At 46.3% G+C, this 144,179-nt stretch overlaps 1 protein-coding gene and 3 pseudogenes across 1 annotated transcript; 2 read left to right on the top strand and 2 right to left on the bottom strand.

Annotated features, from left to right (window-relative positions):
- The first annotated feature begins 38,148 nt into the window (after positions 1 to 38,148).
- On the top strand, positions 38,149 to 39,932 carry LOC138993442 (THO complex subunit 1 pseudogene; annotated as a pseudogene).
- A 58,130-nt stretch (positions 39,933 to 98,062) lies between these two features.
- Positions 98,063 to 100,147, bottom strand: LOC138993247 (mRNA export factor GLE1 pseudogene; annotated as a pseudogene).
- Positions 100,148 to 102,892: 2,745 nt separating this feature from the next.
- Positions 102,893 to 107,578, top strand: LOC138993441 (THO complex subunit 2-like; annotated as a pseudogene).
- Positions 107,579 to 111,298: 3,720 nt separating this feature from the next.
- On the bottom strand, positions 111,299 to 140,536 carry LOC138993440 (nucleotide sugar transporter SLC35B4-like). The gene is made up of 6 exons (XM_070392703.1): positions 140,460 to 140,536; positions 130,554 to 130,667; positions 113,880 to 113,992; positions 112,495 to 112,534; positions 111,552 to 111,633; positions 111,299 to 111,376 (listed from the first exon to the last, which is right to left on the bottom strand). Exons 1-6 carry the CDS (start codon positions 140,534 to 140,536, stop codon positions 111,299 to 111,301), a joined length of 504 nt encoding a protein of 167 aa, XP_070248804.1.
- Between the last annotated feature and the right edge of the window lie 3,643 nt (positions 140,537 to 144,179).

The following is a 144,179-nucleotide window of genomic DNA, read 5'->3' as shown; positions in this document are numbered from 1 at the left end:
CATAGATTGCTGCTCAACCATTGAGTCACACCAGCGGTGCTATATTATTTAAAAATTGAAAAAAAAAACAATGTATTTATTGTTTCTAGTATTACAGAAGTCTCCCATTTTCCCCGTGCATATATTCTTTGGGGGATCTCTCCCAGTCCTCTCCATACCCCGCCCCTGGGAGACCTGCCAGTCTGTTCCAGTTAACCAGGCCTCTGGTCCCATCTTGTCTTTCCCCAGGGCCACTTGCTGAACCACATCACCTTTATTCACTAGTGTCATTGGCCTGAATGCTAGCCCTCGTCTTGGCTTTTGAGAAAACTACATTTCCCAGAAAGGAATGGGCCCACGTGGGCGGAGCTAATGGGTGTTTTTGGTGTTAGTGCATCCCCTTAGGGCAGAACTTCCACCTTCCTCCTCCTGGCGGGCATTTTGACCTCTTCAGTTCAAGGACTCACAGTCTTCAGCCCACTGGACATGTGTAGGAGGAGGCCTAGGAGGCAGCGTCCTTGCTGTGCAGCGTGTGTCTGAGGCTTGCTGAGCACCAACAGGCTGGGAGTGGGGCCTCCAAGCCTCCGGGACTCCTCTCTGACCACAGCGTTCCCACAGCCTCACCCCATTTCACCCTCCAGCCTTGGGGACTGGTGCCCCTCAGGTCCTGCAGCCCAGGAAGTCGCATCCAGAATAGTGAGTCTCTCCTGGGTGACACAGGGTGTGATGGGGGAAGAGGGCCACAGGCTGCAGTGCCACCTTGTAAGGACACAGTGGTGAGGCTGATCCATGAGGATTAGGAAAACCCAGGCCTGTTTTGGGTCTAAAGGCAGCAAAGAAGATGAGGTGAGGTTTTGCAGGAGGAGTTTTACTTTCACCCTCAGAATGCTGGAAACATAGATGGTTGGGGGAAAAGGAGGGACATTTTGTGGCGTAGGGTTCTAACTTTTCCTAACATTGCTCAGAGGAAGGACAGACTAGAAGACAGCATCTGTGGACAGGAAGGTGAAGTCCTATAAATGATCAGGTAACTGGCAAGAGTGAGCACTGAGGGCGGAGGCCTGAGATAATACAGGCATCTGGAGGGCACCTGGCCTCTGGGCTGGGCAAGGGCACTGAGCAGCCTGAGCCCATAAATCTTGGCGGTGTTTGCCAGGCTCTCAACAGACCATTTTCTTTACACAAATTCCTGCAAATGCAGAATGAGTTGGGTGTACGGGATGGTGAAGATAATTTCAGGTCTTCACACTCTTGTGGCCTCTGAGATAGTTGTGTCTTGGGGCTGTCCAGCTGCTCTTGTATCCCTTGGACCTGGGGACTTTGAACAGATACTAAGCCCAGACTCCTAAGGTCATGACTAGGGCTTCATGTAGTGGACCTTGTATTTAGCAACCAATGTTATGCGTGATAGCTCCTGCAGGGCATTGGTTATAGATTGTGCAAAGGCTTGTAGTGAAGAGTGAGCTGATTTAGGAACTGGCAGGTACTTAAATTATATATATAAAGTTTTAGATATAGAAAGGAAGGGAGAGGGAGGGGGCAGAGAAACAATGATGAGCAAGAGACAAGGATTGGTTGCAGCCTGCACTACCCCTATTGTGGATCCAGCCCACAACCAAGTCATGTGCATGTGTCTATACCAGTGATGGCAAACCTTTTGAGCTCAGCGTGTCAGCATTTTGATAAACCCTAACTTAACTCTGGTGCCGTGTCACATATAGAAATTTTTTGATATTTGCAACCATAGTAAAACAAAGACTTATATTTTTGATATTTATTTTTATATATTTAAATGCCATTTAACAAAGAAAAATCAACCAAAAAATGAGTTTGTGTGTCACCTCTAACACACGTGTCATAGGTTCACCATCACTGGTCTATACTCAATCAACTGAGACACATCAGCCAGGACTGTAAATCACTTTAATATCGGAGCCCTGGCTGTTTTAGCTCAGTGGATGGAGCGTCGGCCTGTGGACTGAAGACTCCCAGGTTCGATTCTGGTCAAGGGCACATGCACAGGTTGCAGGCTTGATCCCTAGTAGAGAGCATGCAGGAGGCAGCCAATCAGTTATTCTCTCTCATCATTGATGTTTCTATCTCTCTTTCCCTCTCCCTCTCTGAAATCAATAAAAATATATTTTTAAAAATATATAGGAAATCATGGTCAGGTTGGTAATGGTAGTAGTAGCTCAGAAAGGACAGTGTGACCCTGAGGTCTATGTTTCCTGCTGGGGCCACCGTGGAAGGTGGGTGTCACAACACCGCAGAGAGATAGAAGTTGTCATGTAGAGTGTGGGGGAGAGGTAATCATTTTGCAGTGGCCAAGGCCTTTAAAAGATGAGTGGACCTGATATTATTTAGAAGCGGAAGAGTTAGTCCAACAAAGTGAGACTAGGGCTGGTACATATTAACTTCTCTAAACACTCACCAGGATTTTGTTGTGACCCTTGGTGTGGCCTGGTTTTGGAGAGTTGCAGACAGTCTTGTGGATTAGCTTAGAGGTTTGAGTGGTCATCTGTGAAACTCACTGGGCATGGTCAGAACGCCATCGGGTATGGGACTTGAGTTGCAGTTAAGTGAGAGATGTTGGCAAGCATTCTCTGGACAACAAATGCTGAATTAACTCAGAGGCCAAGGAGAGCACTATGGGGGCTGGGGCTGAGGGAGTGCAGGTGTGAGCCACGTGTGGAAAAGAGTGATGTGCACTTGAAGAGGGAATGCGAATTGATGACCACAGCACCCTGGCATTGACATAAGAGTGAATGTCGAGAGAGTCCATTTCTGGTGGTGTCTGGATGATCCAATACAGTGACTTTTAGGGTGATTGCCTGTAAAGAGGGGTGTTTTGGTGCTACATTCTAGGTACAGAGCTTCGCTGCCATTTAACTAACCACCTGCCTTTTGTTGTTGGGGGTGACACACTGGTTGATAAGAATGAGAGAGCCTACATCAGTATTACGCAGGCTTCAAAATCTCCACTGGAATGGGTAAGGGAGAAGGGTAAGGGGTAAGAGATTATGGATGTGGTGAACTATAATTTTGAAAAAAGTGATTAGGAAACAATTTGTCCTCACCACAGCAAATTTGCATTACCTTTGAAGTTGTGCTTCTGAGAAGGAAGCTGTGTGAGAGAAGTGTTGTTCAAAGAACTCTGAGCAACAGGTAGTGCAAAGCCATGGCCTCAGTACCTTGGGATTGGGGTCAAGAGGGTGCAGTGTGATGCCATGTATTTGGTGTCTTTGAGAAACAATATGAGGGTATTGCCTGACAAGACCAGTATCAAATCACTCACACTATCTTTATGGCCAGCATCTCTCTTTAACCTATGGTTTTGACACCCATTCTGTTGATAAAAGTCAGTGTGGTGTACACAGGAGTCCATAGCTCAGGTGTCTTATCTGCCTTCATTATAGTTGGAAGAGAAAATGTCAGTAGGAATATAAGAAGACAATGGCTTTCATGGGATGAAGGCCTGGTATTTTCTCTGATGTGTGGAGTGGACAGAGCAGATGGATGTGGAGGGTGGGGAGTATGACAGACTAAGAATCTTAGGAGTGAAGCTGATCTTGGGCTGTACTGTCCCCATTATGACAGGATATGAACTTTGAGGATGTGGTCATTGTCTTCTCTCAGGAGGAATGGGGGCTCTTTGATGAGGCTCAGAGACTTCTATACTATGATGTGATGCTGGAAGTGTTTGCACTTGTGTCATCTGTAGGTAAGACCTTGATGTTCTCCCAGTGTCCTGAGGTGATGACCTCTCTTCCTTTATTCCTCAGGCAAAGCTTTCTCTCTCCCACAGTGGGAACATGGCCTCTGATAATTTTACCCACTTCCTTGTCAAATGTGCTGTGGCTGACAGGGATGAGCTGGATGTAGAGCCCTGAACAAAGGTCTCCATGAACATCCCTAACACCTGTTACCTCAAAAAGTAAAGGAAACAGAGTGAGGAGTCTTGAAGTGAGCTTAATAGGTCCCAGCTTGCACTTTCTCTTCATGGGAGGCTGACAGTGTCCATATGCATGGCTTCAACTTCTGTACTCTTTCTCTGGGTAACGGTTCTTTGTGGCAACCTGGGTCATGTTATGGTCTTCACTTACATGAACTATGGGCTGTTCTTTTAAGGCTTTCATTCAATTTTTTGGAATATTCTCTTCCCTGAATACTATAGCAAGCTGTGTAGCTCTGGCCCAGTGATGACTGCTCACCTCTTCATCACCTGTTTCTCTGCACTGGTGCCTCTGCAATCATCTGCAACTTTGATGTGCACATGTGTTATGAGGTGCACATATGTGGTAATTAGTCCTCGAAACCAGCTACTCCTTTATTGAATTTTACTTTGAGTAAGACAGAACCAACCTCTTGCTCAGCTTGCCCCCTTCCCCAGTCAACAAGCCCTGCTAAATGCTGTTAGTTGAAGGATTAGCTGGAGCTCCATATTCTAATCCATGTGGTGCTTGCCATTTTTGTGTCATATTTCTGGCAAGGCCTTTCTGTTTTATGATCTTCATTAGCCCAGAAAGTTACAAGAGCCTCTTATTAATCCTTTCTGCATATCTCTTATTTTCAGAGAATTGCATGTACCAACTGTGATACATAACAAACCTTTGCAATGGAAATTCCCCCTGTCACCACATTCAACATTCATTTCCTCACCGTTTCTCACTTTTCAGGTTGTTGGCATTACATGGATGATAAGGAGGCCTGTTCTGGTCAAAGTGTATCTATACAAGGAGAGTCACAGGTCAGGGCTTTTAAGACAGCTCCAGCAACCCAGAAAACCCTTCTGTGTAAGCGGTGTTTCTCTGTGTTACAACATATTTTATTACCTGACTGAGTCAGATGTAGCATATTTTAAGCATAAAGCATTCTGTAGTGACGCACGTGTTGGAGACGTCTGTTTCAGTGCAAATCCTCACCAGCAACAGAAGAATGAGTGTGGACAGGGGCCCTGGAAATAAGCTATGGATAGGGCCTCCTTTGTGAACAGGTGCAGCTTCTACTTATCTTCAGTGCCTTCAACCAGCAAGAAGGTTGGAGAAGACTTTAAATACAACTCAGAGTTTCCCCAGCACCAGCCCACTTCCAACCCTGAGGAACTACACTGTGGCAGTGGGATTTCCCAGGAATTTCTTGATGGAAAAAGTCTTCATCGGGGGGTGAATATGAAAACGCTGGCAGCAACGACCTGAAATTTAGTAAAATTCAGGGTGTCTGTTATGGAGAACTTACTTATGAGTGTAACAACTGTAAGAAAGTTTTTAGACAAATCTTTAACCTCATTCAACATAAGAGAGTTCACACTGGAGAAAAGCTATATGAGTGTAGAGAATGTGGGATGTCCTTTAGTCAAAGGAGTCACCTCACTGGACAACTCAGAGTTCACACTGGAGAGCAGCCATATGAGTGTACTGAATGTGGGAATTCTTTTAGCCAAACATCTAACCTTATTAAACACCTGAAAGTTCACAGTTGCGACAAGCCATATGAGTGCTATGATTGTGGGAAGTTCTTCAGTGATAAGTCTTACCTTGAAAAACACCACAGAGTTCAGAGTGGAGAAAAGTCATATGAATGTAGAAAATGTGGGATGTCCTTTCAGCAAAGGGCTCAACTCACTGTACATCTGAGAGTTCGCACTGTAGAGAACCCATAGGAGTGTACTGAATGTGGGAAATCTTTTAGCCAAAAATCTAACCTTATTAAACACTTGAAAGTTCACACTGGAGAGATGTGTTAAATGTGCAGGGAATGTTTTTATTTTTCTCACTTAGAATAACAACACTGAAGGCAACTCTTTGGGGCCTATTTTCCTAAATTTAAACCCCATTTTAATGGAACATACACTCTTTTAGATTCCTCATAAGTTTCGGGTACAAGTGAGGCTTGAAGGCGCTATATTGCACTTGCTAACATGCCCAGATCTAACACCGGATAGATGTCACAGTGAGCATGTGTGGCTGAAGAGATTTCACCTCTACCACCTGGCTCACCTGAAGAGTGTGCATCAGTCATAAACCCTGTGTGCTCAGGGGAAATGTATTCTGTGTTCTCACTTGTGCTTGGGAAAATTCAGATTACTCTGAGCTCTTGACAGGATCTTCATTCCTTTCTCTCTGACTAGAGAATGCATCTGATCCAAGATTTGTCCAGACTACATATCCTAAGGTAAGGAGTGCTACCACATTCAGGGACATTGTGGGTCTCACATTATGCTTTTATGAATTTTTTTACTTTATAATTCAACAACCTGAAAATTGCTTACTGTCCTCTGATTCTGGTTAATGATATTTAGTAAAGATGTTTTTTCTTTTGTAGCTTTAATTTTTTAAAGAAATTTCACTCTGGATGATTTGATACGAATGTTGTGATCAATCATCACAGATATGGTGGGGTCCCAAACTTTCTGTTCTTTGGAAAGTGTATAATAATGTCAGAAAAATCACTCTGTCCAATATTGGCTTATATTATATCTTTGACCAAGGCAATGAAAGAAAGTTTGCATAACTTTATGGTTCTAATTTGCAGCCTGGTGCCTCTAATGTTGGTGAGGTCAGTGGTCCCTCAGAAGAGGAGTCCTTTTTTGTGCTTCTATCATTGTTCTAACATTATCCTCTGAGGAATTTTAGGTTCTAATTCACCAACCTACAAACTGCTTGCTGTCCTCTGTTCTGGTTTATAATCTTTTAGTAAAGGAGTTTTTTGCTTTTTTACCTTTAATTTTGTGGGTTATATTCACTGCATGGGATGATTTGAAAGGATATTTGTGATCTGTCACATGCATAGGGGAACAGATATGGTGGGGTCCCAAACATTCTGAGTTTTGGAAGGCACATAATAATGGCAAGAAATCACTCTTTGTCCAATATTGGCATATTTTCTATTGCTAACCAAGTCCTTTAATGAAAATCTGCATGAGTATTTGATTCTAATTTTTTAGCCTGGTGCCTGTATTATTGGTGAGGTCAAAGATCACCCAGAAGAAGAGTCCTTTGTTGTGCTCTGTGAACAATATGAATTATATTCTCTGTTCACAGTATGTCTTAAATACTGCAAAAGAGCCCTGTGCCATGATGTGTGAAATTTCTTAGGCTGGTTTCATTTGTTGTAGCACTGTGAAGTGCAAGTAATACTGGGACAAACACTGTTTTCATAGTGAGTTGAAGAGACGGCAGAATATTGGATGAAAATTGCCTCTTCTGAACATTATCCACAAATGACCCAGTTTTGAAGCTTGTTTGTTCTTTGTGTAGCTGAAGTGATTGGTTGTGAAAAGAATCTCATGGTTTTGGGGATTCCCTTAAATCCCTGGATGGCAGCGGTTCTCAACCTGTGGTTCGCGACCCCTTTGGGGGTCAAACGACCCTTTCATAGGGGTTGCCTAAATACATCCTGCATATCAGATAATTACATTATGATTCATAACAGTAGCAAAATTACAGTTATGAAGTAGCAACAAAAATAATTTTATGGTTGGGAGTCACCGCAACATGAGCAACTGTATTAAAGAGTTGCGGCATTAGGAAGGTTGAGACCACTACTCTATGGTGTGCACCTCAAGGTTATCACAACAAGAACTCAAGGCTAGAGGAAGGATCATCGTATGATTAGTCCCAAATTATGTGTTTTTGACAATTCAGCATTCCTGATCATTCTGATGGCAGTAGTCTTCACTTCTTGACAATATTTGCTGCCACTGAGGCAACAATGATTCTCTCAGGAAATGAGGAGAGAGATGGTGATGTCTGTATAGAGTTTCCATTTAATTTTCTAACAACAGAGGGATATCTGTGTTTTTATTTGGAACCACATTTTAAGGCTTTACTTAGGTATATGTTTAACTGACATGCAACAAAAAGCACTTTTCTAATGTGCACTATTTGGTGAGGTTGAACGTATGCTTCTCTGTTACCCGTATCCATGGTGGGGCAAAAGTATGCTTATGGTTGTGAGTATGCAAAACACAGAATTTATTTTCTTATTTTAAATAACTATTTATATAAAAGGCTAATATGCAAAGTATCCCCTTGGGAGTTTGAACGGGAGACCAGGAGTTTGATCGCTTGCTATGATGGGCACTGACCTCCAGGGGGCGGCGCAGAATGAAGGAAGGCCCTGGCCAGCAACCAGCAGCTAGGAAAGGAAGGCCCCGATCAGCCCTCATTGCCAGCTAGGCCTAGGGATCCTACCTGGTCAAAAATTTCGTGCACTGGGCCTCTAATTTTATATGTTTTTATTTTTATTTTTATTGATTTTTAGAGAGAAGATGCAGAGGGAGAGACACATCAATCTTCTGCCTCCTGCATGCCCACTACTGTAGACCCAGGCGCACATGTGACCTGATCTGGAATTAAACCAATGACCTTTCAGTGAACGTGATCATGCCCAAAAAATTAAGAAAGAGTAGCCATGGAGACTTTATACTTTTATTATTATTTATTAACTGTTGTATTATTTTTAATACTAACAACTATAAACCTACTTTTGCACATCCTGTATTCACCTCTTGCCCTTTTATAATCTTTCGGATTCTCCAGTTCTCCGTATAGCCATTGATTTACCTCCTCTTACAATAGATAAGTTCATATTTTCCATAATTTTAAAGGCACTATAAGGTGTATAATTTTTTAACAAACACTGGCTTCCTTTATGCTACACAGGTATTTTTAGATTCAACAGTAATGTTTATGTAAATAGTTAACTTTAATTTTTATTGCTAATAATGTTGTATTCTATGGATAACCACTTAATCCATTGATCGGTATATGGTAACAGTTATTTCCATGTTTGGGGTTTTATAAATAAAACTGCTGGGAATATTGCATTCTGTTCTTCCTACAGGTGTATGTTTTATTTATTTAACTGTTGCAGTGTTGGTGAACGTGTTACATTTTAAGATATGCAGATCTGTGATCTAAAATGGTCATTCCCTTTGCCTTCCTACCCACCCACAGTAATGAAAATTCCAGGTTTAACATTACCCTGGCAGCACATATGACGGTTATTTTTTTTAAATAGTAGGCCAGGAAATGAGTATACTATTAACTTGTTTTTGTTTTGATAACATTTCCCTAAGTATTTTTGATGATGAGCATTTCTTCTCGCTTTAATTTACACCGTCTTTAACTCCTTTGCTAAAATGTCTGCTCAGGAACTTTTGCCTATTTTTTAATTTAATTTATTTTCTTACCAATAGGGGGACAGTGTGGCATCTAAGACATGTGTTTGAGTTTCTCTCCTTCCTCAATTACTCAAGTGACTTCTTTGCCATATGGAACCATTGGTTTTCAATTTTAGAAAGAAAATTGTTTTTCTCAACTTTTATCCTATGGACAATTTATAGCCACTTATAACCTACACTAATAAGTTTAATCTGCATTGTTAACATTCCCCACCAGTATTATTTAAGTCCAAGCATTTAGTAATACTTTAAGTGAAGTCTAGATTTGTAGTATTTGTCAGTTTCCCTGGTTAAGTACTTTCATCATCACCAGGTTCAAACTGCCAGAACAATGGCATTGGACATGGACATGATAAGATATTACAGTAGTACATTGTTATATTTTATTTTCAACATACTGATAAAGTAGCAGTGAATGAGCTCAAGAAAATCCTATATAATAAAAGGGTAAACTGCAAATCGACCAAACCGCGGAACAACTGGTTGTTATGATGCACACTGACCACCAGGGGACAGAAGCTCAATGCTGCCTCCTGGTGGTCAGTGCACTCCCACAGGGGGAGCGCTACTCAGCCAGAAGCCAGGCTGAAGGCTGGCAAGTGCAATGGTGGTAGTGGGAGCCCCTCCTGCCTCCACAGCAACGCTAAGGATGCCCAAATGTGAAAGAGTGCAGGCCAATCTGAAGGACACCCCACCCACCCCGGTGCACAAATGTCGTGCGCCTGGCCTCTAGTTTATAATAAAACATCTGAATTATTGGCAAGTGGCAAGTGTTGAACATTTTTAAAAGTTTGATATAATTGTAATTAATTTAAAGCATACATTTTAACAACATATATATTAAAAATGTTTTTATTGTTTCAGAGAAGGGAGAGAGAGAGAAACATCAAAGAAGAGAGAGAACCATTGATCAGCTGACTCCTGCATGCCCCACACTGTTTATCAAGCCTGCAATCATGGCTTGTGCCCTGAACAGAATCTAACCATGACTTCTTGGTTAATAGGTTGTACTTATCCACTGAGTAATATTGGCTGGACTAAAACACACTTTTTAACAAGCACTTTTATGTTTCCATATATGCCTGCCTACCTGAAACTAAATCCTCCTCCCCTTTTCAGAGCTTCCTAATTGGTACATGAAATTACTGCTGCAATGACATAATCTACCTTTGTAATAGCTTATTTCTTTTTAATATATATATATATATATTTTATTGATTTTTTGCAGAGAGGAGAGAGAGGGATAGAGAGTTAGAAACATCGAACAGCTGCCTCCTACACATACCCTACTGGGGATGTGCCCGCAACCAAGCTACATGCCCTTCACTGGAATCAAACCTGGGACCCTTCAGTCTGCAGGCCAATGCTCTATCCACTGAGCCAAACTGGTCAGGGCATAATAGCTTATTTCAAATATCTGCCTATATATATATATAAAAGCCAAGTGACCAGAACTACTGGAATGAACAAAATGACCAGTTGCTGACATGCACTGTGGCCGACCAACTGACCCTATGGGGGCGAGGCCAGCCAGCCAACCTCCTGAGGCTCCCCCTCAGCTGTCCTTCGCCCTGATCAGCACTCTGTTCCACACCCACCTGACCGGCCCATCCCCAATCAGGGACAGGGCCAGTGGCCAATCTCCCACATCCCCTCTCCTGGAAGCTTGACCCCACCTGTGCATGATTTCCTGCACCGGGCCTCTAGTCTACACTAATAAAAGAGAAACATGCAAATTGCTGTCACTCCGCTACCCTTCTCATTGGTTAATCAGGGTGATATGCAAATTAACTGCCAGCCAAAATTGTGGCTGGCAGCCAGGCAGCTTGAAGCTAACAGGAGGCTTGCTTGCTTCTGTGACGGAGGACTTCAACATTCCCTGCCTGCGGCTGCCAGCCTCTGAGCTTGCAGTTTGAAACATTGTTACAAATATAGAAGCTAAACAAAACCCCAGAAACCTGCTTTCAGCCAGCTGGGATCTCAGAGCAGGAGTTGAAACAGTGTTTCTATTATAGAACCCAAACAAACCAGATACCTCCTTTCAGAAGCTGAGGCCTAAGACCTGGAGCCAAGTCTAAGAGCTAAAGCTGTCCCAGAATTTAAAAAAAGAAAAAAAGGACACATTGGGAGCTTCAGTCACCTGCCAGCCTGAAAACAGCCCTTAGCCCTTCACCCAGACTGGCCAGGCACCCCAGTGGGGACCCCCACCCTGAAGGGTGTGTGACCAGCTGCAAACAGCCGTCAAACCCTCACACAGGCTGGACAGGCACCCAAGCGGGACCCCCCACGCTGATCCAGGACACCCTTCAGGGCAAACCAGCCGGCCCCCACCTGTGCACCAGCCCTCTATCCTATATAGTAAAAGGGTAATATGCCTCCCAGCACCGGGATCAGTGGAACCGCGAAGCCTCCCAGCACTGGGATCAGCATGACGGGGTCAGCGCCCAAACCCCCTGATTGCACTGTGGCTCTGTGTGTGACAAGGGGCGGGGTCACAACGTCACTATCGGCCCTGCTCTGTTTGTGACAGGGGAAGGCGCCCCAACCCCCTGATCAGCCCTGTCTGTGCCTCATAGGGGGAGATCCCCAACCCCCTGATCGCCCTGCGGCTCTGTGTGTGACAGAGTGTGGAGCCCCAACCCTCTGATCGGACCTTCTCTGTGTGTGACAGGGTGCAGCACCTCAACCCTCCCCCACTCCCCCCCCCCCGCAGGGGCCCTACTCTGTGAGTGACAGGGGGGAGGCTCCCCAACCCCCTGATGGGCCCTGCTCTGTGCGTGACAGGGGGGAGCTCCCTAACCCCCTGATTGGCCTTGCTCTGTGCATGACAGGGGGTGGCACCAAAACCTCCCCATCGACCCTGCCTTGACTGTGACAGGGGGCGGTGCCCCAAACCGCCAATCAGCCCTACCCTGTGCGTGACTGAGGGTGGCATCGCAACCTCCCAATCCGCCTTGCTCTGAGCCCAACATGGGTCTGCACCTAGGGATTGGGCCTGCCCTCTGCCACCCGAGAGCAGGCCTAAGCCAGCAGGTCGTTATCTCCCGAGAGGTCCCAGACTGCGAGAGGGCAGAGGATGGGCTGAGGGACCCTCCCTCCCCCTGAGTGCACAAACTTTTGTGCACCGGGCCTCTAGTATATATATAGAAGTCTAATATGCAAAATGCCCCCTTGGGAGTTTGACCCTAAGACCAGGAGTTTGATTGCTCACTATGACATGTACTGACCACCAGGGGGAAGCACAGAATAAATAAAGTCCCCGGGAGACAGGCCGAAGACCTGATCAGTGCTGATCATCAGCCAGACCCTACCCATGAATGAATTTCTTGCACCAGACCTCTAGTATTCATATAAACAAAACAGTTATGAAATTTTAAGAATCCTACCCCAGCCTTCTATCATTATCTGCCATCATGGTAGTTCTAATATCTATCTATTCTCAGATACATTAGTGACTTATTTTATTTAAAACCCCTGGTAAATTTGGCCATGGCCAGAGAGCTCAATTGATTAAATGATCATCTCAATAATGCCAAGGTTGCAGGTTCCATTCCCCCCTCAGGTCCCATGCAAGAATCAAACGATGAGTGTATAAAATTAATGAAACAACAAATGGAAGTTTCCCCATTATTCTCTCTCTCTCTCTCTAATCAATATATATGTGTGGGGTTTTTTGGGGGGTTTGTTTGTTTGTTTGTTTGTTTGTTTGTTTTTACCAGATGAGTCAACACATGTGAACACCATCACAGACCAGGGACGCTGTGGTGAAGCAGCCAGCAGGGTTCTCATGCGGACAGAACACACAGTGAAGGATAGAACAGTAGGGGAGGGTCCCCTGCTGTCAGTGAGGAGGGTGAGGAACGAGCTGAGCTGCACAATCACCCACAGGGAATCATGATACCTATGCTCCCTGAGACTAAAACCTAAGGGCCTGGAAAAAGCTCTGGGCCTGGACATGCCCCTTGTAGTCTCTGCCCCATTCAGCCAGGAGTTGAGACTGAGGTGTTTTGTATTTGAGTGGTTGAGGAGCCCAGAATTCTCCCAGGTATTCAGGAGCAGCCCCTGATACCTGAGGCCCTGAAATCAGTTCACCCACCTTCAACCAGCCCACACACACCCATGGGCCCCACAGGCATTGTTTGAATCTCTGTACTTTTACATTTCTGTGTAATTTTCCAGCCAGTCCTGGAGATACCATGGATTTTCCGGATAATGGTGCTATGTTTTTTTCAATGGCAAGAACATTCTGCAATATAAGCATTTCCAGAAGTTGAGAATTGGTCTCAACATAACACATTGTGTGGAAGGGTGTAATGCAGGTGGTGTCCCCATCCTTAAGTTTGGCCAGTGCAGAGAAGACTCTTACTGCTGAAGTAAGGTGATAGACCCTGGACTCTGAGGGACAATATACTATCGGATGTGAGGTTGACAGGGCAGAGAAGTTGTTTATTGGGACAGGATTGATGATAGGATTTCCTGCCATCATATGGAGGAATGTCCATTGTGTATATCCTGTGGCACTGTCTGGGTGGCCCCAATTGTTTGTTGTGTGTGTGTGTGTGTGTGTGTGTGTGTGTGTGTGTTCCCCTTCAAGGTATTGCCCATGTCTACTGTGTCAGCCTGTGTGAGCCTGTAGCCTGGACATAAGCCTGGCACCTGAGTGCCCAGCAGAGGCTGGGGGTGTTCTGTACCTGTGTGTTTCTGTGCTTGTGTTATCTGTAGGTTTCTCTCTGAGTCAGTCCAGCCAATTGGAAAGTGAGTAGGAAATCTCCAGAGCAGCGATGTAGAGAACAATATATTCTTCTCCCCCACCCCCAGGTGAGCCCCTTCTTCACCTTCTCTTACAGGCATCTGGTGTCACTTGGGAGGTCCCATCTCAGGCTCCAGGGATGTATTAAGCACAGGGTCAGTTCATAGAACCCCAGGATGTAGCAAGGTGAGGAATTTGGGAAGACTCTAATGACTGACAGGGAATATAGAGTGTGGATGTGCATTGGTGGAGGATCTAGATGATCCAGGATCCTTGTGAAGGAATGTGAGGATGGATGTATGTGGGGGAATGGAGGGAAGCACGGGACTTGGTTGGAAATCTGTAAAGAGGATTCTCCAAAAGGTCGGGGGCCTTTTAGGGGGACCTTGTTGAAGGCGGCAGCCCCTGTCTTGACTTTTCCAAATAAGTCTGAGCCCCTGGGTATTTTGCTGGAATCTTTCTGTTTAGTCCTTTAGACCCGACCTTGTAGAAGCATGTGTTTTCTCAATGATACATTCCCTGCTGATTGTATCTAGAGGTTAATTTTAGTTCAAACTGTTGTTACAATAAAAGCCTACGGAGGCAGATGAACAGGGCTTCTTGGTGCCTATAGCCAAGCAGTTCTTTAGCCTCGCTTTCACAGAAACGAGTGTCTGAGTAATTTATTTATCTGTCGCTTAGGGTCTGCTGGTCAGCCCTGGCAAGTGGTGCTCCATGTGAGGACCAAGGAACACAACAAAACACAACAGAACCCTCAAAAACGAAAGTAACTGTGCAGTAAGTCATTGGAGCCCACTTGGGATTTCTAAGTTCGAGGGAATTCTTTCTCAGCTAAGGTTTCATAATGGGACAAAAGCTGTCCACAGAACAGCAGCAATATATCACAATGTTGAAACAGTTATTAAAAGCATGTGGTCCCTCTGTTACAGAAGAACAACTAACAGGCTTATTAAAAACTAGAGGCCCAGTGCATGAAATTCGTTCTGGGGGTAGGGTGTCCCTCAGCCCAGCCTGAACCCTCTTGCAATCTGGGACCGCTGCCTTTTAACTGCTTGCCTGCCTGCATGCATGCCTGATCTCTCCTAACCACTCTGCCTGCCTGCCTCATCACCCCTAACCACTCACCTGCCTGTCTCATCACTCCTAACCACTATGCCTGGCTGCCTGATTGCCCCTAACCACTCTGTTTGCCTGGCTCATCACCCCTAACTCCTTGCCTGCCTGCCTGATCACCCCTACCTGCCTCTGCCTCTGTCCCCACTGCTGCAGCTTCATCAGGGAAGATGTCTGGAATGACGTCCGGAAGGTTGTTTGGTTGTCCGGTCTAATTAGCATATTACCTTTTTATTATTATAGATTGTTATAATTTATAATCCTTGGTTCCCCGATGCTGGAACACTAGACCTTAATCTCTGGGAACAAGTGGGCAGGAATTTAAAGAGAAATCAAGCCCATAGAAAATGAGTGCCCTTATCATCATTAACTATGTGGGCTCTTTATTTGAGCTGCACTGTGCCCATTTCATATTGAAGATCAAAAGCCTACAGAGCTACAGGAGAATTTACTACTCCCCCACTTCCCTGAAGCAGAACCTGTAGAGCTTGTAATACTAAAGCCCTACCGCTGGAGGAAATATTTCCCGATCCTCCACCTCTGGTGTGGGAATGCACATCAACTAGATCCGTGGCTCTTTGGCCCCTTGAGTGTGGCTCTTCCTAAACCTTAGGAGTACCCTAATTAAGTTAATAACAATGTACCTACCTATATAGTTTAAGTTTAAAAAATTTGGCTCTCAAAAGAAATTTCAATCGTTGTTCTGTTGATATTTAGCTCTGTTGACTAATGCGTTTGCCGACCACTGAACTAGATCCTTAGTTATGGGGTCCTGTGTCAGGCAAGCCATGTTAGAAGGAGAGCTTTTGGCTTGCCCAACTATGCAAAATCAATAAGGTAATAAAGTTTATGAGCTGCTCTCTTTTAACACCTTAAAAGAAATAAGGAAAAGTGTTAGAGAAAATGAGGACAACAGTCCATTTACAAAAGGACTCCTTAATGCTGTTTCTGAAAATTATCACAGGACACCTTGGGACTGGCAGATTTGGGCCAAAACAACTCTGGATGTCAGTCAATATCTATTATGGAGAGCACAATATGATGAGGTCTGGGAGCAGCAGGCTAACCAAAATAACTTAGCAGGTGCTGGTCACATTATGGCCCCAATGCTCCAGGGATGGGGACCATATGTTAATGTACAACAGCAAGTAGACCTGCACCCTCAAGTGTTCGCCCAAACCTCTCTCTGTGCACAACGGGCTTGGGAGCACATTCCAGAAGGCGGATCCCAGCAAGGCTCTTTTGTTAATGTACACCAGGGATCCCAGGGATCTTATGTTGATTTTGTAAATCGCCTTAATCCATTTGCCAGCAGATCAGTCATAGCCAGGTTGCGGATATTCTCTTGCTACAACTTGCATATGAGAATGCCAACGTTGATTGTCAAAAGGCTATACAGCCCATCAGGGGAAAGGCCACCACGGGTGGGGGAATGTATCAGAGCTTGTGGCTAGTAGGAACAGAAACCCACCTGAGTCAGATGCTGGCCCTAGCCCTTCAAGCTGTGAATAAGGGCAAGAAAGATTCCAAATGTTACCAATGTAGAAAAAAAGTGGGGGCATTTTAAAAAGGATTGGAGGACTAAAATGCCAGCCTCCTGGGCTGAGATATCTTGGCCCCATCTTTCTGTGCCTGCTGCCATAAGGGGCAACATTGGGCCAATCAATGTAAATCTAAATTTGACAAATATGGCAATTCATTACCACCACTGCAGGGAAGCTCCCAGTGGGGCCAGTCCCAGGCCTCACAAAAAAACAGGACACAACTGACCGCCTTTGTGAGGCAGACAGAAAATCCACTGTCTGCTCCCTCTGAGCAGCTACTGCTGTGAGCCCAGGGTTGGACTTACCAAAACAGAACTAATTCTCAAGGAAGGTGATGAACCTAAAAGGGTCCCTATGAGAATTTGGGGTCCACAGTAGGCATCATTTTGGGATTTTATAACCTTAACTTAAAAGGGGTCACAGTAGTACCTAGTGATTGATAGTGATTACCAGGGATAAATCCAGTTGCATATTTTCCCTGTGCAAATCAAGATCGCACAGTTGTGGTTACTACCATACTGGGTCCCAAATGCTTTAGGAAAGGAGAGAAACCAAGAAGAGTTTGGCAGTACTGAAGAGCAAGGGGTTTATTGGAATCGCCTAGTAACCAGGGAAAGGCCCCTCCTCACTATAGAAATCCAAGGGGAAAAAGTTCACCAGATTGATGGATACTGGGGCAGACGGATCTATCCTTAGGCATCTTGATTTGCCCTCCTCATGCCCCACAGTAAAACAAGATCAAAGGATAGTGGCAATAGGGGAAGTTTTCCAGACATTACAAAGTTCTCAGCCTGTTATGCTGTAAAGGGCCAGTTGGGCAAATTGGCTACATATAACCCCTAATCTTACAAATTCCAGTGAATTTGTGGAGACGAGATCTCCTTTTGAAGTAGGGGCTAACATTACAGACACCTTTTTAGAAATGACCACCGTTGTTATATCTCCCCTACCGTTTACTTGGTTAAGCTAAACCCCTATTTGGGTAGAACAGTGGCCTTTAAAGGGAGAAAATTACAACAGGCACATCTACTCATGAAAGAACAGTTAGAATTTAGGCACAAAGAACCTTCTAATAGCCCCTTGAATTCTCCTATTTTTGTAATTCCCCAAAATTATAAAAAGTGGAGGCTTTTACATGATTTAAGAGCCATTAATTCTAATATTCAACCCATGAGGGCTCTCCAGCCTGGACATCCCTCCTCAGCCATGAACCCACAAGAATGGCCCATTATTATAATAGATTTAAAAGATTGTTCCTATACCATTCCTTTGGCTACCGAGATTGGGAGAAATTTGCATTCACTCTCCCCTCAATTAACAATGAGGAATCTGCTCAGAGATACCACCGGAAAGTCCTCCCACAGGGAATGCCAAATAGCCCAACTATGTGTCAGTATCATGTATATCAGGCGCTTACGCCAACTGGGCAACAGTTCCCTTCTGGAAAAATTATCCGTTGTGTGGAGGACATTGTACTTGCAGCCCCTGATAGGAACCTGTTATATTGTTTGTACTCTTCAGTACAAAAGGAAACGGCCTTAAGAGGCCTTTTAATAGCCCCTGAAAAGGTACAGATGTGACAAAACCATGGAAATATCTGGGGTATATCTTAACTGAAAGAACCATCAGACCCCAAAATGTTATCTTTGATAATAGGGAAATAAAAACTCTAAATGATTTTCAAAAATTTCTGGGGGATATAAATTGGATAAGACTGGTTTTAAGCATTCCCACAGCAAATTTACAAAACCTGTTTAGCATATTAAAAGGGAATCCAGCTTTGAATTCCCCAAGACAGCTCTCTGCTGAAGGAATAGGAGAACTCTGCCTGGTTGAGAATGCTCTCAATACACGATATTTAAATAGTATTTCTCCCCAGCATTCTCTTCAATTATTTTCTATTTCCCACGAGACATTCCCCTACAGGAGTTATAGGGAACTAATTCCTGAAATGAGGTTCACTGAATGGTCGTTTTGCTCCCATTCTCCCTCCAAAATATTATCGCCTTATCTAGCTTTAATTTGCTCTTTAATCCTAGATGGGAGGCAGCAATGTGCTAAACTCACAGGACATGATCCTTAAGTCATTCGCCTCCCACTAAACAAGACTCAATTTGAGAAAGCAGTTTCCACTTCCATAGATTTACAAATTGTCCTAGCTGACTTCTTAGGGCAGGTAGAGCATTCTCTCTGTGCTAAGACATTTTTTTGTCACACACTAAGTTGCTTTATTACACGAAGAATGTACATGCCCTAGCTGGCTTGGCTCAGTGGATAGAGCGTCACCCTGCGGACTGATGGCTCCCAGGTTCGATTCTGGCCAAAGGCACATGCCTGGGTTGCAGGCTAGATCCCCAGTACGGGGTGTGTAGGAGGCAGCCGATCCATGATCCTCTCTTATTGTGGCTGTTTCAATCTCTCCCTCTCCCTTCCTCTCTGAAATCAATAAAAAAATATATATTTTAAAGAACACATCAAGCCCTAGCCGGTTTGTCTCAGCGGATAGAGCATCAGCCTGCGGACTGAAGGGTCTCAGATTCCATTCTGGCCAAGAGGACATGCTCGGGTTGCAGGCTCAATCCCCAGTAGGGGGCGTGCAAGAGGCAGCCGATCCATGTTCCTCTCTCATTATGGATGTTTCAGTCTCTCTACCTCTCTCTTCCTCTCTAAAATCAATAAAGAAATACATTTAAAAAAAACATCAGGAATCAGTGTAGAGCATTGTTTGACAACACTTGGGAATCACTGCTAAAGAGCAATACACTGTAGAACAGTATTTGACACTACTTGGGATTCACTTCTAAAAGGCTGGAAACTATATGAAAGTGTTTGAAAGCACTTTGAAATCACTGATCAACATCAGAAACTGTGGAGAACAGCATGTGGCAAAACTTGGGAATCACTGCTAAAGTGCAGTCAGTACACTGACAAAGGGTAGGAAACGGTGCAAAAGTGTTTGAAAACACTTGGAAGTCACTGGTAGCGTTCTAAGATGCCAGAGAGGAAAATGTCACCGAGGCCAAAATCTTACCTCCACCTTCTTAGGGTTTGTGGAGGAGGCGGCCCTGAAAAAATCACCTGACACACGGGGGACGGGGGGGCGGAGGGGGGGGCGGGTGCGGGGAGACATGAGGGCAATGTTTTCTTTCCCTCAAGTGTCTGATGTGACAAGGGGAGCGCTCCTAAGGAAACCGTGGAAGAGCCACATCCACACTTTTTCAGACTGGGTTGAAAGGAGAGGGGCGATTGTGGGCAAGCCACTAAGTAGGCCGGGAGGCGAAAGGAGAGATGAGGGAGGCCCATTCCTACAGATTCCTCTGCCTCTCAGCTGGCTTCCTGCCTGAAGTGCAAAAACGAGTCCCCGTGTGCGCTCGTCGTCGTCTCTCCCCCCACCCCCACCCCCTCCATCTTTATGTCCAGTTGGAGTCTTTTTTGCCATCTGGCCACTTTGGAATATTGTCTCTGGCTCGCCTGAGCAGCCGTGGTGGCGGCACAGTCACTTCAGGAAGGAAAGGAGAAGATCGGCTTGGTTCCAGGCACCGAATTGTGCCAGAGGCAGGCGGGGCGGGGGGCGGACAGGAGTCATTAGCTGAGCGGGCCCCCAACGTATTTCTAAGACAGTGAGCGACTCTGGTAAGGGCATTCGGTAGGAGGAGAGCAGCTGGAGTTCTGTTTGTTGGCTGGGGGCTTGCAGGGGATGGGGAGGGCCTGGGGTCCGTTTGCTCCTTTGTTGATATCATTTCCTTTCTTACTTTCTTTCTTTCTTTCTCTTTTTTAAAACAAAGGTGAAGAACTCTTCGGGTGGAGGTATTTCTGCAAGAAAGTCTGGCAGGACAGGACATAGGGGCATGCGGGCCAGGCCAGTCCATTGACCAGAAAACGCAAAGGATCTGTAGTGGCTCTGACTAGCGCCCTTCCTTTAAGAAACAGGAAGACAGGGGAGTTTCTCTCGGGGTCCCTCCCTCTCCCCTTCCCCTCCACCCCCTCCCCACCAAACACACACTCACACTCACACTCACACTCACACTCACACACAGTGGCACCCGAGTAGCAAGAGGTTTCCAGAATGAACTGAATTCCAGGGCCTAGCCAGGCAGCCACCCCGCAGCAAGGAAAAGACCATATAAAAACGGCCGCCAGGTGGCACGCGAACACCAGCGAGAACTTCAGTGGGGCGACTCCAGGGCCGTGGGCCAGGCCAGTGGGGCCCAGGAGGAAGCCCCGCTGCCCGCTGTGTGTGTGTTTGGGGGGAAGGGGGGGGGGCAGGGGACAAGGGTGGCCGATCTCCTCCCTGCGCCCACCTCTCCAGTGGGACCGTGTCGGCCCGGACCCCTGGCGGGCGGCGGGGCAGCAGGGCGGGGCTCCACCACCTGGGGTTTGCCCAGGAAGGCCCCATGCATGTGCGTGCTCACACTCACGGCCTGGCAGCGGAAGGGGGACTGGAAAAGTTTTTTGGGGGGTGGGGCCTGACAGAGGACCAAGAGGACATAACCAGAACACTTTTTGCGGCCTGGGACCTTTAAAACCTAAATGGGTGGGGGGGTGGGGGGGGGGGTGAGGGGAGGGGTGTCACGACTCTGAAGACCTAAACGCAGTGAGTACTCACGGGGCAACAACGGAGGAATCATTTTCTCTGTTTCCTTTCAGTTATTATTTTTTTTCGGAATTGAATTTATTGGGGGACACATCGGTGAATAAAATGAAATGAAATGCAATAAGATAAAATGAAAGGCCTGACCTTGCAAACTCAGACACCTCAAGTGACACCCAGGATGTTCTGAATTAAAAAAAAAAAACTTTTTAAAGTAGAAAGCAGTGTATAGTGAGTGGGCAGTCACGCCCTAGGCCCGGTATCTCCCCTGAGAGAGATCACCTTTGAACTTCCTGGCATCTGAGCCTATTGTCTTTCTAAGCCTCTAGGTCCTAGAGTCTAGGATCACATGTCTTTGGAGTAGTGAATGTCCTGGTAACTAGTCACTTTCCTTTTCCCAGTGTCCTCAGGGCACAGCCCAGGGTCCCAGGGTAGAGACCACAAATTCCCTCATTGCTACTGTTGTATATTTTTTTAAAAAGCTAGGGACGAATGAATAAACAAGTGGAAAAACAATTCTCTCTCTCTCTCTCTCTCTCTCTCTCTCTCTCTCTCTCTCCCCTCTCCCTACCCCCTCCCTCTCCCTTTCACTCTCTGTTTAAATAACAAAACAAAAAAACGGCCCTAGCCAGTTTGGCACAGGGCAGGAGCCCCACTGCCTGCTGTGTGTGTGTTTGGGGGGAGGAGGGGGGCAGGGGGCAAGGGTGGCCGATCTCCTCCCCGCACCCACCTCTTCAGTGGGACCCATGGTGGGTGGTGGGGCGGGGGAGGGGGGGCGTCCCCCACCTGGAGTTTGCCCAGGAAGGCCCCGTGCAGGCACACACACAGCCTGGCAGCAGAAGGGGGACTGGAAAAGTTTTTTGGGGGGTGGGGCCTAACAGATGACCCAGAGGACGTACCCAGAACACTTGTTGCGGGCCCGGGACCCTTAAAACCTCAACCCGGGGAGGGGAGGGGGCGGGGACGGGGCAGGGAGGGGACCTCTGAAAACCTAAAGGCGGCGAGTATTCAAGGGGCAACAACGGAGGAATCATTTTCTCTGTTTGTTTCCTTTCAGTTATTATTTTTTTCGGAATTGAATTTATTGGGGGACACATTGGTGAATTAAATGAAATGGAATGCAATAGGATAAAATGAAAGGTGTAAATACATAAAAAGCTTTGCATTGTGGATGAAAAGGGGACACATGCTAACCTGACCCACTCGGGGGAGACCTGGCCTTGCAAACTCAGACACCTCAAGTGACCACCCAGGATGTTCGGAATTTAAAAAAAAAAAAAAACTTTTTAAAGTGGAAAGCAGTGTATAGTGAGTGGCAGTCATGCCCTAGGCCGGGTATCTCCCCTGAGAGAGATCACCTTTGAACTTACTGGCATCTGAGCCTATTGTCTTTCTATGCCTCTAGGTCCTAGAGTCTAGAATCACATGTCTTTGGAGTAGTGAATGCCCCGGTAACTAGTCACTTTCCTTTTTCCCAGTGCCCTCAGGGCACAGCCCAGGGTCCCAGGGTAGAGACCACAAATTCCCTCATTGCTACTGTTGTATATTTTTTTAAAAGCTAGGGACAAATGAATAAACAAGTGGAAAAACAATTCTCTCTCTCTCTCTCTCTCCCTGCCCCCTCCCTCTCCCTTTCACTCTCTCTTTAAACAACAACAAAACATCCCTAGCCGGTTTGGCTCAGTGGATAGAGCATCAGCCTGTGGACCGAGAAGTGTCCCCGGTTCGATTCCGGTCAAGGGCACATGCCTGGGTTGCTGGCTCGATCCCCAGTGTGGGGTGTGCAGGAGGAAGCTGACCGGTGATTCTCTCTCTCTCTCATTGTTGATGTTCTAGCACTCTCTCCATCTCCCTTCCTCTCTGAAATCAATAAAGATACATTTTTTTAAAAAAAACCACAAATGTATTATTTCACCTTTACGTAGTAAAAAGTGTCCTTGTACGATGTTTTGTATTTCCTGTTATTAAAACAGTGAACTTAAAAGGGGGGATGGGAGAGATGGGGAGGAGGATAAAAGGGAGGGGTTGACCTTAGCCGTTTCAAAATGGTGGTTGCCAAGTCACTGGAGCTAAAATGGCGACTGCCTAAACTACCTTTTTAAAAAATATATATATTTTTACTGATTTCAGAGAGGAAGGGAGAGGGAGAGAGAGCTAGAAACATCCACGATGAGAGAGAATCATGGATCGGCTGTCTCTTGCATGCCCCCTACTGGGGATCGAGCCCACAACCCGGACCCCTCTGTCCGCCGCCAGGAAGCAGATTCTCAACATATTGGGATAACGCTCCGTAGAATGGAGAGTGTGTGTGTGTGTGAGTGTGTGTTTTAACCTTGTTGTATAAATGACAAGCAAAAAAGGAGATGTAAGTGGGTTACATGAACTCCGTTGGTGATAGATGAGGGAGGCGAGAGAAAGCAAAGCAGGAGCGGGGGGAGGGAAACCTCTGGGATTGGATAAAAATTAAAGTAAAATGATAGACACATACTTCTTCATACTTCTCTTACTTAGGTTGGTGTAGGATAGTTAATGGCCAGCAATGTACTCAATAAAAATGAGGGGATTTAAAAAGGAAAATTACACCCTAGCGGGTTTGGCTCAGTGGAGATAGAGTGTCGTCCTGTGTACAAAAGGGTCCCAGGTTCAATTCGGGCCAAGGAGACATGCCCAGGTTTCGGGCTGGATCCCCAGAGCCCCTCCACCCCCCAGTAGTGGGTGTTCAGGAGACAGTTGATCCATGATTCTCTGTCATCATTGATCACTCTCTCTTCCTCTTTGAAATCAATAAAAGCACACACACACACACACACTCACACACACACACACACACAGCTCTGACCAGTTTGTCTCAGTGGATAGAGGGTCAGCCTGTGGACTCAAGGGTCCCGGGTTTGATTCCAGTCAAGGGCATGTACCTTGGTTGCAGGCACATCCCCAGTGGGGGGTATGCAGGAGGCAGCTGATCGATGTTTCTCTCTCATCAATGTTTCTAACTCTCTATCCCTCTCCCTTCCTGTCTGTAAAAAATCAATAAAATATATTTTTTTAAAAAATAATAACAAAAAATTTTAAAAAAAGAAAGATTGACCTTTGTCAGGGAAATCTGTAACCAACAGTGAAATGACCAGCTAGTGAAAGAAACGTGAGCTTGCCAGACAAGGATTTCAGTGTGGATTTTTGTCTTTATTCGATGATCTTACACAAACGACTGTGAAACATTGAAGAAAGAACCCGCCATCCTTACACCCACATCTAAGTGTTGCTGTTTACATTCCTTCGTTCAGCCTATATCCTCATAAGCTTTTTAGCAAGAATATGTGGCACACTTCCGTTTCACGGTCAAGACAGGATCAGAGGCCATGGATCCTGACAACAGATCGGTCTGTTTCATTCCGTCTTTTTCCGTGGTTACATCTACTGCCGTGTCTCGATTTATAAGCGAAACCTAGACAACCGACAAGAAAGTGTTTTGTAGTTGGTCGAAGAACACAGAAAACATCGCTGTCATTTTCGGTGAAGAAAGTCAATTTTGTACAGTCTATGTCAACATAAATAAAATGTGAATTTTTTCAATGGAAAAACAAAACAGCAAAATTAAAATGGGGGTGGGAGGGGGAGGCGGGTTGGAGAGGATCAGAGGGAGGGCTTGACCTTTGCTGTTTCAAAATGGCGGCTGCCAAGACCCTGGAGCCAAAAGGGAGGCTGCCTAAGCTCCCTTCTTTGACAGAAAGGATGACTCCTTTATTCCCACACAACTGTGGACGACGAAAGGGGCCACATGCTAACCCCACGAGCTCAGGGGAAGCCCTGCCTAGCAGTCTTGCAAACCGAGAGGCCTAAAGCCACCGCAGGGATGGTCTGAAGGGAGACTTTTCCTAAGAGCAGTAGTGGTGGGTAGTCCCGTCCTACCTAGGCCGGAGTCTTCCCAGACCAGGTCAGTGTTTACCTTAACTGAACCTATGGTCCTTTTGCGTCTAAGACATAACATACCTATGCTATAAAATGTCAGAGGAACTTGTAACATCCCGCCGTCCCCACTCTGCGCCCTCCCCCCACCCCCTCCACACAAGCAAATGCGCCTGGGGGCTCTGCGGGAGAGACCATAAATTCCTTCATTGCTATTGTTATCACCTGTATTATTGCCTGTTAACTATCTATCCTGCACCCACCTAAGGAAAAGAAGTAGGTGTGGCTCTGCCCAGTTTGGCTCAGTGGGTGGAGCCGACGTCAGCCTGCAGTGAACCTTAAGGTCCCGGGTTCGATTTCGTGTCCCGGGCGCATGCCCGCCCGACCAGCCGGGTCACAGGCTCAAGCGAGCCCCACTAGGGGGCGTTCAGGAGGCTGCCGATCCAAGATTCTCTCTCATTGATGAGGTTTCTCTCTCCCTCCCTCTCCCTTTCTCTCTGTAAAAAATCAATAAAATATTTTTTTAAAAAAAATTAAAAAGAAGTGTGCATCTATCATTTTACTTTTTATTCAATCCCAGAGGTCCCCCGCCCCATTTTGGTACCTCCATCGCTCCCTCCCTCCTTCATCTATCACCCGTGGATTTCCTGTAACCCACTTATGTCTCCTCCCTGGATTGGATTGTTACGTATAAAACAAAGTGACGCCCCGGCAGGTTTTGGCCAGTGGGTAGAGCATCGGCCTGGAGACCGAATGGTCCTGGGTTTGATTTCAGTCAAGGGTGCAGGCCCGGTTGTGGGCTCGATCCCCATTAGCGAGTGTGCAGGAAGCAGCAGACGGGTGATCCTCTCTCATCCTGGACGTTTCTCCCTTCCTCACAGTAATCAATAAAAATGTGTTAAATAATAATTTAGAAAAAGGAATGAATAAAACAAAGTGAAAAACAGTCATTCTCTGGAGCATTGTCCCAAACCCTTGTGATTCTGCTTCCAGGCAAGTGTGGACAGTTTGGCTCAAGTAAACTCACACAAGTTCTTTACAGGTTTGCATGTTTTTCCGTGAACATGACGTATACACCTGCTGGTTTCTGAGGGCAAGGCAACAGAATCTGTCCATGAGGTCCGCTGTGAAACGGTAGAGGCGTCTGTTTCTGCTGTCTGTCAGAAGCCAGGTCACCCTTAGAAAGAGTGTAAAAAACAACAACAACAAAAGACAGACATTGAATTTACAAAGAGAAAGCACACAGAAGCGAACCTCGGGATGATCTGAGGACTGTGAGAGGGAATCTCCCCTTCTCATCACTCATACTGCTTTTGGAAAAATGGCAATGATCCTAAGAGGTGAAGGTATGGAAGCTCTCGGAGACACCAACAGACCGGGGCTACTTTACCCATTCTTAATCCTACCCAAACAAGTCTCCCTCTCCCTGGGAGTCAAGCTTGTGTGCCCACAGCGGTAGGTAGGGGTGCCCCACCGACCGACCGACCGACCAACCGACTGACGGCTGTTTTAAAATCAGAACCTGTCCCCTTTCAATGAGGGCTTAGGACAGGGGCAACTATATTTTCCTGCTCAAATCATCCCCAATTCACCTAGTAGGTTTGTCTTTGTCTGTCTGTCTGTCTGCGTGTTTGTCTTTAAGCCAGTGATGCCAACATTGGTTGTTGGTTTTTGTGGGGTGGGTATTTTTGTTTTTTTTTTTTGGTTTTTGGAGGGTCATGTGTATGTAGACTTCAATGAGCCAGAGACTGAACCAAAATGGGAGAATGATGATTTTTATTTTTCTAAATGTATTTTATGTTTTTTACAGAGGGGAAGGGAGAGGGATTGAAAGTTAGAAACATTGATGAGAGAGAAACATTGATCAGCTGCCTCCTGCACACCTCCTACTGGGGATATGCCCACAACCAAGGTACATACCCTTGACCAGAATCCAACCTGAGACCTTTTAGTCAGCAGGCAGATGCTCTCTCCACTGAGCCAAACCAGTTAGGGCTCCATAAGCTAGAATATGCGGAACACTTCTGTTTCATGGTCAAGACAAGATCAGAGGCCATGGATACTGACAACAGATCTGTCTGTCTTTTTCCGTGGTTACATCTACTGCCACGTCTCAATTTATAAGCAAAACCTAGACAACCTTCACGAATGTGTTTTGTGGTTTATCTAGGAAGAATACAGAAAACATAGCTGTTATTTTCGGTGAAGAAAGTCAATTTCGTACAGTGTATTTCAACATAAATGAAATGTGAATTTGTTTAAAAGATAAACAAAGCAGCTAAATTAAAACTGGGGTTGGGGTGGGGGTGGAGAGGATAAGAGGGAGGGGTTGACCTATGCTGTTTCGAAATAGCAGCTGCCAAGTCCCTGGAGCCAAAATGGAGGCTGCCTAAGCTCCCTTTTTGACAGAAAGGATGACTCTTTAATTTCCACACAATTGTGGACAAAAGGGGCCACATGCTAACCCCATGAGCTCAGGGGAATGCCTGCCTGGCAGTCTTGCAAACTGAAAGGCCTAAAGCGACTGCAGGGATGGTCTGAAGGGAGGCTGTCACTAAGAGCACTTGTGGTGGGTAGTCGCGTCCTAGGCCTGAGTCTTCCCTGACCAGGTCAGCGTTTACCTTAACTGAACCTATGGTCCTTTTGCATCTAAGACAACATACCTCTGAAATGTCAGAGGAGCTTGTAACATTAGCCCCCCTACTCTCCCCCCTCCCCCCACCTCCGCCCCCCCCCCCCCACACACACAAGCAAATGCCCCTGGATGCCCTGCAGGAAAGAGACCATAAATTCTTTCATTTTTATTGTTATCACGTGTATTGTTGCCTGTTAACTATCTATCCTGCACCCACCTAAGGAAAAGAAGTAGGTGTGGCCCTGGCCAGTTTGGCTCAGTGGAAAGAGCCAATTTTAGCCTACAGCGGACCTTAAGGTCCCGGGTTCGATTCGGGGCCAGGGAGTATGCCCGCCCTGGTCACGGGCTCGAGCCCCACTATGGGGCATGCAGGAGGCCGCCGATCCCCAACTCTCCCTCATCAATGATGTTTCTCTCTCCCTCCCTCTCTGCAATCAATAAAAAAATATTTTTTTAAAAAAAAAGAAGTATGCATCTATCATTTTGCTTTATATCCAATCACAGAGGTGTACCCCGACTCCCCATCCCACTGGCCCTTTCCTCCCTCCCTCCCTCATCTATTACCAGTGGATTTCCTGTAACCCACGTATGTCTCCTCCTTGGATTGGATTGTCACGTATAAAACAAAGTAACACCCAGCCGGTATTGGTCAGTGGGTAGAGCATTGGCCTGGAGACCGAAGGGTCCCGGGTTCGATTTCAGTCAAGGGCACAGGCCTGGTTGTGGGCTTGATCCCCACTAGCGGGTGTTTCTATCACTCTCTCCCTCTCCCTTCCTCTCAGAAATCAATAAAAATGTATTAAATAATAATTTAGAGAAAACATGAATAAAACACAGTGAAAAACAGTCATTCTCTGGAGCATTGTCCCAAACCCTTGTGATTCTGCTTCCCGGCAAGTGTGGACAGTTTGGCTCAAGTAAACTCATAAAAGTTCTCTACGGGTTTGCATGTTTTTCCGTGAACACGACGTATACACCTGCTGGTTTCTGAGAGCAAGGCAACAGAATCTGTCCATGAGGTCCGCTGTGAAATGGTAGAGGCGTCTGTTTCTGCTGTCTGTCAGAAGCCAGGTCACCCTTAGAAAAAGTGTAGAAAACAACAACAACAAAAGACAGACATTGGATTTACAAAGAGAAAACACACAGAAGCGAACCTCGGGATGATCTGAGGACTGTGAGAGGGAATCTCCCCTTCTCATCACTCATACTGCTTTTGGAAAAATGGCAATGATCCTAAGAGGCGAAGGTATGGAAGCTCTCGGAGACACCAACAGACCGGGGCTACTTTACCCATTCTTAACCCTACCCAACCAAGTCTCCCTCTCCCTGGGAGTCAAGCTTGTGTGCCCACAGCGGTAGGTAGGGGTACCCCACCGACCGACGGACCGACCGACCAACGGCTGTTTTAAAATCAGAACCTGTCCCCTTTCGATGAGGGCATGGGACAGGGGCAACCTATATTTTCCTGCTCAAATCGTCCCCAGTTCACCTGACAGGGACTCAGAGGTTTGTCTCTGTCTGTCTGCATGTCTGTCTTTAAGCCAGTGACGCCAACATATGTTGGTTGTTGGTTTCTGTGGGGTTTTATTAGAAGGGTCATGTGTATGTAGACTTCAATGAGCCAGAGACTGAACCAACAGGGGAGAATGTGATGGTTTTTATTTTTTAAAATATACTTTATTTATTTTTTTTACGGAGAGGAAGGGAGAGGGATAGAGAGTTGGAAACATCGATGAGAGAGAAACATCCATCAGCTGCCTCCTGCACATTCCCTACTGGGGATGTGCCCACAACCAAGGTACATGCCCTTGACTGGAATTGAACCTGGGACCCTTGAGTCCACAGGCTGACGCTCTATCCCAGTGATGGCAAACCTATGACACAACTCATTTTTTTTTGGTTGATTTTTTTCTTTGTTAAATGCATTTAAATATATAAAATGAATATCAGAAATATAAGTCTTTGTTTTACCATGGTTGCAAGTATCAAAAAATTTCTATATGTGACAGGGCACGAGAGTTAAGTTAGGGTTTTTCAAAATGCTGGCACACCGATCTCAAAAGGTTCGCCATCGCTGCTCTATCCACTGAGCCAAACCGGTTAGGGCAAGAATGATGATTTTTAAAAAGGGAACATCCCGAGAGGAATCTCATCTGGAGACCGACTAAAGCCATGTCTGTTTGCCAACAGTCCTTTCTCCATGATGAACTTCCACGCAGAGCCCGAGCGACCCGATTCATGGGGGACCCTCCCCGCTCAGAATGGCCCCAAGCAGCCCCAGAGGCTGGCAGAGATGCCTCTCACTCTCGGCTCAGCTCGCTACCCATGTATCTCCGTAGATGGGGAACCAGGCCTCGGTACCTTGAGTGTCCCCTTTTTGGGGGTACATACTCACCAACACTTGGGAGAAATTAGACTCAAGGGGTCCCTCCATCCGAGAAAACAAAAAAGCTAATCTTCTTTGGCAACCTAGCCCGCACCTCCACCCCCACCCCCGCCACTAGAAAGTGGGACAAGGGAGAGGTTTGGCCAGTTCCTGGCACCACTGAGTTGAATGCTACCCACCTTGCCTGCAGCTAGACCTGTTTTGGAATGTTAGGGGCCTACCCCCATCTTTCCAGGCCCCTGTGGTCATGATCAGCTTCCTGGTTATCCTTATCATTTTTTTTGGCGGGGGGTGGGGGGGGATGTAAAGTGCTTTATTGCTGAGGATCCCAAGAGCTTCAAGGCCGCTGTGTACAGTGAAATCCCCTACCCTGCAGAGGTTTTTGTGAGCAGGGACGGCTGGGACTTGAGCATTTCAGCCCCATGGAAGGCATGGCAGAGTAGTTGGGGGTGAGGGGAGGTAGGTAGGAAGAGACACAAGGTGTGCTGGGGGAAGGGGGGGAGCAGACTGTGCTTGTCTCCCAAACTCTGAGCTCAGTGCATTCACAGATGTCACTATGGGAGCCTGGAATGGGCCATGGTGGGAGTATTTACACCACAGAAATTGCCCAGATGCTACATTCAAGGACTCTCCCTGCCCGGAGAACTGGTTTACCAGGGCACTAGGAGCATGCCACACCTCCTGAGCTGGTTCTGAGTCCACCGCAAGCCTGGCTGCTGTGACAAGCTGCCACTCCCCCATGTGGGGCAGTGCCATCTCCCACGACCTGGACAGAACACAGGTGGGCTGGACAAAGGGGACCTGACCTGGGGATCCGGTCCCTGCCTGGAGCCTAACCTGGCTTGGCCGCCTCAGCCTGTCTGTCCACTGAGAGCTTTAGCCCCGGACTGAAGTGGTGTCCGCTGAAAGGCAGCTCAGAGCGGAGGATAAAACCCTTTTGCTCAGTGGCTCCCAGCAGGCAAGAGGGCCTCAGAGGTAATAAGGGCTTGGTCACCCAGGGCTGACCAAGGGCAGCTGTGGGGGCTGAGATGAAAGGACTGGCCTCGGGAGTGGGGGTCTGAGTGATTCACCGCAGGTCCTGGGAACCAGGCTGTGTGGAGAGTGGAGAGCCGGGCGCACACCTGTGTGCAGAACCAGGGCAGGAGAGCCCAGCTCCCAGATGGGGCAGGGAAATGACCGGCCAGGGTGGGACAGCACCTCTTAGCAGGCAGGAGGGTAGCCCCCACAGACACAGATTTCCGCTGGGCCCACACGGACCTTGGGGCTCAAATACACTCACAGGAAGCAACTCAGCTTTCCCCCTGCCTGCGTGATTCCCCTCTCCCCAGGCCTTCCCCGCCCCAGGCCCAGAGTCTCAGAAGCCCCTGACCTGAGGGCTGAGAGGAAGGGAGCTGGAGTCGGGGATGGGGAGTAGGGGGTGGAGGATGGGGAGTAGGGGGTGGGGTATGGAGCAAGTGGGAGGGGAGGAGGTCAGGGCGATTCATTCCAATGGATCTCACTCCAGGGCTTCATTCAAAAGCAGAAAGGTCTCCATGACCTTAGGGCCTCGGACCTCGCCTCCGGCTTCTCCAAGTCCCCCCACCCTCAGGCCCACAGCTCACCAACTTGGGGGAGAGAGTCTGTTTGAGAAACCGGCCTGGCCTGTCCGGGTGGAAAAGAGTGCCCTCTAACTGCCAACCCAGGAACAAGCTCTCACCCGTTTGGGAATCCTGGGAGGGGATGTGGGGAACGAGAGGGAGGGGTTTGAGGGGCGTGAGTCCAAGGTCCAAGGCGAAGGTCAACAGTAGATCTCGGTGTCTTAGATCCCCTAGGAGGAGAGACATAGGTGGGAGTGGAGTGATGAGGGTCGCGGGAGGCCTGGTGAAGGATGATTTGACTCAATAACTCTGGGTCACCAGACTGGCCAGCACACTCTGCTCCAGTTGCTGGTTTTGATCATCCATCCCTCCACCCCTACCCCCCACCACACACATGGCTCCAAGTGTGCCACTCAAGACAGACACCCTTTTATCATTCATCTTTAACTTCCCTGTGGATGGATGGATGGATGGATGGATGGATGAGTGGGTGGATGGATGCGTTCTCCCTCCCACCTTCCCTCCCTTCCTCCCTCCGCCCATCCATCCACTCACCCTCTTTCCACGGGAAATCCTCAGTCTCATGTCACACACTCACTGGTGATTACACTCGCTGCCTCCTTCCTCCCTGTGAAAAAAGAGGAAGGAAAATGGACACACCTGAAAGAGCCCCACAGGCAGCAACTGTGAACCAAATGCACACACATGTGTGTGTGTGTGGCATTTGTCAACAACGTAAGAAATGTTGCAACCTGTGCAGAATTTCTGTGAGTGTCTTTCAGCCAAACTGTCCAGAAATGTCACTCGTACGCCGGGAAGCACAATCTCAATGGCGGGAGATGATGTTTCAAAGAATGGCAATGTCGGCCCCCTTATTTTATACATTCCAATCCCAGGAGGAGACTGTACGTGGGTTACATGAAATCCACTGGTGTCATTTTAGAAAGACTGGAGAAAACAAAACGGGGAACACACACACACACACACACACACACAGGTGTCCTCTCATTGGGCGAACCAACCGTGACTCTAAAGTCATGATCCTGACCCCGGGAGTTGTATTAAAAATCAAGCTAAAGGAGTGTGATTGTAAACTGTAGGCTTATCAAAGGTTCAAAGGAGGTCTGTGTTTACCACCATTGAAAGAAAACAAACCAAGAAAGAGATCAAGGGTGGGTCAAAACACCCTCTCTGGGACTGGGAGGGAGAGAGTTCCTGCATCTGTCCAAGAGGGTCATCTGCAGTGTGAAAAGCCAGGGTTCAGCAACAGGGGATATTTTCTTCCTCTCGGGGATCATGAAAAGCATCCATGACAGTAAGGGGGTGGGTATGGGGTGGGTGCTGTCATTGAAAAGGCTAGGTGAGCAGGGAGAGCTATGCCATTTACAGGCATACCCTATCCACTTTTCCTTTCACAGAATTTACACAATGACTTAATGTTTAGTTTTGAATGGCATTACTTCTTGAGTTTCCTCCTCATTGTTTCCAAGTCTTTGGTTGATATTCAGGTGTAGGACGAATGTATGTATGTATGTATGTATGTATACTGAGTGTGAGCTCCAGGATGCACAGAATCTGCGGGGGGGGGGGGGCGGTGAGTGGAATAGACTGGAATGGAGTGGAGGAGAGGGGGAGCAAGAGGAAGGGAGAGAGTTGGAGGGAAGCAGGCGGGAAGCTGGGGAAGAGAGGATGCCAAAGGACCTCGTTAGTTAATGACACCAGGCATGGCTCTTATTCTGAGTATTTTGTTTGTTCTCCTCAAATGACACCTATGCAGAAAACAACCTGTGTGAAGTTCAGCTAAGGTCACACACAAGAATAAGGACTACCCATTGACTGCAAGGCTCTGTAGTAGGTTGCCCGATGCTTGCTCTTGGCAGAGACTCAAATCTGAGGCAAGGGGAACAGCAGGGAAGCTGGAGTAGAAGAGGGAGAGGTGTGTCCCCTCCGTCTTGGAACCAAGTTTAGGGGTGGAAGGGCCAAAAAAATAGAATAAAGTAAAAAGAAAAAAGAAAGGAAGGAAGGAGGAGAGAGAGAGAGAGAGAGAGAGAGAAGAGAAAGAGAGAGAGAAAGAGAGAGAAAGAAAGAAAGAAAGACAGAAAGAAGAAAGAAAGAAAGAAAAAAAAGAAAGAAGAAAGAAAGAAAGAGAAAGAAAGAAAGAAAGAAAGAAAAGAAAGAAAGAAAGAAAGAAAGAAAGAAAGAAAGAAGGAAGGAAGGAAGGAAGGAAGGAAGGAAGGAAGGAAGGAAGGAAGAAAGAGAAAGAAAGAAAGAAAGAAAGAAAGAAGAAAGAAGAAAGAAAGAAAGAAAGAAAGAAAGAAAGAAAGAAAGAAAGAAAGAAGAAAGAAAAAGAAAGAGAGAGAAAGAGGAAGGTCCTCGGTTCAGTCCTGACTATGACTTTCTGGGACATGGCAGGGCACACCCGGTCGGTCGCCGCCAGTGGTGTGGTCTGTGGTTTCCAGCCAGAAACCCCACTGTGGTCCACTTCAGTCCACCTAATACCTTTCCTGGCTGGGGAGAGTTCCTTGGATCACAAGGACAAACCCAAAGGAAGACAAAGTTCAGAATGCCTAATTCACGCCTGCCCATTTCTACACGACAAAGCCGTCCATAGTGTCCAAGTGACTTGACCTGCATTTTTCATGTCTGCGAAAGAAGTTTCCATTTGAGGTACAGGTACTGCTTTGTGTTATTTATCATGGATGTGCCTCCATCCAAAGTGCTAGTATGGCGATCCACTGCCTTCCATTCATGCCCCTCTGTCTGCCGACTGCGCAAGCGCTGTCTCTGATTTGGCTCTGCCCTGTGACGACAACGGACCAACCCGGCCCTCTGGCCGACCTCGCTTTGAGGCTTATAAAAGCGGACACCAGGAAGGTGGCACATGACAAGGACAGGTTGCATCGTCCTCACGTCATCATCAGGGTGGTGAGAACGCAAGGTCGGGTACTGCCGGGGGGCGGGGGTTGAAAGCTTCATATTCTCATTTTCTCTCTCTCTCTCTCTCTCTCTCTCTCTCTCTCTCTCTCTCTCTCTCTCTTGTCTCTTGTTTCCACCTAGCAGTCAAGAAGGACACACACTCCCAGGATGCGGATGAAAGACTGTCAGTTAGACTTTGAAATTTCCTCCGCGAGCGAATACGGGGCGATTTAGGAATTTCCTTTCAGTGAACACGCCCCCACTGTGCCGCCGCCGCTGCCAATGCCGCCGCCGCTGCCAATGCCGCCAATGCCAACAATGCCAACAATGCCGCCTGGAAACATCCCTAAAGGGTTGAAGCGTTGATAGGATTAGAAACAGGACGGGTAAGCATTGCAACGTGTTTTCTGGGGTTTTGTTTGAGAGACTCATAAATGTATAACGCTGTGATAAGCCGGGCTGTACATATAAATGAATGAATGAATGAATGAATGAATGAATAAATAAATAAATAAATAAATAAATAAGAGTAAATGTGGATTCATGATAAGAATGTATCATTGTATGCGGGCTGTACGTGAAAGAAAGAAAGAAAGAAAGAAAGAAAGAAAGAAAGAAAGAAAGAAAGAAAGAAAGAAAGAAAAGAAAGAAAAGCCCTAACCTGTTTGGCTCAGTGGATAGGGTGTCAGCCTGTGGACTGAAAGGTCCCAGGTTCGATTCCGGTCAAGGGCGTGTACCTTGGTTGCAGGCACATCCCCAGTGGGAGGTGTGCAGAAGACAGCTTGCAGGAGGCAGATGATCAACGTTTCTCTCTCATTGATGTTTCTAACTCTCTATCTCTCTCCCTTCCTCTCTGTAAAAAATCAATAAAATATATTTTTTTAAAAAGAAAGAAAAAAAGTGAGTATTATGTCAACATTTCTTTGCTCTTCGGCCCTGCCCCCGCTCCCGGTCAAGCAGATCAAATAAAGAAAAATAAATAAAACAAAAAGTATCCTGTCGCCGAAACCGGTTTGGCTCAGTGGATAGAGTGTCGGCCTGCAGACTGAAGGGTCCTGGGTTCGATTCCGGTCAAGGGCATGTACCTTGGTTGCAGGCAAATCCCCAGTGGGAGATGTGCAGGAGGCGGCTGATCAATGTTTCTCTCTCATCAATGTTTCTAACTCTCTGTCTCTCTCCCTTCCTCTGTGTGAAAAATCAATTAAATATATTTTTAAAAAAGTATCCTGTCAACATTTCAATCAACCCAAATCACTCTGATCCACAATCTAAGACTGAAGTCCAGGTCAGGCAATCTGGTAGACCCTGGCTCTCTGTGCATGATGGGGTCCTTGCTTGAGACCAAGTCAGCCTCGGGCCATCTGGTCGAACCACGCTCTCTCTGTGGATGGCGAGGTCCCCGCCGCCAGAGACGGGCTGTAAAATAAAATAAAATAAAATAAAATAAAATAAAATAAAATAAAATAAATAATAAAATATAAACCAAAATAATAGTAATAATAATAATAAACCAATAAAAAAAAAAACCAAATAAACAAACAGAAAAACCCCAAAGGAAAACCTCCTTAGAAATGACATTGATCCAGCCTTTCAAGGGGCGGAGGCTTCTGCAGGCCCATGTGGCCTGGCGCGGACTTGGTCTCTGAGCCAGGCCTAACCATCCATCCTGAGAGGGAGTGGGGTAAGGCTGGGAGGGGGGCGGGGGGCGGGTGATTGGAAGTCAACCAGATGGCCCAGCCCAGGCGGGGCCAGAAGGCCAGCCCTGCCCTCTCCTGGTCGAGAAGCGCCAATGCAAGCCCCCTCCTGCAGCCTCCTCTAGGGAGGACAGAGCCAGGTGACTGGACTTCCCCAGTTCTGGCTGGACAAGAGGGGGGAAGGACAAGCAGGGGACGCTGTCTGGGACAAGGCAGGGGCTGAAGGGTGCTCATGGATGCTGAAGGACCATTCAGATCAAGAAGTGTCCATGCGTGACTGCGGATTTACACACACAGATGCGCACGCGCTCTCGGGCACACACACACACACACACACTAACACGCACACACACACACACACACCAACAACAACACAAAGGTATTAATCCACCTTTGTGTAGTAAAAAGTATACTTGTACAATGTTTTGGACTTGCATTTTGTGCTATCCAAACGGGGAAGTTAAAATGCCGGATCCGGGGCGCAGGGAGAGGATAAAAGAGAGGGATTGACCTTTGCCTTTTCAAAATGGCGGCTGCCAGCCTAACTGGTTTGGCTCAGTGGACAGAGCATCGGCCTGCGGACTAAAGGGTCCCAGGTTGGATTCTGGTCAAGGGCATATACCTTGGTTGTGGACACATCCCCAGTAGGAGGTGTGCGGGAGGCAGATGATTGAGGTTTCTCTATCTTTGAGGTTTCTAAATCTCTATCCCTCTCCCTTCCACTCTGTTAAAAAATCAATGAAACGTATTTAAAAAACAAAATGGCGGCTTCCAAGTGACTGGAGCCCAAAGAGCGGGAAGTATGCCATGGTCACCCACATCAGGGGACAGTGCATGAACTCTAAGGTAGAGATCCACCTCATGCGCCGCATCCACCTGCCAGATGGCGAGATCTTCCGCAACTTCAAAGAGCTCTCCCGTGTTGTCCAGGAGATTGACAAGGAGATGATCCGGGAGCAGCAAGAGAAGCAAGAACGTGGAACTGAGGAAAGACAGGGCCGCGGCTGGCAGAGGTCGGGTTGACTGGGGCTGGGGCCTGGGCCAAAGAGCTAAAAATACAAAGCCTTACACATTTTATTCACATGCACCTCAGCCTCTGCCTCCCATGACCTCCAAGGGCCGCTACGTTGGGTGTGTTTGCATCTGCGGTCCCCCCCCTCCCGCCTCCCCGTTGCCCCCTCCCCCTTCCGGTACACCACGCCCCCTCCCTTCGAATGCGAATGGGACCGATGTTTGCCAGGGTTCATTGTCGAGAGATAGAATCAATTGCAATGAATGAACAGAAATGAGCACAGAAATGAGAAGAAAAATAAATGAATGAATGAATAAATAAATAAATAAATAAATAACCTAAAGTAAAATAAGACCCCCCAGCACTCGTTTCACGGTCCTGGGTCAGAGGAGCCAGGCCAAGAGGCGCTGGTTAAGCGCCCCAGGCATCTCAGCCACGTTAAGGAGAGCCTTTCCTTGAGATGCAACACCTGCCCCGCCCTACAGTTGGCGTCGCCCAAACAGTGACGCCTCATTCCTGGGAGCAGCTGATTGGTGGGTCTCTCTCTCTGGGTCCTCCCACCACGCGCTGGCGCTATAACAGAAAGCAGGGTTCCTCTTGGCAGAGCTTTCCCAGCCCTAGGCTTGTGGTCGTGGTGGTCGTCCTCGTTCTCCAAGGGAGCTTTCGGGGCAGAGATCTCGCCGAGACCCGGTCCCGGGACATAGGCGCTGCCGCTGGAGCACCTGGCAAGAACCTGGCTAGGCTGCTGATCAACTGACCGCACTGTCTCCGTGTCATTTCTTCTTCACGGACTTCGTCCACACGTTTGGGAACCCCTGCACCTGCTGGGCTTCGGCCCCCACAACAGGCGCCGCTGCGAAGATGTCTCCTACACGGCCACGCTTCAGTGTAGCCGAAGCGCAGACACGGTTTACCAAGTCTACCAGAGAAGCCCTGAACAACAAAAATATCAAGCCATTGTTGAATACCTTCAGCCAGTTACCTGGAACTGAAGACGAAAAGAAATGTACCCTTGACCAAGCTTTCAGAGGTGTCCTGCAAGAAGAAATGATCAATCACTCGTCGGGTGAAAATGTTTTAGCTATTATTTCTCTTGCTATTGGGGGAGTCACTGAAGGAATTTGCACCGCGGCGACACCTGCTGTCTTGTTGGCAGATGCTTTGGAATGTCTGCCTTTGGATCAGTGTGACACAATATTCTCATTTGTGGAAAAAAATGTTGCTACTTGGAAGTCTGCTGGGAAAACTTATTTACTACGTATGTGCAATGACCTCTTAAGGAGATTATCCAAAGCCCCGCACACACTTTTCCATGCACGGGTTCAACTCTTTTTGGCCAGGCTTTTCCCTTTACCTGAGAGATCCAGTCTTAACTTGCAGGGTCAGTTTAATCTGGAAAATGTCACTGTTTTCAATACCAATGAGCAGGAAAGCACCTTGGGTCAGAAGCAAGCTGAAGACGAAGGAGAAGGAATGGACGTAGACCAAGGTGACATGGGTGATGATGAAGCTCCAACAACTTGCTCCATTCCAATGGATCACAGCCTGTACCGCAAATTCTGGTCCCTTCAGGATTACTTCAGGAACCCTGTGCAATGCTATGAGAAGATGGCATGGAAAACTTTCCGCAGGTACTCAGAAGAAGTCCTGGCAGTTTTTAAGAATTACAAATTAGATGATACTCAGGCCTCGAGAAAAAAGATGGGAGAATTAAGGGCAGGAGGAGAGCATATATTTGCTGCAAAATTTTTAACAAGTGAAAAGTTGCTGGCTTTACAGCTGAGTGACAGTAACTTTCGCCGACAGATTCTCCTGCAGTATCTCATTTTATTCCAATATCTCAAGGGACAGGTGAAATCCAAAAGTTCAAACCATGTTTTAACTGATGAGCAGTCACTCTGGATTGAAGGCACCACAAAATCAGTTTATCAACTGCTCTCTGAAAACCCACCCGATGGAGAGAGATTTTCAAAGATGGTAGAGCATATATTATCCACAGAAGAAAACTGGAACAAGTGGAAAAACGAAGGCTGCCCAAGTTTTGTGAAGGAAAGAACATCAGGTACTAAGCCTACGAGAGCAGTACGAAAGAGAACCGCACCAGAGGACTTCCTGGACTTCCTGTGGAAAGGGCCCAGCACAAAGATTCTGAAGAGAAACGAGGCGATAACAAGCCTTTGGGATCTCTGCCAGGATAATATGGAAGCTTGTAAATCAGCCCCCAGAGGCTATATGCCAACTTTGGAGGAATTCTTTGCAGAAGCCATTGAACAGGCAGACCTGGAAAGCATGATTGAAAAGGAATATAAGGTGGTGAACCATCCAAATTATGGTTGGAGAGCCCTGAGACTGTTAGCACGGAGAAGCCCTCACTTCTTCCAGCCAAACAAACAACAGTTCAAAAGTTTGCCAGAATATCTTGAACACATGGTAAGAAATCTAGCAAAGGAATCACCACCTCCTTCTGAAGACAGAAAAACGGGTGAGGGTGAAGATGAGGAAGATCATGATGATGTACCCAAGGGAAATGAAGGTCCTGATGCTCGCCGAGACAAACCTGTGACAGGGAGAAAATAGAGATGTTTGCCAACAGATTGGGTGAACAATGGAACATTCTGGCTCCTTCCACATCATCCCATATATAAAAGCAGAAGAAAAAACAAACAAACAAAAAAATTGACAAAAACATAAAAAGCGTACCAAAACAAAAAACCCTCCTAAAAAAAAGAAATCCCCCCCAAAAAACAAAATAATAATAATAATAAACCAATAAAAAAAACCAAACAAACAAACAAACAGAAAAATCCCACAGGAAAACCTCCTTAGAAATGACATTGATCCAGCCTTTCAAGGGGCGGAGGCTTCTGCAGGCCCATGTGGCCTGGCGCGGACTTGGTCTCTGAGCCAGGCCTAACCATCCATCCTGAGAGGGAGTGGGGTAAGGCTGGGAGGGGGGCGGGGGGCGGGTGATTGGAAGTCAACCAGATGGCCCAGCCCAGGCGGGGCCAGAAGGCCAGCCCTGCCCTCTCCTGGTCGAGAAGCGCCAATGCAAGCCCCCTCCTGCAGCCTCCTCTAGGGAGGACAGAGCCAGGTGACTGGACTTCCCCAGTTCTGGCTGGACAAGAGGGGGGAAGGACAAGCAGGGGACGCTGTCTGGGACAAGGCAGGGGCTGAAGGGTGCTCATGGATGCTGAAGGACCATTCAGATCAAGAAGTGTCCATGCGTGACTGCGGATTTAAACACACAGATGCGCACGCGCTCTCGGGCACACACACACACACACACACAGACACACACACACACACACACACACACACACACACACTGAGTCCTCTCATGGGGCGAACCAATCGTGACTCTAAAGTCATGATCCTGACCCCGGGAGTTGTATTAAAAATCAAGCTAAAGGAGTGTGATTGTAAACTGTAGGCTTATCAAAGGTTCAAAGGAGGTCTGTGTTTACCACCATTGAAAGAAAACAAACCAAGAAAGAGATCAAGGGTGGGTCAAAACACCCTCTCTGGGACTGGGAGGGAGAGAGTTCCTGCATCTGTCCAAGAGGGTCATCTGCAGTGTGAAAAGCCAGGGTTCAGCAACAGGGGATATTTTCTTCCTCTCAGGGATCATGAAAAGCATCCATGACAGTAAGGAGGTGGGTATGGGGTGGGTGCTGTCATTGAAAAGGCAAGGAGAGCAGGGAGAGCTCGATTCCGGTCAAGGGCTCATGCCTGCCCAGGTCACGGGCTCCAGCCCCACTAGGGGGCATGCAGGAGCTGGCCAATCCATAATTCTCTCTCATGGATGATGTTTCTATCTCTCTTCCTCCCTCTCCCTTCCTCTCTGAAATCAACAAAAAGACATCTTTAAAAAAAAGAAGTGTGTGTCTATCATTTTACTTTTTTAAAAAATATTTTTATTGACTTCAGAGAGGAAGGGAGAGAGAAAGAGAGATAGAAACATCAATGATGAGAGAGAATCGTGGATTTGCCGTCTCCTGCATGTCCCCCACTGGGGATCGAGCCCTCCACCCATGCACATGCCCTTGACCGGAATCAAACCAGGGAAGCTTCAGTCCCCAGGCTGACGCTCGATCCACTGAGCCTACAAGCCAGGGCTATCATTTCACTTTTTATCCAATCCCAGAGGTTTCCTCCCGCCTCCCACCACTCCCCACTCCACTCCACCCCACCTTTGCCTCCCTCCCTCCCTCCTTCCCTCCCTAATCTATCACCAGTGGATTTTCTGTAACCGGCTTTCATCTCCTCCTTGGATTGTCACTTACAAAACAAAGTCACGCCCAGCCGGTTTTGGTCAGCGGGTAGAGCATTGGCCCGGGGAACAAAGGGGTCCTGGGTTTGATTACAGTCCAGGGAGCAGGCCCGGGTTGGGGGCTCGATCCCCAGTAGGAGGTGTGCAGGGGGCAGCCGACCCCATGATTCTCTCTCTCATCGTGGGTGTTTCTCTCTCTCTCTCTCTACTTACCTACCTCTCCCTTCCTCTCTGAAATCTATGAAGATATATTAAAAGACACACACACACACACACACACACACACACAATGACAACAACAACACAAAGGTATTATTCCACCTCCGTGGAGTAAAAAGTATACTTGTACAAGGTTTTGTACTTGTATTTCGTGCTATTAAAACATGAACATTAAAACGGGGGATTTGGAGCGGCGGTGAGAGGATAAAAGGGAGGGATTGACCTTTGCCATTTCAAAATGGCAGCTGCCGCCCTAACTGGTTTGGCTCAGTGGATAGAGCATCGGCCTGCGGACTGAACGGTCCCGGGTTCGATTCCGGTCAAGGGCATATACCTTGGTTGTGGGCACATCCCCAGTAGGGGGTGTGCAGGAGGCAGCTGATTGAGGTTTCTCTCTCTTTGATGTTTCTAATTCTCTATCCCTCTTCCTTCCACTCTGTAAAAAAATCAATAAAATATATACTTTTTAAAATGGCAGCTGCCAAGTCACTAGAGCCAAAATGGCGGCTGCCTCCTTGCACGCCGCGCCCCCCCCTCCGCCCACCCACTGGGGAAGGAGCCCACACCACAGGCAGGTGCCCTTCTCTGGACTCGAACCCGGGACCCTTCCGTCCGCAGGATGACTCTCTATCCTCTGAGACAAATCAGTTAAGGCTAAAACTCCCTACTTTGACAGAAAGGATGACTCCTTTATTCCCACACAACTGTGCACAATGAAAGGAGCCACATGCTAACCCCACGAGCTCAGAAAAGGGCTGCGTGGTGGTCTTGCAAACTGAAAGGCCTAAAGCGACCACAAGTCTAGTCTGAAGGGAGACTGTTACTAAGAGCAGTTGTGGTGGCTGGTCGCGTCAGAGGCCGGAGTCTTCCCTGACAAGGTCAGTGTTTACCTTAAGTGAACCTATGGTCCTTTTGCATCTAACACAACATAACTCTGGAATGTCAGGGGAACTTGTAACATCCCGCCGTCCCCGCACCAGCCCGCCCCGCCTCCATCCCCTTCCCCTCCCCCCCACCCCACCCCACCTCACCCACACAAGCAAATGTGCCTGGGGGCTCTGCAGGACAGACCATAAATTCCTTCATTGCTATTATCACGTGTATTGTTGCCTGTTAACTATCTATCCTGCACCCACCTCAGGAAAAGAAGTAGGTGAGGCCCTGGCCAGTTTGGCTCAGTGGGTAGAGCCAAAGTCAGCCTCCGGTGGACCTTAGGGTCCTGGGTTCGATTCGGGTCCCGGGCTCATGCCCGCCCGCCCGGGTCATGGGCTCGAGACCCACTAGGGGGTGTGCAGGAGGCTGCCAATTCAAGATTCTCTCTCATCGATGAGGTTTCTATCTCTCTCCCATCCTCTCTGAAATCAATAAAAATATATTTTACAAAAAAGAAGTATGTGTCTATCATTTTACTTTTTATCCAATCCCAGAGGTTCGCCCCACTCCCCACCCCCACCCCCACCCCCTTTGCTTTCTCCCACCTCCCTCCCTCCCTCCCTCATCTATCACCAGTGGATTGTCTGTAACCCACTTACATCTCCTCCTTGGATTGTAGTGTATAAAACAAAGTGCCGCCCTGGCCTGTTTTGGTCAGTGGGTAGAGCATCGGCCTGGGGACCCGAAGGGTCCGGGGTTCCATTCCAGCGCAGGCCTGGGTCACGGGCTTGCTCCCCAGTAGGAGGTGTGCAGGAGGCAGCTGATGGGTGATTCTCTCTCATGGTAGATGCTTCTATGGCTCTCTCTCCCTCTCCCTTCCTCTCTGAAATCAATGAAGATATATTTTAAAAAGCCACACAAATGTATTATTGCACTTCCATGTAGTGAAAAGCATACTTGTACAATGTTTTGTACTTGCATTTTGTGTTATTAAGACAGTGCTGGGCATGGGGGTGGGGGGGGAGTGCTGGACCGGCCCCGGGTGGAGGGGGTGGGGCGCCAGCGAAGATGCCAAACTTCTGGGGGGGAGGGCAGGGGGCGGCGCCGGCGGACTGCACGTGGAAGAGAATGCAGTCAGATTTGGCCTTCTTCAGGTTCCCGAGGGATCCGGCCAGATGCCTGAAGTGGGTGGGAAATTGTAGGAGAGCAAACTTAGAAGATAAAACACCTGAACAACTCAATAAACATTATCGATGATGTGCCAAACACTCTGAGACCTCTATGATCTGTAGAACTAGTCCTTCCTTATAGGACAGTTCTTTGAGATAATGTAATACCAACAATAGGTGATCTTACCAATCATTTGAACAATCCACATAGTAGACATAGAAAACGAATAAAAGAATTGAGCGAAGATGAAATCAGGACGTGGAAACAGGAAAAAAAATTGACGAAACTTCTGAACAGGAACAAAAACAAATATAGAGCGATCAACAACAGCCTTGCTCAGAACTCCAATACAGAAGGGGGTGAAGAACAGGATGAAGACACTTTACCTTTAACCCTTGAAGAGAAAGTAAACAAAAGAATACTTTAAAATCTTTATTTGCAGTTTTGATTCTTATGGGAAAACAAAAGATACCTCTAGATCAGCGGTTCTCAACCATCGGAAAACACATGTATAATTGCATATTGTTTTTTGTGATTAATCACTATGCTTTCATTATGTTCAATCTGTAACAATGAAATTGGGGTTCACCACAACATGAGGAACTGTATTCAGGGGTCGCGGCATTAGGAAGGTTGAGAACCACTGCTCTAGATGGACATGAAGCTGATGAAATCCCAGAAGGCCTCTTCACTCCCGATAACTTTCAGGCAGGCAGGCAGGCAGGCAGGCACTGTCGGAGTGCCCAATAAATTCTGGAGAAGAGGTTCTCTCTGAGAAAGCCCTTTGAGACCACAGCAGTCAACGCACCGTTCTGTTCAAAAGTACAAGCAGAAGCAGATGCTAGAGATCCGTGAGAGCCGCATTCCGGGAAGGAACGCTCAGGGGAGTGAGAGGCTCTCCCTTCTTTTCCATGGCCCCTGACAGAGGGATGCACGCACGCACGCACGTAGTGGACACAGCAGGGGAAGGGCACCTGCCCGCGTTGGTGAGGGTTGCTGACGAAGCTCGTGACCTGAGAGAGGAATCTGTGGGTTTCCTGCCTTCTGAAGCCGCTGCCGAAATTTTGGCTATGACATTTCCCACGACGAGACCAGAGAAGTGGGGATTACGCATGGAATATTGTCCTGGCCAGGCTTACATTGTGTCCAGTGGCTTTCCTTCCAAAACGAAAGTTGTCGCTTCTAGACTTTTGGAGAAACATCCCTCCCCAAGCTGTCTACACACTCTGCTCTTCCCTGTGCCTGAAGTCCGAGATCGGCCAGATCGGTGCCTGTCACGGGAGCGTCTGTTGCGTTTGGAGCAATGGAGGAAGTTTGATCTTTTTTCCATCCGTCACCACAACCGCTTTTAGAGCTTGACAGTGTCGTTTCTGTCCTCTTCCAGAACAATGAAGAAAGCGGGAAAGAACTGAAGGAAATTAGCCATTCTCAGCGGGCGGGCAGGCACGATGCTTTTGAAATTGTAGTGGAGTTCCTGCAAGCGCTTGTTTTCTGTATAGGCGGTATATATGAGGACACACATAGTAGATGGGCCGAGCATTCGCACTCTGCAGTGCAGCAACAGATTTTGATTTCGTGGTTATCATTGTTGTTCTTCAAAACGTTCTACCTTTCACAGGAGCCTCTGGGAAAAATCTCCAGGGTCAGACCTCTGATGTCTTCTCTGCAGCCAGTAGCTCGACTGCAGGCGCTGCATTCGCTACATGAAGGGATGGAAGATATTGAAGTTTATTGTGAATTTTGGTTTGAGGAAGCCACCAATTTGGCAACCACACTTGCTATTCTGATGAAGCTCCCTGGGAAGCTCCGCAGAGCTCAGCAAGGGAACCTGGAGTCTCAGCTGACTTCCGAGAGGTGCTATAAAGAGCCTCTAAGTGTCACAACAGTGGAACACATTGTTCAGGAACTGAAAGAGATAGTCTCAGAACAGTTCCTCCAAAGCTCTTCAATGCTGATCTCTGTCACGGGACGGCTCAATTTCAATATGCCAGAGGAACACCAGGCTGACATGTACGGCAGCGACTTACCCAATCCCGATGCAGCACTCTCAGCTGAGCTGCATTGTTGGAGAATCAAGTGGATACCCAGAGGAAAAGACATAGAGCTCCCATCCACCATGGCCCCCTCCACCTGCCAGACATCAAGTTTTTTCCTCATGTTTATACATTGCTAAAGGTCCTATGAATTCTCCCTGTAATGAAGGTTGAGAACGAACGCTATGAAAACGGTCGAAAGCGTCTCTAAGCACACCCGAGGAACACTTTGACAGGGCAAAGGTCAAGTAGCTTAGCTTTGCTTAACATGCATTTCGATGTGAAACATGATTTGGATTTAACGGTGGACACATACATCAAAGTCTACACAACTAAGAGCTTCCTACAGATAATTCCGAAAGTGTCGGAAATACCCGAGGGACTTTTAAAATGCGTTCTCTCTTATATCTGATATTGAAAAAAAATCTGAGAAATTTGAAAGGAAACAGAGAAAAGCTGTAAGATATAGGTGGGTCACTTAATAACTGGATCTCTTGAGTAGAGTAGCCACTGATCCTCTGCTTAAATGGCCACGGTGTGAACTCTCATGCTTTGGAGAACTAACTGTTGTTCTTCCAGAGGGTGGTAGGCATCATCAGAAGCGCCACGTTGCACTTCTGTGTGATCTCTGCTGATGGCACTTTGGGCTTGTTTTAGTGAGGTCATTGCAGACATCACATTCATTGTCACAGTTGTTGGGCATTGAGTTATCAGTTCTTTGAAGAAATAAATTTTGAGAAGGTGTGGGAGGAATCTGTTTCATAAAATTGTGCAATGAAGCTCACGACTAACCTCTGACTAGCGGGAGTTTTAAGTGTGCTACGAGAAATCTGTAACCAACAGTGAAATGACCAGCTAGTGAAAGAAGCATGAGCTTGCCAGACAAGGATTTCGGTGTGGATTTTTGTCTTTATTCGATGATCTTAAACAAATGACTGTGAAACATTGAACAAAGAACCCGCCATCCTTACACCCACATCTGGGTGTCGCTGTTTACATTCCTTCCTTGAGCCTATATCCTCATAAGCTTTTTAGCAAGAACATGTGGCACACTTGCGTTTCATGGTCAAGACAGGATCAGAGGCCATGGATCCTGACAACAGATCAGTCTGTTTCATTCCTTCTTTTTCCATGGTTACATCTACTGTCGCGTCTCGATTTATAAGCGAAACCTAGACAACCTACAACAATGCGTTTTGTAGTTGGTCTAGGAATACAAAAAACATCGCTGTCATTTTCGGTGAAGAAAGTCAATTTTGTACAGTCTATGTCAACATAAATAAAATGTAAATTTGTTTAATGGAAAAACAAAACTGCGAAATTAAAACGGGGTGGGGTGGGAGGGGGAGGCGGGATGGAGAGGATAAGAGGGAGGGCTTGACCTTTGCTGTTTCAAAATGGCGGCTGCCAGGCCCCTGGAGCCAAAAGGGAAGCTGCCTAAACTCCCTTCTTTGACAGAAAGGATGACTCCTTTATTCCCACACAACTGTGGACAACGAAAGGGGCCACATGCTAACCCTACGAGCTCAGGGGAAGGCCTGCCTGGTGGTCTTGCAAACCGAGAGGCCTAAAGCCACTGCAGGGATGGTCTGAAGGGAGACTGTTACTAAGAGCAGTAGTGGTGGGTAGTCCCGTCCTACCTAGGCCAGAGTCTTCCCAGACCAGGTCAGTGTTTACCTTAGCATCTAAGACACAACATACCTATGCTATAAAATGTCAGAGGAACTTGTAACATCCCACCATCCCGGCCCGTGCCCTTCACCCCCCCCCTGCCCCCCGCCACAAACACACACAAGCAAATGCGCCTGGGGGCTCTGCAGGACAGAGACCATAAATTCCTTCATTGTTATTGTTATCACGTGTATTGTTGCCTGTTAACTATCTATCCTGAACCCACCTCAGGAAAAGAACTAGGTGTGGCCCTGGCCGGTTTGGCTCAGTGGGTAGAGCCGAGGTCAGCCTGCGGCGGACCTTAAGGTCCCGGGTTCGATTTTGGGTCCCAGGCGCATGCCCACCCGCCCGGGTCAGAGGCTCGAGCCCCACTAGGGGGCGTGCAGGAGGTGGCCGATCCAAGATTCTCTCTCATTGATGAGGTTTCTCTCTCCCTCCCTCTCCCTTCATATCTGTAAAACATTAATAAAATAAATAAAAAGAAGTGTGCGTCTATCATTTCACTTTTTATTCAATCTCAGAGTTCGGCCCCCCCACCCCCGCCCCACTTTGGTACCTCCATCGCTCTCTCCCTCCTTCATCTATCACCCGTGGAGTTCCTGTAACCCACTTATGACTCCTCCTTGAATTGGATTGTCATGTATTAAACAAAGTGACGCCCCGGCCAGTTTGGGTCAGTGGGTAGAGCATCGGCCTGGGGACGGAAGGGGTCCTGGGTTCGATTACAGTCAAGGGAGCAGGCCCGGTTGTGGGCTCGATCCCCAGGAGTGGGTGTGCAGGAAGCAGCGGACGGGTGATCCTCTGTCATCCTGGACGTTTCTATCGCTCTCTCCCTCTCCCTTCCTCTCAGAAATCAATAAAAATGTATTAAGTAATAATTTAGAAAAAAGAATGAATAAAACAAAGTGAAAAACAGCCATTCTCTGGAGCATTGTCCAAACCCCTTGCGGTTCTGCTTCCCGGCAAGTGTGGACAGTTTGACTCAAGCCAGTGATGCCAACTTACTTGGTTGTTGGTTTTTGTGGGGTGGGTTTGTTTTTTTTTTTTAGGAGGGTCCTGTGTATGTAGACTTCAGTGAGCCAGAGACTGAACCAAAAGGGGGGAATGATAATTTTTATTTTTTTAAATGTATTTTATTTATTTTTTTTTTATAGAGAGGAAGGGAGAGGGATAGAGAGTTAGAAACATCGATGAGAGAGAAACATTGATCAGCTGCCTCCTGCACACTTCCTACTGGGGATGTGCCCACAACCAAGGTACATGCCCTTGACAGGAATCAAACCTGAGACCTTTTAGTCAGCAGGCAGATGCTCTATCCACTGAGCCAAACCAGTTAGGGCTCCATAAGCTAGAATATGCGGAACACTTCTGTTTCATGGTCAAGACAGGATCAGAGGCCATGGATCCTGAGAACAGATCGGTCTGTTTCATTCTGTCTTTTTCCGTGGATACATCTACTGCCGCATCTCAATTTATAAGCGAAACCTAGACAACCTACAAGAATGCGTTTTGTAGTTTATCTAGGAAGAATACAGAAAACATAGCTGTTATTTTCAGTGAAGAAAGTTAATTCTGTACAGTTTATGTCAACATAAATGAAATGTGAATTTGTTTAAAAGAGAAACAAAACAGCGAAATTAAAACGGGGAGAGGGGTGCGTGGAGAGGAGAGGATAAGAGGGAGGGGTTGACCTATGCCATTTCGAAACGGCGGCTGCCAAGTCCCTGGAGCCAAAATGGAGGCTGCCTAAGCTCCCTTTTTGACAGAAAGGATGACTCCTTTATTCCCACACAACTGTGGACAAAAGGGGCCACATGCTAACCCGTCGAGCTCAGGGGAAGGCCTGCCTGGCGGTCTTGCAAACTGAAAGGCCTAAATCGACTGCAGGGATGGTCTGAAGGGAGGCTGTCACTAAGAGCACTTGTGGTGGGTAGTCACATCCTAGGCCTGAGTCTTCCCTGACCAGGTCAGCATTTACCTTAACTGAACCTATGGTCCTTTTGCATGTAAGACAACACACCTCTGAAATGTCGGAGGAGCTTGTAACATTAGCCCCCCTACTCTCTCCCCCTCCCCCCATCTCCATCCCCCCCCCCCCCCGACACACACACACAAGCAAATGCCCCTGGGTGCCCTGCAGGAAAGAGACCATAAATTCCTTCATTGTTATTGTTATCACGTGTATTGTTGCCTGTTAACTATCTATCCTGCACCCACCTAAGGAAAAGAAGTAGGTGTGGCTGTGGCAGATTTGGCTCAGTGGGTAGAGCCGATGTCAGCCTGTGGCAGACCTTAAGGTCCTGGGTTCGATTGGGGCCAGGGAGCATGCCCACCCTGGTCACGGGCTTGAGCCCCACTATGGGGCATGCAGGAGGCCGCCGATCCCCAATTCTCCCTCATCAATGATGTTTCTCTCTCTCTCCCTCCCTCTCTGCAATCAATAAAAATATATATTTTTTAAAAAGAAGTATGCATCTATCATTTTGCTTTATATCAAATACCAGAGGTGTACCCCCATGCCCCACCCCAACCTCCCTTTCCTCCCTCCCTCCCTCCCTCTCTCCTTCATCTATCACCAGTGGATTTCCTGTAACCCATGTATGTCTCCTCCTTGGATTGGATTGTCACGTATAAAACAAAGTAATGCCCCAGCTAGTTTTGGTCAGTGGGTAGAGCATCGGCCTGGAGACCGAAGGGTCTGGGGTTCGATTTTAGTCAAGGGTGCAGGCCCGGTTGTGGGCTCGATCCCCAGTAGTGGGTGTTTCTATCACTCTCTCCCTCTCCCTTTCTCTCAGAAATCAATAAAAATGCATTAAATAATAATTTAGAGAAAGAATGAATAAAACACAGTGAAAAACAGCCATTCTCCGGAGCATTGTCCCAACCCCTTGCGGTTCTGCTTCCTGGCAAGTGTGGACAGTTTGGCTCAAATAAACTCATGAAAGATCTCTATGGGTTTGCATGTTTTTCTGTGAACACGATGTATACACCTGCTGGTTTCTGAGGGCGAGGCAACAGAATCTGTCCATGAGGTCTGCTGTGAAATGGTAGAGGCATCTGTTTCTGCTGTCAGAAGCCAGGTCACCCTTAGAAAGAGTGTAAAAAACAACAACAACAAAAGACAGAAATTGGATTTACCAAGAGAAAACACACAGAAGCGAACCGAGGGATGCTCCGAGGACTGTGAGAGGGAATCTCCCCTTCTCCTCACTCATACCGCTTTTGGAAAAATGGCAATGATCCTAACAGGTGAAGGTCCTGAAGCTCTCGGAGACGCCGACCGGCCGGCCGGGGCTACTTTACCTATTCTTAACCCTACCCAACCAAGTCTCCCTCTCCCTGGGAGTCAAGCTTGTGTTCCCACAGCGGTAGGTAGGGGTACCCCACCGACCGACGGACCGACCGACCAACGGCTGTTTTAAAATCAGAACCTGTCCCCTTTCGATGAGGGCATGGGACAGGGGCAACCTATATTTTCCTGCTCAAATCGTCCCCAGTTCACCTGATAGGGACTCAGAGGTTTGTCTCTGTCTGTCTGTCTGTCTGCATGTCTGTCTTTAAGCCAGTGACGCCAACATATGTTGGTTGTTGGTTTTTGTGGGGTTTTATTAGAAGGGTCATGTGTATGTAGACTTCAATGAGCCAGAGACTGAACCAACAGGGGAGAATGTGATGGTTTTTATTTTTTAAAATATACTTTATTTATTTTTTTTACGGAGAGGAAGGGAGAGGGATAGAGAGTTGGAAACATCAATGAGAGAGAAACATCCATCAGCTGCCTCCTGCACATTCCCTACTGGGGATGTGCCCACAACCAAGGTACATGCCCTTGACTGGAATTGAACCTGGGACCCTTGAGTCCGCAGGCTGACGCTCTATCCCAGTGATGGCGAACCTATGACACAACTCATTTTTTTTTTTTGGTTGATTTTTTCTCTGTTAAATGCATTTAAATATATAAAATGAATATCAGAAATATAAGTCTTTGTTTTACCATGGTTGCAAATATCAAAAAATTTCTATATGTGACAGGGCACGAGAGTTAAGTTAGGGTTTTTCAAAATGCTGGCACACCGATCTCAAAAGGTTCGCCATCGCTGCTCTATCCACTGAGCCAAACCAGTTAGGGCAAGAATGATGATTTTTAAAAAGGGAACATCCCGAGAGGAATCTCATCTGGAGACAGACTAAACGTATGTCTGTTTGCCAACAGTCCTTTCTCCATGATGAACTTCCACGACAGAGCCCGAGCTACCCGATTCATGGGGGACCCTCCCAGCTCAGAATGGCCCCAAGCAGCCCCAGAGGCTGGCAGAGATGCCTCTCACTCTCAGCTTGGGTCGCTACTCATGTGTCTCCGTAGATGGGGAACCAGGCCGCGGTACCTTGAGAGTCCCCTTTTTGGGGGTACATACTCACCAACACTTAGGAGAAATTACACTCAGGGGGTCCCTCCATCCAAGAAAAAAAAATGCCAATCTTCTTTGGCAACCTAGCCCGCACCTCCACCACCACCACCACCACCCCACCCCACCCCACCCCCGCCACTAGAAAGCAGACGAGGGAGAGGTTTGGCCAGTTCCTGGCACCACTGAGTTGAATGCTACCCACCTTGCCTGCAGCTAGACCTGTTTTGGAATATTAGGGGCCCGCCCTCATCTTTCCAGGCCCCTGTGGGCACGACCAGCTTCCTGGTTATCCTTATCTTTTTTTTTTGGCTGGGGGGCGGTGGGGAGGATGTAAAGTGCTTTATTGCTGAGGATCCCAAGAGCTTCAAGGCCGCTGTCTAGGGGCTAGCAGTGAAATCCCCTACCCTGCAGAGGTTTTTGTGAGCAGGGACGGCTGGGACTTGAGCATTCCCATGGAAGGCATGGCAGTGTGGTTGGGGTGAGGGGAGGTAGGTAGGAAGAGGCACAAGGTGTGCTGGGGGGAGCAGACTGTGCTTGTCTCCCCAACTCTGAGCTCAATGCATTAACCGACAGTCACCATGGGAGCCTGGAATGGGCCATGGTGGGAGTATTTACACCACAGAAATTGCCCAGATGCTACATTCAAGGACTCTCCCTGCCCAGAGAACTGGTTTACCAGGGCACTAGGAGCATGCCACACCTCCTGAGCTGGTTCTGAGTCCACCGCAAGCCTGGCTGCTGTGACAAGCTGCCACTCCCCCCATGTGGGGCAGTGCCATCTCCCAAGACCTGGACAGAACACAGGTGGGCTGGACAAAGGGGACCTGACCTGAGGATCCGGTCCCTGCCTGGAGCCTGCCCTGGCTTGGCCACCTCAGCCTGTCTGTCCACTGAGAGCTTCGGCCCCGGACTGAAGTGGTGTCCACCGAAAGGCAGCTTGGAGCTGAGGGCAAAACCCTTTTGCTCAGTGGCTCCCAGTAGGCAAGAGGGCCATGTGTAGCCACTCAGTGGTAATGAGGGCTTGGTCACCCAGGGCTGACCAAGGGCAGCTGTGGGGGCTGAGATGAAAGGACTGGCCTCAGGAGCGGGGGTCTGAGTGATTCACTGCAGGTCCTGGGAACCAGGCTGTGTGGAGAGTGGAGAGCCGGGCGCACACCTGTGTGCAGAACCAGGGCAGGAGAGCCCAGCTCCCAGATGGGGCAGGGAAATGACTGGCCAGGGTGGGACAGCACCTCTTAGCAGGCAGGAGGGTCGCCCCCACAGACACAGATTTCTGCTGGGCCCACAGGGACCTTGGGGCTCAAATACACTCACAGGAAGCAACTCAGCTTTCCCCCTGCCTGTGTGATTCCCCTCTCCCCCCGACCCTCCCCGCCCCAGGCTCAGAGTCTCAGAAGCCCCTGACGTGAAGGCTGAGAGGAAGGGAGCTGGGGTGGGGGATGGGGAGTAGGGGGTGGAGGATGGAGCAAGCGGGAGGGGAGGAGGTCAGGGCAATTCATTCCAATGGATCTCACTCCAGGGCTTCATTCAAATGCAGAAAGCTCTCAGGTGACCTCCCTCGCCTCGGGCTTCTTGGAGTCCCCCCACCCTCAGGCCCGCAGCTCACCAACTTCAGGGAGGGAGGCTGTTTGAGAAACTGGCCGGGCCTGTCCGGGTGGGAAAGAGTGCCCTCTATCTGCCAACCCAGGAACCAGCCCTCACCCGTTTGGGAATCCCGCGAGAGAGGGGTGGGGAGCGAGAGGGAGGGGTTTGAGGGGCGTGAGTCCAAGGTCCAAGGCTAAGGTCAACAGTTAGATCTCGGTGTCTTAGATCCCCTAGGAGGAGAGACATAGATGGGAGTGGAGCGATGAGGGTCGCGGGAGGCCTGGTGAGGGATGATTTGACTCAATAACTCTGGGTCACCAAACGGGCCAGCACACTCTGCTCCAGTTGCCTGTTGTGATCATCCATCCCTCCACCACACACACCGCTCCAAATGTGCCACTCACGACAGACACCCTTTTATCATTCATCTTTAACTTCCCCATGGATGGATGGATGGATGGATGGATGGATGGATGTGTGAACATCAAAAAAGATTCAAATCTGTGGAGAATGTCTGTGAGTTCATTTGAGGCAGTTGCCAGGAAGCAGATTCTCAACATATTGGGATAACACTCTGTAGAATGGAGGGTGTGTGTGTGTGTGTTTTAACCTTGTATACATGTCAAGCAAAAGAGGAGATGTAAGTGGGTTACATGAACTCCGTTGGTGATAGATGAGGGAGGGCAAAGAAGGCAAAGCGGGGTGGGGGGGGCAGGAAACCTCTGGGATTGGATAAAAATTAAAATAAAATGACAGACACATACTTCTCTTACTTAGGTTGGCGTAGGATAGGTAACAGTCAGCAATGTACTCAATAAAAATGAGGGGATTTAAAAAGGAAAATTACACCCTAGCCGGTTTGGCTCAGGGAAGATAGAGCGTCGGCCTGCAGACTAAAGGGTCCCAGGTTCGATTGAGGTCAAGGGCACATGCACGGGTTGCGGGATGGATCCCCGGATGGATCCCCCACGGGTGGCAACTGTGAATCAAGTGCACACACATGTGTGCGTATGTGGCATTTGTCAACAACGTAAGAAATCCTCCAACCTGTGAAGAATTTCTGTGAGTGTCTTTCAGCCAAACTGTCCAGAAATGTCGCTCGTACGCCGGGAAGCACAATCTCAAAGGCGGGAGATGATGTTCCAAAGAATGGCAATGTCGGCCCCCTTATTTTATACACTCCAATCCCAGGAGACCGTACGTGGGTTACATGAAATCCACTGGTGACATTTTAGGGAGGCGGGAGAAAGCAAAGTGGGCAATCCCCCCCGCCCCCCCCCCCCCCACACACACACAGGAGTCCTCTCATTGGGCGAACCAACCGTGACTCTAAAGTCATGATCCTGACCCCGGGAGTTGTATTAAAAATCAAGCTAAAGGAGTGTGATTGTAAACTGTAGGCTTATCAAAGGTTCAAAGGAGGTCTGTGTTTACCACCATTGAAAGAAAACAAACCAAGAAAGAGATCAAGGGTGGGTCAAAACACCCTCTCTGGGACTGGGAGGGAGAGAGTTCCTGCATCTGTCCAAGAGGGTCATCTGCAGTGTGAAAAGCCAGGGTTCAGCAACAGGGGATATTTTCTTCCTCTCAGGGATCATGAAAAGCATCCATGACAGTAAGGGGGTGGGTATGGGGTGGGTGCTGTCATTGAAAAGGCTAGGTGAGCAGGGAGAGCTATGCCATTTACAGGCATACCCTATCCACTTTTCCTTTCACAGAATTTACACAATGACTTAATGTTTAGTTTTGAATGGCATTACTTCTTGAGTCTCCTCCTCATTGTTTCCAAGTCTTTGGTTACTCAGGTGTAGGACGAATGTATGTATGTATGTATGTATGTATGTATACTGAGTGTGAGCTCCAGGATGGACAGAATCTGCGGGGGGGGGGGGGGGTGAGTGGAATAGACTGGAATGGAGTGGAGGAGAGGGGGAGCAAGAGGAAGGGAGAGAGTTGGAGGGAAGCAGGAGGGACGCTGGGGAAGAGAGGATGCCAAAGGACCTCGTTAGTTAATGACACCGGGCATGGCTCTTATTCTGAGTTTTTTGTTTGTTTTCCTTGAATGACACCTATGCAGAAAACAACCTGTGTGAAGTTCAGCTAAGGTCACACACACAAGAATAAGGACTACCCATTGACTGCAAGGCTCTGTAGTAGGTCACCCGCTGCTTGCACTTGCAGAGACTCAAATCTGAGGCAAGGGGAAGAGCGGGGAAGCTGGAGTAGAAGAGGGAGAGGTGTGTCCCCTCCCCCTAGGAACCAATTTTAGGGGGTGGAAGGGCCAAAAAAATAGAATAAAATAAAAAGAAAAAAGAAAGGAAGGAAGGAGGGGGGGGGGGGAGAGAGAGAGAGAGAGAGAGAGAGAGAAAGAAAGAAAGAAAGAAAGACAGAAAGAAGAAAGAAAGAAAGAAAGAAAGAAAGAAAGAAAGAAGAAAGAAAGAAAGAAAGAAAAAGAGGAAGAAAGAAAGATAAAGAAAGAAAGAAGAAAGAAAGAAAGAAGAAAGAAAAAAAGAAAGAAAAAGAAAGAGAAAGAGGAAGGTCCTCGGTTCAGTCCTGACTATGACTTTCTGGGGCATGGCATGGCATGGCAGGGCAGGGCAGGGCACGGCACACCCAGTCGGTCACCGCCAGTGGTGTGGTTTGTGGTTTCCAGCCAGAAACCCCACTGTGGTCCACTTCAGTCCACCTCATACCTTTCCTGGCTGGGGAGAGTTCCTTTGGATCACAAGGACAAACCCAAAGGAGGACAAAGTTCAGAATACCTAATTCACGCCTGCCCATTTCTACACGACAAAGCCGTCCATAGTGTCCAAGTGACCTGCATGTTTCATGTCTGCGAAAGAAGTTTCCATTTGAGGTACAGGTACTTCTTTGTGTTATTTATCATGGATGTGCCTCCATCCAAAGTGCTAGTATGGCGATCCACTGCCTTCCATTCATGCCCCCCTGTCTGCCGACTGCGCAGGCGCTGTCCCTGATTTGGCTCCGCCCTGTGACGACAACCGACCAGCCCGGCCCTCTGGCCGACCTCGCTTTGAGGCTGATAAAAGCGGTCACCAGGAAGGTGGCGCACGACAAGGACAGGTTGCATCGTCATCATGTCATCACCAGGGTGGTGAGAACGCAGGGTCCGGTACTGGGGGGGGGGGGGGGGGGGGGGGCGCGTTTGAAAGCTTCATATTCTCATTCTCATTCTCTCTCTCTCTCTCTCTCTCTCTCTCTCTCTCTCTCTCTCTCTCTCTCGTTTCCACCTAGCAGTCAAGAAGGACAGACACTCCCACGATGCGGATGAAGGACTGTCAGACTTTGAAATTTCCTCCGCGAGCGAATATAGGGCGATTTAGGAATTTCCTTTCAGTGAACACGCCCCGCACTGTGCCGCCGCCGCCGCCGCCTGGAAACATCCCTAAAGGGTTGAAGCGTTGATAGGAATAGAAACAGGACGGGTAAGCATTGCAACGTGTTTTCTGGGGTTTTGTTTGAGAGACCCATAAATGTATAACGCTGTGATAAGCCGGGCTGTACATATAAATAAATAAATTAATAAATTAATGAATAAATAAATAAATAAATAAATAGTAGTAAAGGTGGATTCATGATAAGACTGTATCATTGTATGCGGGCTGTACGTGAAAGAAAGAAAGAAAAAAAAAGTCCTAACCGGTTTTGCTCAGTGGATAGAGTGTCAGCCTGTGGACTGAAAGGTCCCAGGTTCCATTCCGGTCAAGGGCGTGTACCTTGGTTGCGGGCACATCCCCAGTGGGAGGTGTGCAGGAGGCAGCTGATCAATGTTACTCTCTCATTGATGTTTCTAACTCTCTAGCTCTCTCCCTTCCTCTCTGTAAAAAATCAATAAAATATATTTTTTTTAAAAAAGAAAGAAAAAAAAAGTGAGTTTCCTGTCAACATTTCTTTGCTCTTCGGCCCCGCCCCCGCTCCCGGTCAAGCAGATCAAATAAAGAAAAATAAATAAACTAAAAAGTATCCTGTCAACATTTCAATCAACCCAAATCACTCTGATCCACAATCAGAGACTGAAGTCCAGGTCGGGCCATCTGGTCGACCCACGCTCTCTCTGTGGATGGCGGGGTCCCCGCCGCCAGAGACGGGCTGTAAAAATAAAATTAAAATAAAATAAAATAAAATAAAATAAAATAAAATTAAAATAAAATAAAATAAAATAAAATAAAATAAAATAAAATAAAATAAAATAAAATAAAATAAAATAAAATAAAATAAAATAAAATAAATAAAATAAAATAAAATAAAATAAAATAAATAATAAAATAAAATAAAATAAAATAAAATAAAATAAATAAAATAAAATAAATAATAAAATAAAATAAATAAAATAAAACAAAATTAAATTAAATTAAATTAAATTAAATTAAATTAAATTAAATTAAATTAAAATTAAATTAAAATTAAATAAAATAAAATAATAAAATAAAATATAAAATAAAATAATAAAATAAAATAAATAAAATAAAATAAAATAATGAAATAAAATATAATAAAATAATAAATAAAATAAAATAAAATATAAAATAAAATAATAATAAAATAAACAAAATAAAATAAATAAAATAAAATATAAAATAAAATAATAATAAAATAAATAAAATAAAATAAATAAAATAAAATAAAATATAAAATAAAATAATAATAAAATAAGCAAAATAAAATAAATAAAATAAAATAAAATATAAAATAAAATAATAATAAAATAAATTAAATTAAATTAAATTTAAAATAAAAAAGTCCTGCCTCCAATCACTCAAATCTACAGCCAGATACCAAGTCCGAGTCGGGCCATCTGGTCGACCCCGGTCTCTTACCCAAGAAATTCTCATCATTAATAATTTCCTGTCTTAAACAGGAGTGTTGTTAATAGCACTACCAATGAAAAATAATATTCAAGTAAAAAAAATTGATGTAATTAAGGCTTTTACTTTCAAGGCCTTATTCCACTATCCGCCCCCCATCCTCCTCCCCCCCCCCACCCCCACCCACCACCACCGGCACCACCACCACTACCCCCGCCCTTTCTTCATTTTAATATCAGGAGACTTTTGGAAATTTTCCAATGCAGTCTTGATAACCTTTCACTTCAATTTCTTGTATAGCAGTATGAGTGCTTTAGATTCCTTGCATGTGAAACAATTTTGAACTATCCATAGAAAAGTAGTTAATATTTCAGGAGCAGTTTCCTTCCTGGTACAACACAGTATGAATATTCACTTATTTCGCTTGGCCAATTTAATTGACGTCGACATGAGTTTAAGTTTTTATGTTTAACTTCACTTGTCCTAGGTTGTGGACAGAACTGCCCTGCTGACTTGTTGAGCCTGCAGAGCAGCTCGAGCCCGGGCCTTGACCACACAGGAGCAGAGGAGGGGTCAGGGACCCAAACTCTGCCCAATAAGCATCCTGATTATCAGGGGGTGAGCACAGCTTTTCCAGAACAGGGGCACAGTGCTTCAGAAGGAGGCTCTGCACGTGGTCAGCTCCAATTCGGTCAACGTTGCTTAGCACAGGGCCAGCCAGGACTCTTCGGATCTGCTCCCCCTCCTGCTGCAGCTGTGGTAGAATCAGAGTTTTCACCACATCATGTCCCAGCTCGGCCAGGCCTGCAATGGAGCTGTAATGTGTGGTCCACGGAGTCCTCTCATCCACCCAGCTCTTGGTGAAGGTCTTGGTGACCCGGGACTGGATGTTGTTAGTGGTGGTGCTGAAACGCTTGCAGATCTGGGCCACCAGGTGGGCAGAAAAGTCCCGGAGTGCCCAGTGATTGTCCACATCTGGCCTCAGACACAACTGTCTGCACACAACGCAGGTCATCACAGCTGGAATCAACTCATGCAGGTATTTTTCTAGGTACAGCGCAGGGTTGTCCATCAGTTCCTTCACCATGCGCATCAAGTAGATGAGCAGGGCCAGGTTGTTCTGCACCACGTTCACATGGACCCCCTCTGAGATGAAGATGCCGAATCGTGGCAGCATCTGATAGAGCCCTGGGTCTGTTGCGATGCTCTGAAGGGCTTCCACCCTCTTGGCTTCACATGACCCCACACAGGCTTCAGTGATCACCTTGTAGTACAGTTGCTGCTCCACAGACAACTCATGGCAGTGGGCAGTGGGAGACGTGCAGTGTCAGTCGTGTGTTGTCAGTGTTGCCAGTGGAAGGTGTCACAGGAGTGGGTGGCAGGTGAATAAACTGGAATTTTCACTGGGATGAGGCCTGTGGAAGCTGAGCTGTCACTGTGGAGTATGAAGCACCTGGGACCTCAGGGTGTCTTGTGGTTGTGGGAGTGGGAGGAATCATAGTAAGAAGGGGCAGCAGGAACGAAGAGTTTCACAAACAGTTGTCACTCATGCGGGCCTGGACTTTCCACATGGAGTGAGGCCAGCGGAGGCTTGGGTGTCAGCCCTGTGTACGTGCCAGGAGACTTGCTTGTCCCACTGAGATGTGCAGTGGCAGCTGAGGGGAGAGGCCAAGAGGACTGTGGGAGTGGAAAGCTGGGTGTCCTGGCAGAGGTGGGACAATGAAATCCCTGGGGCAGCGAGCAGTGGAGTGAGAGCATCCCAGCTCTGGAGGGTCCCACCACAGTGCTGGCCTTTCAGTCCCTGGGTACCTAGTTTGATCCTGGGCAGCAGACCATTCAGGCAGCTACAGTGGATGTGGGCATTAGGGGGCGTGGGGTGTCTCGCTGCCACGTAGGTATTGGAATGTGGGGTTCAGAATACCATATCAGCAGGGGGAGACATGAAGGTCTCAGGGCGGCTAAGGACATTGAGAACTTGGTGTGGTCTATGAGGGTGTGTGCAGGAAGTGTCATCTTGGGCCACAGCAGTGTGAGAGCAGAATGTGGCCAAGGGCGCCGAGTGGACTGGGCTGGGGGTTTCTGAGGTGACCCACTGGAATAGAGGGTTTCAAAATCTGCTTGTTGCCATGGACGGTTTGGCTCACTGGATAGAGCATCAGCCTGTGGACTAAAGGGTCCCAGGTTTGATTCCGGTCAAGGGCACATGCCCGGGTTGAGGGCTTGGTCCCCAGTGAGGGGTGTGCAGGAGGCAGCTGATCAATGACTCTCTCACATCATTGATGCTTCTATCTCTCCCTCCCTCTCTCAAATGAATTAAAAAAATAAAGAAAAGAAATATCTTTAAAACAAGAAAGTGAGAGGCGCCAATATAATCAGGAGGGTCAGAAGGGACAGACGGAGCAAACGGCACCAGGGTAATTAGGAAAGGTCAGAAGGGGCAGATGAAACAAACAACTTTTATGGGGGATAGCTGCAGCCAGGGAGGTTACGGGAGATGGCTGCAGCCCGGGAGGGAACTAAAAAGCAAACGCCTGATAAGAAACCAGACAGGCATTAACTCACTTAGAAAGCCAGATCATTAGTGAAAAATTCCAAACTACATTCCCTCCCCGCCAAAAGCAGATAGGTATGTTGACACGGCACTAGATCTCCAATGGAATGACCCCAGGTTACTTGCCCTGTTTGCTGAAAGGTATATAACCTGTGTTTAAACTCTTGGTCGGGGCTCACGGCCGCTGCTCTGCCGCGTTCAGAGTGAGTTGTTGTGGGCCCCAACATGTTGGAAGCTAAATAAACCCCTTGCGTTTGCATAGAAAGCGTCTCTTGGTTCTTTGTGACAGCGGCTTGCACCCCGGATTTTACATTTGGAGGTTCCACCGAGATACCGGCGGGGGTGAGAGGGACCCCTTATTTAGGGCTGGAGGCTCTCCCCCTGCGGGGAGGAGAGGGACCCCCTATTTAAGGCAGGAGGCTCTCCCCCACTTGTCGCCGGGCACGCAGCGAGGTATTTGTTGCAGCCGCCTCTGGGTTCCAACAGACGCTTCTTGGGGTAAGTGACGGCGCCTTTCTGAATAGCGATCGCTTAGATATTGGAAACACAAATTTAGTTAGAGCTGGCAAATCTGTTTGGTCGGGTGGCTGTCGGGGAGGGGCGTGAGCCTCCCCCGACTGCGACAGACAGACGTGTCGGGAGGTCGCAGGCCACAACCCCGGGGGACGCCCTGGTGGAGTCTGGAGAGGACCAGGGACGCCTGGTGGACTCCTGTCTGTTCCGTCAGTTAGGTACGGATTCTGATTCTGGTTCTGTAGTTCTGTTGCCAGCTAGGTCAATTGGTTCTGTAAAACCTTCTTTTTGGATCCTTCGATTTTTGTCTCAACGCGTTGTGTCTGTCTTTGTCTTTTGTTCTTTGTTTCTTGTCGTTGGTGTGTTGGTGTGTTGGTGTGTGTGTGTTCTCTCCTCCACCCTCTGCTCCCTCCCTCCACCCTCTGCTCCTCCTGGATGGACGCTGTGGAATGGACTCAGACTGCTCCTTTGGGTATTGTGATTGATCAGTTCAAGGAGATTGCGGGAGGCTTTAGAGCTCCCTCAGAAATTGGGAAGTTGTTAAGAATTGAATGGATTGTTTAAACTCTGAATGAATGTCGGGTGAAAGTATGTGAGTGTAAAGACGGGGAGGGAGGGGGGAGGGGGCAAGTGTGCTGGAGCGCGGTGCGCGGTGACCGCAGCCCTCGCCCCGGAGCCTGGCCGCGCCACGGGCCCAGGCAGCTCGGCTGCAGCGGCTGACACCTGGGGGCTCGGCCTCCGGCCCGGTCGGCGGCGGGTGCTGGGCCGGAGCTGGAGCCCGAGCTGCGCAGCCTGGAAGAGGCCGGAGGCCGGGAGAGGCGGCGGCAGCCCAGGCAGCCCGAGCCCCGCAGCTTGGGCCTGCGCTCGCTCAGCACCATAGGCGGCGGCGCGCCTTCGGGGGGCGGCGCTGGGGGGCTCGGGCCGGGCGCGGACTCGTTCGCGGAGCCTGGCGGAGGCGGCTGCGGCCGGCGGTGGCCGGCGTTGGCCCCGGGCTTGTGTGGAGCGCGGGGGGGGGCGGGGCCGGCGAGTCGCTTGCAAGAGGCCGGAGCAGCGAGGCCCCCGGCGGCGTCGGGTCCGGGGGAAGGTCTGGGAAAGGTCCCGCGCGGAGCCCACGGGCCGGACAGCTGGGGGCGGCGCGGCTACTCTGGACGGGAGCAGGGCTCTTCCCATGGAGATCGCGCCAGCTAGATGACAAAAAGTCCTTCTTGTAATTGAAAAGTTTTAAAATGTGTCTGGTATTTCTGTTCACATGTAAAGAGAAAAGCTGGTTTAAAACTAATGCGCGCAATTGTCCTGTTTTTGGACATTTAGATAGAGTTTTGAACTAGAGTCTCTTCACACATGTACAGAATAAAACCCAAGACTGATTATTTCCTAAGGAAAATAGCTAATTTTACCCAGGGAAGCAATGCAGGCTTGTTCTAGCAACAAGCCTCCAAAAGAAAATTCAGTAAGATTGCCTCTGTTACAAAATTTGCCAAAGTACATGCCTTAATAATAATAATTGGATTTGAATCTCAAGAAATTATGTAGCTACAAATTTGCCTCTTGACTTTCCCGAGAGAAAAATGGTGGTTTTAAAGTCAAGGGCTGGGCCAGGCCTGTTTGCCAGCCTCAGGTGTGGTTTTCCATAGCTGCTGGAAACTTGAGACCTTAAAATTTACTGAGTCAAACAAAAAAAAAAAAAAAAAAAAAATGTTCATCTAGGTATTATTAATCTGAATGTGCCTCATACAAAATCTAGAGGGTAGAATTGAATCTATTGGTTAATTGTGCCTTATATTTTTGAAGTTTACAAGAAGTCGCTGACCACAGAGAGACAGACAGCTATCCCAAGATGACGTCAACAAGGCCTGTATACTCACAAACTGATAATTGCTAGCTGTGGTGATTCAAAGTTTTAATGGGGAATGTTATCTATCTTTATTGTTTAAGTATATGTCTTTGTTGTTTAAAATTGTTTAACTAGTGAAATTTTTGTTTGTATCTCCAAAAAAAAAAAAAAAATGATGAATGTATTGCTAATCTGAGGAATGTTAATTACTTACATGTCACCTTAAAAATTAATTAAGGCTCAGAGTTCTAACTAACTGGAATGTACAGCTTTGATGTGATGGAGGAAGGTAAAGAAATACTTAATGGAAGGTCTGAGGCATGGTTATGCATTTTTGAAGGACATAGAAAGAAGGTTTGAAGGCTAACCTAAAAGAATGAAATTTGTAAAGATTGTGTATGTAATAAAAAGAAAAAGATAAATGTTAAAAGAAAGATGAATGCATGATAGACCAGTAAGCTGGGACAAGTAGAATAGGGAAACTAAACAAAAATCCTGTTTTCCCTAAACCAAAGACATTTGGAGTAAATGCTTTGCATTTGCCTCCCTAAACAAAGGTTAAATCGTTTATGTCAATCTGATTAGTGTCATTTGTTGTCCATGCCCAGGGACAAATGAAGTTAGGAAATAAGCCTTATTTTGATTAGTTCTTTCATTCAGGAGGAGCTAACCCGGTCCCTCCCTGCAACATGAATGATAAAATGTATGTTAAGAAATTTTAAAATTGCTCAAAACTCGCTGCCTTGGGTCCAGTTCTGCATGTATAAAAAGGGACAGAGTAAGGTTTAGTAGCAGGAGTGGAGAGGCAGGCAGAGCAGGAGCAGGCCAAAAGAAGCTGGCGAGGCCATCCAAACCACCCAGCCGCTATTGGCCAGAGCCGCCTGAGGCAGACCTCCTCGGACTGGCAACAGCTGACTCTGACTAGGACAGGCTGGGCTCTTTCCAACTGGGCCCCCATGAACCGATGGTCGAAATGAAAATCGGGGGCCAGACTGTGAACTTTATGGTTGGTACAGCGGCAGAGCACTCGGTAGTTACTCAGAAGGTAGCTCCCCTCTCAGGACAGGAAGTCACCATTATTGGAGCTACCGGGACCACAGCTGCAGACTGTTCTGCCGCCCCCGCCGATGTCAGTTAGGCGGCCATCAGGTGGTTCATGAATTCCTGTATTTGCCAAATTGCCTGGTCCCTCTAATGGGCAGAGACCTTTTAGCCAAAATGAAAGCAGAAACCACTTTTGCCCCAGATGGTTCAGCACAGCCCTGCCTAGGTGAAGAGACCTCTTCAATGATCCTGCCCTTAGCAGTGCCGAGGGAGGAAGAATGGAGACTTTATACCCCCCCAGCCAAAGGCCCCCACATCTGTTCCTGTCAGGCCCCCATCAGGGGACTTGGATGATGTTCCTGTTATCTGCTCAAGAGCCCAAGACTGTAAAGATACTTGTTCACTAAAAAGATAATTGTCTCTTTTCTTGAGAGGGCTCCAGAGGGCGCACGAGGACATTTGGCTGCGCCTTGGCGCCACCCAGGCAAAAGGCACCTCCTGGAGCCTCAATGGAAAGGTCCCTACACCCAACTCCGTGGTGCTGACGACCCCCACCGCTCTCAAGATAGACGGCGTCGTGACCTGAGTCCATCACACCCACGTCCGGTCAGCGGACCCATCCATGATCCGGAAAGACTTCGTCAAGCTACAGCGTGCTCGACCTGCCTGATGCTGGTAACATTGAATAGACTTAGATAATGCCTGCATCTTCATGGACATGGCTCCAAAGAGACAAGGACAATTTATAGAATCACATGTTTAGTAGCAGAAGATGTGGCTGCCTAAAGCGGCCATGATGCCTATATTATGTTTCATTGTCACATTAACCTTTAATTCTCTTGCAGGTTTAAATGTATGTTGACTATCCTGGAAGGGTACTATGTGGGGTGAGCCCCAAAAAGTAAAGTGTGCCTAGCTGCCAAGATGGCAGGTGCCCACCTGGGCAGGGAACAGTGCCCATCAGGTTTTGGTCTCTGTTGAGAGACAGCTAATAGTTGGCAGCCTGTGTACTGCTTGCAGGCCTTTATGACCATGCCCATGTCAGGGGTAGTCTGAAAAGAGAAAAAAAAAAAAAAAAAAGCCTGTTTAGAGTAAAAAGTCTGAAGCATAGTTATACATAAAAAGAAAGTTTAATGCCAACAACTAAAAGGAATTGGCAAGGAAAGTCAGAAAATCTTAGAGTAGATCAGTATGTCTTTCTTCTTATGTAATTCCTCCGAAATTTGGCGATGCTAACATGGCAATACATTTCTTTGCATAGATTCAATAAGACCGGTTCCTAATAGTGGTTTTATTAACGAAAAACTTTGACTGGAGTATCATGTTTTAAAGAGCCCTGTCTAAGCTCTAAAGACTTGAAGCCAGTAAAAATGCCACGAAGGAAGCCTGGTATTCTGCTTGGAAGCCCTGAAGATGGCTGGCGCTGGAGTGTCAGGCCGATGCCCTACCATCACTGGCGGTTGGTAAGAGTAAAAGGGGAGCAGTAGGGATGCCTCTACGTTCCTGCGGAGCCCCCACACGCTCTGGGCCGCAACAAGTAGGAGGGCTACTGAGATGGGCTTAAAGCCTGGAGCGTGGGCTCAGGTGGAATTGCTACAGGTGAAGAATTCACCTAACTCAGCAGATACTGCAGGTGGGCCTGATGGCAGCTGGGTGGCATGGCTTCCTAGCCCTACGGGGCACATTAAAATTCAACCATGAAATTCCAGCAAAGGTAGTCAGTTACCATTCTTGTTGTGTTTATACAAACATCAGGACAGTAGATAAATTAATCTTAATTTGGCTTTTTAATAGCCATGGAGAAATTTTAAGAAGAAAAATCCTATTTCAATAGAAGTTGCTAAAGCTAAAATAGTTTCTTTCCTTATCATCAGGCAACAGTACTCAGCCTTAGCTGAGCCTGAGGGTCTCTAAGATTAGAAACCGTCCACAGAAAAAGGGGGGAATGAGAGGCGCCAATATAATCAGGAGGGTCAGAAGGGACAGACGGAGCAAACGGCACCAGGGTAATTAGGAAAGGTCAGAAGGGGCAGATGAAACAAACAACTTTTATGGGGGATAGCTGCAGCCAGGGAGGTTACGGGAGATGGCTGCAGCCCGGGAGGGAACTAAAAAGCAAACGCCTGATAAGAAACCAGACAGGCATTAACTCACTTAGAAAGCCAGATCATTAGTGAAAAATTCCAAACTACATTCCCTCCCCGCCAAAAGCAGATAGGTATGTTGACACGGCACTAGATCTCCAATGGAATGACCCCAGGTTACTTGCCCTGTTTGCTGAAAGGTATATAACCTGTGTTTAAACTCTTGGTCGGGGCTCACGGCCGCTGCTCTGCCGCGTTCAGAGTGAGTTGTTGTGGGCCCCAACATGTTGGAAGCTAAATAAACCCCTTGCGTTTGCATAGAAAGCGTCTCTTGGTTCTTTGTGACAGCGGCTTGCACCCCGGATTTTACAAAAGAAAGGCTGCTTGTCGCACAGATGTGCGTGCGCAGTGGGAACCCTGCATATGTGGCCTGGAAGGCAGCAGCTGGTGCTGCAGAAGACCCCAGAAAAACCAAGCGACACTTTGAAGAAGTGGAAAGGCACTGTTTGAATTACACCGGTGGACTCCAGGAAATAGTTTCCAGATCAGAGTGAAGTAGCATGTGGAAGGCTTCACTTTTTATAATCTTCAGGGTCTTTGTTCTGCAGATATGCCCCCTCCCCCCCTTCATGGCCCTGCAGGAAGACCCCCGGTGTTGATGATCTGTCCTGGCGCCAGTGATAATGGCTCCCCACCTCCCCCAGGGAAGTTCATTCTTCCTGACATGCCTTACAAGACCAGTTTCCTCCTCACTGGCATGCGGTGTGACCTGCGGGATCTGGGGTGGCTCTGCAGAGCTTGTTATTGGGGAGCCTAGAATGTCATACAGGATCGTGTCCAGTAAGACCTCTCGGGTGGCACTTTGGATTGTGGCCTTTGCTAGCTCCGCAGTTGTGACCGAGCAGTGTGGCCAGGGCAGCCTGGGTGTCACAGCAGTGTGTGAGCAGCGGGGGACGTGGAGTGTGACACTGGAGTGTGGGCAGTGGCAGGTCTGAAGGTGTCACTGAAACAGAAATTTTAGGGGTGAAATAGGATAGGTTTAGGTGAGTTTAGAAATTAAGGGGACCATGGAGGAAGCACAGGGCTGCAGAGCAGCAGAAGGTGCATTCTATGGAAATAGAATGAGGATCTGGGAACAGCGGAAGGTCTATATTTACAAAATAAAGGGAAGGAAGCCCCACATCCAGAAGGAAGAGAAGGAAGCCCAGAGGGAATAGGAAAACAATAAAGATGGCAGGGGGAGGAACTCACATGTCCCCTGTGAGGTTGGACCAGTTGAGTCCAGGAGTTGCTATAGTAACCAGTCCAAGGGAATAGTGACCAATCAGGAGGGTCATCAAGGCACCAGAAAGGAGCTCAGTGGGACCCTTTCCCCCTCCCCACGTGGGAGTCTGTACTTGTTCTTCAATAAATCTCCACCTTTGCTCTACCACCTTCCTTCCGTGGATTCATCCTTTGATTCCCACCGAGAGAGCCCGGGAACCAGTCTGCCCAGGGGAACACCGAATGTCCAGTCCAAAACTCCCACCTCATCACAGTTGTGAGTGGGCAGTGAGGCCCCTGTGTGGTCGCCAGGGACATGGCCCAGGGTGATGGCGGCTCCGCTGGAATGTGGGGTGCATGGCAGGAGCCTGGGGTTGCCCATTGGAGAGTGTGCAGTGGGAGAGGGCGTGGGGTGTGAGCTCAGGTGGGGGCCCAGGGCAGAGGGGCCCGGAGGCGGGCTGCATCTCTTGGGGCTCCCAGGTGCCGCTCCCACCACATTTGGGGATACCACCCTGAGCTCTCGCCATGGCCTCTGAGCTGGGAGGCTAAGCGGCCTCAGGCCTGGTTAGTCATGAGTGGGAGGCCCTGGCCGGTTTGGCTCAGGGGAGTGGGAGGCCCTGGCCGGTTTGGCTCAGGGGAGTAGCGGTGCTGTCAGCTTTCTACCCCAGAGATGGCCTCCCCGCCCCCCCACCAGCCCCCATGCCTGGGGCCGCACCCCGGGAGCCCCAAGGTCTTGTTCCAGAGGAATTTCCCAGCAATCCACCCCAGCCCTGGGCTGTTCTTCAGGGACTGTGCTGACCGTTGCAGGCACTGCCAGCCCCTCCTGCCATCCTGATACTTCCTCCGACCCCACCCCCCACCCGACTCCCCACCCTGGTGAGTGTCCCTGCTTGGCCTCCCGGGTCCCCTGCTGTGGAATGTGGCATTTATGAAACTGGCGCGGAAGTGACCATTAGACACTGTGAGGTTCAGGAAAGAGCCTTTATTTAAGCAGCACTGCTGGTTCTGAGGCCTCTAAGATCCAGATCCTGAACTGCCTGGACAGTGAGATTTCTCTCTCTACACTGGAAGCGTTAAAGAGAATAAAACGGGGCAGAGAAAGACTTATTGTGCTTAGTGGAGATCCTGCAGAAAGCTTGCAGCCTTGAGCACAGCACAGCTCAGATAACCAGAAGACACCTGGCATGGGAGGAACCAAGGATGGACCAGACACCCACGTCAGCAGAGCAGCTTGCAGGACCAGATAATTAAGAGGGGGCAGTGACTTAATTATAGGCTCTCAGGAGTGTGCATGAGGTTACTGGCACAGATTCAGATTGCTAGCCCCCACCTCCCAAAAAATGTCTTTTTCCTCATCACCCCCAGACCAGTGCCCCCAGTCAGGAAAACGTGTCGCCTGACTTGCAGAGGGCACCCCTCGGTTAGAGGGTGTCTCTTACCCATCTGGCCGGTGGAAGCCCCAGCGCTTCTCTGGGGACCCAGTGCCCAGAAACAAGGGGAACTGAACACTTTCCCTGCTGAGGAGGGAGGTACCCCCACCTCCTAACAGAACCCCACAGCCCCCCACAAAAGGCCCCGGGCTGCCCCTCCCCTTCTACCCTCCCTAGGGGACTCCTTCCTTTCCCGTTGGGGAGGGCACCCCCTCTCGTGCTACCCAGGGAATCCCACTCACTAGGAGGTGCCCTCCTGCTCCTTTGCAAGCTCAGAATGTGTGTGTGGGGGGGGGGGGGGGAGGGGACAGTTAAATGGCTCAGCGAGAGATCTGGTCCCAGGGAGGGGGTGGGGTGCAGGGGGAGCACCAGCTCAGAGTGGGGCAAAGGGCTGAGGGGCCTGGAGGCCAGGCAGGACTCTTAGGGGTCCCAGATGCCGCCTCCTTTATCTTCCACCCTGAATGCGCCCCATCTCCGCTGACCTGGCAACTCAGCAGAGTCGGGCCTGGTTAGGGCTTGGATGGGAGCCAGCCGGGGAGTATGGAGTGCTGTAGGCTTTTCTGCCCCAGAGATGCCAGCCTGCCCGCTCCCCAAGCTGAACAGGCACCTGCTGCTCCTCCGGGCAAGTCCATCAGCTCAACAGGGCCTCCTGCTGGCAGGTCCTCATCGCACCTGCTGTTCCTGGGGCCCCATGTTCTGAGATGTCACATCCTTGACTCCATTTCAAGGATCAGATGCATTTCGCGCTCCGATTCTTGCTACGTTCATGTTGTGCAAGAGCAGGACTCCCTCACTCAGAGAGGAAATGTTTCCGTGGGGACTGCCTGCTGGTGACATCAGGCAGATCCATCAAGCCCAGGCCTGAGTCCAGGACATGCTGAGAGGTGCTGTGGCCTGAGGTGTCCAATCCGGATGCTGTGATGCAAACCCAGGCGGAGTGACTGCATTACCAATGCGCTGTCAGCATTGTCACAACAGCAGGGCCATGTGCCACCATGTCAACAGGAAATGCTAAAGATAAACCTGAGGAAGTTGACAGTGAAAAGTATAAAACGTTACAAGATAATGAACCTGAGTAGATTTCCTAGTTCACAGTCCCAACTCCCAGTGTCTCTGAGGTGACTGTTTCCCAAACGGAATGAGCACCCTCCCAGGTCTTCAGGAAAACATGCTTCCCGGAGGAAGGAGGGGAGATTTCAGCAAAGCGAGGGGACCTGTGAGGAAAGACACGAATGGAGCAACAGCCTGGAATAACCCTTCTGTGTGTCAGGAGAACTGCCTGTGCCTGCAAAGGGGCAGGAGGGAGGTTTAGCACAGGAACCTTGTCCTTGTGAAGCAGGAGGAGCTGATGGAGTCTACAAGGAGAGAGGGTGGGAGGCAGCCCCGAGGCTGACAGGCAGGTGAGTACGGGCCTGGCCTGGGCTGTGACCTGCATGTGCCCCTGGGGAACAGGCAGGTGGGTGTCATCTGACCTCCCAAGTAGCTGTGAGACCTGCCAGTGAACAAACGGGGCCCCATGGGATCTCAGGCTCCTGCCTGTGTCTCCAGGGCTTCCAAATGCTTGTCAGACCTGGATAGAAAATCAATCCATACACCTTCCCCCCAGTAACAGCGTCTTCCAGGACCTCCTCAGCCTGTGCTGAGACCATGTGCCATGCCCTGTGGGAGCCGGCGCTGAGACTGAGCTTGTGGGGGAGGGGGGGGGGGAGGGAGGACGGCAGGTCTGCAGTGACGCTTGTGTTCCTGACCTTTTTCTTCCTTGTGACTGTGACCCTGAAGGTCTCTGTGGGACCCGGAGCCCAGGCTTCCCTCTGCCCCACAAGGAGTCAGAGATTGTCCCACAGAGCAGGACCCTGGAAAGGGCCAGAGAAGGCAGACAGCTGAGCAGAGATTGGGATCAAGAGCTACGGATGACTTAGGGTCACCCAAGAAACACAACCAATGGGATGGATCGCTATTTTATATTTAGCTCTATTTTTCTCACCTCTATCTTACCATCTTTCTCTCTCTCTCTCTCTCTCCATTTTTAAGAATTTTACAAAAATTGTTTCCCATGACTTTAAAACCCAGCAAGGTTAAATGTGCAGTAGCGTATGGCAGGCCACCGACAGAGAGAAGAACGGCAACATGTGACCATTTCGTCTGCGGGCAACCTGCTGGCGAATTCCCGCACTGGAGAGATCAGTTGTTGAGCTATCAGGTACGCTGCTGACTTTCTAATTCCCACCGACACGCATGGAGATCTCTGCGAGTCAATCTAATTATTTAATTATTAAGTGATATAAGCAGACACACTAGAGCAGCGGTTCTCAACCTGGGGGTCACGACCCCTTTGGCGGTCGAACGATCCTTTCACAGGGGTCGCCTAAGACCATCCTGCATATCAGATATTTACATAACAATTCATAACAGTTATGAAGTGGCAACGAAAATAATTTTATGGTTGGGTCACAACATGAGGAACTGTATTTAAAGGGCCAGAAGGTTGAGAACCACTGCACTAGAGTAAAGCTTTAACAACAATCTGAGAGCATGGGCTGCCTCCGCTCCCACAGGGCAGGCGCTGTCATAGCACCTGGGGCTCTGGCTGTGGGGGTGGGGGGGGCGCCTGTGCTGAGCTTCAGGGCTAAGGGCAGCTTCCAGGTGTCTCCCTGTGTCCTGCGGTCCCCTCACCTTGTGACCTCCCACATGACCCAGGTGGCTCTCCCCGATGCACATGCTCATGCAGCGCCACCCAGCACCACCGTCCTGCAGGGTGGGCCCTGCCCTCTGCCCTCTGCAGGGGCCCTGCAGCGCTCCCCGCTCACCAGCCTCTGTCATGGGCTGTGACCCAGGAACCAATGCCCACGAAATACACACCCTCTGGGGATGCAGATCCTGGTTCTGGTCTCCATGTCGCCTACAGCAGACGCTCCTACTTACAGCTTATGGATGAAACTGCACAGCACGGACCGCAAACCAAAGGTCCACGCAAATGTGAGGCCGCCTCCGGTGCCCCTAATGGGTACCAAGTTGGACTGACTGTTACTGTCTTAAAATTCTTATATGGAGCGAGGACGGGGAAATGAGTCTCTAGCTCATCTTTTTACTGCTTTCTCACCCCAACCTCACACAGGTGGCCTCAGCGCTTGCTTCTCAGAGTGTATTCAGATCTGGGGGCTCTCACACCATTGTCTCTCCTTTTTGAAATCCCATCTCATTTCCCCGTTTCCTGCATCTCTGCTCTGTGTGTTCTGACCTCTCAAGTGAACTGAACTGTGGACAAGGGGAGAGGGAGCAGCAAGCCCTGCTTCCCACTTTCACTTGTATTTTTGTGTCTTGCTTCCAGGCTGTGCTGACTCCGACAGCGGTTGCTTCCTGGGCTCAAGAGCGAGAGCATGTGCCAGAGAGGAGGCAGCAGCACAAAGATGAGCAATGGCCTGGCAACAACAGCAGCCAAGCAGCAGCCATAGAAACTGGGACCTGGAAGGTCTGCTCGCAGCCATCCAAGATGGAGCTGCGGCTTCACGTCAGGCAGAAATGCTTCCCAAGACTCTCCGAGGTCCTGCCTCCAAAAAGGCTGCACATTAGGGCCCGACCTGGGGAGACCTCGGTGATGTTCCACGTCAGTGAAGGGTGAAGACAGCTTTCCCCCTCCAGCTGGTCCCTGCACTCTGTGGTCACTCCTGCGCCCAACCTGTGACCACTCTGCGGCCAGAAGGCTCTTCCAGCATCTCTGCTTTGAGGAGCTGGCACATCTCTCACTGCTTGTCCTCAGCCTGGTGACCTCCCACAGGCAGACACTTTATGTTCTGGGCAGATTCTTCCTGGACCATCTATGGAATTGTCAATGGGAGGCTGACGCCAAAGCTCAGGAGTTAAGAGACTAATGGAATCTGACCACAGGGAACCCGGATAATCCAATGTCAGGTCTTTGTGAACCAAAAACAACAGCTGACTCCTGTGCCCTGTCTGCAGGCCCCCTGCCTGTTGCTGGTTCTCGCTATGGCCTTCTGTGGCCACAGGCGGTAGGGTGTCCTCTGGTTTCCTGTGCTCCCTGAAGGAGTCACCCTGACGCCCGCGGACCCCTGTTCTCAGTATGTGCGTGCTGCTGACCTCATCGCTGTGTCAGCATTGTAATGCATGGGGCTCTATCCAGTGAAGGAGAAATCTGGGACAGTTAAGGAGGGCAACGTGTATAGCTCTGACCTCATCATTTATAACTCAGCCAGGGCACCTGCCTTAGGCCTGTCAGTTCCCTAGAAATTTCTGGAAGTGAAAGATGAAGGCTGCATAACATGAATTGGGAATCAAATATGACAGTTTAGTAAATGTAACAAATTTTAATGAACCAAAAAATAAATGAATGGGATCTGCTGTGGGGGTGAATAAGCGCGTTTGTGTGTGTGTGTGTGTGTGTGTGTATTTAAATATATTTATTTATTTTTTATAGAGAATAAGGGAGAGGGACAGAGAGTTAGAAACATCAATGGGAGAGAAACATAGATCAGCTGCCTCCTGCACGCCCCCCACTGGGGATATGCCCGCAACCAAGGCACATGCCCTTGGCTGGAATCAAACCCGGGACCCTCCAGTCCCCAGGCTGACGCTCTATCCACTGAGCCAAACCGGTTAGGGCGAGTGTGTTTGTTTTAATATCATCTTTTTGGAGTGACCTCGGTGGAAGGGGGTGGAAGGGTGCATGTTTTCCCTCCCCCTGAAATATCAACAAGTTAAGAATATATAATTCCATAAAGAAATCCCTGCTCAACACAGAGGCATGACTGAGAGACCTGCACACTGAAATGTCTAAAGGTGGGCTCCCAGGAATGAATGGGGAGATGAGAACAGAGAAAAACACAGGTGGCCCACAGACCTGTGGGGAACTAGTGGGGGGCTCAGCTGGGAGAGGGGAGGAAACTGGCAGCAGCAGGAAATTCCTTTGGTGGTGGTGGTGGGGGATGTCCCAGCAGGGCGAGCTGCAAGCAGCGAGAGAGTGACAGTGTCTGAGTGGGCAGACGCCCGGCAGAGCACGGGGTTCTCCCATGCAGCTCACACTGTGGAGCTGGGAGGTGGGTCTTAGACAAAGAAACGAAACCACAGAGCCTGGCTGCTGCCTGAGCTCCCAAAACTCCTCTCCCATTACCTGGGAGTCGGCTGAGGAGCATATGATCTGTAAACCAAGAGCTGCTGCGGTAGAATCCTGTTTTCCTCTATGACTGATCCCCGAGAGGGGTGCTTGGGGTGGGACCCCATGGAGGTCAGGGGTCGCCATTAAGGTGAGGGCAAAACAAACCAGGCGGCACAGATGAACTTTTAGCGAAGCTGAGTCGGTTCAGTACTGGGAGACCACAGAGGTAAAAATCTTGCGATTCAATGCATCTCCTGGGAAACAGCAGAAAGAGCTCTTCAGAAATAAGTGCATAAGGAAACGAGGACAGCAAACACCAAAACGAACCGCAGTAACGAAGATGACTAGAAAGAAAATGGAAAATATCCAGTGAGCAGGGTGGAACACCTGCGAACATGGGATATAAATGAGGAGGGCAATGTGCATAGCTCGTTGAGAGGCAATTCAGTGCAGAGAGGCAATTCAGCGCACTTAAGAAACAAATCAATGAACAAAACAAGGACATTGAAACTTTAAAAAAAGAAATAATCAAAAATCCTGGAAATGAAGCATGTAATTGAGATTAAGAGTGAACTAATGAGCCATAGCGGTCAGACAAGAAGAAGAAATAAAAGGCATGTATATTGGAAAAGAAGAATTAAAACAGTCATTATTCTCACATGACATGATATTGTACATAGAAAGACTCCATCAAAAAAGTACTAGACTGAATAAATGAGTTCAGCAATGTAGCAGGATATAAAATTAACACCCAGAAATCTATAGATTTTTTAAACAACGATAATGAGCTAAAAAAAAAAGAAACTAAAAACACAATCCCATTTATCATTGCACCAAAAAAATTAAGATACCTAGGAATAAACTTAACTAAGGAGGTGAAAGACCAGTACTCGGAAAACTACAGGACATTGAAAAAAGAGAGAGAGGAAGACATATACAAATGGAAGAATATACCATGTTCATGGACTGGTAGAATCAGCATCATTAAAATATCTATACTACCCAAAGCAATTTATAGATTCAATGCAATCCCCATTAAAATAACAATGGCATATTTCACAGACCTAGAACAAATGCTCCAAAAATTCATATGGAATAAAATAATTTCTCAAATAGCCACAGCAATCCTGAGAAAGAAGAAGAAAGTTGAAGGGATCACAATACCAGATATCAAACTATATTACCAAGCTACAGTTCTCAAAACTGCCTGGTGCTGGCACAAGAACAGACATATAGACCAATGGAACAGAACAGAGAATCCAGAAATACACCCAAGCTATTACGCTCAATTAATATTTGACAGATATTACAATGAAATCAAGAACAAACAATGCAATCAAGACAGTCTCTTCAATAAATGGTGCTGGGAAAACTGGACAGATACATGCAAAAAAATGAAACTAGACCACTAATTTACACCATACACAAAAACAAACTCAAAATGGCTAAAGGACTTAAATGTAAGATGAGAAACAATAAAAATCTTAGAAGAATAGGCAGCAAAATCTCAGGCATATGTCATAGCCATATGTTTACCAATACAGCTCCTAGGGCAAAGGAAACTAAGAAGAAAATCAACAAATGGGACTACATCAAAATAAAAAGCTTCTGCACAGCAAAAGAAACCATCCACAAAACAATAAGAAAGCCCACTGCATGGGAGAACATATTTGCCAATGTTATATCCGATAAGAACCTAATCGCCAAAATTTACAGGGAACTCATACAACTTAAAAAACAGAAGATAAACAATCCAATTAAAAAAAATGGGCAAAGGACTTAAATAGACACTTTTCGAAAGAGAACATACAGAAGGCCGAGAGACATATGAAAAATGCTCAAAGTCACTAATCATCCGAGATGCAAATCAAAACATCAATGAGATACCATCTCACACCTGTCAGAATGGTCATCATCAATAAATCAACAAACGACAAGTGCTGGTGAGGATGTGGAGAAAAAGGAACCCTTGTGCACTGCTGGTGGGAATGCAGACTAGAACAGCCACTGTGGAAAACAGTATGGAGTTTCCTCAAAAAATTAAAAATGGAACTCCCATTTGACCCAGTGATCCCACTTCTAGAAATATATCCCAAAAAATCAGAAAGGACATATGTTCACAGCAGCACAATTTACCATAGCTAAGATTTGGAACCAGCCTAAGTGCCCATCAGCAGATGAGTGGATTAGAAAACTGTGATACATCTACACAATGGAATACTACGCTGCTATAAAACAGAAGGAACTTTTAGCATTTGCAACAGCATGGAGGGACATGAAGAGCATTATGCTAAGCGAAATAAACCAGTCACAGAAAGATAAATATCACATGATCTCACTCATTTGTGGAATATAATGAACAACATAAACTGATGAATAAAAATAGATCCAGAGACAGGGGACAGACCACCAAACCTCAGAGGGAAAGGAGGGTAGGGGGGAGAAAAGAGCTCAACTAAGTCAGGAAGAATTAGAAAATTTAAATTAACCAATCAGCAGCGAGGAAATTGAAACAACCATAAAAACCTCCCAAAAAACCAAAGTCCGGGATCAGATGGCTTCCCCAGTGAATTCCACCAAGCGTTCAGGGAAGATTTAAAGCCTGTGCTTCTCAACTCTTCCAGAAAATTGAAGAAGAGGCGACACTTCCTATGAGGCCAACATAACCCTGATACCAGAACCTGGCAAAGAAAGAAAACTACAGACCATTATCTGTGATGAATACAGATGCAAAAACCCTAAACAAAGTACCAGCAAATCAAACACAGCAGTACATCCAAAAAACAGTACATTACGATCAAGTAGGGTTCGTTTCAGGGGCAAATCAGTCAATGAACTACACAAAATTAACAACAGAAAGGGTAAAAATCATATGATCTTATGGATAGATGCAGAAAAACCATTTGGCAAGATACAACACCCACTTATGAATAAAACACTCAGTACAATAGGAATAGAAAGAAAATACCTCAGCATAATAATGGCCATATATGATAAATCCTCAGCTAGTACCACTCTCAATGGTGAAAAACTGAAATTTCCCTCTACAAACAGGAACAAGATAAGAATGTGCACTCTCACCACTCTTATTCCACATAGTTCTCGAAGGCCTAGCCAGAGCAATGAGGCAAGAAAAAGAAGTAAAAGGATCCAAATAGAGAAGGAAGAAGTCAAACTGTCATTTTGGCGAATGACATGATTCTGTATGTAGAAAACCATAAAGACTCTACCAAAAATCTATTAGAAACAATAAGCAAATACAGTCAAGTTGCAGGATACAAAATCAATGTGCAAAAAATCCATTGCCTTTCTGTATAATAATGTTACTGGAAACCCCCGGTTGGGCTCAGGCTGCCTGTGGCTGGGTCCAATAACGAAGGCAGGGTTGAATCATATTACACGTTTATTGAGGAGGCCAGCCAACCAAGAAGACAGGGCGCTTACAAGCATCAAATCCTGCCTTCCAGCAGGTGCAGGGGACAGGACTACATGGGGGGAAGGGCTAGGGTGCTATGTGCAGGCCCGGGGGTCCGCAGACGTCAGCTATTGTCCTTAGTCATCAGGTGATGAGATGATGTTGATGAGATGATGTTTTGATTCCTGGTGGGTCGCCTAGCCGTGCTTATCAGTTCTGCTTGCTGGATTCACAGCTCAGTCACCTCCTCAATCGCTTCGAACAGGCCTTGGAAAGGAAATTTGAAGAAAAGCTTAAACCCCTATTCACATAAACATATGTGTTCTAAGATTTAAAATAATATGATTACTTTTCTGATTAATTCAGGTTCTCTATCTATTAGATAGAGTATAAGTCCCCCCATTACTAACTGTGGGGCACAGTTATGGTGTTTTGGCCAGGTTCAAGGCTTGGACTAATGAAAGGACAGGGTCTTCTCATTGCCACGTGCAAGTCCCAGCTGGAGGACAGGGCCCTCCCAGCACAATCATAGCCAACCGCTGTGGTTGTAAGCTTGAACCTATGGTCCGAACAAGTAGTCCCACGTGCCTTGTGATAGAGTTCAGGCGCATGTAGTTGAGTGAGGTTGAAACTCACGAGAATGCTGTTAACAACGTGATCATGCCCCTACTTTGCCTCGTGGCATCTGCTATAAAATAAAGACAAGGCTTGTGGGCGCAGACACTGTCTCCTCATCAGGAAGCAGCGTCCCACCGAGACCCAGCTATTATTCTCTTGTCTGTCTTTCCTTAATCCTTTCACCCCCACCACTCGGGATCACCCTTGGTCGTGCTGGCATGGCACAACTAACAAAGCTTCAGAAAAATAAATGAAAAAAAATCATTTTGCAATGCAACCAAAAGAATAAAATACCTAGGAATAAACTTAACAAAGAACATGAAATACCTATACAGCAGGGCCTTGATTTACGAGTGTCCGGACTAACGAGTTTTTCTAGATACCAGCCATCTCTCGGCCAATTTTTTGCTTTGAGTTGTGAGCTAAAATTTGGGTTCTGAGCCAGCTTCAGATACCCACCTCTAGTTGGCGCAGTGAACGTCGCAGTGAACGTCACAGTGAACGCCACAACATCAGCCCAGCATCATCTGTTTCACTTGCTCACTTTTGATTTGACATACGAGTAATTTGAGTTACGAGCTTCGTCACGGAATGAATTAAACTCCTAAGTCAAGGCTCCACTGTGTACTGAAAATTATAAAGCATTATTAAAAGAGATTGAAGAAGATATAACAAAATGGAAAAATATCCCATATTTGTGGATTAGAAGAATTAACATAAAATGGCTATATTACCCAAAACAATATACAGATTCAATGCATTCCCCATCAAAATCCCACTGTCATTTTTTAAGGAAAAAGAGAAATCATCAAATTTGTATGGAACCACACAAGACCCCAAATAGCCAAAGCAATCCTGAGAAAAAAGAACTGACTTCAAATTATACCACAGAGCTAAGATCATCAAAACAGCATGGTATCGGCAGAGAAACAGACACACAGATCAATGGAACAGAACAGAGTCCAGCTATAAAACCACATGCTGATTTTCAACAAAAGAGCCAAAAACAACCAATGGAGTACAGATAATCTCTTCAATAAATGGTGCTGAGAACACTAGAAAGCCACATACAAACAAATGAAACTGGATTAGTTTGTCCCCATGTACAAAAATCAATTCAAAATCGATCAAAGACCTAAATATAAGACCTGAAACAATAAGTTACATAGAAGAAAATACAGGCACCAAACTTATGGACCTTGGTCATAGAAGACATTTTATTAATGTGATCCCAAAGGCAAGGGAAGTAAAGTAACAAATAAGCAAATGGGACTGTGTCAAACTCAAACGCTTCTGCACAGCAACAGAAACGGACAGCAAAACACAGAGGCAGCAAACCATATGGGAGATGACATTTGCAAACAGTAGCTCCGACAAAGGTTTAATTTTCAAAATATATAAAGAACTCATAAAACTCAACAGCAAACAACCCAATCAAAAGGTGGGCAGAGGACCTGAAAATACACGTCTCCCAAGGAGAGCTACGAACAATAAGGATGTTCAACGTCACTTGCAATTAGGGACGTGCATTGAGATGCCACCTCACACCGGTTAGAGTGGCCATTATCAACAAGACAAGCAATAACAAGTGTTGGGGAGGCTGTGGAGAAAAGGGAACTCTCATCCACTGCTGGTGGGAATGTAGACAGTGCAGCCACTGTGGAAAGCAGCCTGGAGATTCCTCAAAAAATTAAGAATAGAGCTACCATACGGCCCAGCAATCCCTCTCCTGGGTATACACCCGAAAACCTCAGCATCATGTATTCCCAAAGATACATGCACCCCTGTGTCCACTGCAGCATTGTTCACAGTGGCCAAGACACGGAAACAGCCAAATGTCCATGACAGAGGACTAGATCAAGAAGATGTGGTCCATCCACACAATGGTATCTACTCAGCAAAAAGAAAGATGAAACAGCTCCATTCGCAACACCACGGATGGACCTTGAGAACATATACTAATTCAGCGGTTATCAACCTCTGGGTCGCAACCCCTTTGGGGGGTCGAACGACCCTTTCACAGGGGTCACCTAAGAACATCGGAAAACACATATATAATTACATATTGCTTTTGTGATTAATCACCATGCTTTAATTATGTTCAATTTGTAACAATGAAAATACATGCTTCATATCAGATATTTACATTAAGATTCATAACAGTAGCAAAATGACAGTTATGAAGTAGCAACAAAAATAATTTTATGGTTGGGGGTCACCACAACATGAAGAACTGTATTAAAAGGTCGCAGCATTAGGAAGGTTGAGAACCACTGTGCTAAGTGAAATAAGTCAGACAGAAAAAGCTAAAAACCACATGATTCCACTCAGATGTGGAATATCAAACTGAAATTCATGTACACAAACAGCAGTGTTATGGTTGCCAGAGGGAAGGGGGTGGGGAGAGAAGGGGGCCTAATATAAGGTGACAGGAGAAGATCTGGCTTTGAGTGGTGGGCACATGGGCAATATACAGATCTTGTCACAAAGGACCCACACCTGAAACCTATGTGTTCATTTGACCAATGTCACCCCAATCAATTTAATAAATATTACATATATATAATCTTTTTTGCTGCTTTCTCCTGTTAAAATATTTAACTGGAAAAACATACTTGACATTGTCTCATTTTAATTTTTAAATGTCCTGTATTTAGAGAAAGAGGAAGGGAGAGGGAGAGACACCTGTGCTATCCCACTATTGACACCTTCACTCTGGCCGGCTGGGACAATGCTCTAATGCACTGAGCGGCCTGGCCAGGGCCATGACATTTTAAATAAATGCTCAAGAAAACTTCGGTTGCTTTCAATCACCATTCCTCGTTATATAAAAGTAAATATAAAAAAAGGAATAAGCCGAAACCGGTTTGGCTCCGTGGATAGAGCGTCGGCCTGCGGAATGAAAGGTCCCAGGTTCGATTCCGGTCAAGGGCATGTACCTGGGTTGCGGGCACATCCCCAGTGGGAGATGTGCAGGAGGCAGCTGATCGATGTTTCTCTCTCATCGATGTTTCTAACTCTCTATCTCTCTCCTTTCCTCTCTGTAAAAAATCAATAAAATATATTTAAAAAAAAAAAAAAAAAAAAAAGGAATAAAGAAGACGTTTTAAAATTCTTAGAGACTTTATATCCTTAAAGAGAAGCATTGTTCTTACAAGAGAAATAATATAATAGTTTCCATTTTAACCTTGGGCCATACATGGTAGCTTCTGACAAAGCTAATGTGATAGAATTGACCTGGGAGATGTCAAATTGTTGGGGAACATAAAAATACATTTGGGGGGAGGGAGGCTAGCAATCTGAATCTGTGCCATAACCTGCCTTCGAATGCACATTCTTGCTAGTTGATAATTAACTCACTGCCCTTCCTTAATTATCTGGTCTTGCAAGACCTATTTACCTAAATACTCCCGTTTTACAGAGGCCATAAACCATGAACCATACACAACCCCTGGAGGGGCTATCAGCGCTGGCACCAGGCCAGGCCTTCAGGTGTGGTCTCACAATCCCCATCCCAACACACGGGGCTTTTTGCAGAGCCTGAGAAAGGTCCGGAAGTCTGATCCTTATTTGGGGGACAAAGAAACCAAAGGGTATAAGGGGAAAGCTTGCTCCATATTCACAGACTCAGGATTTGGAGAACTGTACAAGTACAGGTGAAACATCTGAAAATAAATGGGTTCATCCTGAATCTCTGAGTACTCCTGTGTATCTTTTGGTCGCCTAGTAAATTCTGTAACAAAATCAATAATAAAATAAAATAAAAAAGCTGTGGGACATTTATACCATGGAATACTGTAAAAAAAAAGGGATTTGCCCTAGATGGTTTGGCTCGCTGGATAGAGCATCAGCCTACGGTCCAAAGGGTCCTGGGTTCAATTCTGGTCAAGGGCATGTACCTTGGTTGCAGGCTCCTTCCCGGCCCGGGCTCTAGTCAGGGCTTGTGCAGGAGGCAACCAATTGATGTGTTTCTCTCACATTGATGTTTCTCTCTGTATTTCCCTCTCCCTTCCACTCTCCTTAAAAGTTAATGGAAAAATATACTCAATTAAGGACTAACAAAGAAAAAGAGAAAAGAAAAGAAAGAAAAAAATAAGAGGGATCTCTAACCCTTTGGGACAGCATGGAGGGACTTGGGAAATATTATGCTAAGTTAAATAAGCCAACTGAGAGACAAATAGCACATGATCTCACTTATTTGTGGAATCTAATGAACAAAATGAACTGACCAACCAAGTAAGACCGGAAGCAGGGAGGCATGGAACAGACTGACATGCCTCAATGTGGGGTTGGGGGATGAGAAGAGATAAACCCAATAACTTACATACTTCCATGCACAGCCCATGGACACGGACAATAAGGGGTGAAGACCTGGCGGGGGCGGGGAGCGGTAGGGGCTGGGAGGAGAGGGATAAGGGGGGATGGGAGATATCTGTAAATATTATCAACAATAAAAATATATTTAGCCGAGGCCGGTTTGGCTCAGTGGATAGAGCGTTGGCCTGCGGACAGGAAGGTCCCAGGTTCGATTTCAGTCAAGGGCATGTGCCTGGGTTGCAGACACATCCCCAGTAAGTGATGTGCAGGAGGCAGCTGATCAATGTTTCTCTCTCATCAATGTTTCTAACTCTCTATCTCTCTCCCTTCCTCTCTGTAAAAAATCAATAAAATATATTTAAAAATATATATATTTAAATGCAAAAGTAAAAATAAATAATATAAAATATTTAAAAATGAGAAATAAATATTTTAAATATAGAAACTATCTTTATGTACAGAGGACTAGTGAGTATACTGAAAATTCATCAGGATGAATATATATACTATCGAGTTCACAATAAAAAATTGTATATCATTTAAAAAGTAGTTCAAAATGTATATTATTCTTGTCTCAGTATGAAAAATTTGTAAACTTGGATCTTATCTGCAGGAAAGCAATCACAAAATTCAGCAAGTAAGAGAAAAGGAAGTTTGAGCAAGTGATGAGAACTGTGTTTTCTCCTCAGAAACGCTCTGTTTCAACCGTGAGTTGGCAGGTGGATAAGCACTTTCATTACTTACATTGTAACTTACGTGTGTGTGTTTCCGCCTGGGGGGCCGTGTGAGCAGAGGCTGCAATGCAGATCCCTCATTGTCAGAGGAGGGCTTGGTTGGGGCAAATGCCAGGTACTGACACCACAGGAACCCGAGGCCTGGAGACGGGGAGCAGACCGAGCAGTCTCAGAGGGAAGGGGGCAGGAGGAGATGAAGGAAAGAACTTACCTGCAAATACGCATCCGCCCTGGGCACAGACCGCAGGGCGGTGAAGGCCTGGGCAGGTGGGAACCTGGCGGCCGGGGGCAATGGGCGCGGGTGTCTGTAATGCTCTCAACAGTTCAGATTCAAAAAGAGCTGGTCACATAAATTCATGTGTCCATGCGGCCGCCTGTGATTCCTGGTGCCAGCTGCTTTCGGGGTGACAGTGTGCGAGAGAAACAGGCTCCCGCTTTTCCCGGCTGCCCCTGCGGTGCTGCTGGGATATATTCCGTGTGTAGGCGCAGGTGTGGACACTGACTCCGCCTCGCGTCCCGGTGCCTCTCACGCCGTGTCCTTCGGTCCCCTCGCTGTCCGCAGTGAGCACAGCCAAGTCTTCCCGTTGACGACTCTGTTCCGCAAATGTAGCCGTAACTATTTTCGTGAGAAATGGCTGGAATGGCATGGCCACCGAGAGAAGTCTCAAATCGGTGATAGTACCGGTCATAAGCAATCACCCATCACAAGGCCACCAGGCGGTGGCCCCTGGCACTGCTGCTCTCTGTGTCCCACCATCCTGTCCGCCCTTGGTACCGGATCCCGCTGTTTAAAAGGGCGGTGACAGGGTTCTTTTAGCTGAGAATACTTTATGCTGAACGACTGGGTCATCTGTCTGCTCTGACCCTACAACCTGTGAGTGAATTACCCTTTGATAAATTCCTTTATATCCTTTCTTTTTAAAATCCACACACGAGGATATTTTTTCCATTGCTTTTTAGAGAAAGTGGAAGGGAGTGGGGAGGGAAGCGAGAGCGTAAGATATAGAGAGACAGACAGACAGAGACAGACATCAATGTGGGGGAGACACATCAATTTGTTGCCTCCCACATGAGCCCCGAACAGGCCAGAGATTGAACGTGCAGCCCAGGTACAAGCCCTTGACTGGGAATTGAACCCATGACCCTACAGTGCGTCAACTGACTCTCTAACTTTTGAGCAACACCAGCCAGGTGTCATGTTCTAGTAAGTAAATAAAAATAAATAAAATGCGTTATTAATGAACAACCATATGCCAACCAGCTGGACAATGTGGATGAAATGGACAAATCCCACCCCCCCCCCCCAAATACAATCTTCCAAAACTGAATGAGGAAGAATCAGAAAACTTGAATAGGCCAATAACAACTGAGGAAATTGAAGCAGTAATCAAAAAACTCCCAGCAAACAAAAGCCCTGGTCCAGATGGCTTCACAGAACAGTTTTATCAAACTTTCAAAGAGAGCTAGTACATGTCCTCTTCACACTACTCAGAAAATCCAAGAAGAAGGAATACTTCCAAGCTCTTTTTATGAGGCCAGCATTACCCTAATTAAAAAACCAGATAAAGACACTACAAAGAAAGAGAATTACAGACTAATATCCCTGATGAACACAGATGCTAAAATCCTCAACAAAATATTAGCAAATCGATGAAGCAATATGTTAAAAAGATCATACACCATGACCAAGTAGGATTTATTCCAGGGATGCAAGACTGGTACAATATTTGCAAATCAATAAATGTGATACACCACGTAAACAAATTGAATGACAAAAAACACATGATCATATCAATAGACACAGGAAAAGCATTTTACAAAACCCAACACCCTTTTTGGATAAAAACTCTCAGCAAAGTGGGAATAGAGGGATCATACCTCAACATATAAAGGCCATATATGACAAGCCCACAGCCAACATCATACTCAATGGGCAAAAACTGAAACCGTTTCTCCTAAGAACAGGAACAAGACAGGAATGTCTGCTTTCATCACTCTTATTTAACACTAGAGGCCAGATGCACAAAATTTGTGCAAGAGTAGGCCTTCCTTCCCCCAGCTGCCGGCACCAGCTTCCCTCTGCACCCAGGACCCAGGCTTCCCTCGCAGCCCCGGCTTCATCCAGAAGGTTGTCCGGAAGGACGTCCAGTCTAATTAGCATATTACGTTTTTATTATTATATATAGTACTGGAGTGCTAACCACAGTGATCAGACAAGAAGAAAACATAAAATACATCAAAATTGGAAAGGAGAAAATAAAGCTCTCATTATTAGCAGATGACATACTATACATAGAAAACCCTAAAGAATCCACCAAAAACCTACTACATTTAATAAACAAATTCATAAATGTAGCAGGATACAAAATTAACACCAAGAAATTGATGGCATTTTTATTCACCAATAATAAATTCTCAGAAAGAGAAACTAATCAAACAATCCCATTTACCACTGCAACAAAAATATTAAGATACTTAGGAATAAATTTAACCAAGAAGGTAAAAGACTTGCACTCAGAAAACTATAGGATATTGAAAAAAGAAGTAGAGGATGATATAAACAAGTGGAAGAATACACTAAGTTAATGGATTAAACTTTAAAATGCCCATACTACCCCAGGCAACCTCTAGAGTCAATGTAATCCCTATTAAAATGCCAACGGCATATTTCACAGAACTAGAACAAATACTCCAAGCATTTATATGGAACCACAAATAGCGGCAACAATCTTGAGAAAGAACAAAGTGGCAGGGATCACAATACCAGATATCAAGTTATACTACAAAGCCACTGTAATCAAAACAGCCGGTTACGCACAAGACTAGGCGTATAGACAATGGAACAGAACAGAGACCCCAGAATTGACCCAAGCCATCACCCTCATTTAATATTTGACAAAGGAGGCAAGAGCATACAATGTTGTCAAGACAGTCTCCTTGACAAATGGTGTTGGGAAAATCGTACAGATACATGTAAACAAAACAAAACTAGACCACCAACTGATGCCATGCACATGAATGGATAAAAGACTAAAATAAGACTAAAATAAATGTAAGCTGTGAAACCATAAAAATCTAAGTTGAAACCATAGGCAGCAAAATCTCAGATATCTCTAGTAGCAATATGCTTACCAATGCATCTCCTAGGGCCGTGGTCAGCAAACTGCAGCTCGAGAGCCACATGTGGCTCTTTGGCCCCTTGAGTGGGGCTCTTCCACAAAATGCCACATGCGGACGCGCATGTACAGTGCAATGGAAACTTCGTGGCTCATGCACAGAAGTCGGTATTTTGTAGAAGAGCCACACTCAAGGGGCCAAAGATCCGCATGTGGCTCACAAGCCGCAGTTTGCTGAGCTGCAGTTTGCGGACCACTGTCCTAGGGCAAAGGGAAGTGAGGAGAAAGTAAACGAATGGGACTGGGACCACATCAAAATAAAAAGCTTCTGCACAGCAACAGAAACCATAAGCAAATGGAAAGGGAGCCCGCTGTATGGGAGAACATATTTGCCAATGATACACCTGATAATCTCCAAAATATATAAGGAACTCATACAACTCAACAAAGGAAGACAAACATCCAATCAAAGTGTGGGCAAAGGACCTGAAAGGACACGTCTTCAAAGAGGACATACAGAGGCCAAGAGACATATGAAAAAGTGCTCAAAGTCACTGATCATCAGAGAGATGCAAACTAAAATGACATGAGGTACCATCTCCCACCTGTCAGAATGGCTACCATCAACAAATCAACAAATGACAAGTGCTGGCGAGGATGTGGAGAAAAGGGGACCCTCGTGCACTGCTGGTGGGATGCAGACTGGTGCAGCCACTGTGGAGAACAGTATGAAGTTTCCTCAAACAATTAAATTTGGAACTGCCATTTGACCCAGTGGCTTCTAGGAATATATCCTAAGAAAACAGAAACACCAATCAGAAAGAATGTGTGCAACCGTATGTTCATAGCAGTGCAATTTACAACAGCTCAGATCTGGAAACAGCCCAAGTGCCCATCAGTAGGTGAGTGGATAAAAAAGCTGTGGTTGCCTGACCAGTATAGCTCAGTGGTTGAGCATCAACTTATGAACCAGGAGGTCACAGTTAGATTTCTGGTCAGGGCACATGCCCAGGATGTGGGCTCAATCCCCTGTGGTGGGGTGTGCAAGAGGCAGCCAATCAGTGGTTCTCTCTTATCATTGTTGTTTCTCTCTCTCTCTCTCTCTTTCTCTCTCTCTCTCCCCTTTCCTCTCTGAAATCAATAAAAATTTTTTTTTAAAGCTGTGGTACATTTACACCATGGAATACTACGCAGCAGTAAAAGAGAAGGATCACTGACCCTGTGAGACAGCATGGAGGGACCTGGAGCGTATTATGCTGAGTGAAATAAGTCAGTCAGAGAAAGACAAGTATCACATGGTCTCACTCATATGTGGAATCTAATGAACAAAATAAACGGATGAACAAAATAGATCCAGAGACATGGAAGCATGGAACACACTGATGAATCTCAGAGGGAAGGCATGGGTGGGTGGGGAGAGATCAAGCAAAGAACTTGTATGCACTATGCATGGCCCATGGACACAGCCGATAGGCTGGGGAGGAGGGTTGGGGGTGTCTATGGGGGGAAAAGGGTGACATATGTAATGTTTTCAACAATAAAGATTTTTTAAAAAAATAAAGTAAAATGCTTTATTAACCCGATAAGTGCACTTGGCTTTTTGAATCTTTTCTTCATAGTGAGTGAATTTTTAAAAACCTATTCATTTTTTAAATTGTAGCTGCGGAACATTTAATTATATGATTCAAATGCATGACTTACATATTTCTCTCCGTTTTGATAATCATGGTGCTGGCGCCGTGTGCACTCCTGCTGTGCTTCCTTGTTGTGTAAGTGAAGTGTCTGCTCAACAGCGGGGCCAAACGTTTGAAAAGCACCTGCTGGCGGAAGGGCTGATGTGGCCCATGCTCTGCCCACTCTTTAAATTTGGGGAAAATGTTGGTCAGTGACAAAAGTTTCAGGGCAAAGTCAAGGAGACATTTACCAATGTTTCTAATGTCTGCAAATCATGCCACTGAATAATCGTGAGGAATGGAGAGCCAATTGCAACATTTTCCTTCATTAATTGTTGGCTCTGGTGCGCGCGTGTGGAATGCCATTTCCTGAACGCGCTGTGTTCCAGGCCTTTCCCACGGACCGAGGCGGCGGGAGCCGGTGCTGTGGCCCCTGCGGGGAGTGGTTTGGCACACAGGGTAGCCACCCGCAAGGCAGGGGTTCTCCCGGGACAGAGACTGGGCGCTGCTGCCGGGGGGCTCACGCAGCACAGGGGGTGCTCGGTCCCCTGGGCTGAGGGCAGAGCCGGCGGCGGCAGCCTGTGCCCCCGCCCGGCAGGCAGCGCCCCGAGTCCTGCTCTCCCGGCTTGGGGGTCCCCGCGGGACAGAGTGGCTGGGGCAGCTGTGGCCAAGCCCCGCGTGTCCTCTCTTTCCTGGTGTGTAAGGCGAGAGGGCACTGTCCCACCTGTCCTCTGTTTCGTGTGTGTGTGGCGGGCTCTGTACCGCGTGTCCTCTCTTTCCGGGTGTGTGAGGCGGGCTCTGTCCCGCGTGTCCTCTCATTCATGGTGTGTGAGGTGGGCACTGTCCGCGGGGCCAGCGCACAGTGGGCGGCGGAGGGAGGAGGGGCTTGGCGAGCAACTGACCACGGGGAAGAGGAGGCAAACCTCAGTGCCTGCCTCTCCGCGGCTCCATCCCACCACTGACCCCCGACTCTTCAGCTCTGATCCCACCCCAGGCGCCCCCAGAACCCAGACCCGGCCTTCAGCTCGAGGAGCTAGAGGCCTCCAGTGTGTGGGCCTCTGCCCACAAGGTTGCCCGGGTTGTCCCTACTTCCAGCCCCGCTGCCCCTGCACCCAGCTCCACTGCCCCTGCCTCCGCTGCCCCTGCCCCCAGCCCCGCTGTCTGTAAGAGGGCCGGGCCCTGGGCGCCTGGGGGTCAGCTGAGGCCGCAAGGGAGGGCTCCAGCCCAGTGGGGGGCAGGTGGCTGCCAGTGACCCGGCTCCCAAGTGGCCTGGCCGCCTCGCTGGCAGGGCGGGGTTGGGGGGTGGGATGAGGGTGGGGGCTCGGGGGCGCAGGGGTCCGGGCACCGAGAAGTTCACCCCCAGGGCAGCTCACTGGGTCTTCAGTCCCAAGCACCGTGTCCCTGGGGCCCCGAAAAGCCCCACAGACTGCGGCAGGGCTGCGACCCCCAGGTTGGCAGCTTGTCTTCTGGAGCCACGGGTGCTCACTGAGCCTGTGCGGTGGGCGCTCCTGGGGCTGGGCTCCCCGGCAGGTCTAGGGGACCCTGCACAGTGACGACTGATCCACGCTAAGAAGAGGGGTTCGCTTCTGCTGGCCGAGGGACCCCACCCCGCATCAGGGAAGTTCCTTCATGGAAGACAAGCCCTCCCCAGCTTGGCTGCGGGGAAACTTACCAAGTGAGCAGGGCCTCCTCTGAGCCATCACGGCAAGGGGGGTGGCACTGGCTGCGGGAACTGCTCAGGGCAGCTTCGGGGGGAGGGAGGGCGGATCATCAGGGCCTCAGGGGCTACCACAGCCAGGCTTCCTAGCCACAGTTTGGGGCAGGGAGATGCCCCATGGGCACAGGGTGGGGTCCTGTCCCCGAGGCTGTGGGGCAGGTGCTGCACCCGAAGGCCTGGTTCCCCTTGTGGCTGTGGCTTTCTACCCTGACCCACCACCGCACGGCCTGAAGCCATGCCGTCCCCCAAAAACATTCAGTCCGGACCCAGCAATTGAGGTAGAAATAAACCTTAGCCCAGTGGTCTCAACGTTCCTAGTGCTGCGACCCTTTAATACAGTTCCTCATGTTGTGGGGACCCCCAATTTCATTGTTACAAATTGAACATAATAATTAAAGCATAGTGATTAATCACACACAAAACATAAAGACATCTTAGTTAAAAAAATAAAATTAAAATAAAAAAATAAAAAAGTCACAAAAAATACAAAAAAAATCCAAAAAAAAACAACAAAAACCCCACCAAAAAAAAGCCAAAACCTCCTTAGAAAACACTTTGTTCCAGACTTTCAACAAGCTGACGCTTCCCCAAGTCAAGATGGCCCGGCCCAGACTTGGTCTCTGGGCAGGGGCCTGACCATCCCTCCAAGAGGGAGGGGAGGTCGTGGTGGGAGGGGAGCAGTGGGGTAGGGGGGTTGACCAGATATCCCAGCCAAGACTTCTTCTTTCGCTGTGGATTACAGAAATTGGGTTGACTGAGGCCTGAGCCCTCTGCTGGTCAAGAAGCGCCAATGCAAGCACCACTCCTGCAGCCTCCTCTGGGGAGGGCAGAGCCAGGTGACTGGACTTCCCCAGGTCTGGCTAGACCCGAGGGGGTAAGGACAATCAGGGGCCCTGTCTGAGAGAAGGCAGGGGCTGAAGGGTACTCATGGATGCCGACGGACCATTCAAATGAACAAGTGTCCGTGCCTGACTGCGGATGTACACACAAACACACACACACACACACACACACACACACGGGAGACCAAGTTCCGCTATCCCCGAGCTGCCAAGTCCTCGCCGCCCCCCCCCCCCACCCCAGCCCGACACGGCCCCCACCCTCGGATGGGCAAGAAGGAAGGAAAGGAGAGCGACTTGTGAGCGGTTTTGCTCCTTGGAGCAGGCGCAGGGGCGAAGATTGTTTGGTGCTGGCAGGCAGGGGCGGAGCCAAGGACAGGCTCCTCCAAGGGTTCTTGAGCTGCTGGGGGAAATCCGGAATCCGGCCTTGCTCCCGCCTGGTAGCTTCCCGGCCAGCTTGGCGACGTCCGGCTCCAGCTGGCCCCGCTGCGTCTGCAGTAGTCAGGGCAGCTGCGTCTTCTGGAAGGCGCTCCAGATGGCGCCGCGGGCCACGTCGCCCCTTTAATAGCGCACAGGGGCAGCCCTGTCACCTTGGTGGAGGCTTCATGCTGGAGACATTGGAGTTGGTGCGCTGGCCCCGCCAGTGGGGGCGGGGTTACGGAGGCCGCTGGGGCCCGCAAAGCACTAAAGTTGCTTTGTTTTGGATTTTTAAAATTCAAGTTTTATTACTTGTTGGCACCATAGTAAATAATTCATAGAGGGGGTCACTTCAACAGTACCAGGGAACCTCCTCACAACACCCCGTTCCCCACACATGACATTCAAGGAGGAAGAGACCGTGGCCGCTGCCTCTGCAGTACAAAAGGTAGTAAATCTTTCAAATCTCCACTCTTATCTGAAAAGCCAGGCTTTGGATTTCTGTAGTGGGTTTAATCAGGCAAATTTATCATCATTCATTAGTCAGAACAAGCCAAAATAACAACAACAACAACAACAACAACAACAATAATGCAGTTCTCAATTCCTAACATCTCTGTTTCACCCCGCCATTGCTTGTGGATGCTCAGCTCATGCATACTGTGGCCAGCTCCATCTCGGTCCATCTTCATTCAAACTGAAAACCCGACACACACAGAGGGCACCTGCCCTGGTTCAGGCATGCCTTGTCACCCAGGCACTGGATTCCAATTGAGAGGGAAAACAGTGCTTCTTGGTTCAATACAACACATGGCAGGGCCTAATCCTAGACACTAGGCTGTCCGAAATGCCATTGAGGACAAAGTCCATCCCTACATCAGGCATTGCCTCTGAATTTCTAATGACTTCACAAGCCGAGAAAGGCAAAGCAGCCACAGCTCACAGTCATATGTGAGGATTCGGGCCTCAACTACTACAGGATTCTTGGAAGTGGTGGGCTCACTTCAGCTCAGAGAGACATGCTTAGGTATTACCTACTTTCTGAAAGATTCGAGACAGAAAGGTCATAGAAACAGTAGCATCAAGTGCTAAACACCTCAAAACGTTTGCAAAAGTGAGAAGGCCGGGAGAGGAAAAAAATGGCGGAGGCTTAGACGGACGTGTCGGTGCTTTGTCCCGGAGCAGATAAGGGCGAGCAGCTGAAACGGGTAACAATCAGCCCAATAAAGCTAAGGAAGCTCAGCTGAGAGACAGTTTGCAGCCAGGAAAGACAGAGAACTCCTAAAAAAAATGGGGATGGTTAGAGATTGAGGCTGAAACCTCCCCCTGGGGGCCAGCGCAGCGGCGAGACCGCGCCATCTTGTGTAGCTGTTATCCACATCCAGAGATTGGCTACTAACCCGGAGGCAACGACTCTAAAGCAGCACGACTGCAAGAGCCCAGAGGAGACCTGCATCCCTCCACGGAAAGATTCAAGTAACAGCGGCCTCCTGATCACCACACACTCTGCCTGGGGAACAGTTGCTGTGTGTGAAGCCTCCCTCCACCAGCCAGAAGAGCCACCACAGCTGTGAACAGCACCCACCAGAGGCTCTGCTATCAACAGAGGAGCCGCTGCTACCACAACCGCCCAAGGAGCAACCACAGCCCGAGGAGCCACTGCCACCCAGGGAGCAGCCACTGCCACCCAGGGTCCAGCCACTGAACGACTCAACAACTAGTCATGTCAGTGAGATCAAACATGGGTAGACAAAGAAACCCCCAAAGGAAAGAAAAAGAGGACTCGCCAGAAAAGCAGCTAAGTGAGACAGAGATATGCAACATGACGGAAAAAGAATTCAGAATAAGGTTCCTAGAGTACATGCACCAGATGTTCAAGAAGCAAGAAGAAACAGATGAAAAAATCAACTACTTATGCAAGAAGCTAGAAGAAACAGATGAAAAAATCAACAACTTAAGTAAGTCTCAAGAAGAAATGAAGAGCGAAATAGCAGCAATAAAAAACACCATTGAAAGTATCAACAGTAGACTGGGAGAAGCGGAGGACCGAATTAGTGAGTTAGAAGACAAGGAAGCAAAACACACTCAAACTGTACTGCAAATGGAGAAAAAAATTAAAAGACAGGAGGAGAGCCTAAGGGAGCTTTGGGACAACATGAAACGAAACAACATACGAATAATAGGGGTGCCAGAACAACAGAAAGATGAACATGGATTAGAAAACCTATTCGAAGAAATAATATCAGAAAACTTCCCTGAGGTGGGGAAGAAAAAAGTCACACAAGCCCAGAGAGTCCCAAACAAGGTGAACCCGAAAAGACCCACACCAAGACACATCATAATTACCATGGCAAATGTTCAAGATAAAGAGAGAATCTTACAGGCTGCAAGAGAGAGACGGAAAGTAACATACAAGGGATCTCCCATTAGATTATCAAATGATTTCTCAACAGAAACACATCAGGCCAGAAAAGAATGGACAGAAATCTACAAAGTGATGCAAAGCAAAGGACTGAATCCAAGAATACTCTATCCAGCAAGGCTATCATTCAAAATTGAAGGGGAAATAAGAAGCTTCACAGACAAAAAAGGGCTAAGGGAGTTTATCACCACCAAGCCAGCCATGCAAGAAATGCTAAAGGGACTGGTGTAAAAAGAAGAAATATCAAGCTCAGAAAGAAAACAGCCACACACACAAAAAAAGAAATGGCTAAAAACAAGTACCTTTCAATAATAACTTTAAATGTAAATGGACTAAATGCTTCAACCAAAAGACATCGAGTGGCTGAATGGATAAAAAAACATGACCCATATATCTGCTGTCTACAAGAGACCCACCTCATTAGAAGGGACTCACACAGACTGAAAGTGAAGGGATGGAAAAATATCTTTCACGCAAATGGAAAGGAAAAGAAAGCTGGGGTAGCAATACTTATATCTGACAAAATACATCTCAAAGGGAAGGCCATAACCAGAGATAAGGAAGGCCACTTCATAATACTAAAGTGATCAATACAACAAGAAGATATAACCCTGGTAAACATATATGCACCCAATGCAGGAGCACCCACATACATAAGAAAACTTCTGGAAGATATCAGGGGAGAGATCGACAACAATACAATCATAGTAGGGGACTTTAATACACCACTGACATCACTGGATAAATCCCCTAGACAAAAACTCAGCAAAGAAACAGCAATCCTAAATGACTCACTAGATCAGATGGACTTAATTGACATCTTCAGAACACTTCACCCCAAAGCTGCTGAATATACATTCCTCTCAGGTGCTCATGGGACATATTCAAAAATAGACCACATATTAGGTCACAAGCAAAGTCTCCACAAATTCAAGAAGATTGAAATCATAAAAAGCATCTTCTCAGACCACGATGGCATAATGTTAGAAATAAACTACAATAAAAACAACCCAAAATACTCAAACACTTGGAAGCTGAATAGCATGTTATTAAATATTGATTGGGTTACCAATGACATCAAAGAAGAAATTAAAAACATCCTGGACACTAATGACAATGAAAACACAACAATCCAAAACCTCTGGGACACAATGAAAGCAGTCCTGAGAGGGAAGTTTATAGCTCTACAGGCCTATCTCAAAAAACAAGAAAAAATGGTAGTTAGCCATCTAACTCTACAACTCAAAGAATTAGAAAGAGAGCAACAAGAAAACCCCAGAGTGAGCAGAAGGAAGGAGATAATAAAGATTAGAGCAGAAATCAATGAAATAGAGACCAAAAAAACAATACAGAAAATCAATGAAACCAAGAGCTGGTTCTTTGAAAGGATAAACAAGATTGACAAACCCCTAGCCAGGCTCACCAAGAAGCAAAGAGAGAGGTCCCAAATAAACCAAATCAGAAATGATAGAGGTAAAATAACAACAGACCCCACAGAAATACAAATGATTGTTAAACAATACTACGGGCAACTCTACTCCAACAAACTAGACAACCTGGAGGAAATGGACAAATTCCTAGAAAAATACAACATTCCAAAACTCAATCAGGAAGAATCTAAAAATCTCAATAGGCCAATAACTATGGAAGAAATTGAAGCAGTTATCAAAAAGCTTCCAGCAAACAAAAGCCCAGGACCAGACGGCTTCTCAGGGGAGTTTTACCAAACTTTCAAGGAAGAACTAAAACCTATCCTCCTCAGATTACTACAAAAAGTTCAAGAGGAAGGAACACTTCCAAACACATTCTATGAAGCTAGCATCACCCTAATTCCAAAACCAGGTAAAGACAACACAATGAAAGAGAATTACAGGCCAATATCCCTCATGAACATAGATGCCAAAATCCTCAACAAAATCTTAGCAAATCGGATCCAGCAGTACATCAGAAGGATCATACACCATGACCAAGTAGGATTTATCCCAGGGATGCAAGGATGGTATAACATCCGTAAATCAATAAACGTGATACATCACATAAACAAATTGAAAGAAAAAAACCACATGGTCATATCAATTGATGCAGAAAAAGCATTCGACAAAATCCAACACCCATTTTTGATAAAAACTCTCAGAAAGGTGGGAATAGAAGGATCATACCTCAACATAATAAAAGCCATATATGACAGGCCCACAGCCAACATCATACACAATGGACAAAAACTAACACCATTTCCCCTAAGAACAGGAACAAGACAGGGATGCCCACTCTCACCACTCCTGTTCAACATAGTACTGGACGTATTAGCCATTGCAATTAGGCAAGAAGAAGAAATAAAAGGCATCCAAATTGAAAAAGAGGAACTAAAACTGTCCTTATTTGCAGATGACATGATATTATACATACAAAACCCTAGAGACGCCATCAAAAAGCTACTAGACTTAATACATGAATTTGGCAATGTAGCAGGATACAAAATTAACCCCAAGAAATCTGAGGCATTTCTATACACCAATAGTGAACTTTCAGAAAGAGAGATTAGAAAAACAATCCCATTTACCATCGCACCAAAAAAATTAAGATACCTAGGAATAAACTTAACTAAAGAGGTTAAAGACCTCTACTCAGAAAACTACAGGACGTTGAAAAAAGAGATAGAGGAAGACATAAACAGATGGAAGAACATACCATGTTCTTGGATTGGTAGAATCAACATCATTAAAATGTCCATACTACCCAAAGCAATCTATAAATTCAACGCACTTCCCATTAAAATACCAATGGCCTTCTTCAAAGATCTAGAACGAACTCTCCAAAAATTCATCTGGAATAAAAAAAGACCCCGAATAGCTGCAGCGATCCTGAGAAAGAACAAAGTAGGTGGGATCTCAATGGCAGATATCAAGCTGTATTACAAAGCCACTGTTCTCAAAACTGCCTGGTACTGGCACAAGAACAGACATATAGATCAGTGGAATAGAATAGAGACTCCAGAAATTAGCCCAAACCAATATGCTCAATTAATTTTTGACAAAGGAGGCATGAACATACAATGGAGCCAAGATAGTCTCTTCAATAAATGGTGTTGGGAAAATTGGACAGATATATGCAAGAAAATGAAACTAGACCACCAACTTACACCATACACAAGAATAAATTCAAAATGGATAAAGGACTTAAATGTACGACAGGAAACCATAAAAATTCTAGAAGAATACAAAGGCAACAAAATCTCAGACATATGCCAAAACAATTTCTTCACTGATACAGCTCCTAGGGCAGTTGAAACTAAAGAGAAACTGAACAAATGGGACTACATCAAAATAAAAAGCTTCTGCACAGCAAAAGAAACCATCAACAAAACAACAAGAAAACCCACCTCGTGGGAAAACATATTTGCCAACGTCACATCTGATAAGGGCTTAATCTCCAAAATTTAAAGGGAACTCACACAACTTAACAAAAAGAAGATAAACAATCCAATCAAAAAATGGGCAAAGGACCTAAATAGACACCTTTCAAAAGAGGACATTCAGAAAGCCAAGAGACATATGAAAACATGCTCAAAGTCACTAATCATCCGAGAGATGCAAATCAAAACAACAATGAGGTACCATCTCACACCTGTCAGAATGGCCATCGTCAACAAATCAACAAACGACAAGTGCTGGAGAGGTTGTGGAGAAAAAGGAACACTTGTGCACTGCTGGTGGGAATGCAGACTGGTGCAGCCACTATGGAAGGCAGTATGGAGGTTCCTCAAAAAATTGGAAATGGAACTCCCATTTGACCCTGTGATCCCACTTCTAGGAATATATCCCAAGAAACCAGAAACACCAATCAGAAAGGATATATGCACCCCGATGTTCATAGCAGCACAATTCACCATAGCTAAGATCTGGAAACAGCCTAAGTGCCCATCAGTAGATGAATGGATTAGAAAACAGTGGTACATCTACACGATGGAATACTATGCTGCTGTTAAAAAGAAGGAACTCTTACCATTTGCAACAGCATGGATAGAACTGGAGAGCATTATGCTAAGTGAAACAAGCCAGTCAATGAAGGAAAAATACCACATGATCTCACTCTTTCATGGATAATTAAGACCATTACAAACTTTTGAACAATAATAGATACAGAGGCAGAGCTGCCCCAAACTGATTGTCGGACTGCAGTGGGAAGACCAGGGAGGGTTGGGGGACTGGAGGGAGGGGAGTAAGAGATCAACCGAAGGACTTGTATGCATCCATATAACCATAACTAATGGACATAAGACACTGGGGGGTAAGGGAGGGCAGGGGCTTGTTAAGGGCGGGGGGCGGGGGGGAAGGACACTTATGTAATACCCTTTGTAATACTTTTAGTGAAAAATAAAAATAAAAAAATAAAAAATAAATAAAAAGTGAGAAGGCCGAATCCATTCCTTCTGTCCTGTTGATCCCTTGAGGAGTCATCAGTGGCCCATGAAAACCTTTCCTAGCCACAAGGCATAAATATATATATAAAAATACATATTGGTAGGTTTCTAAATCTGACAGTGCTCTCTCAAACACAGCTCTGCTCAGTGGCTTTATTACTGGGCCTCTGCAACAAAACGGTGCCGGGGGGTGACCAGTGACGTCAGGAAAGCCAGAATGAGGAAGTCAGAAAGCCCTTGGGGACAGGAACTTCCTTGCGCTGCAAACATTCCTCCAAGAACCACTTGAGGCATCTGAAGGATCCCATCTGTCCCGAGCTTATAATGGCTTCAATCCTGGGGCAGTAGTCCTCTTTGATGAGAAGCATCATCTTCCAGAACTGGGCCTGATACTGCTTCATGAGGGCATTCCCACACACCTCTAAGAAGTCCAAGAGGAGGGTGGCCGTCACGTCCGGCAGGGGCTTCATGTTTAGTATCTGTGCCAACCAGCGCCAGCCATGGTTTAAGCCATGAGGGTGAACCTCTTGTCGAGTTCCATATGGCCACCGGAGCTGGATGATGGCAGCATAGAGACGCATCATCCCGGACATGCGTTTCAGAAAGCGGTCCTGCTGCTCCACCTTGGAATCCTTCACTTGGTAGCCAAGCATTCCTTGATAGTCTTCCAAAGCCATTCCCTCCCTGAAAGCTGGGTAGATAGGGACAGAGTACGGACAATTCTTGTGCAGATGAGCCAAGATGAGGTCCCCCACCCTCGGGTGCAGCTCCCAGATCCCCGACGCTACGGCGGCGATGGGGAACGCAGCTTCATGATGAGAGGCCACCTCCTCCTCTCCTTGTTTCACAAACTTCTCTGCCAGTTTGTACTGGACAAAGTCCAGGCCCTGTGGATTCAGTGTGACGGACACAGAGCGCCCACCAGATTGAACAGGTTTCCCAGAGAGCAGGTTGTGGATCTTGTCAAAGATCTCCTTCAGCTTGGAGCCTGCGATGGTGGAGATCTGGCTCACTGGGATAGTGGCTGCCTTCTGGAGGTCCATCTTTATCTTTTTGACCTGGCTGTCTTTGCTGCCGGTCAGTCCCTCAAAGGCCAGCACACACTGACGGGAGGCCTCCTGCAGCTGCTGGTGCAACTGCATTGTACTGTCTTGGACCTTCACCTGGAGGCCTTCACTCCGTGTCCCTCCCGGGCCCTGGCTGGGAGCGGGGCACTCATTGTGGACCTCTGGCCTTTGCTGCACCTGTATCTCTTGCCGCTTCACCCGGGCCTCCTCTTCATCCTGCCTCCTCCTCTTGTCTTCACACGCCCTAGCTTCTGTCAGGAGGTCCCGCATTTCTTGCAGAGCGCTCTCGGCCACGGCTTGGTCCTCTGCCGTGGGAACGCCGTTCTCCGAGGTGGTCCGAATGATCCCCGAGATGAGGCCGCGCAGCTGCTTGCCTCTTCTCCGCAAGGCCAGCAGGTCCACCTTCGGGTCTCTGTGCTGGCCCACGGAGTCCAGCTGCTGGTTGAGGTGCAGCAGCTCCTCCTGCAGGGCATAGAGGCTCCGCAGGCGGAGCTGGCCTTCCTCCCTCCGCAGCCGCTGCTGCTCTGCCTCCCACAGCTTCAGGTTGAGAATCTCCGCTCTGTAGCGATGCTCCACTTTCAGCTTTTCTTGCTGCACCAGGGCTTCTCTGGAGCTCTTGTCCAGCACTTCCCTCAAGTCCTGGAATTCTTTGCGATGCTCCCGTTCCTTCCGTTCATCAAAACGCTTCAGCTGTTCAGATGCCATCTCAGAGAGCGCTCGCACCTTCCTCTCCTGCTCCTCCTGCCACAGCCTCAGGCCCTCTGTTCCTTGCATTCTGTGCACTAGCTCATACATTCGGATGCAGCCTTCCACCTCGATGCCCCTGGAGGACCGAAGTAACATGGGTTCCGTGTGCTGGGACTCACGTGTGCCCTTGGTCCCACCTGGTGTTGCTGGTGTTCTTGGGGATGCTGGTGAGAAGGCAAGGCTTCATATGGGAGACCTGGGAACAAATGAAGGTTGGTCCAGGCCTGAAGTGGAGCTAGAGGATGTCGAAGTCTCTGAGGCAGACAGGTTCTCTTGTGTGTGGGGTAGGACATGATCTACCACCCACCCGGCATAAGACGATAGCTGGGGAGTGGACGCACGTTCTTCTAAAACACCCTCGCCCCGCAGGAGCCAGTAGCGGCGGTAGCAGAGGCGACCTTTGCAGGAGCTGCGCAGCGCCTGCAGGGACTCCCAGCGGCGGCGGCTGAGGCTGCGGCGGCTCTTGGATGGCATGGCCCGTGCTGCAGCCACTCTTCCGAGGTGCGGCGGGTGGAAAAAACAAACCCTCGAATCAGCCGCCCTGGAAGCGGAAGCGAGCGCTCCCTCACTCTAAAGTTGCTTCCTAATTGCTCTAGCCAAGTTCTGGCCAGGATCTCCAGCCAAGTTCTGTCTCAGATCTCCTGCCAAGTTCTGGTTAGGTTTCCCAGCCAGGTTCTGTGTCTCCTTGCCTTGGGACGTCTGTATTTATACCAGGTGATTTGAATCCTGTTGGTTTCTATTCCAAAGGTTAGAGCTGGTTGGGCGCTGGCAGGCACTTCCACCGGGAATCCACCAATCACACCGCCCCTCAGCCCGCGCCTGTGCCCTCCTCTGCAGGCCCTGCATCCCCGGAGAACCCTTTGCTCCCTGCCAGCCCTGTGCTGCCCGCCATTATTGTCCGCCCTGAGGAGCCAGTGTTCCTTTCTTGCCCTGTGTTCCCAGCCGGCTCAGTGCTCCTCAAAGGCCCTGGGCTCCCCGCTGCCCCTGTGTTCATGGCATGTGCTGTGCTCCTGGCGGGTCTTGTGCTCCCTGCAGGATTTGTGCTCCTCGCTGGCCCTGTGCTCCCCACCAGTCCTGTCCTCAGTGAAGCCCCTTACACCACGGGGTCCTTGTTTTCGTCATCCTCCCTCAGCACAGACCCTTGCAAGTCTTCCCAGCAGCAGATCCCAATACCTCCACCTACAGCCAGGCCTTCTGCCACCCCTTTCCATCTGGGGACTCTGGGGAGAACCTAGCCTGCCTCCACCAGCTTCTGGTGGCCTCTGGCATCCTGCTCTCAGAGCTAATATACAAAAGCATACACATTTTATTCACCTCAACTTCAACCTCTGCCTCCCATGACCTCCAAGGCCCGCTTAGTTTGGTGTTTTTGCATCTCTGGTCTCCCCCTTCCTGCACCCCTCCCCCGCGCTCTCCTTTGGGGGAATAAACACCAGGCATCGCAGCCATGTTCAGCAGAAGGAGAAAGAGAGAGAGAGAGAGAGAAAGAGAGAGAGAGAGAGAGAGAGAGAGAAAGAAAGATACAGCGAGAGAAACATTGATGTGAGAGAAACATGGGTTGGTTGCCTCCCACAAAATCACCCTGCCCAAAGCCAAGATAGAACCTGGTAAGTGCAATCATGTGTGTGCCCTTGACCAGGATTCCCTTGTGACCCCGAATGGAACCTTCAGCTTTCCATTGCATGATAGGACCTCTCACCTACTGAGCCACATCTGCAGGGCTCCATTTCCTCTTTCAATTGGATCTTGTCATCTGTTTATATTGGAAGAGCTTATAGCCAGTTAAGGGTGCTTGCGATGTTATGGTTTACTGAGTGTTTTGGAATCCTCTGTTTCTATTTTGTTTTCCTGCTCTCATCCTGTATGTTGAGGACTTTCTGTAGTGTTATGTTTGAATTTCTTTCTCCCATTTCTCGCGTGCCTCCCATAGACTTTCGTTGTGTGGTTACCTGGACTCTTGACTTAGGACAAATTACATTGGAGGTTGAAAAACCAAGAGAAACACACACACATACACACACACACACACACACACCCCAAACCACCCCCAAGGTAAAGCCCTACCTCACACCACACTCCATCACTGCTAGATGTATTCAAGGACAGTTGACAACTTGGATAGCAGAGACAGTGAACAGGGCTTCTATAGAGTTATATGTCAATTTTCAAATGAAGCACGTGGTTAAGGTCATTTTTAAGTTTTGTGTTTTTTTAGTAAATTCATTAGGTTTAAGTGCATCCGTTTGCCACGGATGGAAAGGACCGACAGATATGTGACAGGCAATGATAAGCACTGAAATAGTCCTTAAAATCCAGAAATTCTACTGATTAAAAAAATACAAATGGGACCGATGTTTGTAACCATTCATTGCCCAGAAATAGAATCAATTGCAATGAATGAAGAGAAATGAGCAAAGAAATAATAAAATAACATAAAATAAAATAACCTCTCCCCCCCAACACTCTTCACAGGTCCTGGGTCCCAGGAGTCCGCACAAGAGGCGACACCAGGCATCGCAGCCAGGTTCAGGAGAACCTTTCCTTGAGATGCTTTTGGTGAATGCCACCTGAAGGGCGGGCCGTGCGGGAGCCTAGCCTGGGGCATGAGCGTCCCCACCCTAAACTTGACCTCCAATGGGTGATGACAGCGATTCAGTCCTGGGGCCGGCCGATTGGTGGGTCTCTGGCTCCTCCCACCAAGCTCTTGGGCTATAAAATGGAGCAAGGCGAGCGGCCCAGGGCCTTCTGTTTGCAGAGCTTCTCAGCCCTGGGAGCTTTGTCGCCTTCGTTGCTCTCCAAGGCAGCTTTCAGAGGAGCGATCTTGCAAAGACCCTGTCTCGGGTCATAGAGGCCACTGAAGCGCCTGGCTAGAACCTGGCTAGGCTGCAGAACAACTGAAGGCTGTTTCCGTGTCATTCCTTCTTCGCTGACTCCGTGCAAATCTTTGGGAACCCCTGGACCTCTGGTGAGTCTGGAATTTAAATGTATATGTTTTTATTTTTTTGAGTAAATATCTCAAAAAAAATGCCTACTTTTGGAGCACTTTAATAGAGTGATTTTTGGTATAATATGCTCTTTCATTATTTATTTTATTTTACTTTAGAAATTGTTGGGGCCTGAAACTCGAAAAGCAAAGGCGCAGTTCCCAGCATTCCTGGTGGGTGGTACTTCCCTTTGACCCCAAGCTGAGGTGAGGCACTTCCGGTCTCCATTTGTAAGATGGAGGCAGCGTCGGTGTTGGTCCGGGTTGAGTGGATAAAGAACTGCGCGAAATCAGGGAGAGGCGACCTGTTGGACTTATGTTGGCTTCTCAGCGAAAACAAGAGCCACGGCAGTTCCACTTACAGAGATTTCCAGCAAGCTCTCTATGAGTTATCACACCATGTCATTCAAGGAAATCTGAAACCCGAACAAGCAGCTGATGTTTTCAATGACATCAGCTAATTTCATGAGGATGTGCCTTCCATTCTTGCTGATGTCTTTTGCATGTTAGATATGGAGACAACTGTTTTCGAAGAGAAGAGCAAGAGAGACTGTTTTACACAATTGGTATCAGCGTCTTTGTATTTCATTTCAGACACGATTCTAAAGGAACTCCTGGATCCAGAAACATTGGAATCATTAGGACTTATCCACCAATCACGGCAATTCCATCAAACATCAGTGAAAATCAAGACAAAACTCTTTTATACGCAGCAAAAGTTCAACTTGTTAAGAGAAGAGAATGAAGGCTATGCTAAGCTGATTGTTGAATTGAGGCAAGATTTATCGGAAAATATGACTGGTGATTTAATCTTACAAAATATCAAATTCTTAATAGGATGCTTTCATCTAGATCCCAATAGAGTTTTGGGTGTCATTTTAGAAGTGTTTGAATGCAGACCAGAATGTGATAACTTCTTTATATCTTTATTAGAATCTTGTGTGAATATGTGTGAGCCACAAACACTTTGTCATATACTTGGGTTCAAATTCAAGTGTTATCAGGAGCCGAATGGAAAGACTCCTTCATCTTTATACAGAGTTGCAGCAGTGCTCCTACAAGGTAATCTTATTGATTTAAATGATCTCTATGTACATCTTCTTCCAGCTGATAATTGCATGATGGATGAATAAAAACGAGAAATGGTGGAAGCTAAGGCCATTCTTCAAAAACTTACGGTGGCTGTATTGTCTTCTGAAAAAATGGATAAGCAAGAGAAGGCAAAGGAAGAGGAGGAGGAGACAGTAGAAAAGCCACCTGACAACCAAAAATTTGGTTCGTTAGAAGCCTTATTAAAGATTGGCAATTGGCAGCATGCGCAGAACATGATGGATCGGATGCCTCCATACTATGCTGCTTCCCACAAGCTGATAGCTCTTGCTATTTGCAAGCTTATTCACATAACTATTGAGCCTCTATACCGAAGAGTTGGTGTTCCTAAAGGTGCTGAAGGCTCACCTGTTAGTGCTTTGCAAAATAAGAGAGCGCTAAAACAAGCAGGGAGCTTTGAGGATTTGAGGACAGATGCCTTCAATATGTTCTGTTACCTCGGTCCCCACCTTTCTTGGGATCCCATTTTATTTGCAAAAGTGGTGCGCATAGGCCAATCCTTTATGAAGGAGCTTCAGTCTGATGGAAGGAAACAAGAGGTTCAAGAGAAAGTGGACGTTATTCTTAGCAGTTTACTTGGCATTACTGACCAGGCCCTACTTCCATCTCTTTCTCTAATGGACTGCAATGCTTGTATGACTGAAGAACTATGGGGAATGTTAAAAACATTTCCATATCAGCATAGATATCATCTGTATGGCCAGTGGAAGAATGAAACTTACAACAGGTCCCTACTTTTAGTAAAAGTTAAAGCTCTAACAATAGACCAAGCTAGAGATATCATGAACCATCTCACCACGGAAAATGTGAGGCCTTCTGGAAGACAAATTGGGAAATTGAGCCACAGCAATCCAACTATTTTGTTTGATTATATCTTGGCAAAAATACAGGTGTGTGATGAGTTGATGGCACCTGTAGTGGATTCACTGGGATGCCTCACCTCATTGAATTACGATGTCTTGGCCTATTGTATCATCGAGGCTTCAGCAAATCCAGAAAAGGGAAGGATGAAACACGACGATACAACCAGTTCAAGCTGGCTTCGGCCTCTTGGTAGTTTCTGTGGTGCAGTCTTTCCTAAATATCCAATGGATCTGGCTGGTCTTCTGCAATATGTGGCTCATCTGCTCAAGGCAGGCAGAAGTATTGGCCTGCTCATATTGCAAGAAGTGGTACATAAATGGCAGGAATAGAAATCACCAGGGAAGAGACGATGACAACGGAGCAACTAGAGGCCATGACTGGTGGAGAGCAACTAAGAGCTGAGGGAGGTTCTTGTGGCCAGACCAGAAACACTAAAAAATCCTCCCAGAGATTAAAGGATGCCCTATTGGACTATGACCTTGCTCTTCCCCTTGTTTTGATGATAGCTCAGCAAGGGGATAGGGTGATCTTACAGGAAGGTGGAGAGAAAGATGTGGAACTAGAGGAAAGCTCTATGACCAGTGTCATGATACCTTGGTACAGTTTGGTGGATTTTTAGCATTGAATCTAAGCACAGAAGAGTACACAAAGAGAGTGCTTTCGATTGATGTGCTCTATCACGAATTTCATATACCCCATGATGCAGCATTTTTCTTGTCTAGGCCAACGTATGCACGTCATATCTCATCCAAATGTGATGAACTTAAAAGGTCAGACAAGGGAAGTAAACAGCAACATAAAGTCCACAAGTATATAGCATCATGTGAAATGGTGATGGTGCCTGTCCGTGAAGTGGTAGTCTCATTGCCCGTTTCCAATGTCTGGGATGACATCAGCCCTCGATTCTATGCCACATTCTGGTCATTGATCACGTATGACCTTGCAGTTCCACACACCAGCTATGAACGGGAAGTCAGTAAACTTAAAGTCCAGATGAAAGCACTTGATGACAATTAAGAAATGCCTCCAAAGAAAAAGAAAAAAAGAAAAGGAGCGCTGTGGCCAAGCTGCTTGAAGAAGAAAAGAAACAGATGGAACATGTATAGCGAGTTCTACAGAGACTGAAACTAGAAAAGGACAACTGGCTTTTTGCCAAATCTAGACCAAAGAAGACCATCACAAAATGTTTACAGCTGTGTATATTTCCTCGATGTATTTTTTCAGCAGTCGATGCTCTTTACTGTGCACATTTTGTTGAATTGGTACATCAACAGAAAACTCCAAATTTTTCCACACTTCTTTGCTACGATCGAGTTTTCTCTGACATCATTTTCACAGTGGCAAGCTGTACTGAAAATGAAGCGCGTCGATATGGGAGGTTTCTTTGCTGTATGTTAGAGACTGTGACTAGGTGGCACAGTGATAGAGCCACATACGAAAAGGAATGTGGAAACCACCCAGGATTCCTTACTATACTGCGGGCAACTGGATTTGATTGGGGAAATCAAGCTGATCAACTAGACTATGAAAATTTCTGACATGTGTTACATAAATGGCACTACAAACTAACCAAGGCATCCGTACCTTGCCTTGAAACAGGTGAATATATTCACATGAGGAATATCTTGATTGTGCTAACAAAAATACTTCCTTGCTACCCGAAAGTTTTAAATCTGGGTCAGGCTTTGGAAAAAAAAAGAAAATCTGCCAAGAAGAAAAAGGGAAAAGGCGTCGTCTACATGCATTAGCTACCGGCTACTCTGGGCAGTTGAAATGTAGGAAGTCATACATGATACCTGAAAATGAGTTTCATCGCAAAGACCCCAGTCCGAAGAACGCAGTACACAATGGGCCTGTTGGCGGGTCTTCATCTTCCAGAGGAAGTGCATCTAAATCTCATGAAAGCAGTGCTGATAAGAATGATAACTCAATGGAGATGACTCCTTCACCACTAATCAAGAGTAAGGAGAGAGAAACAGGCAGGAAAGGATTGGACACGTCAAGGGAAAGTAGATCCAGAGAAAGAGAGAAAAAAGATGAAAAGGACAGAAAAGGTCGGAAATGGCATCACTCAAACAATGACCGGAAAGTGCTACCAGACTTAACGAAGAGGCGAAGGAAAGGAGAAAATGGAACGATGGCAGTTTAAAAAAAAGGGAGGGGGGGGAATCCAAGTGATAATCCTTATCCAAATGAGAAAAACAAGGGGGGGGGGGAGTCAAAATTCTTCAGGCAATGAAAAAGGCAGCGATTCATTTAAATATGAAAAGATGGATAAAAAATCTCCCCCAGTGGCAAAAAAGGGTATACACAGACCCCTAAATTGAAGGTCCCCTGGAGGAGGATGCCAACGTTCCATGCATCACTCTCAGAACAGTATCTCCCATAATTAAGAGAGTCTGGTGTTGCCCATTTCAGGGGAATCTGCTTGAAATCAAAAGATGACTGCAACCCACCATCCTCTAGACAAGTCATTTCAAAGTCACCAGTTCTCAGGATATTCTTTTCACCTCTAGTCAGTTCCTTGCAGCATGGTTCCTGTGTATACAATTTTCATTTGAAATTCGACACCCGGAAGCAGCATCTGATGAAAATTTCATCCCTTTTTTTCTCAGAAAAGAGAGGAAACGGCCTCCGGGGACTCGTTCCTTAATGATGTGAATAGACTGCGGTGATGTGCAAACTCCTATACCTTTGGTGATATTGGGATGACTGATTGTATTACATGAGGATTTTGGCTTCTTGAAAAAAATTTATCTTTAGTCCCTACCGGGAGCCGATCCACCCTTGCTGCTTGATGCTGTCGCTGCATAGAAGAAACATCTGCACAGCTTACGTTTTTCAAGGGACCTGGGGTGTAGGACATACATATGTCTGCTCCCCCTCTTAAGCGCTGTGTGTTTTAACCAGGATCCCCTCCCCGAGAAACGGTCATTTCCCCAGCTTAGGTGTTAACAGGACTATGGAAGGAAATCAATCAGTAAACCCCCTCTATTATTACAGAAATACCATGTACTACTTATGAAGAACTTGGACTAAGACCATTGGCAATAAATGTGGGACTTGTTTGGCCCACATCCCCAGGGTTTTGCCCACCAGGGAAAGCACCAGAACCTATACCCTTGGAGACCCACTGACACAGGGAAGTCCCAGCGAAGGCAAGCAGCAAGGCTGGGAGGACATGAACTTGACTGGGTAGGATAAACTCCTTCAGTCACTTCCTTGTAGCTTATCAGTAGAGCAGTAGAAGAGTGACCTTGGAATAGCCCTTATAATGGAACACAAGAGATTAACCTAGACAAGATCAAAATCAACAGCACTAGATAGAGACTAGAGACAGGATTATGGACATGAAACTAGGAACAGTAGAAGGTTTCCTGAAACATACCATGATGTAATCTACACTAATAAAAGAGAAACATGGTAATTAGCGTACGACCGCTACCCTTTTCATTGGCTAATCAGTGAGTATATGCAAATTAACTGTCAGCCAAGATGGCTGCCAGCAGCCATGCACTGAACCTAGCAGGGAGGCTCGCTTGCTCCAGTGACTGAGGACTCCAATGTTCCCCACCTAACTTGCCAGCCTCTCAGCTGCAACTCTAAGCAGCTATGTACTATGTTGCAAATAAGAAGCTAAACAAAACCCCAGAAACCGGCTTTCATTCAGCCTGGATTCATCCAGCCAGACTGCAACATTGTATCGATGTTTTCAGCAGCTAGGGCTCAGAGCTAAAGCTGGCCTAGAATTAAAAAAACAAACAGAAAACAAGGAGCGGTTGGGAGCTTCAGTTACTCGCTTCAGGAAAACAGCCCTCAGCCCCTCACCCAGACTGGCCAGGAACCCCAGTGGGGACCCCCACCCTGATCCAGGACACCCTTCAGGGCAAACCAGCCAGCCCCCACCCATGCACCAGGCCTCTATTCTTATAGTAAAAGGGTAATATGCCTCCTGGCACCAGGATCAGTGGAGCAGTGAGGCTCCTAGCACTGGGATCAGCATGACAGGGGGCAGCGCCCAAATCCCCTGATCGGCCCTGCTATGTGTGTGACAGGGGGCGGGGCCACAACCTCCCTATCCGCTCTGCTTTGTTCATGAAAGGGAAAGGCACCCCAACCCCCTGATCAGCCCTGCTCTGTGCCTGATAGGGGGGAGCTCCCCAATCCCCTGATTGCCCTGTGGCTCTGTGTTTGACAGGGTGCAGGGCACCAACCCCTTGATCAGCCCTGCTCTGTGTGTGACAGGGTGTGGCACCCCCCCCCCCCCACTGTCCCTTCTCTGTGTGTGACAGGGTAGAGCCATAATCTCTCCATCGGCCCTGCCCGGAGTGTGACAGTGGTGGTGCCCCAACCCCCTGATTGGTCCTGCTCTGTGGGTGATAGAGGGTGGCGCCCCCAACCCCCCTCCACGGGCCTTGCTCTGTGTGTTACAGGGTAGAGCCATAACCTCCCCATTGGCCATGCCCTGAGTGTGACAGGGTGCAGTGCCTCAACCCCCTGATCTGCCTTGCTCTGTGTGTGACACGGGGCGGTGCCCCAACTCCCCTATCGGCCCTACTCTGTGAGTGACGGGGGGAGCTCCCCAATCCCCTGATCGACCCTGCTCTGTGTGTGACAGGGTACGGAGCCCCAACCCCCCTGATCGGTCCTGCTCTGTGAGTGACAGGGGGCAGCACCCCAACCCCCTGATTGGCCCTGCTCTGTGTGTGACAGAGGGCAGCACCCCAACCCCCCTGATGGTCCTTGCTCTGTGAGTGACAGGAGGCAGAGCCCCAACCCCCTGATCGGCCCTAATCTGTGCGTGACAGGGAGTGGCACCGCAACCTCCCCATTGATCCTGCCTTGAGTGTGACTGGGGGCGGTGCCCCAACCCCCCAATCGGCCCTACCCTGAGCGTGACTCAGGGTGGCATCACAACCTCCTGATCCGCCCTGCTCTGTGCATGACGGGGCGGTGCCCCAACTCCCCAATTGGCCCTGCGCTGAGCCTGACTAGGGGCTGCACTTTGGGATTGGGCCTTCCCTCTGCCACCCAGGAGCAGGCCTAAGCCAGCAGGTCGTTATCTCCCGAGGGGTCCCAGACTGTGAGAGGGCACAGGCCGGTCTGGGGGACGCCCTTTCCCCCCCCTCCAGGTGCACAAATTTTTGTGCACCAGACCTCTAGTGGAACAATAAAAAGAGAACCCAACCATGATGATCAACTGAACACTGCCTCTGTGTCATTCATTCTTCGCCAACTCTGTCAACACCTCCATGGGAACCGCTGGACCTGCTGGGGCTGGACCCCAGCAACTTCCTGGGAAAGATCATTTGTACATGTGGTAACAGCCATAGCAGCTTGATCCTTTCATATGCCCTTAAATATGTCACCAGATTTTCCCTTGCTCAGTCATCCTCCTGTTGTCACATCTTCATGATTGAGAACACATTTCTTATTCAAGTTATGGAAATACTGACCATGATAAATCCTACCCATAACCCTCACCCTCACCCCTCACCCCTCACCCCTCACCCTAACCCTAAACCCTAACCCTAACCCTAACCCTAGCCCTAACCCTAGTCTTAGCCCTAGCCCTAGCCCTAGCCCTAGCCCTAACCCCTAACCCCTAACCCCAAGCCCCTAGCCCTAGCCCTAGCCCTAACCCTAACCCTAAACCCTAAACCCTAAACCCTAAGCCTAACCCTAACCCTAACCCATACTTTTTTCCAGAAAGGCATGTCAATTTATACTGTAAACAGTTTATGTGAACATGGTTGTCCTATTGCACCCTCAGCAGCAAAGAGAATAATCATTTATTATCTTGCAAATATAATAGATCAAAAATAAAAAGATACTGCATTTTGTATTCAAGTTGCATTTCCTTACTAGACTAGTTCTAGGCTGAACATAAAAATTACAGGACATTAATATTTTCCTCCGTAAGTGGTATGTTCAAGTCCTTTGCAAATTTTTCCTAATAGATAGTGTTCTTCCAATAGCTCATGAAGATCTTTCTGTGTTAAGGAATAGCAATCTAAAAAGGGGGGGGGGGTGTGAAGTTTCAAAGCCAAGAAGCAAGAATCCAGTTCCTTCCCTGCTATTTCTCTTTCGCCTGGTCAGTCTCAACCTGTTATTGCCAGCACAGAAAGCACTTGGCAGGAGCATCACCTCTTTTTATCACAACTGGAGGGCCAAGCACTACAGGAATTGTCTCATTACTTCCACAAAGAGATACAATTCACAGGAGATTCTGCTGACCAGTCAGGTCTGGGAACACTTCCATGTGGAACAGCTAACTTCTGAAGAAAATAAATCTAAGATTTAGCAATGGGTCCCTTGGAGACTTAGAGTCCACTGCTACAACGTGCCTTTCTGAAGAAGCCTGTACTCAGCAGACAGGTCATAAAGAGATGGATTACAGCCAAGCACCCACAGGGTGCTGGGCAGGCAGGCAGGTGCTTTTCTTCCTAGATCAGTGGCAACAGAGAAACATGGCTCCATGTCACAGAACACACCACCATGACCTCGACGTTTCCTTTTTGTCACTTCTTGAACACTGCGGTTCAGACTTATGATCCCAGATGCTTCTCTCCCGTGGCATCATTTGTTTAGCTAACACTTCTTGCCAAGAAACATGTCCCTTAGGAGAAAACTCAGCAAACAGAACTGCAGAGACAATTATCATTATTCTAATTAGCATACTTGCCACGTAACCACCATGTAAATGCCTGGAATCCTTCATTCTCACTCAAGCTGGACTGGGAAGTCTAGGGAATAAGAAAAAACACTAGGTACAGAGACCAGAACCACAAGCAATGGGCCTGGACACAAGGGAAATGTTTGCTACCTTTTTCTCTCCCTTCTTTGTATCATTAGTAAGTACCTGGTGCCTGGGCCCCATGGTAAGCAGTGAATATAAATGATTTGTGAACCGATTCCTACCACCTGCTTTGCTGACATGGAAGTGCAAATAAATATCCCCACAGAAACCAGGGCAATGGAAGCATATTTGAATATACTGTATCTGCAGAAATAAGAACAAGAACACATTAGGAAGGCACAAGTACCAATTTCCACAGGATGTTTTCAGTAGATGGTGCCTGAGAGTATAAATCACCAGCAGAGCCCATGTAAGTCTTCATGTGCAAGGATCAGGGTGCCCACTGGTTGCTACACACACCCTTCCTTGGTGTTGCTTAACATAGTTTCTAAAAGTTTGCGGACCAACAGATTGTTTCATTGTGGGGGGGTGGGGACAAGACGTGACATTCCATTGGTGACAGTCACATAGAACAGTTCTGACACTTTTCATTCTATCTTCTTTGCCACTTGGGCTTTATTTGGAACTTTCTTTGTACTAAGTGCAGGATTAGTCCTTCGTTCACTGTGTTGCACTAATGAACACCTTCTCTGACAGCACTGCCCCACACAACTATGAGCCTGGAAATGCTCCATCCTGGGCTCTCCAATACGGTCACCAACAGCCACATGTGGCTACTGGGCAATTAAACTCTGACCAGTGAGAATTGGAAACTAAATGTTTAATTTTAAGTAATTTAAATGTTAAATGTGAATAGTCACATGTGGCTACTGGTGACCACAAGGGAACTGAAATTCTCAATCGATTGGCTTCATAGGTTAGGATGGATCTAAGGACTCAATGATGCTAAGAGCTAATTCTACAGAGAGAACACTGCTGCACAGGTGGGACCCCCTACCTGGTCAGCTGCTCCAGTAACGCACATCATTGTCACAGAGAGAACTCAAACAAAGAAGGCCAGGAGCATGCCCCCTCTAGCAGGAGAAAAGTAATCCACATGCCTAGCCTATAGGTGGGGCCAAGAATGTGCTTCCTAAACGTAAATTATAAAAGCATATTGTTTACCTTTTCTTCAAAATGATAATCCCTAGAATCATGTTGGCAAATTAGAGAACCGTGTAAAAGGAGACAAGAGGAATTTTTAGTGCACTAGGAAAAGACAACACACTTCAAGATAAAAATGAACATCGCCAAGAGGGAAAAACATCTGGGCAGGAGGAGATTAGGATGAATAATTAGTAAGGTCCAGGTGTTCTTATGATGACAAAAAATATAAGCCATAAAAATCTATCTTGCAAAATAATTACGCCTTTTAAAGATGACAATGAAAATAACAATGATCAATTCTCAATAACTACTCATAGCTGAAGCTTATTACAGGCTTATTTTTGTCAACTTTTCCATCTAATTTATAAGAGCTTTTACTACGTTTCTCCTCCCCCCTGCGTTTTGAGGAAAGAAGTTATGTGGAGATCTCTCTTTTCTCTGGAAAGGTGTCTGTCCTTCATCAAGTGCTCATAGAAAGTCTACTATGTGCTCAATGCTGTGAGGGTCATCTTAGTCATTATAATTAGCTCTGGGAAGTGCCTTTAGAAATAACACATTTGATCTCACAAAAAACTCAGACCACACCAAAATGTTACAATTCTAATCCTCACCCGTTTTGTATTCTTCTGCAACCCTAACTATACTTCCCTTGAAGTCTTTTCTGCCCTCCAGGGAAAACTGTTCTTATCTATATACTGAACACAGTTCTCTTACCATACATGAGGCAAAGAAAAAACCTCTACTGCTTTGGAAGAAGCATGCCTCCAAGAATTTTTCTTTAATTAATTATCTCAAGTCTCTGATTTAAAAAAAAAAATCAGGAAGGAAAAGGGTCTGGCCCTGGCATGTGTTTCTCAATGGTTAGAGTGTGGGCCTGAGCACTGAAGGATTGTGGGTTTGATTCCTGGTCAAGGGCACATACCTGGGTTGCAGGTTCAATCCCCACCCATGGTCGGGGCACATACAGGGAGGCAAACAACCCGTGTGTCTCTCTCACATCGATGTTTCTCTCTCTCCCTCTGTTCAACTCTCTCTAAAAATCAATGAAAAAATATCCTCAGGTGAGGATTAAACACACACACACACACACACACACACACACACACACAGAAACGAAATGAAAGAAGGGTCTGTTTCATTTACTAGAAATAAATGTAATTTTATGTAAGAAAGAAACAAAAAGTGATGAGAAATGTTAAAGAACATTCATAGGAAATTTGAATATAAAATCAACCAGATGAAGGAAATTAAAAGTTAAAATCTGCTTCTCAGGAAAATGTTAACTTTCCTTTTATCAATCACCCATAAGACCTGAGATAGATAAAAGTAAACCATCCACTTTCACATTGCTCTCTTTTGGCCTTCTCAGACTACAGTCAGCCTCTGCTCACTGATCTGAGCAGCAGTACTCACACATCTAAATATCATGTGCAGGGGCATGGCGATGTTGAAGTTCAGGGCATAGTTGTTCACCAAGCTGACCGTGAAAAACATAGTCACCATGACGGCATAGAATCTGAAATGCAGAGGCAACAGCTTACCACACAGAATCTAATAGTTCAAGAAAATCAAATAGAGAAGGAAATAAATACCTCTAGTTAAAAGTATTTTGCTTATTTCCACTTTATTAAAATTGTATCACTATTATAATTTGAGTAGAATAATAAGTACCTATAAAAATACTTCACAAAGCCAAATTAACATGAAAAAAGTTTAAATTATAGAGTATGTTTCAAGAAACACTATTTTAATATGCTTCAAGAATACATAGCAACTAAAAACTAGGCTTCAAAAAGGTTACCTAATAGCAATTGTGGTTTTTTTTTATTTTATTGATTTTTTACAGAGAGGAAGGGAGAGAGAGAGCTAGAAACATCGATGAGAGAGAAACATCAATCAGCTGCCTCCTGCACATCTCCTACTGGGGATGTGCCCACAACCCAGGTACATGCCCTCGACCGGGATCGAACCTGGGACCTCTCAGTCCACAGGCCGACGCTCTATCCACTGAGCCAAACTGGCTTTGGCAGCAATTGGTTTTTAAAAGTAAATGGGGAGAGATGACATCAGCATCATGGAAGAGTGAGAAGACTCCATTGTTTCTCCTCTTAAATTTATCTCAAGACAATTATAACTCAACAAAGATCCCGTGCTCAGCACACAAACACACCTGAAATATTTATGCATTAGCACATCTGAAGGTGGGCATGTTGAAATGAGTAGGGAAGGTGGATGGGGGAAGGACAGGAGGAGAGGGGGGAGATGGGGAAGGACAGGGACGTGACCACAGATGCAGTTTGGTGCCCATTCTGGCTCCAGCGAGCAAGGAGTACAACAGTGGGAGAGAAGTCTGGCTGCAGCCCTCACACTACAACCTGGAGGGTCAGAGGGGCAGAAGCAGTGTCCTTCCTAGAAAAGGCATTTCCCTTCCGCCCTCCCCATTAAGGCAAAGCTGGTATTGCGGTGGCTGGGAAACCATTACTGTAGGGGTGGAGCAGAGCCATAAGATCTCTACCTCAAATGCACACACAGAGAAACAACCCATCAAATACCATGAACAACAGGGTAACTTGGGAGCACAGAAAGGAAATGAAAAATCTCCAGGAACCAAACTCAAAGGCATGGAAGACTGTGGTTTAAATGACAGAGAATTCAAGACTGCAATTACAAAGAAACTCAACAATATACAAGAAAACTCAGAAAGGCAAGTCAAAAGGTCAGGAATACAACTAATGAGCAAAAGCAGTACTTTACCAAAGAGATTCAAACTATAAAAAAAGAAACACATTCTGTAGCTGAAGAACTCAATAAATGAGACAAAGAATGCACTAGAGAGCATTGGAAACAGAGCAGACCAGATGGAAAAAAAGAATTAGGGAACTTGCCCGGCCAGCATGGCTCAACAATTGAGCATCAACCTATGAACCAGAAGGTCATGGTTCAATTCCTGGTCAGAGCACATGACCAGGTTGCAGGCTCCATTCCTAGTGCAGGGTGTGCAGGAGGCAGCCAATCAATGATTCTTTCTTATCATTGATGTTTCTCTCTCCCTCTCCTTCCTCTCTGAAATCTACAAAAATAACCCATGAAGAAAAGAGAGAACTGAGAGTTAAAATTTAAAAACTAAAAGCAATATAAGGATAATAGATATGGCATACCAGAAGGAGAAGAGAGAGGAGAGGGAACAGAGATCCCACTTAAAGAAATAATTGACAAGAACTCACCAAACTTGAGAGAGACATAGAAAAACTTAGGGAGAACTTCAACAAAGAGGTAGAAAGGATAATAAAGAACCAACCAGGTCTGAAGAATACAGTAACTGAAATGAAAAAACACATTAGAGGGAATTAGCTAATACAGAAGAACGCATCCTGAAGACAAACAATGGGAATCAACCTATCAGGACAGAAAACAGAAACAGAATTTAAAAAATGAGGATAATTTAAGGACCTCTGGGATAACATCAAGAACCCAAACATTAGCATTATAGGGATCCCAGAGGAGAAGAGAGAAAGGGACAGAAACTATATTTAAACCTGGGAAAGGAAAAGACACCCAGGTCCATGAAGCACAAGAGTTCCAAACAAAGATGAACCCAAGAGACTTATACCAAGACATGTTGTAACTGAAATGGCAAAAGTTTAAAATATAGACACAATCTTTAAGGAAACAAGAGGAAAACTGAATTACACCCAAAGGAAACTCCATAAGGTTATCAGCTGATTGCTCAGCAACAACTTTACCAGCTAGAGGAAGTGGCAGGACACCTTTAAAGTTCTGAAAGAAAGAAAACTACACAATAATTTACCCAGCAAGGTTATCATTCAGAATTGAAGAAGAGATAGTTTTCCAGAGAAAAGAAAAAATTAAAGAAGTTCATCATCATTAAACCAGCTTTACAAAAAATGTTAAATGGACTTCTTTAAGCAGAAAAAGACAGGCCATATTCAGAAATAGGAATATATATATATATATATATATATATATATATATATATATATATATAAAAGGGGAAAATCTCACAGGTAAAGCCAAATATTAAATAAATACAGTAAATCACACATTGAAAACATACTAAGATCAAAAGAAAGAAGTATCAAACACAACTCAAACAATAAGTAGCCAGGATATACAAAACACAAAACATAACACCAATAGCATACAGCACGGATGGGGTAGTAAAATGTAGTCCTTCTAGAATATATTCACCCTTAAATGCTTATCAACTTAAAACAGACTGTTATAGATATACATAGACCTCATGTAAACCACAAACCAAAAACCTACAAAAGATATACAAAGAAAAAAAGAGAAAAAAAAACCCAACTACTGAAAACCAGCAAACCACAAGGAAGAGCTCAAGAGAAGAAACAGAGAACTATAAAAACAATGAAAACAATTAACAAATGGCAATAAGTACATACTTATTAACAATTATTTTAAATGTAAATAGATTAAATGCTCCAATAAAAAAATAAGGTGGCTGAATGGATTTAAAAACAAGACCCATCTGTATGCTGCTTACAAGAGACTCACTGCAAATCGAAAGATGTGGACTGAAAGTGAAGGGATGGAAAAAGATATTCCATGAAAAGAAAGATAGGGTAACGATTTCAGACAAAATATACTTTTAAACAAAAATATTTTAAGAATACAAAGAAGGACATTACATAATTATAAAGGGTTCGATCCAAGAAAAGGATGCAGCAAACATAAATATCATAACTATCACATCCAACACAGGAACACCTAAACATATAAAGCAATTGCTAATGGCATAAAGGCAGAGACCCACAGTATTACAATAGTACAGGATTTTAATATCCCACTCACATCAATGAATAGATAATCCAGACAGAAAATCAATATGGAAATAATGGCCTTAAATGTCACTTTAATCCAGATTGATTTAATATCATTTTTAGAATATTTCAAACAAAAATTGCAGAATACATTTTTTTAAGTGTACATGGAACAATCTCTAGAATAGATCACATATTACACCACAATATAAGCCATAATAAATTCAATAAGACTGAAATCATATTAAGCATATTTTCTGATCACAATAACATGAAACTTAGAAGTCAACTCCAGCAAGAAAATCGGAATGTATCAAAAAGGAAGTCAAACCGAACATCAAAAACTATCATAAAAACAAATGAAAATGAAAAAACAACTTTTCAAAATTTATGGGATACAGTAAAAGCAGTTATAGAATAAAGTTTATAGCTATGCAGGCCTACCTCAAAAAAAAAAAAAAGGAAAATCCCAAATAAACAATTTAAGTCCACACCCACAGGAATTAGGGGGAAAAAACCACCCAAAGTAAACAGAAGCAAGGAAACAGTGAAGATCAGAGAAAAAAAGACAAAATTGATATTTTAAAAATTGAAAAGATCAATAAACTAAAACACTGACTCTTTGAAAAGATAAACAAAATTGCAAACCCTTAGCCAAACTCATCAAGAAAAGTGAGCCCAAATAAATAAAATCATAAATGAAAGAGAATTTACAAGTGATACCACTGACATATAAAAACTCATAAAAGAATAATACAAACAATTGTTTTCCCACAAATTCAACAAAATAGAAGAGATGGATGAATCTTCCAGAAGTATATAACCTTCCAAGCCTGAATCAGGAATAAATGCAAAATCTAAACAAACTGATTACTAGCAATGAAACTGAAGCAATAATTTTTAAAAATTTCGAACAAATGAAAGTCCAGGACCAGATGGCTTTATAGGTGAATTTTCAAAGAAGAATCAACACCTACTCTTCCTAAACTATTTCAAAAATTTGAAGAGGAAGGAATGCTTCCAAACTCATTCTATAAAGCCAGCATTATCCTGATAACAAACTCAGACAAAGACATTACAAAAAAATAAAATTACAGGCCAATACCTGTGATGAACACAGATGCAAAATTCTGAACAAAATATCAGCAAACCAGATTCAACGATACATTTAAAAAAAGTATACATCATGATCAAGTGAGATTTATCCTAGGAACGCAAGGATGACTCAACACCCATAAATCGATCATCATGATATATCACATTGACAAAATAAAGGGTTAAAACCATATGATCATCTCAATAGATGCAGCAAAAGCATTTGACAAAATTCAACAAAAAGCTCTCAACAAAGTGAGTATACAAGAAACATAGGCTATATATGATCAAACCTATAGGTAATATAATACTCATTGGTGAAAAGCTTAAAGCTTTTCCTCTAAGATCAGGAATAGGACAAGGATGCTCACTATCGCTAGTTCTATTCAACATAGTATTGGAACTCCCATCTATAGCAAACAGACAAGAAAAATAAATAAAAGATATCTAAATAGAAAAAGAAGTAAAGCTCTCATTATTTCCAGATGACATAACCATAAGGACTGAAAGAAAAAAAACAATTAGAATTAATAAATGAATTCAATAAAGTCACAGCATAGAATTAATACTCGGAAATCAGTTGGGTTTCTATACACCAATAACCAATGATCAAGAGGAGAAATTAAGAAAACAATTCCATTTACAATTGCATCAAAAGCATAAAATACCTAGAAATAAATTTAACCAAAACCTGTATTATGAAAACTACAAGACAATGGAGGGGAAAAAAAATTGAAGGGCAAATAAATGGAAGAATACACCTTGCTCATGTAATGGAAGGATTAATATTATTAAAATGTCCTTATTAAAGGAAGATACAGATTCAATGTAACCAATATTAAAATATTAATGGCATTCTTTCAGAATTAAAACGAATCCTAACATTTATATGGAACCACAAAAGACTGAAAACAGCCAAAGAAATTTTGAGAAAGAACAAAGTGAGAGGTATCACACTACTTGATATCAAACTATTATTATTATGCTACAATACTTAAAACAGTATGGTACTGGCATAAAAACAGATGTATACATCAATAGAATATAATAGAGCAACCAGTAATAAATCCTTGCTTATATGATCATTTAATCTACAATAAAAGAGGCAAGGATATACAATGGGGTAAAGACATTCTCTTCACTAAGAGGTATCAGGAAAACTGAACACATTAAAAAAAAGAGAGAGAACTAAACCACTTTTTTATACCACATACAAAAATAACTCAAAATGGATTAAAGACTTAGATATCAGACCTGAAACAATGAAACTCTAGGAGAAAACATAGGCAGTAAACTCTTTGACATTTCTTTAGTAATTTCTTTTTGGATATGTTTCCTCAGGCAAGGAAGACAAAAGAAACAATAAACAAATATGACTACATCAAACTAAAAATGTTTGCACAGCAAAGGAGACAATCCACAAAACAAAAAGGCAACCTACTGAATGGAAGAAGATATTCGCAAATGATACATCCTATAGGGAATTAATATCCAAAATACTGTACTTAAGGAACTCATACAACATAGCACCAAAACAAAACAAAAAACTAATCCAATTTAAAAATGGGCAGAGGACCTGTATAGACATTTCTTTAGAAGACATACACATGGCCAACAGATATATGGAAAGATGCTCAAAATCACTAATCAGGAAAATGCAAATTAAAACCACAATTAGATATCACCTCACACCTGTTAGAATGGCTATCATCAACAAATCAGCAAATAAGTACTAGTGATGATGTGAAGATGCACTGCTGGTAGGATTATAAATTACTGTAAATGGTATGGCAATTCCTCAAGAGATGAAAAATAAAATTGCCATAGGACATATAAATTGTTTTTTGGGGGAGGTATTTATCCAAAGAAAACAATATCACTAATTTGAAAGACATATGCACCCCTATGTTCATTGCAGCATTATTAATAACAGCCAATATAGAAGCAACGTATATGCCCATCAATAGATGAATGGGCAAAAAAATGTAGTGAACATATGCAATGATATATTAGTCAGCAATAAAAAATAATAAAATCTTGCCATTTGCAACACCATTGAGGGACCTAGACAGGTACTATGCTAAGTGAAATAAGAGAAAGACAAATACTGTATTTCACTTTTGTGTGAAATCTAAAAACAAACCACACCAAAAGAATGAACAAAACAATACAAACAGACCTATAAATATAGAGAACAAGCTGATGGTTGCCAAATAGGGTTGGGGAAGGTGGTGAAAGGGGGATGTAAAGAATTTTTTTAATTAAATTTTTAAAAAAGCGACAAGCTATTGAATAACTATTGGGCCAAAGAAAAAAAAGAAGAGATCAGAAGATGCATAGAGACAAATTAAAATGAAAATTCAACATACCAAAAATTTTTGGATGCAGCAAAAGTGATATTAAGAGAGAAGTTTAGCTTATTAAAGGCCTATCTACACCCAAAAAAAGAGAAACATGCAAATTGGTGTCACTCTGCTACCCTGCAGATTGGCTAATCAGGGAGACATGCAAATTAACTGCCAGCCTAGATGGTGGCCGGCAGACAAGCAGCTGATGTGAACAGGGAGGGTTGCTTGCTTCAGTTATGGAGGACTCCAACGTTCCCCGCCTGACTTGCCAGCCTCTCAGCTGCAACTCTAAGCAACTATGTTGCAAATATAGAAACTAAACAAAACCCCAGAAACCTGCTTTACTCAGCCGGGCTTCAGCCAGCTGGACCGCAACATTGTATCAAATACAGAAGGTAAACAAAGGCCAGAAAGCTCCTTTCAGCAGCCAAGGCCTCAGAGCTAAAGCTGGCCCAGAATAAAAAAAAAAAAAAAAGAAAGAAAGAAAGGGGCAGCTGGGAACTTCCGTCACCCGCCAGCCTGAAAACGCCCTCAGCCCCTCACCCAGGCTGGCCAGGCACCCCAGTGGGGACTCCCACCCTGATCCAGGACATCCTTCAGGGCAAACCAGCCAGCCCCCACCCATGTAACAGGCCTCTATTCTATATAGTAAAAGGGTAATGTGCCTCCTGCCACTGGGATCAGCATGACAGGGTGCAGCACCCCAACTCCCTGATCAGCCCTGCTCTGTGGGTGATAGAGGGCAGCGCTCCAACCCCCCCCCCCCCACGGGCCCTGCTCTGTGTGTGACAGGGTAGAGCCATAACCTCCCCATCGGCCCTGCCCTGAGTGTGACAGTGGTGGCACCCCAAACCCTGATCGGCCCTGCTCTGTGTGTGACAGGGTGCGGCACCCCAACTCCCCCCCCCCACAGGCCTGGCTCTGTTTGTGATGGGGTAGAGCCATAACCTCCCCATTGGCCCTGCCCTGAGTGTGACAGTGGTGGCGCCCCAACCCCCTGATCGGCCCTGCTCTGTGTGTGACAGGGGGTGGTGCCCCAACACCCTGATCGGCCCTGCTCTGTGTGTGACAGGGGGTGGTGCTGCAACTTCCCTATTGACCCTGCCTTGAGTGTGACAGGGGGCGGTGCCCCAACAACCCAATTGGCCCTACCCTGAGCGTGACTAGGGGTGGGATCGCAACCTCCCGACCCGCCCTGCTCTGTACATGACAGGGGGTGGTGCCCCAACTCCCCAATAGGCCCTGCTCTGAGCCTGACCATTGGCTGCACCTAGGGATTGGGCCTGCCCTCTGCCACCCGTGAGTGGGCCTAAGCCAGCAGGTCATTATCTCCTGAGTGGTCCCAGACTGTGAGATGGCACAGGCCAGGCTGAGGGACACCCTCTCCCCCCCCTCCCCCAAGTGCACAAATTTTTGTGCACCGGACCTCAAGTCTCAAAATAAAAGAAATTTTAAAAATTAAATTCATCTTAGCAAGTAGAAAAAACATCTAGAAAAAGAAGAACAAATAAAGCTCAAAGTCAGTAGAGGAACAAAAATAATAATAATCCAAGCAGAAATAAATGAAATAGAGAACAAAAAAAGGTAGAAAAAAACATCAATGAAATCACTGGTATTTTGAAAAGATAAACAAAATTGTCAAACCTCTAGTTAGATACACTAACCAAAAAATGAAAACAGACTCAAAATCAGAAATGAAAGAGAAGTTACAGTGGCCATCACAGAAATATAAATCATTATACAAAAACACTATGAAAGGCTATACACCATCAAATTCTATAAAACTAAAAAAAAAAAAAAAAATGGTAAAGTTCTTAGAAATATACAACCAACATAGACTGAACCATGAATTGGAAAACCTAAAGAGAGTGATCACTAGTAAGGAAAATGAAAGAGTAACATTCAAAGAAGACTTAATACTAATCCTTCTCAACCTCTTCCAAAAAATTAAAGAGGAGAGACTACTTCCTAATTTATTTTATGAGACCAACATTCCCCTGATATCAACACACAAAAAGAAAATTACAGGCTAATATCTCAGATGAACATAGATACAAAATTTCTAAACAAAATATTAGCAAATATAACAATACATTAAAAGGATAATACATCAAGATTAAGTGGGGTTGCCAGTCAGTGTAGCTCAGTGGTTGAGCAATGACCCATGCACCAGAAGGTATCAGATCAATTCTTGGTCAGGGCACATACCGGGTTGTGGGCTCAATCCCTGTTGGGGAGCACAGGAGACTTGGTTGGAAAGTTTGCAATGAGGACATTCCGAGAGGGGAAAAAAAAGTGTGCTGAAGGCAGACTGCCCTGTTTATTGGAATTATGACTTAGGGGAGTGCCAAAGGCCACACCCCTAATTATTCCTTGACCTTTCCAAACAAAAAGTCTGTGCACATGCAGACCCCTGGATGTTTACTGGAATTCTTATGCTTAATCTTTGGGTGTCCTTGGTTAAAGGACACTGCAAACACATGTGTCCTCCCAAGATTACTTACTCTACTGATTGTATCTAAAAGATAAACTTTGTTTCAAACTGCTGCTACAATAAAAGCCTAATGAGACAGGTGATCCAGGCTGTCTGGTTCCTTTAGCCAGGCAGTCCCTTAGTCCTCTCTTTCACAGCAAACATTGTGTTAGAGTAATCATTCATCTGTCACTCAGGGTGTGCTGGTCAGCCCTAACAGATCCCCAGGGGGCGTGCAGGAAGCAACAGATCAATATTTCTCATTGATGTTTCTATCCCCCACTTCCTCTCCTTTCCTCTCTCAGAAATCAATTCTATATAATAAAAGCCTAATATGCTAAGTGTCTGACCATTCATTCGACCAATCAACAAGTCACTATGATGCACACTGACCATCATGGGGCAGACACTTCACCCGGTAGGTTAGCTTGCTGCTGGGTCTGGCAGACTGGGACTGGGTGAGGTGGGCCAAACACACCCTGGAGCCTTCCTGTGGTCCCTTCCAGCCCCGATTGTGCACAAGTGAGGTCCCTTGGACTGGCCTGTGCTCTCTCACAATCTGGGAGTCCTCAGGGGATGTCCGCAGGCCAGGCCGAGGGACCCCACCAGGGCACAAATCCGTGCACCAGGCCTCTAGTAAAAACAAATTGGAAAAAAAAAAAGATTAAGTAGGGTTCATTCCCTGGATGCAAGGATGGTTCAATGTTTGCAAATCAATCAATGTGATAAACCACATTAACAAAATAAAATATAAAAATCATGTAATCATGTCAATAGATGCAGAGAATGCATTTGACAAGATACAACATCCACTTATGATTAATATACTCAATAACATGGATATAGAAGGAAAGTATCTCAACATAATAAAGGCCATATATGACAAACTCTCGGCTAATATCATATTCAATGGTGAAAAACTGGACGTTTTTTCTCTAAGATCAGGAACAAAACAATGATGCTCACTCTTGCCACTGTTATCAACATAGTACTGGAAGTGCGAGCCAGAGCAATTAGGGGAGAAAAATAAATAAAAGGTATCGAAACAGAACTGTCACTATTTGCAGACAACATGATTCTGTATATAGAAAGCCCTAAAGATTCCACCAAAAGACTATTAGAAACAATGACAAATACAATGAAGTAGCAAGATATAAAAATCAATACATAAAAATCCACTATATTCCTATATGCCAGGGGTCCTCAAACTTTTTAAACAGGGGGCCAGTTCACTGTCCCTCAGGCTGGTGGAGGGCTGAACTATAGTTTTAAAAAAACTATGAACAAATTCCTATGCACACTACACATATCTTATTTTGAAGTAAAGAAACAAAACGGTAACAAATATAATATTTGTATTTGCATGTGGCCCGCGGGCCGTAGTTTGAGGACCACTGCTATATGCTAACAACAAAATACCGGAAAAATAAACAAAACAATCCCATTTACAACTGCAACAAGAAGGATAAAATACCTAGGGAGAAATTTAACAAAGGAGGTGAAAGACCTGTACACTGAAAACTATAAGACATTGTTGAAAGACACTGAAGAAGACACAAAGAAATGGAAAAATATCCCATATTCATGGATTGGAAGAATAAACACTATTAAAAGTGACCATTACCTAAAGTAATATACAGATTTAACACAATTCCCATCAAAACCTCAATGTTATTTTTCACAAAATAAGAACAAAAAAATCCTCAGATCTATATGGAACCACAAAATACCCTAAAATAGTCAAAGCTACCTAGAGAAAAAAGGACAAAGCCTGATGTATCACACCGCCTGTCTTAAAATTATACTATAAAGCTAAAACAATCAGAAAAAGAGACATACAGACCAAAGGAACAGAGTTTAGAGCCCAGAAATAAGCTAACACATACTAGTCTATGGGCAACTAATAGTTGAAAATGAGACAAAAGCACACAGCAGAGAAAAGAAAGTCTCTTCAATAAATGGTGCTGGGAAAACTGGAAAGCCACATCCAAAAGAATGAAACTAAACTGCTATTTGACACTATAAACAAAAGTTAGCTCAAAATGGACCAAGGACTTGAATGTAAGACTTGAACCAATAAAATACATAGAAGAAAACATAGGCACTAAACTTGTGGACTTTGGTCTCAGAGGGGCTTTTGTGAACTTGACCCTAAAGGCATGGGAAATGAAAGCAAAAATAAATTAATGTGTCTACTACTGCATCAAACTAAAAAGCTTCCACATAGCAAAAGAAACCATCAACAAAACAAAAAGGCAACCAACTGAATGGGGGAAGATATTTGCAAATGATACCTCTGATTAGGGCTGATACCAAAAATACATTAAGAACTCATACAAATCAACAACAACAACAACAACAAAACACACCAAACAATCCAATTAAGAAATAAGCTGAGGCTGAACAGACATTTCTCTAAAGAGGACATATAGATGGGCAATAGAGATATAAAAAGATGCTCGGCATGACTAATCATCAGGGAAATGACAATTAAAACCACAATGAAATATCATCTCACCTCTGTCAGAATGGATATCAGTAAATCAAATAAGTGCTGGCGAGAATGTGGAGAAACAGGAACACTCTGGCATTACTGGTAGAAATGTAAATTGCTGCAATCACTATGGAAAACAGTGTGGACTGATTCCTTAAAATATTAAGAACAGAGCTACCACATGACCCAGCAATCCCTCTTCTGAGTATCTACCTAAAAAGTTGGAAAACATTTATCTGTAAAGATATGTGTATCCCTATGTTCACTGCACAAGACCCAAGATATGGAAACAACCTAAGTATCCTTTGACAGATGATTAGATAAAGAAGATGGGGTACATATATACAATGGAATACTACTCAATCATAAGAAAAGGTGAAATACTCCCGTTTGCGAGAACGTGAATGGATCTTCAGAATATTTATGCTAAGTGAAAATAAGACAAAGAATAACAAGAATGGTATGATTTCACTCGTATGTGGGATATGTGAAAAAACAAACAAACAAACCCCAAACTCTTAGAAACAGACAACAGAATGGTGATTATCAGAGGGGAAGTGGTAAGAAGGGAGAACAAAGAGGGTAAAAGGAGTAAAATATAGTGACAGAAGATTTGACTTGCGTGGTGAACACACAAAAGAGTATACAGATGTCGCCGAAACTGGTTTGGCTCAGTGGATAGAGCGTTGGCCTGCGGACTCAAGGGTCCCGGGTTCGATTCCGGTCAAGGGCATGTACCTGGGTTGCGGGCACATCCCCAGTGGGGGGGTGTGCAGGAGGCAGCTGATCGATGTTTCTCTCTCATCGATGTTTCTAGCTCTCTATCTCTCTCCCTTTCTCTCTGTAAAAAATCAATAAAATATATTTAAAAAAAAAAACAGGGCCCCGGTTTTTAAGACATATAGATCTATAGATAAAAAACAACCACACAAAAGCTAAAAAGAAAATCCAGTAACCCTAGTACCTTAGAAAAATAAAGGGATAAATACAAATAAACAAATTAATTAAATAGTTTTACTTTTGTATGACCCCACTTTGAACTACAAAATACTTTTACAATGCCTTTCATATATACCAGGTTAAACCAAATAAAATTAAGATGCCTTTTATACATATCACATTCAACCACATGAAATTACCATACTTTTGTAGGTCAAAAAGAATTGAATGTCAGTAATTTCATTTTATTCAACCTAATACATACAATGGGAGAAAAAATTATATGTATATATATATATATATATATATATATTTATATATCCTAATATATAAAAAGCTTTTACTACCAACACAAAAGGGCTGACGACCGAAAAGGCTGTGTGGGGCGACAAGCCGGGCAAGGGGGTTACTGAGGGACAACCAAATGAATGAATAGAAGGCTGTGTGGGGCAACCAGGCCGGCAGGGGGGGTTAGTGAGGGATGACCAAATGACTGAACAGCGGGCTGCATGGGGTGACCAGGCTGGCAGGGGAGGAGGCAGTTCGGGCGACCAGGCTGGCGGGGAGAGGGGGGATCAGTTAGGGGTGACCAGGCCAGCAGAGGGAGGCAGTGAGAGATGATCAGGCTGGCCAGGAGGGCAGTTAGGGTTGAACAGGCTGGCGGGGGGGAAGGGAGTTGGGGGAGACCAGGCCGGCAAAGGGGGCAGTTAGAGGCAACCAGGCAGGTGAGCAGTTAGGAGCCAGCAGTCCCGAATTGTGAGAGGGATGTCCAACTGCCAGTTTAGGCCCAGGAATCAGGCCTCAACCAGAAGTCAGACATTCCCAGAATGGAGAGGGTGCAGGCTGGGCTGAGGGGACCCCCAACCATACACAAATTTCTTCCACTGGGCCTCTAGTATCTATAATAATAAAAACATACTATGCTAATTAGACCGGATGTCCTTCCTGACAACCTTCTGGACAAAGCCGGGATACAAGAGAAGCCTGAGTCAAGAGTGCCAGAGGGAAGCCGGTGCCAGCAGCCAGGGGAAGGAAGGCCTATTCTTGCACAAATTTTGTGCACCAGGCTTCTAGTCTACACTAATAATAGACAAACATGTTAATTGACCATACCTTCGCTACGATTCCCATTGGCTAATCAGGGCGACATGCAAATTAATTGTCAACAAAGATGACGGTTAATTTGCATACATAGGTGCAATGCTGGGAGGCGAAAGGGGAAGGAGAGAAGAAGCCGCCTGCTGCTGACAGTGATTGGAAACCCAGGCGGCCCCCAGGACCATGATTGGAGAACCGGGCTGCCTTTGCCTGCCCCGCGGCCAGTGATCAGAGAAGCCGGGCAGGGCAGGGAAGAGGCGGACGCCAGCAGCCGCCTCTTCCCTGCCCCGCTTGGCTTCTCCAATCACTGATCACTGGAGATTGGTGATCAGAGAAGACCCAGAAGCCGGGCTGTGTTGCTGCCCGGGGACCCGATCTGGAACCGTGTGGGGAGCAGGAGGCAGCTCTTCACCTGGAAGCTTAAGCCCAAGGTGGGAGGTGCCATTTTCTGTACTGAAAGGCAGGGGGCGTGGCTAAGCACAAGGTCCACCATGTTTGCATATGGAGAGGGGGCGTGGCTCTGAGCAGGGCGGTGCTACTTCTGGAGAGAATGGTGCTGAGGCCAGGTGTTCGCCTCAGAATGGGAGAGGCAGGAGAGGAGCGCAAGGTACAGGAGGTGCGGCTTCAGGCAAGTGAAGGAAAAGGGCAGGTCGCCCAGCCACGACACCGTTCCAAGCTTCCCGGCCCAGGTTTTCAAATGTAAATATTACTTCAGATGTTGTAGTTGCACATAGTTTATTCCCTTCCCCTCATCTTGGCTGTTAAAGTCATGCCCAACCCCTGGGCAGCCAGGCCTCACATTCATGGCACAGACGAGGTTTGGTTCTGGGGTCACCCCTTAGATTTTAAGTGGCTGCTACACTTGGTCAATAGGAAGAGTGAGACTTTAGCCCTGAAAAGATGGAAGGCTTGGGGCAGACGGTTCCCTTGAGGGCTCAGCTCATTTTCAGGCCATAGGCACAGGGAACGTCCAGGGCAGCGCCCAGAGCAGGCATTTATCTGAGCTCGGACGAGGCCATTTTGCAACCTCCCTGTCCTCTGTCCCAGGAGGTGGGGGCTGTGACTGCCTCAAGGCTGCTCCCTGGAAGCCATTCTCCCCTCAGCCTGTAGCTGTAAAACAGCGCACATGAAGAGAATCTTTTTTTGTGCCTAATGTTAAAAAAAAAAAAAGGGTGTGTGATTCCTCACTGTGTTCATTTGTTAAAAAAAAAAATGCTCTTAAGACCCCGGGCAGTGAGGCAGCCCAGCCCCAAAGAAAGTATATGCACAACATTGGTCACAGACAACAATATGGTGATAGCCAGAGAGAAGTGGGGGACAAGAGCTGGGTAGAAGGGGCAAAGGGGGGGAAATAGGGACATCCTATCCTATCTAATAAAAGAGAAACATGGTAATTAGCCGTAACTCCGCTACCCTTCCCATTGGCTAATCAGGGCAATATGCAAATTAACTTCCAGCCAAGATGGCGGCCAGCAGCCAGGCAGCTTGAAGTGAACAGGAGGCTTGCTTGCTTCAGTGACAGAGGAAGCCAACGTTCCCCGCCTGCCACTGCCGGCCTCTGAGCTTGCACTCTAAGAAACAATGTTACAAATATAGAAGCTAAACAAAACCCCAGAAACCTGCTTTCAGCCAGACGGGATCTCATAACTGAAGTTGAAACAGTGTTTCGATTATAGAACCCAAACAAACCAGATACCTGCTTTCAGCAGCCGAGGCCTCAGAGCTGGGCCAGCTTTAGCTCTGAGGCCGCCTCGAAGCTGGAAACATCGATGCAATGTTGCGGTCCGGCTGGCTTTCAGTCTGGCTGGTTTCTGGGGTTTAGTTTAGCTTCTTATTTGCAACATAGTACATAGTTGCTTAGAGTTGCAGTTGAGAGGCCGGCAAGTTAGGCAGGGAACGTTGGAGTCCACAGTCACTGGAGCAAGCAAACATCCCTGCTCGCTTCAGTGCATGGCTGTTGGCCGCCATCTTGCCTGACAGTTAATTTGCATAAGGATATGCTGATTAGCCAATGGGAAGGGTAGCAGTCGTATGCTAATTACCATGTTTCCCTTTTATTAGTGTAGATACTGTGGTCTCCATCACAGTTATTTAAAGTGTTGTTGCAGGAATTTTATTCTAAATATAGGCATATTAAATTCAGAAAATGAATATAAACTCTACTAATATCTTTGATACAAATCTTATAAATGGATCTCATATTCCTTTTATATAAGTACCAGAAAAGCTCTTAATTTTTAAAAAAATTTCTCTTTATCGTTGAAAGCATTACAAATGTCCTGTATGTGTTTTTTCCCCATTGACCCCCTCCACCCAGTACCCACCTCTCCCAGGCTTTTACCACCCTATTGTCTGTGTTCTTGGGTTATACATAAATGCATATAAGTTCCCCAGAGAATCTTCCCCTTCCACCCCTAACCCCCCCTTTCCCTCTGAAGTTTGTCAAACTGTTGCATGTTTTTATGCCTCTTGATTGGTTTATTTTGTTCATTAGATTCCACAAATGCGTGAGATAATGTGATACTTATCTTTCTCTGACTGGCTTACTTAGATTAGCATAATACTCTCCAGGTTCATGCCCACTGTTGCAAATGGTGAGTTCTTTCTTATCTTACAGCTGTGTAGCATTCCAGTGTGTAAAGGTATCACAGCCTTTTTATCTGCTCATCTCGATGATGGGCATTGGGGCTGTTTACAAATGTTAGCTAGTGCAAATTGCACTGCTATGAACATAGGGGTGGATATATTCTTTCTGACTGGTGTTTCTGAATTCTTAGGCGATGTTATTTTAAGGTAAACAAGGCTAAAAGAGACTTCAATGTACATACCTTATTGGAATAGCTGGCTGCTTCCTCCACAAATTGGCTTCAAAGAGGAAGCCTTCCATAGCAATAAATAAAAATGGTGCAAATGTCACAATGTTCCCGCATCCTGGATGCTTTCTGCATAGTGAGGGACAAAAAGAAAAAGACACAAAAGACTGAGATAAAGGCCACTATGACCTGTTATATTGACAGTTCAGAGTAACAGGGAGATAGATTTCTATTACCTACTGTCCTCTCAGTTTTCATGTCCCATGGATCACATACATTTAGCAATATACCTCACAGAGAAGAACGTCAAGCCTTATTTCACTCTTCCAGGCCATCACGAAGGACCACTCTGATACACTCTTCCTGGAACTATGACACAACCTTCCTAGTAAACTATAGGAAGTTGGTCAGACAGATGTTCTTTTTGAGATCTTCACTTATGTAATCAAGAGGACTTCATTTAGGATCCTAGTCAGCCTATACATCTCATGCTCAGGTCTCCTAGAAACATTTATATATCCTCCTGACCAGCAATCTCCAAGACTACAGTCAGTCAAAGACTCATATCCAGGGACATTGCCTTCGCTCCTGTATAGGGGCAAAAACTGGTTCTTCAGGTGGGAGAAAGCTTTGTATTTTGTAAGTATAAAGTACAGATATATGTACAGTACATAAACCCATATACAGTGTGTCTTGGGGGGATGACTAGGAAAAAAATGTCTAAAAGGAGGTTTTAGATGGGGGTGGGGAGAGTGGTAAGAAGCAATAATGAAAAGAATGAGGACACTGCTATAGTCTACTATTCTCCACAACCTTTAACACAAATATACTGAAGCATAGTAATTCCTCCTTTAGAAAACTGCTGTTTGAACTACTTGTTATTCTTAGACAGTCTCTTATTCTGTAGGTCAACTCTGTTATTTTTAGATAGTCCCTTATTCTATAAAAGAGTTGTTTTAGTTTGAATAATAGGAAAAGATAAAAACTTAACTGTCTGACCTTGCAAGCTAGCCGTCTAACGTAATAGGTGAATACTGACAATGATTCCCATATTCTCATGCCAAGTGTTTGTTCATTATGTATCCAACGTTACAAACTGTCTGCAAAAATAACCTACACAAAGCTCTTTGTAAAATCTGCAAAGCAATCAAAAGATATAAATAGAGAGAACTTCCTCTATGTTTGGGGGTTCAGAAGTTGACAGCAGTATTCTGCTCTGAACCTGCACGCAGTAAAGATGACTCCTAACTAATTGACTCATTAAGGCGTCTTGTCTAGCTCGTTGATTTACGATACAGCAGGATTAGGCACTCAGTGAATTGTTACACTTAAGCCCCCCTTGTAAAATCTCTTAACCTATGAATGTCCCTCTCAGGTATGTTGGCAGTTACTGGGGAAATGGAACCAACTATGGTCGAGGGTAGTCTGGGAAATGGGGCAAGTTGGTATTAGTAGCTAGAGAAATGGGGCAGTGTTGATTAATATACCCCAGGTAACTTTGTGTGTGTTTAGCCAACCGCTTTTGGGAATAAAAGGCTGGCATGGAACCAGGGTCGGTGCTTTCGTGAGAGAACACGCCTGTGGCAGCCGCTGGCCAGCTTTTCAATAAATCCTAATTGGAGATGGTGGTCTTACTCTCGCGAACATTGGTCCATAACAGAATGTTCATGAAATTCAATCAAAGCTCTTCAGTGATCTAGAAGGGATGCGGAATCTTTCATGGTGACTTAGGGAAAAATGTACAAGAGAAAAATTCCTTCTGGAATCCTTCCTGAGGCACGCTGAAAGGAGTTACTCAAACCATGTGTGTTATTCTTGAGCTTGTCCTCCATGAGGCTCTGCTCAACCACTGGAGGAAGGTCAAAGTGAGCAGCTAGCTTCCTTTGTTTTCCTGAAGCTTCCTGGTTGCCCATACTACCCATATCCCCACATTACAAAATTCAACCTTCGTATCCTGCATCTTCACCTTCACCCAAGGCATTTACCCACAGGTACTGAGTAGAGGGGTGTAATTATATTACTACATATTAATACAATGCTATTTAAAAAAAAAAACAACAACTCCATCCTCTGTTAGTGGTTTTAGTATTGAATAGCAGTGCTGAGCATACAAATTCCAAAATACACCCATCAGGCATAAAAATAAATAGCTCCAAGCACAAGCCTTTCTTGTATGGAGCTATGCTGACATCTAAGGCAGAGCTGTTGCTACTCTTTAGGCTCCACTGTCTATGAAAACTACAGCTTTATATTCAATTCGGTGATTTCTTTTAGCACCTCTTACGTTCAAGGGACAGGGCTAAAGGCTGCAGGAATCCATAAATAATCATGTAAGACATTTACCTCATTGAAGGAGCTAATTAAAGCCACTAACTTCACTATGAGTTAGGGGAGAAGGAACCTGAGCTGTAGATAGTTCCTGGCACAGTCTTCACACTTAGGCTGCTCCTTAAAACCATGTGCACTGGGAGCCTCCCCTCCCAGTTTGGACTGGATTGGTCTGGGGTAAGTCCTGTACTTTTGTAAGCTTCCCACTTGATTCTCATGTGCAGCCAGAGCTGAGAACCCTAAGGTAGGTTTGAGGGAAAGGACAGGAGGGGTGAAGGTGTGTGTAAGATGCACAGGCAATCTTTATGTGCTGACACAGGGTTGAGAATTACTGCGCTCCAGTGGCTAAAAATACACAGTGACATGCAAGACGCAGCTGTCACTTACCCAGTGACATGGAAGTTGATTATCCTATCTACATCTAGTTTTCTTATCTTTCAAGTGGGAACAGTCTGAGTGCCTACTATCTCATTAGTTTTACTGCAGAGCAAATAAGCCAGTCCCTGAAAAGCACTTCCCACAGTGCCTGCCAAGCAGGGAAAAAGGCAGACTGGGACTCTACAATGACCAAAATGTTGCATCTTGCATATGAGAAGGTCTTCAATTGAATATAGTAACCTTTTAAAATGTGTTTATATTGACCGTTTTCTTCTCACCTATAAATCAAAAGGGACATGTTTTTAACCTTGTCATGAGGATGTAATGAAAAAAATATACGTAAAGTGCCAAGCCCAAGACTTAGCCCGAGGGCTCAAGAAGCTTCCTGGCTTTCCCTCCCATTTCTCTTTACCAAAAGCCTAGGATTCAACTAAAGAACAATTAGGGAGTACTTACTGTGGGAAAAGTTAGGGGCTAGCTGCCAGGAAGCTCCCATGTGAATGAGAGCTGATCCCTGCCCCCGAGATGACAGGAAGAGGGAGTATGAGATAGTAAGGACCCAGTGCCACAGAGGGATGACTAGAGGAAGGTGCCCCTACTCTCTGGGCAGTGTCTGGCCTTCACTCAAGCACCTGAATGAATGTGGGGATGCCTCGCTTTAAGCAAACATGATCTGGATTTAGGACACCTCCAACAACAAATCCAATCAGCCCCCTGACAACTCTAATCTCCGTGCTCTATTTCCATAGCATTGTTAAACTTCCCTACTGCACTCACATGATTCCATTTTTTAAAAATGATCTTACAGAGCTTTTTAGGAACACACTGTTGTGTAGATATCAATGGAATTATTTACTTTAACTTAATTCATTTTAAAACTTCAGAGTAAAAACTTAAGAGCCTTTTCCCTAAATCACTTGTTTTGTTGAAATTCATTTTTGGGAATTATAGTCATAATTGCAAGCAGTTTCTTTGACTTTGAATTCTCTTTTGCAAGAATCCAAATTTATTTTATTTCATTCTAACTTTTTATATAAAGTTTTTTTTTAAATCCTCACCAGAGGATATGCTTTTATTGATTTTAGAGAGAGACATACACATGAGAGAGGAACATGGATTGGTTGCCTCTCATATGCACCCTTACTGGGAATCGAAACCACAACCTAGGTATGTATCTAACCAGGAATCAAACCCATGACCATTCAGTGCATGATGGAATGATGCTCCAAACAACCGAGCCATGTGGGCCAGGGCAAATTTTTATTTTTTAAAAAAGGCAACTTTGAAGAGAAATGTTAACGTAAAAAAACATTGAAACCTGTAAAGAATTTTTGTGAGTTCATTTGAGCCAAACTGTCGACATATGCCCGGAAGCAGAACCTCAACCAATTGAGATAGTGCTCCAGAGAATGGCAGGGTTACATGCATACTTATACATGAAATTCATTGGTGACAGATTTAAGGAGGTGGGATTAAGTGAAGCGGGGGAACCTATGTGGTAGGATTAAAAGTAAAATGGACACATACTTAAGTGGGTGCAGGAACAATTAACATGATAAATGAAAGAATTTGCTGTATCTGTCCTGGGCCCAGCACACCTGGCTATGCCCTAGGGGCTTCAGATACAGGGAAATCACAAGTTACCCAGACATTTCAAGGGTATGTTATCATAGATGCAAAAAGGCAGATAGGCTCAGTTACGGTAAAGGTTGACCTTATCTGTGAAGATATCCGCTTAGAACGTAACTGCTCACCATAACTGCTTTTAGTTAAGGTTTAATTTCAGACCATTCTCTGTGGTTACTTTAGGTCTCTGAGTCTGCAAAATTGTCATGCAGGCCTCTCCTGAGCTTGTCAGGGCAGCATGTGGCCCCTTTCGTCCACAAAAAGAATTGGGCATATATTTTATGCCTTTTGTTATCTCATAGTCTAGATTTAGGAAACTTTTCTATTTGATTCAATACCAGGCACTTGATTGGAATAAAATGGGGGAAAGAAAGTGTTTCAGAGTGTTTTCCTCATGTAAAACACACAATATCTTGTCTACTCAGTTAGCTGCAGCATATCCCCTCAGTCATTCACATCTTCTCTTTACACTGCATTGTGGCCTGTGTTTTATTTTAGATCCTCAATATAGGCATGAACATCAGAAAGAAAAAACCTACATTTGTTTTTCCAATTTGGGAAAAATGATTTAAAATGTTCGCTTCTCCCTGCAATTCACTTTAGCATTTCCATGTTTCTACTTTGAATTTATTACGGCACCCAAGGGTTCCAAGGAAGCCATATAAAAAGCACAGTTCCTGCTCTATACAGATTTATGAGCTGTGATGTCCCAAGACGGAGTCGCAAATTCTGAGAAGGCTAAAACTAGAAAGAACTTTAAAGACCATCCAGTCCAACCAGCTCTTATTTTATTGTAACATGAGAAGTCATGAGTTGCCCAAGCAAATCAGGAAAAAAGCTGCTATTCATCTGATGTACCATTCATTAAAGTCATAAATGTACCCCTCTCCTTACGAAAGCCCACTGCTGTATGCAAAATTCTCGATTTACAAAAGGGATAAATGAGTGACGATTTATTTACACATTATTCAATGTATTCTAAATAGAAGCTTCCATAATGCATGAAAACATTCCATAAAGTTAGATTTATCCACAACTTCTCAGGAACAAACCCATAAAACAAGGCAGACCTGCACTGAAATAAAAGTTATTTGAGGGGAGGGGAAGCCTGAATGTGCTTCAGGCTTTGCACGTGAATCTCCTTCAAATCCACTTGAGGCAGGTGGAGCCATCACATCCCCACCCCACTTTTACTGTTGAGCAAACAGACCAGGGAGATCAAGTAATTTAGCCGAGTGCTCATAACTAGTAAAGAAGACCTTCAGCTGCTAGTGTAACTGAGTTCACACAACCTTTCAGAAGATTTAATTTAATGGCATATTCAACACAAATGTGACACTATTCTTCTCTGACCTTTATTTCGCTGGCCTGATTTTATCACATTTTTATATTTTAAAATCAATTTCCATTAGTTAAGTTGTATGAGTCCTTTAAATATTTTGAAAATTAACCCCTTACCATATATATGTGTAGCAAACATGTTCTCCCATGCAGTGAGCTCGCTTTTCATTTGTTGGTGATTTCTTTTGCTGTGCAGAAGCTTTTTAATTGATGTAGTCCCATTTGTTTATTTTCTCCTTTGTTTCGCTTAGGAGATCTATCAGCAAACATGTTACAAGAGGTATCTAATATTTTGCTGCCTATGGTTTCTTGCAGAATTTTTATGGTTTCATGACTTACATTTAAGTCTTTTATCCATTTTGACTTCATTCTTGTGTATGGTGTAAGTTGGCCTAGTTTCATTTTTTTGCATGTATTTGTCCAATTTTTCCAACACCACTTATTGAAGAAACTGTCTTTACTCCATTATATGTTCTTGCCTCATTTGTCAAATATTAATTGATCATAATGGCTTGGGTCAATTTCTGGGTTCTCTGTTCTGTTCCATTAATCTATACGCCCATTCTTGTGCCAGGACCAGGCTGTTTTGAGGCACAGTGGCTTTGTAGTATAACTTGATATCTGGTATTGTGATCCCTACCACTTTGTCCTTCTTTCTCAAGATTGCTGCAGCTATTCATGGTCTTTTTTGGTTCCATATAAATTTTGGAATATTTGTTCTAGATCAGTGAAATATGCCATTGGTATTTTAAAGGAATTGAATTAAATTCATAGATTGCTTACAAATAATCCAATTAAAAAATGGGCAAAGACCTAACTACACACTTTTCCAAAGAGGACATAAAGCTGGCTAAGAGACACATGAAAAAATGCTCAGTCACTAATCAACAGAGAGATGCAAATTAAAACAACAATGAGGTAGCACCTCACACCTGTCAGAATAGCTATCATTAAGAAATCAACAATGGACAAGTGCTGGTGAAAATTTGGAGAAAGGGGAACCCTAGGACACTGCTGGTGGGAATGCAGACTGGTGTAGCTACTGTGGAAAACAGTATGGAGTTTCCTCAAAAAATTAAAAATGGAACTGCCATTTGACCCAGTGATCCCACTTCTAGGAATATATCCCAAGAAACCTGAAACACCAATCAGAAAAAATGTATGTACCCCTATGTTCAGAGCAGTACAATTTACAATAGCGAAGATCAGGAAACAGCCCAAATTAGATGAGTGGATAAAAAAAGCTGTGATACATTTACATCATGGAATACTATGCAGCAGTAAAAAAGAAAGATTTCTTACCGTTTGGTATAGTATGGAGAGACCTGGAGAGTATTATACTAAGCCAAATAAGCCAGTCAGAGAAAGACAAGTATCACATGATCTCACTCATATGTGGAATGTAATGAACAAAATAAACTGATGAACAAAACAGATCCAGAGGCATAGAAGCATGGAACAAATTGACAAATCTCAGAGGGAAGGCAAGGTGTTAGAGGGGATGGAGGGTAGGAAGAGATTAACCAAAGAACTTCTATGCATATCTGCATAACCCATGGACACAGACAATAGTGCAGTGAAGGCCTGGGCCAGGGGTCAATGTGAAAAAAAGGGGGACATATGTAATACTTTCAACTATAAAGATAAATTTTAAAAAAAGAGAAAAGAACAGAAATCATTAAAAAAAAATGATTTCCAAAGTAATCTTCCTTTGAAATGTACCAGCTTACAGCAGGATACATTGCTATATCCCTCGCCACCTACTCTCAAGAAAGACAAATGGCTATGGCCAGTGTGGCTCAGTTCGTTGGGCCTCCTCCTGTGCAACACAAAGCTGCCGGTCAGATTCGAGGTCAAGGCCCATACCCAGGTTTTGAGCTGGACCCCCGGTGGGGGGTGTGCAGGAGGCAGCTGATCGATGTTGCACTTTCATATCGATGTTCCTATCTCTCTTCCTCTCTCTCTAAAAATCAATAAGCTATTCTTTTTTAAAATACTTTATCCTTTAAAAACAAAAGAGTGACAAATGACAGATCTTTATCAACATTGTCTGCATAACAAAATTTCAAGCTCAGTAACTGCAAAAATTAACCCCACACAGAGTTTACCTTAAATAAACTGGTTGATTCAGAATGACTTAATCAATGGTATCAAGAAAATGAAATGCATTTTTAGTGAGCACCACATGAGAAACTGGGTGACCAAAACCTATAAGCTGCTCAAGTTCAAAATTAAGAGGTTCTCAACCTTCCTAATGCCATCACCCTTTAATACAGTTCCTCATGTTGTGGTGACCCCTAACCATAAAATTATTTTCGTTGCTACTTAAGTAATTTTGCTACTGTTATGAACCGTAATGTAAATATCTGATATGCAGGATGTATTTTCATTGTTTGCAACCCACAGGTTGACAACTGCTGGACTAGGAGTTTAGATACCCTGGATTCCAGTTTTGTCTCTGCCACTTACAAGAAGTAAAAGACGATCTAACTTCTTGGGAACTCTTCCATTTTCAGTAAAACAGACATTATAATTCTTGACCTATACTGGACACAGATTGTCCTGCAGGTCAATGGAGATAACGTGTAGACTCAGAAACATGATGGTAGATAGCGCCATAAATAGCATTTTACAGCAGGAGAAGGAGGTCCAGAGAAGCGAAATGGTTTGAAAAGGTCACCCAATCTGGGTATGACAGAGCCAAGAATGAAGTTCATAATATTGAGATTTTTCAGTCCTGAGCCTTTTTCAGGACACCTGGTGCTTTCTCTGTAACAGTTTGCACCTATTGAATGTTGTACATTATTACTCAACATTATTTGCATGCCATCCTAGTTTCCCTTTGGTGAAGCCATTCTTTTCTTTTCTTCTCTTTTCTTTTCTCCTTCCTTCCTTCCTTCCTTCCTTCCTTCCTTCCTTCCTTCCTTCCTTCCTTCCTTCCTCCCTCCCTTCCTTCCTCCCTTCCTTCCTTCCTTCCTTCCTTCCTTCCTTCCTTTTAACATTGCATAAGTATCAGGTGTGCAACATTAAAATTTGACATCTGTGTGTAGTACCTCCTGCTCACCACTAGAAGCTTCCATTTGGCACCCCCATTCTTTTTTTCTCTTTTAAGTGAATTTATTGGGGTGACACTGATTAATAAAACCATACAGGTTTCATGTGTACAACTCAATAAAAACATCACCTGCATCCAGCGCTCACCACCCAAAATCAAGTATATTTCTGTTCCCACTTACCTCTTCTTTGCCCACTTCTACCTCCCAACTCCTCCTTTCCACCTGGCTATCACCATACTGTTGTTCCTTTCTATGTGTCATATATATATATATATTTTTTTTCTTAATCGATTCACCTTTTTTCACCCAGTCCTCAACTCTCCTCCCCTCTGATAGCTGTCAATCTGTTATGTACCTATGCTTCTTTCTATTTTGTTTGTCAAATGATTGTGTTGATTATATTCCACATATACCTGAGATCATATGGTATTTGTCTTTCTCTGACTGGCTCATTTGACTCAGCATGATACTCCCCAGGTCCATCCATGCTGTTGCAAAAGGTCAGATTTCCTTCTTTTTTACAGCCAAGTAGCATTCCACTGTATAAATGTACAACAGCTGTTTTTATCCACTCCCCCAATCTTAATTTAGAAAGTTAGGTCTCAAAAATACATGCCTCCCAATTTAAAGACTAATATCTTAAAGCTGGAAATGCTCACTTAGGTCAATCAGATGGACTATATACATAAATGAGAACTGATTCACCTACATCACTGAGAGGTAATGTTTGAACAAAGACCTCATGGCCATCTGATCTGTAAGGGTAGCAATCAAATGCTTTGGAGGCACTTTAATACACATGACACTTTCTTTGCAGTGTGTGCAAAACCAGACTGCATTATAAGTCGAAAAGCTTTGCTTTAGCCAACCATGGCATTATTACCCGGAAGAGAGCTAGAGGATCCTTGGGGTCTGCCACAAGTTCCTGCCAACCTGAGGCAAGTCACGTGAGAAATCCCCCCGGATTCAATCCTCCAGTGTGTGAAAAGGGGGTGATGCCAACAACCCCGAGTGTTTCTGCGAGCGACACTGAGAAACTATTTGATGGGACAGCGGGCGGAGCTCTGGATGAAGGAGTGGACTCTCAGGGTTCCAGGCGCACAGAGCCGACCCTGCGGTGCGTGGGGGTGACGCATGCGGACGCCCCTCCAGCTTTCTCGGTGCAGCCCCAGGAACCGAGGGGGGCACTCACCTGACAAGGAGCTCCAGGAAGATCACGTTACTGCAGCAGCCAGGGAACACCAGGCCCATGGCAAAGAGCAGGCACATGGCCAGCGCAGGGAAGGGGAGCGCGCACGCGGAGGAAGCGCCCGACTAGATCACTACCTCCACTTTGGCACAAAACTTCCTCCCTTCCCAGAGCACTGTTCTTCACCACCTCCGCCACCAACGCTCCCAGCCAGAGGAGATGTAGTTCATTATCAGCCCCAACCCCATTCATTTGAGGGGGCGATCTGGTCCCAGCAAGACTACATATCCCAGGATGGCCCGGGCACTTGAAAGGGTGCTGGGAGCTGTCACGCCTCTGCTGGGACCCTCCACTCGAGAAGAGAGAGCTGCGAGGTTCTCCTCATGCCACTCGCAATAGGAAGCCCCAGGGTTTGTTGGGAAGTGAAGTTCAACCCTGCCTAGGTGGTTTCTGGCAAGTAAGCCAAGGGCTCAGAGAGGGATGCGAGTGACCCAGACTCAAAAAACACAGCGCCGTTTTTTCTCGGTGGAAGAGGGGACAATACATACTTAGACAGGCTCCCGTGGGCCCAGGACGGGCCAAAAGGAAACAAAGCCACGGAAAATCTCCTAGGCGTGCCTCACTCGGCAGATATCTTGTTAGCGGGACCTTTTGCTCCCGTGTGTGTGTGTGTGTGTGTGTGTGTGTGTCAGTGTGTGTGTGTGGCAGGGGGACGCGGGGGGCGGGGAGGGTTGGAGGTGGGAGGGATAGATGTGTGGGTGTAGGTGTGGGAGTTTGTGTGTGCGCGCGCACACGAGCGCGTGCGTCCGTGCGTGTATATCTGCAGTCATGCACAGACACTCCTTGCTTTGAACGGTCCGTCGCCATCCATGAACACCCTTCAGCCCCTGCCTTCTCAAAGACAACGCGCCCTGCACGTCCTTCCCGCCTCCAGTCTAGCCTGAAATGGGGAAGTCCAGTCACCTGTCTGTGCTTTCCCCACAGGCGTTTGCAGGAGGGGGGCTTGCATTGACGCTTCTCGGCCAGCAGAGGGCGGGGCGGGCTCTTCGGCCCCTGCCCCAGTCCACCCAAATTCTGTAATCCACAGCCAAAGATGACCTCCTGGGCTGTCCATCTGATCGACACTCCGCCCACGTCCAACCCCGTCCGCCCCCCACCCCAAACCCTCCCCCACCCCGCTCACTCTGTGGATGGATGGTCAGGCCCCTCCCAGAGACCAAGTCCAGGCCTGGCCACCTGGGCTTGCCAAAGCCTCAGAAATTGGAAAGGCGGGATCAACCTTTTTTTTCTGAGGAGGGTATTTTGTTGTTGTTGTTTTATCGGAGGGAACGAGTTATTTTGTTTGTTTGTTTGTTTGTTTGTTTATCCCACACCTTTTCGGGTGATTCTGGTCAAGGTGAAAACAGCAACCGGTAAAATGAATCCCGAAAATGACTCGGCACAAAGCAGGTCTTTTTCAGCGTTATTGAATAAAGTACAAGTTAACAAAAAATCTTTCCAGGAGTTTTAAATCCTATTTCCAAACAGAAGAAACCACTCCATCATTGGCCCTGGGTCCCCGGCCATCCTCGCGCACACTGACTTACTGGTGCTTTAGCTGGTGTCCATCATCGCATCGTCATCGTCCAGCAGGGCGTCCAAGTCCTCGGCGTCCTTCATCGCGCTGTCAGCGTCCAGCTGGGAGTCCAACTGCTCGGTGTCCCTCATGGAGCTGTAAGCGTCCTTCTGGGCGTGCAACTTTTTGGTGTCCCTCATGGCCTGGTAAGCGCCCAGGTGGGCGTCCATCCTTTTGGTGTACCTCATCGAGTTGTAAGCGCCCTTTTGGGCGTCCAACTGCTTGGGGCCCCTCATCGAGATGTAAGCGTCCAGCTGGGCGTCCAACTCTTCCGCCGAGATCTGTCGCTGTGAATGGCGGCCAGCGCGCCTGCCTGTACGCAGGTTGCCTCCGTGGGAGCTGCCCTGAGTGCTGCCGCCGCCGCTGCCGCCGCCGCCGCCGAAGCCTCCAGATCCTCGGTTTGTAGCCACCCAGCCTCTGTTGACACTCGGTACCGGCCTGGGCTGCGTGACTATCTTCGAGGTGAGGATCTGGATGTGGAGGGGGCGGCCATCCAAAGGGACGCCGTTGTACTGCTTCCTGGCTTCCAGGGCGTCTGCCTTGCGCTCAAAGTGCACGTGGGCTGTTCCCAGGCTGCGGCCAGAGCGGTCGTAATGGACAGCGGCCTGCTTCAGAGGCCCAAACTCCGCAAACAGCTGCTGGATGTCCGCGTCGGACACTCCGAAGTCCAGGTTGGACAGCAGCAGCTTCCCCCCGGTCATCAGGCCGGCGCCCCTGCCGAAGGCCCTGCGGAAGCGGTCGTGGTGCCACTCGTCGGGAAGCTGTCTCGGCCTGCTGTAGGGCGCCGGCCGGTTCCTGCCTCGGCCGAGGGCCGCCCTGTTGCGGAACGGCCCGCCGCCCCAGCTCTCGGGGGCGGCGACGGCCTGCGCTCCGCCACCGCGGAGGCCTCCCTGGGAGCCGGCCCTGCCTCGGTCCTGGCCGAGGTCCCTGCCCCCGCCGCGGCCGTGGCCGTGGCCGTGTCCTCCCAGGGAGCCGGCCCGGCCTCGGTCCCAGCCTCGGTCCGCGCCCCCGCCCCCGCCCCCGCCGCGGCCGCGGCCGGCGCCGGGGCTGTCCCAGATGTTGGGGTCCAGGCCCAGGGGTCCCCAAGGGTGTGGACGAGTCGGTGAAGAAGTAATGACACCGAGACAGCGTTCAGTGGATCAGCAGCCCAGCCAGGCTCTAGCCAGGTGCTCTCGCGGCTTCTATGTCCCGGGACCGGGTCTTGGCGAGACCTCTCTCCTGAAAGCTCCCTTGGAGAACGAGGACGACGACCACGACCACAAGCCTAGGGCTGAGAAGCTCTGCAAAGAAGGCCCTGCGTTCTTTTATAGCCCCAGAGCTGGTGGGAGGAGCCAAATCAGCTGCCCGCTCGACCAATCAGCCGCCCCCAGGACCGACATCACCGGTTGGGCCTCAAGTTGAGGGGAGGAGGCTTGCATTGGCGCTGCAGGACCAGGAGAGGGCGCCACTGGCCCGCCCAAGCGATTCCCGGGGCTTGGGGGAGGACCTGGGAGACAGGGCAGGTGCCCAAGGAGGCCTGCAGGGCTCTGTCTCCACGCCTTGCGGGACGGCATCGCCGTTTTTTCTCGGTGGAAGAGGGGACAATACATACTTAGACAGGCTCCCGTGGGCCCAGGACGGGCCAAAAGGAAACAAAGCCACGGAAAATCTCCTAGGCGTGCCTCACTCGGCAGATATCTTGTTAGCGGGACCTTTTGCTCCCGTGTGTGTGTGTGTGTGTGTGTGTGTGTGTGTGTCAGTGTGTGTGTGTGGCAGGGGGACGCGGGGGGCGGGGAGGGTTGGAGGTGGGAGAGATAGGTGTGTGGGTGTGGGTGTGGGTGTGGGAGTTTGTGTGTGCACGCGCGGGCGCGAGCGAGCGCGTGCGTCGGTGCGTGTACATCCGCAGTCACGCACGGACACTCCTTGCTTTGAACAGTCCGTCGCCATCCATGAACACCCTTCAGCCCCTGCCTTCTCAAAGACAACGCGCCCTGCACGTCCTTCCCGCCTCCGGTCTAGCCTGAAATGGGGAAGTCCAGTCACCTGTCTGTGCTTTCCCCACAGGCGTTTGCAGGAGGGGGGCTTGCATTGACGCTTCTCGGCCAGCAGAGGGCGAGGCGGGCTCTTCG

Source organism: Myotis yumanensis, unplaced genomic scaffold (assembly GCF_028538775.1).
Source record: "Myotis yumanensis isolate MYYU_CA2020_CCGP unplaced genomic scaffold, mMyoYum1.0.hap1 SCAF_15, whole genome shotgun sequence".
Lineage (NCBI taxonomy): Eukaryota > Metazoa > Chordata > Mammalia > Chiroptera > Vespertilionidae > Myotis > Myotis yumanensis.
The sequence above is the reverse complement of the archived record's forward strand: the minus strand, read 5'-3'. Positions and strand labels throughout refer to the sequence as shown.

Coding starts and splice junctions, on each gene's coding strand:
- LOC138993440 (XM_070392703.1), bottom strand. CDS start 140,536: ATGTGCCTGCTCTTTGCCATGGGCCTGGTGTTCCCTGGCTGCTGCAGT. Junction 113,993..130,553: donor CAGCCAGCTATTCCAATAAG/GTATGTACATTG, acceptor TCTGCATTTCAG/ATTCTATGCCGTCATGGTGA. Junction 111,377..111,551: donor CCATGTCAGCAAAGCAGGTG/GTAGGAATCGGT, acceptor CTTATTCCCTAG/ACTTCCCAGTCCAGCTTGAG.